This window comes from Amblyomma maculatum, chromosome 1 (assembly GCF_055883805.1).
Source record: "Amblyomma maculatum isolate TAMU_Amacu chromosome 1, ASM5588380v1, whole genome shotgun sequence".
NCBI classification, from domain to species: domain Eukaryota; kingdom Metazoa; phylum Arthropoda; class Arachnida; order Ixodida; family Ixodidae; genus Amblyomma; species Amblyomma maculatum.
In genome coordinates, this window is record NC_139344.1 from 425,650,525 (window position 1) to 425,772,420 (window position 121,896).

Here is a 121,896-nt window from a genome sequence, read left to right on the forward strand (position 1 = left end):
TCCCCAGTAGTGCTAGTTAAAAAAAAGGACGGCTCGGTACGTTTTTGTGTTGATTACCGCGCACTCAACAAAATTACCCGCAAAGATGTATATCCGATGCCGCGAATTGATGACGCCCTTGACTCCCTCCAAGGCTCCGAATATTTCTCGACCTTGGACCTTCGCTCAGGGTATTGGAAAATACCTATGCACGAAGACGACAAAGAAAAAACCGCTTTCGCAACACCCGATGGCCTTTACGAATTTAATGTTATGCCTTTCGGACTTTGTAACGCACCAGCGACATTTGAAAGAATGATCGACACTGTACTTCGTGGCCTCAAATGGAGAACCTGTTTGTGTTACTTGGACGACATTGTTATCTTTTCGGCAACCTTTAATGACCATCTCACGCGCCTGAATGAAGTCCTCACCTGTCTCGCTTCGGCAGGCCTTCAGCTCAACACCAAGAAGTGCCACTTTGCACAGAAGGAAATAAGAATATTGGGACATCTGGTCAGCCATGACGGCATTCGCCCAGATCCTGAAAAAATAATCGCGGTCTTGAACTTTGCTCGTCCACAACGGATTACAGATTTGCGCAGTTTCCTCGGCCTCGCGTCCTACTTCCGGCGTTTTATAAGGCATTTTGCAACTATTGCTGCACCACTTCATGAGCTACTTAAAGCACGCAGCCCTTTCGTGTGGACTGAGCAGTGCGAAACTGCTTTTAATGACCTCAAGCACTCCCTCACATCAGATCCTGTTCTTGGCCACTTCAGTGACAGCGCTCCAACTATCCTGCACACCGACGCCAGTGGTCACGGTCTTGGCGCTGTACTTCTGCAGCGTGATGCAACATCGCGTGAGAAAGTGATTGCCTTTGCCAGTCGGACTCTCACTCCAGCTGAGACAAACTACACCATTACCGAGCAGGAGTGTCTTGCTGTCGTCTGGGCTGTCCAAAAATTTCGCCCTTACCTATACGGTCGGCACTTCACAGTTGTGACCGACCACCATGCTCTTTGCTGGTTGTCTTCACTCAAAAATTTGACAGGCCGACTTGGCCGCTGGATTCTACGCCTGCAAGAATATCATTTCGACGTCACTTATAAATCTGGTCGCCAACACCAAGACGCCGACGCTCTCTCTCGCTGTCCCCTTTCGGAATCCGCTTGCTGCTTTTCTTCACAATTCATTTCCACCTCTCACCAGAGCCGACCATCTCTTTGCCCGACGTATATCACAACCGTTTGTTTTGACGACTCTGAGAACAAGCACGCTCTCCGCTCACAGCAATTAGCCGATGCCTACTGCCGTCCTATCATCGACCGCCTTATCGGCGCTTCGGACCCGCCCAATGCTAGGCTTCGCCGACAGCTTCGCAATTTCAAGCTCGAAGATGGCATCCTACTCCGCTACGTGTATTGCCCTGATGGAAGTCGCTGGATCCCAGTCGCGCCGCGTGTGCTTCGCCCACGTATACTGGCGGCTCTCCACGATGACGCTACTGCAGGTCACCTTGGTTTTGGCAAAACCTACGACCGCGTGAGAAAACGATTCTTTTGGCCTGGCTTATCTTCCACCGTTGCCAAATACGTCGCATCCTGCCCTCTGTGCCAACGTCGCAAACGGCTGACTTCTTCGCCCGCTGGCCTTCTACAACCTCTTCCTTGTCCCACCACGCCATTCGACGTAGTCGGCATCGACTTATATGGTCCCCTACCTCTCTCCTATGGGGGTAACCATTGGATTATAACAGCTGTCGACCACCTCACACGTTACGCTGAGACAGCACCTGTACCGACTGGTTCCGCTGAAGAAGTAGCAAATTTCTTTTTGCGATCAATTGTATTACGACATGGCGCTCCTCGGGTGCTCCTAAGTGACCGCGGTACAGCCTTCTTATCGAAAGTCGTTGCCGAAGTTCTTCACGCCTCATCCACCCTTCATAAGACAACCTCAAGCTACCATCCCCAGACTAACGGTCTGACTGAGCGCTTTCATCGCACCTTGTCGGACATGATATCAATGTACATCACACCAGATCATCGAAATTGGGACACTATTCTACCATTCGTCACATTCGCCTATAATACAGCAGTACAGCGAACTACCGGTTACTCTCCATTTTTCCTTGTTTATGGCCGTCCTCCCACTACAATTTTTGACGCTTCCTTCTTCTCTACGCCCGACTACTCCACATCAGTACCTACCCATTTTTTATCTCGTGTGGCCAGATGCCGTCAGCTTGCCCGACTCAACACGGCAGCGTGCCAGGAAGTCCGCAAGACTCGCTATGATTCTACAAATCGAGTGGTCTCTTTTCGTCCTGGTGACGAAGTACTGCTTTACACACCATTGCGCATCTCTGGCCTTAGTGACAAATTCCACCACCGCTACGTAGGTCCCTATGAGGTCATAAGCCAAACTTCCCCAGTGAACTACAAAGTGACGCCTGTTGATCCCCCAGCTGATCGACGCCACCGTGGAACTGAAATTGTTCATGTCTCTCGCCTGAAACCGTTTGTGCGCCGCGATGCATCACTTAGTTAGGAGCGGCCAGGCTGGCCGCTTCCGACCCCCCGGGCAGATTGTGTGAGCCTTCCGTGGATGTTCTTTAATTTGTACATGCCATGATCTTCTCTTTCATTTGTACATACCATCATCATCGTCCCGCGGCGCCGGCTCCGGCACGCGCCTGGGTTTTGTCATCGGATTAAAACGCTAGACAAGGCATCGCTGGCCTTGCCGTCACGACCTTGCCGTCTCAACCTAGCCTTCTTTCACAGTATAAATAGCACCAAGGTGTCGGATAGCTTTCACGAGCACCGCGAAACAGCACTTTTACACTACCGCACCGCAGCATCAACACGAACAGCACAGCCCAAGATGGCGTCAAGAGGAGCCGGAGCAGACTTTCCTAGTTTGGCTCATACGGGGCGCCACCATCAAACTAAGACGGCTGCACCCAGGCATCGAAACTAAAAAGTTCTATAAAGCATTGGGACTTCAGTCCCACCATCTGGTGGATTCGCCCGACACTACGCTAGCGGACTTCGACCGCGCTCAGCTAGATGACTTTTGCTTATGACGTATTTACCTGAGTGGAATGAAGGAGCGGCATTGATGGAACATCCCGAAGGCGACGATGTTTACTGCGCACCGCGGGTGTGTGTTGCAGTTGGAACAAATGATATCTAGTGCACGGCCCGAGAGTCTTATTGCAGTTTTACATGAAGCGTAACAAGCTGCGGCCATAGTATAGTGCTACCGTGCCAGGGCCAGGAACGTTTATCAGTTCGTTGCGGGAATATTTTTCTCTCTACTGACATTCCATGCGGACACGCCCTATCCGCAATTCCTATCCACTTCACTGATGAGACAAGAAATAAATTCGCATTAAGAAGACGCGCAGGGGTAGGTACTGACAATCGCTCCGCGTACTTGCGCGAGCAAGTGCCACCTTCTGGAGCAAAGTTTAAGCGTGAGACGACTTTGAAGCATTATATTATACCTTTATGCGCATATTGATAGGAATGGCCTAGGTTTCCATTGTCCTACAAAAATTTAATTTTAACTTAATTTTCTGCGCAAGCACATGGTAGCTAAAACTGCAATAGCAAACCGATGGGTTGCTTTGAGGCAGGCCACTTTTCAATGGAGGCAGGGAGCAAGGCGTTTGTGTACTGTTGCGATGTCAGTGCACGTAGAAACCTCAGGTGGTCGAAATTTGTGGAGTCCTCGACTAAGGTGTTTCTCATAGCCTGAGTCACTTTGGAACATTAAACCCTACAAATCAAACCAAACCAGCAGGTGTGGCGTGCTGTAGAAACACTTAATGACAGGATAATAGACGTTGGCTAGGCTTCCCATGCGTACGATAAGTTCGCTTCTGAAGTTTTGTCCGCACTCAAAACGATTACGTTAGGCTGTCCTACAACCACATGGTCCCTAGTTCTTTAAAACAAGTAGCAAACAGCTGTGTGCCGGCCGAAGGACGACATGCAGGATATTGGTCGTTTTGGCACAGGTATACAGCACGTACAATGCGGTGCGGCTGTTTCTAAAACATTTTCTGAAATTTCTGAGCTCACCTGACCTGCTCGCCAATGGTTCACTATCTCGCCAGGCTTCGCCTACTAGCGCAACAGCCTGTACTACCTTATCGGAGCTTCTGCTTAACAAGCATTCGGTGACCATATAACGAAACTGGCAATGTTTGTCAGTAACAAGCTGCAATCAACTAGAAAACATGCACGGGAAGAAAATGTGCCCTGTTGTCGTTTTCACGACGGTTCAGCATCGATTCCATCCCTGGTGACATCTCGCAAAATATGTGATCGGAGGTGCAGCGGCTTATGTGCTTAGGTCGCAGTCATATTTTCTTTAATTCAAGTTAAAAAATTCCTTATTATGAAGCGTTTGCTGTTTTCGCAGTTTGTTTCTGAACGTGTGAGCAGTGTTACGCAAGACAGCACATGTTCAATAATCACGACTAACAAAAGCTCTTGCGATATAAAGGCGACCAGGAAGATAGGCCTGGTTCCCATTGCATAGTAAACGAAGGAAGAGTGCATATGCACGCACTTTTGTGATTTCGCTTGCTTCTTCTTCCATTTCTTGGTTATGATGCAATGCTGCTTTTAAAAACAGAGATGCATTTATTTATTTATTTTTCTGATTGCTACTCGGCTATCAACCATTTCTTTTTTTTCGGCTAGCTTCTACTGAGCAAAACACCCCATTTCTATATTCATAAGTTGTGCTTCAATATATCTTGCTAACACACCATCGAAGATATTCTATGCTTCATTTCTCAGTGCAAAATCGTGTCAATTTTAACACCCCAAATATTTTTCCTGTGCGCTAAGTATTATTCACCAAGACAATTGCCGAAACCCTTGTTCTAAAATTAAACAGTGAAAAAATGAGCTTCGAAATTTCAAAACCTAGAGACTGTAAAATTCAACCTCTCAGCTTACTAATTTGGGGCGAGCATAACGGCATCTAGAGAAATCGAATTTGGACTTTTGGTGCCTTGCGGCGTTTAAGCTGAACTGGAGCGTGTTACGTTTCTCCACCGACAAGTGGGACAGCTGACGCGGCCACCGCATAGCAACAGGCAGAACCGCGAGCGGATCGGCCATTTCGGCGCCGTTCATCGGCCGCGCAACGCTTCCTCCCGCCGACAAGTCTCAGCGTGTTCCTGCCACGCGCCAAATGTGTGTGCGTGCGTGTGTGTGCAAAAGCTGGCCAAGCCTGGAGCTCGAGGGAGAGAGCGTCGCCCTCTCCTGTCTGCAGGAGGTGGAGGAGATGAGGTCGGAACACCTGCGATTGAGTCATTCGTCGTGAACCAACATGTTTGGCTCTCCCTTTCCTGTGAGGATTTACCCTTTCCCTGTGAACTGGAAAAACTATAAAAAGCAGCGGCCGACTCCGCTGAGAGAGAGACTACTTTGACGCGCCGTTGGCACGACGCCAGACACCAGCTGTGTGAGAGTGTCTGTAATCTCTCCGGGTCAGCTTCACTGCCCGTTTCTTCCTGATGTTACAGTAAAGGTTGTTTCGTTAAAAGACGCCTCGTCTTTGCTGGCACCTTTGATGCCGTCCGCCGTCCACGGAGCCGCAAGGCCAACGCTACCGAGGGGCCGCGCGCCGCAGCGGTACGCTACCACGGCGCTCGCGACCCAATCGTAACAATTGGTGAACAGCGGTGGGATGACGACGACCAAGCCGTAACCGTGGTTGGAGGGACGAGCCAGGCGATACCGTCGTCCAACAACTGGTGAACAGCGGAAAGCGGAGAGACGAGGACGACCAAGCAGTGACCGTGGTCGGTGAAACGAGCCAGGCCTGACCGAGGTGCAACATCTGGTGGGAAGAGCGGAGATGTCCGAGGCGTGACTCGTGAATCAAAGCAGCTCAGCGGAAAGGCGGGAGCAGTGCAACGAGCCCTGTGTGATGACTGGTTGCCTGCAGCGGAACGACTGCGTTGGATTCTTGGCTGCGAGGTTTGGTGAGTGCGGGACTTTCTTCTACTGAGTTTTGCCAGGCTTTTGTTAAGTAGAGAACAGAGCTGGTAATTGTGTTGTCGTTGTTGCTGGGTTAATTGCAGCAAGGCAATAGTGGGCAGTAGAGAAGGCAGCACTCGGAACAGCCATGGGTTTGGATTTGAAGTCGTTGCGCAAACCGAAATTGCTGGAGCTTGCGGAGGAGTTGGGTCTGAATTTGTCAGACAAACTCAGAAAACTAGAAGTGTTAAAGGCTATTCTTGAGTTGGAAGCTGAAGATGACGAGCTTTTGGAATGCCTTGAGATCATTGACGAACGTCAAGAGGAACGTGAACGTCACGAGAAAGAGGAACGTGAACGTAGAGAACGTTACGAGAAAGAGATGCGTGAACGTAGGGAACGTTTCGAGAAAGAGGACGCCCGCGTAAGGAAACTGATGCAGCTGGAGATATCAGCACATAGAATGAGCGTGGAAAGGATTAAAGCTTGCAATGCCATTCAGTGTAACGGTTCAATACCGCGAGATGGTCCGCCACCGTTCCTCATTGCCGAGGATGTGGCCGAGTATTTGGCAGACTTCGAGAATGTCTGCAGAAGTAAACGTTTCGAGCGAGGTAGTTGGGCGCAGATGTTGGTAGCTCTTCTCTCCGCTGAAGCGTCGGAAGAAATCAAGCGATTGGTTGGCGACCGCTTGAAAAATTACGATGAACTAAAAGAGTCATTGATGATACGATATCAGATAACGCCTCAGGATCTTCGGAAGAGATATGAGAGCGAGAAACATTGTAACGAGGCATACTTTGATTTGGCCTATCAGTTGAAAGCCGCTGTAAGCGAATGGCTAGACAGTGCGGAAGTTTCGGAGCAAATCGAACTTGGACCGGACTGTGAGAAACAGCTTGGGGAAGCGGCCGAGCAATGTGACCGCAGTAGCGAGCCGACCGAGCCTCTAACAGAAGAGCATCGTGTTACCTTGGTCGAGCCACTAGCTGAGACGGTTAGCACAGGCTTAATCGGCGAGAAGTCCGAAGTGACGCCGTTAAGCGAGGTGAACTGCACGCCGACCCAAATAGCTGTAGGAGATACAGTTCCATCAAATGAGAGTGGGGAACTGGCAATAACTGAACCGCCTCTCAAGTCGAAAGCAGAAGCTTGTGGAGAGTATGGCGGATGTGGAAACCAGCTAGGAAATAAGAAAATTTCGGTTTTCGAAATCAGCTGTGTCGTAGAGCAGGGCAAGCAGAGAAACGAAGTGCCGATCAGGGAAACAGCGCAGCCAGCGAGTTGTGATCAGCCAGGGCAGACCGACGAGGAGTGCGCGTACGCTGTAGAGAGCGAGACTTGCGAAGGCGACAGCGAGCGACCAGAGCAGAGTCAGAATAGTTCGTGCTCCGAAACCACGCTAGGTTGTATTCGCGAAAGCAACCCCAGTGCGTACGCGGACGTGGCACACATGACCCTCACGCAATCCGAAGCGCCCCAGCTGTCGAATGAGCTTGATCGTGCGCCGGTTAGCGCTGAGCAATGCGGCTCATCGGAGGACCCGTGTAACGTGAGTGGCGAGCCAGTGGAAATGCCTAGCTTGAGGGCTGGCATAAGCGGTTGTTCGGATTTGACTGAAAGTGAGTCATGCGATGCAGCCGCGGCGCCGCCAGAGGAGATGCCTAGCTTGAGGGCTGGCGTGAGCAGTTGTCGTTCGGACTTGACGGAAAGTGAGTCATGCGCTGCTGGCCGCGATGCAGACGCGGCGCCGCACTTTGACCACTCAGACGACACCGGTGTCCTACTAGCTCCGGTTACCGCTAGCTTGCCAGAGCTCGCGCCGAAAGAAAGTGGAACTAGAGTATTCAAGTGCTGCCACCGAAAAACGCGGAAAGGCAGACGCGAGAAAGAATGCTGCCATCGTAAGGAGAGGACACTCAAACGATTGCGAAAAGAAAGCAAAACGCCTGTATTCCAGCGCTGCCGACGAAAAACGCGAAAGCGCAGGCGCGAGAAAGAATGGAGCAAGTTGGGGCTGTCGCGAAAAAGAAAGCGACTATCCCGAAGGCACAAATGCGCCCGTGCAAAGAAAATGCGTGACTGGTGCGCCAAGCGTAAGGAGAGGGATAGGTTATTTAGAAAAGCGAGTGACTCGTGCTCGTCTGTTTCTTGGTACAGAAACAGGAAAGTAAGGTTGCTCCGTGAAACGGACAACCGAAGTTTTAGTGAAAAGGGTGATCTCAATGGTAACGCCGATGGCTTAAGTCGAATCCCCTAACGTGAGAAGAAGCCTGTATTCACTTCTTGGTGTTTTTCTTCCTGGCATAGGATTTTGAACCATTGTATTGTATTATCTTTGTTTGAAGCGCTTTTTTTGAAAATGCGATTTTCAAATTTGTGGACGCGTTCCAAGTGCTGCTAGGCTGCCCTTTAATGTAGATGGGGGCATAAGAGGGAAATAGTCTGGCAGAACTTAGTGAAGCTCGTGCCGTGCTTGCTGGCTGAGCGGTTGAGTGTTTAGCGTGGTTGTGATGCTGTAGGTTGTCAGAAATCTCTCCTGAAGACAAGTTGCAGAGTGCCTTGGAAACCCGGACTTGTCAAGGACTTCTTCAGGCTGACTGGGAGAAACAGAGTCGGACGACCCCGGTTAGCAGCAACATCCCGATCCCTCCGGACAGCGGATGCAGTCCCCTGCCCTTCGGGATCTCCCTTCCCTGGCGGGGCAGTCTGTTACGTTTCTCCACCGACAAGTGGGACAGCTGACGCGGACACCGCATAGCAACAGGCAGATCCGCGAGCGGATCGTCCATTTCGACGCCGTTCATCGGCCGCGCAACGCTTCCTACCGCCGACAAGCAAGTCTCAGCGTGTTCCTGCCACGCGCCAAATGTGTGTGCGTGCGTGTGTGTGCACAAGCTGGCCAAGCCTGGAGATCGAGGGAAAGTGCGTCGCCCTCTCCTGTCTGCAGGAGGTGGAGGAGATGAGGTCGGAACATCTGCGATTGAGTCATTCGTCGTGAACCAACATGTTTGGCTCTCCCTTTCATGTGAGGGTTTACCCTTTCCCTGTGAACTGGAAAAACTATAAAAAGCAGCGGCCGACTCCGCTGAGATAGAGACTACTTTGACGCGCCGTTGGCACGACGCTAGACACCAGCTGTGTGAGAGTGTCTGTAATCTCTCCGGGTCAGCTTCACTGCCCGTTTCTTCCTGATGTTACAGTAAAGGTTGTTTCGGTAAAAGACGCCTCGTCTTTGCTGGCACCTTTGATGCCGTCCGCCGTCCACGGAGCCGCCAGGCCAACGCTACCGAGGGGCCGCGCGCCGCAGCGGTACGCAACCCCGGCACTCGCGACCCCAAACCTAACAACTGGCGTCAGCGGTGGGTTGAGCACGCGACACCAAATGTAACAAGCGCCATGCATCGAAACTAGACACACTAGAATGTTGAACGGTCGCCTCCTCGAACGGTTGCCTCCTCGTCGGCTTATACTACTAGATACTACTACTACTTATACTACTAAATCGCAAATTCCCGAGCTCTACACTACGGCTTATCATAGCCTGAGTTGCTTTCTTACGTTACACCCTCCAAAAAAAGAACAATTCTATAGTTTGTTCCAACTAATTTTCATTAGTGGTAAGGCAGCCGTATGATCTGTGTCGAGCCTTTAGGAGAGCATCATCTACTTGCTGGAATACATAGCTATGATTCCAGGAGTAGCTCTAACCTTTCAAGTATAATTTTAAATAACGCGTACATTTTAAATTTCTCTGGAGCGTCAGACGTTGTTTGCTGTTGTAAATGACCTTAAGCTTTGCTCACTGCGAAAGTCTCTGAACAGTTGAACCGATTTTAACAAGGAGAAAGCAAGCGTTTGTTGAACTCAAAAGTATCCCAATTTTATACAATACTCCACCTTTTGCTAAGCCGTGCACCTTACAGACACTAAGAAAAAAAAAGACAGGTGATATTTTGTCTTCAGCCTAAAAACTGTTTAAGGATGAGTTAGAATTTCATTCCTTTTCTACTTGCCATGGTCAATGGTGAACTGGCACAAAATACAGGAGAGCATGACATGATTCAGAACTTTGTCATTCCCCAAGGAAGTGCGCTCTTTTAATAGCTACTACGTATGCAGATGGTAAGCTTAGAATACCACCATAATTTACGAGGTCGTTTCTTGCTGCGTGTTTTTTAAGCGGTCAGACACAGTTTGGGTAGAAATAGTTACACAATCGAAAGCAAAATATGCCCTGTATTTAAAAATGTCGTCTTAGCGCATCAACTGAAAGGCTGCAGTTCCAGACGAGTTTCTCCTGCTAAAGTTTCAGCGAATAAATGATAGAAATATGCAGAAGGTTGGAGTAATGCTTGTTTAAACACCGAGTGCGCTTGATTAGAGAGCTCCGTGCGCATTAGCTGTTGGCAATGCGTAGCCAGCAAATGTTAAACCTAAAAACAAATTGAGAGCAATACTTGTTGATGAGTTCCTGTGCACAGAGCTTCGTCTAACCAACTTCATACGACTTTAATGAATTATTTTATCTCAAACCACAATCTTTTCATAAATATGTATGCGATATTAATTTCATCGAAAATTTCGGTGCGTCTAGGATGCCTAATAGATGCTTTAATGCAAAGCTACCCACATTATGTAAATATTGAACGAGTTTGTTCGTTTCCATTTAGAAGGTCAGCATTGATGTCACCAATCATACAGCTACGCCCACACGAAGATTTATACTTGGGGTCTCTTCAAAAGAATGACTGCAATAAACAATAGCCCATAGACAACAGTATTGTGCCAGCTCTGATTACAATCACTGGTACCTGACCGCACAGGAGGGGGGAACGCTATATATATACGCCCAGTAAATTGACTTAGCTTACCGTGATCCGCTATCCGCCACCGTGACCCTCCACCCCGCGTGGAGCTGATTGTTCCCGACTCGACATTCAGTATGTGGCGCCATCTGTCGGCGTCAAGCTGGTTTGGGCATGCGCAGTGGAACGCGCGGTGGTGGATCACGGTAGCGGATCGCGGATAGCGGTAAACTAAAACTCTCTAGTATACCCGCAACCGTCGTCTGGCCGGCGCAGTGGCGCTGACCCAGAGCAAAGTGCGAATCGGGAGAGGGAACGAATGGTAGGGCGGAATCAGGCTACTCGAACCAGTGTCGTCTGATTGGAAAAACCTCGATTCAAGTTTCCTTCAGAATTCTCATAACGCTTCTTTTATCTGCTCTCTGCTTGTAGCTTTTGATTATTTCAAACTGGTAACGTTCTAAGTACAACGCTGTCCCGGTTGTATTTGCGGGTAGTGCCTCTAGAAGGTTTTTTAAATCTAATTATTTCCCCGCTATTTAATGTCCTCGAGAACTCATTGTTCCGAAATTAACCATTACATCTGCTTATTTCGTATGCTGAGTTGGTTATTGCAAGAGTGTTTTCTTTGCAGGCATCATCCGCACTATATGCCGCGGATAGAAACAAGCAGTGGCAGTTTCTTGGGGCACCAATACATACCAGCCGAATAGGCCTAACGGCTCATTTACACTGAACGGAACAGCATAGCATACGACGCTCATTGTAGCAGCAGAAAGTGTGGGCACGTCCGTGCTCCAGTTTCATTTCACTTCACCCGCATCTTCCAGCGCCGGGCAGTCCCCGCTTGCGCGGTACTTTTGAAGAACCAGCCGGCTATACAAAGAAGAAAAGCTGTTTTAAACAAATTCCTCCTTCACTTGTAACACACTAGTGTATACCAGTATGGTTTCATCGTAAACTTTGTGACAATTCAAGTTAAGCGTTAGTTTCGGGCAAAACTCTACAGCCACTAGGATATCTCTTCATGTACTCACTATAAAGTATAATTCATCTCTGTGTTTCACAAAGTTTTCGTAGTTCACACCAAGTAGGGTAAAACACCTGTAAGCTGCCGTAAGCATTGTTTGTTGTGGATTATAAGACAAAGCAACTCAGGCAACGAAGGAGGCCACAGTGGAGGACTCTGGATATTTCGACCACCTGGAATTGTTCAGCGTGCGCTATACAAATATAAATATGACCACACGGTACACTAGCGTCTTGCTTTCCGCCTCCATCGAAAAGCCCCCGTCACGGCCGGGATCTGATACTACGTCTTCTAGTTCGTCAACCAGGCGCCGCAACCACTGAGCCTCCGCGGCTGGACTGTTGCAAAAAATTTGTCTCGAGACATGGAAGCAGCCCTGAATAAAGCCTCTCAGGTCATGAAAGCAGAACATTTCTGAATAAAGCCGCCCGCACCTACATGACATATCTGATACATAGCGGGAGTGCCGTGTATGCAGGCGATGCGGAACGCTGTTGCTCTGAACATTGCTTTCGTGCGGGGAGCCGCAGATATGAAGAGTGCTCTCTGAACGGTAATTGCAAAACACGCCACCAGAAAAAAATGGTCCACTGCATTCCAGCCCATTTCCGACCTCATAATTTGTTAGTTCCATCTCTGCCACGACTAAAACGCGATTGCCATCTCGTTATGCCTTGAGGCAGCATTCTGTTCAAGTACAACACTAGCAGAAGCACAAGGGGAACAAGGTATACAGCTGATCATCCGCCTCATGTCGGGTGCTATCTCTGGTGGAAAGAGGGGGACCGAATTAGCAGTAGCCGCCAGAAAACAATTTGAATGCTGTGTCATGAACACTGCACACTTTCAAAGATCTAATGGCCGCCATTTACTTTCAGATCCCAGACTCCCCCAAGGCCAACCAGGAAGCCTTACTGTCCTCCTTGGGTAAGTATATTCATAGAAAGCATGGTCATGCTTACTTGTCCATCCACAAAGCCTTTAGCACGTGCTTTAATCAATTTTCCTCTCATGGGCGATGGTACCAGATTGATGCGGAATGATGTGTGTGGGCCAGCTGGTTAATGAATAATAGGCCAAAATCGGCGACAAAAAGGGTCACGGAAAAGACAACACAAGCGCTGACAGCTACCTTCACAAATAGGAGTGCTTTGCTTCAGTAGTGTAACTCGTCCAGAAAAGATAAAATATACTGAGTGCTCATGACCACAAGGTTCGTTTAATCATTTCTCGGCGGCTTATCAACTAGCAGCAGCAGCAACTAGCAGCAGTAGCACCCGGTGTGGTGGCGCGGCGCAACACCTCACTGCACCACCCTCCTCCTGCGTGGCGCCGCACCACCATCTCATTTGTCCTCAAGGCCTGCTTCGATTGGTCCGACGTACCCCATTACCTGTTGCCACCGTAGGCAAATTTCTTTTTTTCATTTTTGAGACCTCCACATAACCCACGAATGATGAACAAGCAAAGAATCATGCAAAGGTATTTATTTCTGAGGTTTTTTCAATGCACTTTCTGACTGTGGAGAATAGGCTGCATTCGGAAGCGTAATAAATGGTGTTTATTGCAAAGGCGCTGCCGGCCTCGGGGTCGGTTTCCGTAAAGTCCCAAACATCAAGGAACCTTTTCCTAAAGATTGATAATTTATCTGCAGCTTCTGCAACTTTCTTGGCAGATGACGGTTAAGTATATATATTTCGTCCCGCCCCTTCTCAGTTACGACTATGTTTTGCTTGGGTAGTTTGCCTGCAAAGGAAACTTTTAGGACATTGCTTTGGTTTTCAAAAATTTTATTGGCAGGGGTGACCAAATCCTGACGGCTACCCTAGTCATGACGTCGTCATCCTTTTCTTCTTCGTACTCTTCATAGAAATAGCAGAAATAGGATCAAATTTATTTTAACGCCACAGGCTTCTCTTGCAGAGTGGTTGTCGTCCAAGATAACTATGAACCCACCCTTCTTTATTGGTAGAAGTCCCGGGGCAGGTGACTACTCCTGCAAAAAAAAAAAGAGGATAACCATCGGAGCACCCACTATAGTGGAGTTCCCTCATTTTGCTGGCGCAAATTTTAATCCCTTATTTATCGCTTCTGTACAGCAACCATGAAAAAAGTGGTAAGCCCCTATATAAGCCTGAAACGACTCAGTGCTTAATGACTTGTAATTTTGTTGAGATCTTAGTGCCTGAAATACAATCGAGTGCTTCCTTCAAGTCTAAGAAATGACGTGACCGCTATTTCACTGTGCACATTAACGGCTGCTGCTAAATCATTTTTTTGAGAACTGTAACTGTGAAGAAGCCCTTGTGTTATCCAAGCTCTGCATGATCGATTAGTCTAATTTTCTAACAACTCTGAGATGTGCTTAATAATAATATATTCAAGAATTCTGAAACGCATGCATAAAAATACTATGGATATCTAAGATTGGAGAAGGACCACAGCCTTTGGTTATTAGAATAATCTTTACTTTCAAACAAGCGGTAGCATTGCCTGTGATGATAGCTTTATTAAACCTAACGTATAAATATTAGAATTTAGTAAAGCCCCTTGGTTTTAAAAACATAGAAAGTGTGCTTGTGGCTTTGAAACCTAACAGCTTTTTATTTTCAGCTTTTACGAAGAAAAACAGCAGAGTGTCTTTAGACACAATAGCGTTTTTTTATGGCGGGGCAGCAGTATACGCTAATTTGGTTTCTTGTCATCTCTAGACATGAATCAAATAAAACGGCTAAAGGAGACAGAGTCTCTGAGATTTGTGCACAGTTTTGCCTTCAGCGGTAAAACTGTGCACCGTTTTCGACCTATGCAACACGTGCCGCAAAAACTTTGCCTAGGCTGATGCAGCAAAGCTTTTCGTGATTATTTTAACTTAGCAACTTCTGTTTCTCAACATATCTTTTTGTCTTAATTAAAGCGAGATACTTAAAAGTTTAGATGCGCTATCCGTTGATTGAAAGAGTCCAAACATTCTTAATGTTTTATTTTCATCGTCATGGCATCAATTTCAAATATGAAACTCGTGTATAGCGAGTAGCAAAAACAGCAGTAACTTTACATGGTAGACGGTACAGCGCTGTATCACCCACTATGCAATTTGACCAACTCGCTCAACTGTCCATCCTACTTCAGCAGTAACTTTTCTAAGATCTAAAAGACCTCAAGTAGATGTGTTTTTGTAGAAGCGTAAAACTGTACACCACTTATAACTGCAAGAAAGGAGGACGGTGTTCAGCCTCTTTGGCTGATAGCTTAATTGGGTGCAGTGAGACAGAGAAAGAGATAAGACAGGAATATAACAGGATAGACTGGAAGATAATAAGGCCGAAACGAAGGCCTGGAGTAATAATCAAGAATACAGACTGCAAGAAGGCACTCTGCAATCATTTTCCGGATGGAAAAGGAGTGCTTAAAAAATTACAAGGGTTCAACGCTGCTGAACCAAATATTGAGCGAAAGCATTAGCTGCGGGTGACCGAGCGTTCTTCTTCTTCTCTTTTTATTCTTCGTCAGCCCAGATATAAAGCCCCGCTTTAACCAACCGATATGAACGTGCCTTAGTGGCCTATAGGGGTAACGTGAATGCCAGGGTCCTAGCAGGTTAATTCTGACACAACCGTCCCATGTGAAACGAGAGACCCAAGTTGGCAGCTCCTGCCAGCTTGGGGTCGGCTTTGGGGGTTGTCTAAAGGTCAAAGGTCAATGGTGGTCACCGCCGTTTCACGCTGAAGGCTCAAACTGTGAGCAGCATTGCTTTCGCAATAAAATTGATATTAACTCTGCACTTTCTCAGAGGACTGTTTGCGATCCCGAAACTTTAAGAGGTCGCAAATAAATAACTACAACACATTGAGCAGCACGAGTCTGACAGAGACCGGAGAGCATAAATCCTAACGTTGGTCCCGTATAAATTAAGAATGAGTCTACATTAAAGATATAAAGGCAGTGAATTGAGGCTTCTTACATAAAACTTAGCACTGAGACAAGCAACTTGGCTTAAAGGTAGGGCATTTGAAGGCAAGTGCAATAGCAAAACTACAAATGAAGAATTTCTCGAAAACGTGGCATGTCATTTTCTCGCTTTGGTCGCCTTTTTTTTGTTTAGCATCTACGCTTGGTTTTTCGCTTGACGAAACATACACCAATATTTGTGCACATTTGTTAAGCGTACTCCTCTGAACCTAACCATGCCACGAAGGCCCATTGCTGTCTATCGAAATGCTCTTATTGTGCTCGGCGCTCGACTGCAATCCAGATGCTCAGTTCTTAATCTGACCTTCACGTAAGACCACCACCGGCAGTCAACAGTAGTGAACGAAAGAACTTAAAATTATAAAAAAGAGTTTTCTTTTTTATATTGTTTTTTTTTAATCTCGCGTATCTTTATTTTATTAGTTTCATCATTTACATCAACCTAATCCAATGTTTTTTTTTTTTTTCTCTGCAGTGCAATCATGGAGCTCACGTTGGTTTTCGCTGCGGACCGATGTGTAGGTGCATTCGTGTACCGCCCGGAACGTCGATGTTACTTCCTTGCGTATGGTCCCCAGCCAGGAACGTTCCACAACAAAGCAAGGCAAATCGCGATGCAAAAATTATATACGCCCATCATCTTCATCCAAATTAATAAGCCAAAGAAAGTACACATTTTCCAAGGCTTACTTTCAGGACCGAAGGATGAAGATATTAAAGTGAAACTGGAGAGGCGCAAAGCGGAATTTCAAATAAATGTACTTGCACTTCACGTTCATCGCTGTGCGCTGTATACTACAGACTCCGAAGGAAGTCTTTCATCTGCTTGAAAAACAATTTGGAGGAACAGTCGAACAATAATCCCTGATTATGTGTCACTGCACGATAATACACAGCTAGCCTAATGTTCTGCCACCGACCACACTGTGATGAAACATTACACTGACCTCGTTCTATATATAGGTCGGTGTGTCCCTTTCATTTATGACAACCTATATAGAAAAGATATCATGCGGCTTTCGAAGTTCCAGAACTCTGCACTCTTTACTGAGTAGTTCCATCCAAATTGTAAAAGTGTTCAGAATCGCTGTGTTTCATGGACAGGCGTTCGTCGTTTACATATGAAGCCAAGTTGCCGCCATTTCTGTCGCATTCTGTTCAGTGCTTTCGTTGATGTATGCATACCCTCTGTTGAATATCCACTCGGGCCTTCAGGGTAAATAAATTAAAAGAAAAGAACTGGCTTTGTCGGTGTAGGGCCCTTCTTTGTCGAAATAATAATCTCTTTATGATCCGTGAAGTTTCACAATACATACTTCACGACCTTCCCTATGTGCTGAGTAAGAAATGTGAGATCAGTTCATGTTTAATGATTTGTCGAGACATGTTTCTGAAAACATTATGTTTTTCAAAGAACTAAAAAGACACATAATAAATGATTGATTTTATACTAAAAAAGAGCGGTTCGATGCTACCGAACCGAATGCATAGCGAGAGCTTTCGCTGAGGGCGACCGAGCGTTGCATCGAAGCACGGAGTAAGATAAGTCTATCTCACTCCGTGCATCGAACACAACCAGCGTTTCGTTGAACGCATTAAAGTTCGCCGGCGTTCGAGCCAGAATCCACTTGCATGCCCTGCGCTGCGATAGGCCCCACCGCGGTGGATCAGTGGTTAAGGTGTCCGACAGCTGCGCCGGGGTACCTGGGTTCGAATCCGATTTCCGGCAGCTGAGTTTCAATGGAAGCGAAACGGAGAGGCGTCCGTGTGTTGTGCGACGACGACATTTATCGGCACAGGATGTACTCCTCCAAATCAATAGGGAAATCATTAATCCCCCTTTTGGGAGTTCAGGAGACAGAACTATTTTGCCCTGGATCTGAATGGGGCCTTTGACAACGTTTAAACATAGTATAATTCTGAAAATTTTCAACGCCACCAATTGCGGTGAGAAAACATTTAGCTACATAAAAAACTTCTTGGAAAATCGGGAATTTTATATCAGATTGGGCAATAAAAAATTCGGACCAATCAATATGCGAACCGCGGGAAAACCTCAAAGAGCTGTTCTCTCTCCTCTGCACTTTAACGTTGCCCTCATAGGCCTCCCAGAGAAGCTCAACGCTGTGGATGGCGTACGCCACGCCATCTATGCGGACGACATTACCATCTGGTCGTCCCGGGGCAACCTAGGGCAGATAGAGGAGGCCCTCCAAGAGGCCTCCTCGGTATTAGAAAACTACTCTCGGGACTGTGGTCAAGAGTGCGCTCCGAATAAATCTGAACTTTTGCACATTGCAAAGAATAAAGACCCAGGACAATGCATACACATTACGTAAACGGCATTCCGATACCAAAGGGGAACACACTTCGGGTATTGGGATTACAAACTGATAATCTAGATAACAATGCCACAGCCCTGAAAAAAATTAAAGTCCACCTGCGAAACAATTAGTAGGATGACTGGTAGGATATCCGGTAAGCACGGTGGACTTCTTGAAAAAGAACCCGTTCGCCTGGTTCAGGCGTTCGTCGTTAGTCGTGTGGTGTACGTGATGCCGTACCTCAAGTTGAGGAAGAGCGACCGTGGGACGCTCGACGCGATGTTTCAGGCGGCGGTTAAAAAGGCTCTAGGACTCCCGACCAGAGCGTCTTCTACATAGCGCTTGCTCCAACTTGGGATTCATAATACAATAGGAGAGCTGATTGAGGCCCACAGAACAAGCCAAATTGCTAGGCTGTCGGTGACCAGCACCGGCAGGCAAGTCCTCTGAGACCTCAATCTCAGGCTTCTCCCCACCACGAAAAACAGAGTGGACATCCTGGACGTGTCGAAAAATACTTTGATGGTTAAGCCGCTCCCCAAACAACATAAATTGGGAGTATAATCAGGGGAGGCGTGAAGCCAGGGCAAAATTTATAAAAAATAACTATGGCAGTAAGGCAAGCACATATTACGTGGATGCAGTGGGTCCCACCGAGGATGGCATTTGCACCATTTCTGTTGTGCAAGAAGGGAGGCAGGTGAACGGGCTCTCAGTACAAACTAACGACGCGCTAATGTTGAAGTGGCGATTCAACTGGCCGCCACCAACTGCAACGCAGCCTACACAATGTCGGACTGGTCACAGGACTACCGAAATTATGCGCGGGGTGGGATAGCGCCACTCGCCCGCAGAATATTATTGTCACATACGAAAAATTTAGAGTCGGCTACTAGTAAAAAACAGGTTATATGGGTGCTCGGTCACCAGGGGGTGGAGGGGAACGAGACTGCTCACGCGGCTGCCCGAACGTTCCTTCCCCAAGGGTCCGCTCAATACTCCGGTTCTACCGAGGCAGCCATACGAATCCCGCTCACAACTTATGCGGATATTACAATTTATTTACGCCTCTGCAGGAGGGCACTCCTGGGTCCCGCAAAAGGTCTCGAGAGATATGAGGAGTGTCACCTTAGACGGCTTCAAACCGGGTGTTTTCTAAATCCCGCCATAATAAAGCACATGGAACCGAAATTCACGGGTAGGTGCACATTTTGCAGGCAGTATGCTGACTTATACCACATGGTGTGGGAATTCCAGCAAAATACCAAATAAAAGTTATAAAACAGCCAACTAGGGAGGGCTGGGAGGCGGCCCTGTCCAACTCGGACCTAGACACCCAGCGTGTCCTGGTCCAGAGAACTCGGGCAGCAGCGGCGGCGGCCAATGACGTCCCGGAATAGGGTCTTCCACTCAGCTCTACCACCATACGCGCCTCTCTTTCCAAATCATTTCATTGTTTTATCCTCGTCGTCCAGGCAAGACGCCTTGTTACTTATCAGAGAAGTAACAACACACATACCAACAAGAGGAGAGCACCTGATCATGGCCCTATGCTAAAAAGGAACCATCGAAACGGTATCCTGCCAATTCATTTTCGACGCTGACAGCCAGAAAGCTGTCGGCGTCGCCGTTTCTATATGCCATAATGAGACAAATGATGGCGGCGAAAACATGCTTGTGATGTTATATCGAAAGTTTTGAGGAAACCGTACTTTGTCCAGCGTTCACTACTGTTTAATATCATTTTATATTAAGCACTCACTTCCTAATAAATGCTCACCTGTGTTTTGCCATCATTACTGAACTTCTTGCGTAAATTTCATCAACTCCTTATGTCTTAATTTATTGTGTCGATGTTTCTGTGCATTTCCCTTTTTTCTGTAAACAGTGTCTCATTCATTATCTCCTCAAGTGAAACGGTTTATTTAAGTTCTTGTCAATTAACAAGATATGCAGCAGTACTTCAACACTTGTATGGGGGTGCAGGCGCACAATAAAGCTCCAATGTGAGCTTTTTGTCTGCACCCCCAACAACTGGATGATGTAAATAAAAGTTTTGAATTGAAATTGAATTGAATTGAGAATAAGAGTCTAGTTACCAATGTGATTTCGAAACAATGACATATGCACCTTTAGCATATGTAGGTGTCCACTGAGAAGTGAGATAATGTGCATCCCTTTCCCAAAAAAACAACTTGAATAAAGCACTACAAGAGTGTTCGCTGATAAAAGGGTGATCCTAAAGGCACTTCTTGTCTATCTTGCCGTCGCTGTACACGACAAGAATTGAATTATGAAGTCTGGTGGCTTCAGGTAATAACTTCACTTAAGCATAGCATAAAAGAGTCACTCGTCCCTACGTTCAAGGCGCTAGGAAAACAATCACCCGTGTACTAGAAAAGAAAGCGGCAAAGTAGCACACAAGCTGTGTAATAGTTTGAGAAGTGCGCTACCTGTTCCTAAATACCAGCCACCGAAAGAGAGAGAGAATGAACTTTATTTCTACAAAGTAATTACGCGGGTGGTTCACCCAGGTCCAAGAAACTCCATGCCTGAGAAAGAGCCCACGGCATTGTTTACAAAATTATCTGCGCCGACTGCGATGCGAGCTAGATGGGCGAAACTAAAAATGTAAACTAAAACAATTCAGAAAAACAGCAATGACCTACGAAACTTCTGATGAGAACGCAATTCCGTAGCCGAGCATTCCGGAGACAGACAAGAGAACTTCGAAACAACATCCTTCTTCTTCTCCCTTGTTATAATGGCACATACCCTTTCTTAGGACCGTCACCAGTTACCGAAAAAGACTCCTTTTTCAGTCCTGGCATACAGAGACGACCCAAAACATTTTTTTATTTATTCATTTATTTTTCAGTCAGTGTACAGTATACATTACAGATGGGAAAATTATGCGCACTAGAGGCAACATCACTTGTCTGTGTCTACAGGATCTCCTCTGGTTCCTCCAACCTCACGAAGGGAAGAAAGAAGACGCCAGGAGCACCGCTGCACATGCCGACACCATGATTCTGCATAGTCTATGATGCCCCACCATAGACTTTAAGCCGCGCTCTTCCATATTACACCTTTCTAAGCGCCCATTCCCCTACTCTTGCCTCCTGTAACGTCCCTTCCTCGCCTCTCTCTTGCTGGTACCCATTAAGAAGGAACTGAACAGGCTCCGAAATGTCGTGTTTCCTGAAATAATTCAGTAGAGACACTTTAGTACCCCCTACGCATGCGAATGCGAAAGCATAACTCTTTATAGACTCAATGTTTTATTTATTGGTACTGCCATCTTTTTCAAGACCTTAGCTGGGTGCGCACACAATATGCAAGGTAACAATAGCTGGAAAAGGTAAGCATAAATCCAAGCTCTTAAAAAATCTGGAAATCCAAAACAGACTAAGGCATGAAACGAAAATACAAAAAAAAAGAAATACAAAGTACAAATGCAATACAAGGACACAGTGCAATGTCAGGCATGTAAGAAAAATTAAAGGTGGCTTTCAAACATTTCTAATGAAGCTTGTGATACTGCGGCATTAGCTAAGTTATTCCACTCTGTAATTGTTCTGAGGAAATAAGAATACTTATAGCAGTTAACCTTGTAACCTTGCGTTCAGAGGTGTCAGTGCAACAACGTTCGGTTGTCTTGTGTTATATCTAGAAGAGTACGATATAATGTTCGAGCTGTCTATATTGTAGAGACCTTTGATTATCTGAAAAATGAACTTTCAGCAACAGGTCCGGTTTCTTTGAGAGACTGTAAGCAAACCGCTTTGGTTAAGAAGATGATTGATAAGCATACGACCATATTGGTATGGTGTGTATCCTAGCTATCCGGAGACGACAAGGATGTTTTGGGAGCTGGACTGAACGACGACCCACTGAAGATGAAGCGGTTGTTCTCTGAGACTCGTACCGCTCGGGTACGCCCCGTAACAGTTGGTGGAAGTACTGGGTAAAACTATAATTGGACTACAACCTGGAGCTCCGAAGGGGCCGCCAGCTTGATTATATCTAACTATGCCACTCGATACATCCCCATCTACAGCGGAAACAACAGCGCCGACCGTTGTCATGGCACAACCTCGGGAGCAGGGCACATTTTGCGGCACCCGTAAATATATGAGTTATAAATAAACCAGACGGCTTTCTTTCGGGCTCTGTCTAATTTGGCAGTGTTAGTTTTAGTGTAAGGATTCCAGACTGCGACAGCACGTTCTAGCATGGGACGAATAATATTATTATATGCGAGTAAACGTACATAGGAAGGAGTGAACTTCAAAGCACGTCTAAGGAACAAAAAGCTTGCGGAGTGCGTTAGCAGTGACACTATCGGTAATCTGTGTCCAGGATAGGTTATTGCAGATCGCATGTGTATTTTAAATGTATTATTTTTTATTCGTTGCGGCCTAGGTCGGTCGTAATCGTGCATTGTCGCTGCAGCTTCTTCGTTAGCAGCGAACGCTGCTCTATTCTGACTGCGTTCGTGTAGTCTTGTGCCTCTCACAACGTCTCCGTGCCTCTTCGGAGTCGAAGCATTTGGGAAGCCTGCTCTATGGAGTCCTGTTTATCGACGGTTGACTGTCCACCGCGCACACATAACTGTCTGCAGACGACTGACATGGTGTAGAGATTCTGCAATCTACAAAGCTGCAGCAACACGGACAGAACAAGTGAGACGGACGCAAACACGGACGCTGGCTAAACACATCGTTTATTGTCTTCAACTGGCTGTACAGCAGTTGTATGACAAAACAAGGGGAAAGAAGAAAGAAAAGAAAAAGATTCTGCGACCCCGCCCACACCCTCCGTTCTCCTACACTGGCAACCATGCATTGCGTCACCTCCGCGAAACTAGTTCCTCCCCCTCCCTCCGGTGGTTTCAGCGCGCCGAGACCTGTATCATCAATCGCTCCTCACTATAACCCGTTAGCCCCTGCTCACCGGCCGTCTGCGTGAGGAAGTAAATTTTTTCGGCTACCACCGAGCGTTCATAATGACAGCTGGAAATTTATCAAATCCAACTAATATGCTAAAATGTTTAGCTTTCAATCTACTCCTACAGACTATGGTCTAGAGGCCACGAAACTTGCCAAGTAAGTTCAACCCCAAATGCAAGGAAACCAGTCATTCCCCACAACTTATTACCTCAACGTGCAGTCACAACACTATATGGACGAAACATCATCCACAAGTCAGAAAAGCCCCCCCCGCCCCCCCCCCCCCCCCGATGACCGCTCAAATATTGGACTGCCGCACCATGATCACGAAAGAATAAACCGATACCTTTTTCGCTCGTCGACAGCTCGAACACAACATACCCAAGCTCCTAGCATCTAATTAAACCTCCATCATAAAAACAAAGTCCTCGTAAACTGGCAACGAATGCAACAAGCAGACAAAGAAGCTGTCAGAACTGTAGCATCGACCCCACAAAACTATTCAAACCTGATCGTCAACCTGGCCTCCAGGAATATTCTCACGTCCTCCGAATCTTCAATTCTGGCCAACTGACTCCTATTAAATATCCGAACTAACAAAGTTTTGAAAACCAAACATCTAGATTGGATGCGGAAGGCTACCCCTGTGCAGTCTGGATGGCAGTGAGTGAAACCCTGCTCAATGAGTAAAATTGAAAGCGGCGTGAAAAATGGCGTGAAACCTGCTGGGGTACCTTAAATGCCACAACCGTGCAATACATCAAGAAAATGGCCAACAGGTATGCAGTACCGACGGTGTTATCTGCACCGAAGAGGTTAGGCCAGATACGCTCTCACATGGCAAAGCATAAGGAAAAGAAAAGTGGTTGTGGTAAAACTCATGTGATGCCCTTTCTCACAGCTGTGGATTACACGATACCACTAACCCGTGTAGAGGCTTACATAGGCCAGACAGGGCATTGCATAAATGAGCCCGGCGGAGAATTATGAATGATCATTAGGAGAGAAAGAACAGTGCAAACTTGTCTGAGCATTGCAAAAACCTTATGTTCTTCCACGTCTTCAGGAGATAGATTCTTGGCAAAGGCAGCAATGTCATTGAACATGAAATTTTGGAACTGGTTTTTAAGAATGATAATAGCTGTCGCAGTGATGCGTCAGAAAGCGTATAAAAAGTAATTAGTATTTTTGGACTCTGCCTCTTAGGGCATGTATGCACTTGAATTTACTCTGCGCACATGCTCCAAATTCGCTATATTTAGGGGTTAAACCCCTTAATGAACCATCGAGGCCTTGTCAACGTTCCTTTCTGTCTCCTTTCTGGGCTACTGGAGTAAGTCAGAGAGCTACGGAGTCTCGGCCAGCTCGGATTACACGCTGGGCTCTGAGGACGTCTTGGCGGCCTTGGCATCAGTAGCCGCCGTATACGAGCGCGGCAGAACGCAGACCGCCATCGGAGGCTCGCTGCCATGGCGCTTGCACGGAAGCGGCAACTCGCAGCGCTGCAAAGCCGCCGCATACCGCCGTACACGTAGCGCAGAAGTGGCCCTCGACACGGCACCTGAAACACACGCGTTTAATTCCCTGAGGCATTTCTCATGTCTCGGTCACCATCAGAGCCTTGATACCCGCACCCGAATCGCGACAAACTGGAAGCTGGGGGTGAACGCGTCATTTCTAACTTCACCAGCCGCGCCCTGTTCCGAGCGTACCTCCTGGACTGGAAGGCCACCTCTGAGACGGATCTTATATTCCCGTACGGGGAAAGCGCCACGGCGAGGGCCTCTTCGCTGAATCACATGCGACGGGGGACGGTAAATCATCATGTATACCACAGGAGATCCCACCTGCTCCTGCGGCACCTGCTACCATTGAGAAGCAGGATACCCCTCACCACCATCTTGCCATGGCCTGCACAATGGAGGACACGGCGGCCAGGAATCAAAGACAATCGAGGTGCTGCAGGTACTGCAGCCCACCGACTCCGACAACCTCCCCAATTATATCGACCAAAGTGTCCGTAGAAACTGGCTTCAGTGAACTGTAAGCACTGCGCCATGAGAGACCGCAGTGTCTGAGCTGGTCGCTCCATTACGTGCTTAGGAGCCCGAGCAGCCACGACAGCGACGCGGCGAAGGATCTCAGGCTGGACATGTGAGGAAGGTAAAGAAAAGGCCTGGAGGTCCACCTGGCAGGATGCTGGTCTTAATCTACCATTGTCAGATGGTAGGGGATTTGCGCCCGGAACTCAAGTACTCCGGAGTCACACATCAACTCATCATCATCCATACGACGCCTCCTGCAGAGGGTATGGTGCTTGTCTTGAAGCTAAAACCTTGAAGCTTTCTGGGTCGATGGGGCAGCGTTTCAATAAAGGAATGCATTAAACGGCTACGTATTCAGCTGCAACGGTCCGTCATTGTTCCGTCCGCTAAGGTTAGAGGACATTCAGAGGTGTCGAAGTACTACAAATTGTGAACAGTCTTCTCAGTTTACTACCTCCAATAACTACATTACGAAGGCACAAGATTGTCAGTCTGGGAGAGCTTCTAGAGCGTACGTCCCGGCGCCAAGTATTGCCGTTAACGTTCAATGCACACCCATTTTCGACCATCTATTGAATAAGCGGCGCCATATGGTGCAGCCACCGAGCGCCGCATTTATTCTTTTGATCGCGGTAATCGTCATCGTTGAAACCTTCCGCGAGTGCTGCTGCCGAGGAAGCTATAACCGAGAACAAGGTTGCCTTCGAAAGCGACAGGCAAGAACACTAATCACGGAAAAGGACAGGCAGCGCAATCACCTAAGGCAGCGTCAGGCGCAATCTTTGAGGACAGAAGAGGAGCGGGAGCAAAGACGTCTTCGAAAACGACAAGCGAGAGCTTTAAATCTTCAAGACTAACGAGAACTCGAACGCCTTCGGAAGCAACGAGCGAGTGCGCCTAAAAGAGAACGCCTTCGCAAGGAGCAGACGAGAGCTTAAAAAGTCTCGCGAACTACTTTAAGGGGTCATGACAGCCAACATGTGAGCCTAAACTGATTACTGCGCTTCACTCGACACACGTTAAATTATAAATCATCGAACTTTGAGCTCATTCGGTGTTGAATATGGTTTTAAAATCACTTTTTGTTATGAATATCAAAAGAAGTTTTCTGGTCTGGTAACCAGGCAGGCAGCTATGGGAGGGCACGCACGAGCTAGGTCTCACCCTCCATACGGATCCTTATCGTTCAACGAGGATTGGTAACAGCGTATACGTGGCCACATCCCCAGACCTGACATTTTCAAAACCTATAGGGTTTAGACTGGCAAAATTCGGAGCATTGTTTCGGCAGTGATCATTTCATTGTCGTGTCGGTCCTCAAAGAGGGCGTCAAGATGCGCAGGTCGCGCCAACTGACCCTGACGGAATGGGATACATTTAGAGAAATCAGGGAAACTGTGCAATTAAAACGAATTGGAAACATTGAGGAAAGGACGGAGGTACCCATACGCCAAGTTGGGGAGGCGACAAAGGCGCTGGTAGAAGACGGTGCCCCTGATATAGCGGATAGCCGACTGCTCCACATGTGGGACGCTAAACAAAACATAGAACGAAGGCTGAGAAAGCAAAAGTGAAACAAAAATCTTAGAAGACGGATCGCGATGCATAACAAGGAAATTGAAAGCTACGCAATCAAATTGTGCGAACAAAACTGGTTCAGCAGATGCGACGAAATGGAGGGAGGCGTGAATCTCTCCAAGACGTGGGGCATGCTCCGGCATCTGCTGGACCCTACAAATTCAAAACCTCAATCGGGAATAAAATTGCCAAAAGTCAGACACGCCTTCGAAGGAGACGACGGGGCGTTTATGAATAAGTAAAAACGTATGTTGCGGACAGCCAATGTTCCCTCCTCCCGATATACGGTGGGGCGCCTAGCGAGGCGCTTGACGCCCCCGTCACAGGGGCAGAGGTGAGGGCAGAAATTGTAAGACTGAAAACTAAATCAGCCCCAGGCCTCGATGGGATCACCAATAAAATGCTAAGGAAACCGGACGATGAATCCATTAGTCTTCCAACAGAATTCATGGGAAAAGTTTGCGAAACGAGCCAGTTGGCAGATCAATGGAAAATGGGAAACAATAATAATACCCAAACCGGGTATACCCAACCCCCGCAATTGGAAAATTTGAGGCCAAGTTTTCTAAACTCTTGGATGGGGAAGTTGATGGAGAACGTAGTTCAGACGAGATTAACGTGCTTCATGGAGCAAAACGACCTGTGACCGCACGAGATGGTCGGTTTCCGACCACACTTGTGCACGCAGGACATAATGCTTCGACTAAAACATGATATCATAGACTCGCGATCGAAAGACGCCAAAGTGATCCTAGGCCTAGACCTCACCAAGGCCTTCGACAATGTCAGGCACGAGGCTATCCTTGAAGGGCTCGAAGCGCTCGGAGTAGGGGAGTGAACGTACAATTATATAAAAAGCTTCTTATCTGGAAGAAAACCCTGCATGAGATTTCAAACTTTATGATCTCCATATCAACCATGAACCAACTAGCCCAAAGCAAAGTACTTCTTGAGTTTATAATCTCCCACTATCGAGTTAGGAAGCAAAGGCACGCCGCAGGATTCAGTGCTATCGTCTTTCTTATTCAACGTGGCAGTGAGAGGCCTCCCAGGTATACTTAACCAAATTAAGGGGCTAAATTTTAGCATGTATGTGGACGATATCAGCCTCTAGGTTAACGAGTACGGAGGAACGCCTGCAGGCAGCGACCGACATCATTGTCGATTACGCTACTGAAAGGGAACTTTCGTTCTTACCGCTAAAATCGGAGTTGTTCGTATATAACCCAAAATACCTTCGCTGTAAGAATAGCGGGGAGTTACATATTTATGTAGAGGGCAAACTGGTGCCAAAAGCAGATCAGATCAGGATCCTCGGGATGGTCATCCAATCTCACGGGCATAATAGAGAAGCCCAGCAAAAATTAGTAAGTTACGTGATGCAAACCCTCAGGCTCTTGAGGAGAGTCACTAAAGGAATACACCTCAAGGAGAGAAACTTAATAAAACTAATTCAGGAATAAGTAATAAACAGAATCAGTTACGCCACGCCCTACCTCGACAGCAAGGCCGGAAAAGGAGAAGTTACTACCTGATCTAAAGATGCGTTAAGAAGGCGCTAGGACTGCCCATGGGCACCTCGGCTGAACGATTGGTCGAACTCGAGGTAAACAACCCGTGGGCAGAATTGGCGGAGGCAGTGCGAGCCTTTCAGTTGAAGAGACTGAGCACAACCGAGACGGGCAGGGTGATCCTTGCAAAAGTAGGACTCAACCCAGACAGAGAAATCCCCCTATCCCTAGGAACATGCATCCAGAATTTAACGTCGAAAGAAGGGGAAAACGAGCCGAACATCTATAGCGACGGTTTGAAAGTATAAAAGTGAATGAAGCAGTTATGTCCATGCGGCGAGTGGCATGGACATAGTCGGTATCGATGGCCCCGAGGCGCCGGTATCCGCGGCAGCCATCAGAGGCAGCAACATAGAGACTGCAGAGGAAGTTGCGATATGCGTAGGAACGGACGCCAAGTTCATAATTAGCGGCAGCAAAACTCCCATCCAAAATTTTGCAGAAGAGAAGATATCACCGAAGGCAGCCAAACGCCTCACCCAAAGAACATTCAGTTAATTTGGACACCGGCTCACGCTGCCGTCCCTGGTAACGAGGCGGCTCACAAGCTAGCCCAAGCTCTCCACTTCCGGGTAGCCGTCGAGCCCCCCGAACACTGGGCACACGACTAGCGTCTGCAAAATTACGGGGAAATCATCGACCATTATACATTGGGGCGTAGACTGGTACCCCCGCCAGATGTTAGCCTAAATAATAGCAAAGCTATCTCGTGGAGGCGGGTACAAACTAATACCTTCATGAACCCGGTCTGAGCGCTGTGTGGTGCCCTCCTTCATCTCTGTCCTGTCGTTTGCGCTGTAGTCATGGATCATCGAAAACACCAACTCGCCCATCAAATGGTTTTGGCGTTTCATGCGCTACCAGACATTATTTACAATGATCAGTGCAAACACCGTGGTTCGAGGGGACCCTTCACCACGTAATTTGGGAATTCCCACCATCCCCAGGGATAAGACAAAATATAACAAGTACAGACGCCTGGCCCTACTGCGAAGCGCGAACCCTGCGATCCAGCACCGCACCGTCCATCTGGCGGAAGAGGCCGCAACAAGCCAAGGGCTACCTGCCAGGCTTTAATCGGCGGGCGCACAACCCGTCTTCCCCGGACTACGTGCCGAGGGTGGGGAAGAGGACGCCCTATTCCGATGGAAAATGAAAGTTGTCCAAGCAACTAACCATCCCATGTCGTTTGCTATTCGGGACATCGGCTGCGCTCTTAAATACACGCCGTGGACGGTGTTCACCGAGGGCTTTTATTTTCTGCACAAAAATATTTTATTCGTATATTTTCTTTTTTTCTTTGATAAAACCACATCCACTTAACCAGTATGAACTAACTTCGTCATCACCTGCCGCAGAACTACACGTGTTACCAAAACTAAATTTTACTGACAATTTTTACTCTGTTTATGCCAACAGAACATGTACCAGCACGCATGCATTGTAGCAGTGGAATAATCTAGGCGTACCACTTATTAGGCCACTAATGTTTTCTGCTGCGAGCTCACTACTTTTAGGAAGTGTTTAAAACGTTCACTGAAACTACCGGTGTATTTTCCTCTTGAGGATTAGTAAACTACCGCTCACTATCTGAGTCTACTGTCTAAATGCGCTCCGTTCTAATTGTATTGCTACAGTTATTTGCCTTTCGTGTTCCGAGTCTGCGGTCACTACCTGTGATAAGTAAACGTACAGCTTACTACTTGCAACACTTTACAATCTATCGTAAACTGTTGTCCTATCTCCCAAGAATTGTGAACGTTAGCTTTCTGCGTAATACATTTAGGCTTATCATTCTATTTTGCTTGCCCAGGTCATTGTACGCTCTTCGCAGTTTGTTCCACGAGTTACTTATCGGGGTATTGTTATCAGCAACTCACAGATCAAGAATTCACCACCAACACTCTTCACAAACCAGGCATTAAGCATGTGCTTAATAGCACAGAAGAAATTGTCTCTTTGCCTACCATCCTTCTTTTTGGGGAATTCAATCAATTTCTTTTTGGTGTACTGTCGTTGATCAAAAAGGAATTTATAACATTTCCAAAAAGAAGGGTGGTAGGCAAAGAGTCTGCCAACCAAGATCCGTATAACTCGTGCTATGGTCTTTCCAGTTGTGATGTATGGATGCGAGAGTTGGACTGTGAAAAAGGCTGACCGCCGAAGAATTCACGCATTTGAATTGTGGTGCTGGCGAAGACTCTTGAGAGTTCCTTGGACTGCCAGGAGATCAAATCAGTCGATATTGTCGACCATAAAACCTGACTGCTCATTGGAGGGTCAAATTCTAAAGTTAAAGCTCAGCTACTTTGTTCATATGATGAGAAGAGAGGAGTCGCTGGAGAAAGATTTGATGCTGGGAAAGGTTGAGGGTCGCCGGAGAAGGGGTAGGCAGCGAACGCGATGGTTAGATGGCATCCTGGAGGCACTGCAGATGAAGTTGTGTGATGTTAGGAAGATAGTGAGAGACCGGAAAGCGTGGCGTGACATGGTCCATAGGGTCACGAAGAGTCGGACACGACTGAACGACTGAACTGAACTGAAGGCAAAGAGACATAATCTCTTCTATGCTATTAAGCCCATGCTTAAGGCCTGGTTTATGAAGAGTGTTGGTGTACTGTGGTTGCGCCCCGCCGGGGTGGTGCAGTGGTAAGACGCCCGACTACTGTCCGGAGTTCCCGGGTTCGAACCCGACCACGGCGGCTGCGTTTCGATGGAGGCGAAATGAAGTGGCGTCCGTGTGCTGTGCGATGTCAGCGCAGATCCCCAGGTGGTCTAAGTTTCTCCGTAGTCCTGCACTACGGCTCCCCTTTCTCTCCATTTTCAATCCCACCCTCATCCCTTTCCTTAGGGCGCGGTTCAGGTGTCCACAGAGCAAGTGTGACTGATACTGCGCCTTTCCCTTCCAGTGAACCAATTACTTATTTACTGATTGATTGAATGTCCTTTATTGAATGGGAAGGCTCATGGCCATGAATGGGGATAAAGGGGAGTAGACAGAACCTTCATTGTTTAGTCGTCACTCAAATCACATTGCTCTAACCAGGCCACTAGGCGAGCCATACTTGGCAAATATCATCTGTGTTTTAGCATCAGTTTCTAGGAGGGAACGGTAGTTCAGGCGGTTTGATCTCGGAGCGTCCAGTAGAAAAAACAGGGCAATCCCAGAGTAGATGAGATATGCCGCCGCAAGTTAGAGAAGTCTAGGTGGTGTTGGTTAGAGTCGTACAGTGGGGGCACGTAATCATTTTATCTGTGGTTGTTGTGCAGCCACTGTACTGATAATATAACAATAATTGGTTCACAGGAAGGGAAAGGCGCAGTATCTGTCACACTTGTGTCTGTGGACACCTGAACCGTGCCCTTAAGGGAAGGGAGGAAGGTGGGAGTGAAAGTGGAAAGAGAGAAAGAGGAGCCGTAGTGGAGGGCTACGGGGTAATTTCGACCACCTGGGGATCTTTAACGTACGCTGACATCGCACAGCACACGGACGCCTCTTCGTTTCGCCTCCATCGAAACGCAGCCGCCGAGGTCGGGTTCGAACCCGGGTATTCTGGACAGTAGTCGGGCGTCTTACCACCGCACCACCCCGGCGGGGCCCACTGTTCTTTTCAAATACCTTAATCTGCAAGAACAGGCATTGCCAACAGCGTGGTCGACATTCTTTACTGCCATGGCGCAAAATAAAGTGTATGACACGTCGTAGTAGAGCTGGCAGTTTGCAGGCAGGCAGAAGTTTCAGGGAAAAGTGAATACAGTTAGCACAGTACCGGGTAAATTACAGCAGTATGGGAGAAGCCTTTGCTTACCAGTGGATATTGTCCGACTGTTGATCATAACGACCTTAACATACGCCTCCTTTATACTCTGATTCCGCAATGCCGCCTGCAATTGAGCTCAGATTGCGGCAGAATCAAATGCTTTCTCGTAATTTATGGAAGTAGTATATCGACATTGTTTCTATTCCTAGCATTTTGCTCTCACCTGATTGATAATGTGGATGCAATTTATGTCGAGGTAGAACATCTGCCCTGCGTGCAAGAGGACCGTGGTTTGAGTTCCGGCGTCGTGCAACTTTCCATCGGATAAAAAAATGAAAAAAAACATCCGCCTGTAGATGGAATTGCATAAGCAGGTTTGGGGTGCGACCTGATGCCGGTGAACACTTCTGGGAACGCACTCCCTCACCAGAACAGAACTTGGCCACCCCGATGTAGTAATTCGCCGCTACCTCCTATGTATACTGCAACAAACTCCTGGCCCTCAGTCCCCAGCGGTTGTGGAGCACTGAACACGGTGGCGGTCAGACCTGTAACGCAGCAAAGGGTGCCAAGAATCTCTGGCTCCGGACAGGCCGCCATCGGAAACTGCCCCTGGCAATGTTTAACGCTAGAACACTAGCTAGTGAAGCTAGTTTATCAGTGCTCTTCGAGGAACTACCGGGCATGAAATGGGATATCATACAGCTTAGTGAGATTCGCAGACCAAATGAGGCACATACTGTACTGAAGGGAGGGCACGTATTGGGTTATTGAGGTTTACCGCTGAGGCGAGAACTAGGAGTAGTGTTCTTTGTCAATTAGGTTATCGCTGGTAATATTCATGAATTTTAGAGCATTAATGAGAGGGTGGCAGGCCTCGTAATTATGCTTAATAAGCGGTATAAACAGAAGATTGTACAGGCCTACGCACCTATATGTAGTCATGATGACCAGGCAGTCGAAAGCTTTTACGGAGATGTAGAACTGCCAATGGGGAAGGTGATGACGCAGTATACTAGACTAATGGGCGACTTCGATGCAAAGGAGGGAAAAACCAGGCTGGAGACCAAGCAGTGGGAGACTGTGGCATTAGTTCTATAGAAATAGCGGGGGGAGTTACTAGTTGAATTTGCAAAGCGCAATAACTTATGAATTATGGATACCTTCTTCGGGAAACAGAAGAACCGGAAGGGGACATGAGAAAGTCCTAACGGACAGACTAAAAAGTAAACTGACTTTATACTGTGTTCTAATGCCGCCATTATGTGGGATGTAGAGGTAATAAGAAAGGTGCGATGCAGTGACCACAGTATGATAAGGCCACTAATTAGTCTAGATGTGAAGAGGGAATGAAACAGATTAGTAAGCAAAAAGTTCATCAACGAATTAGTCGTGAGGGGGTAGGCAGAAGAATTCAGGATCTCGCTACAGAAGAGATAATCGGCTTTAACCGAAGATGACGACCTTAGTGTATAAGCGATGAACGATACCTTCAGAGATATCATTACTGAGTGTGCGGTAGAAATAGGCGGTAGGATAGCTCGAGAGGATGCCAGTACATTATCTAGGCAAACGAAATATTTGATTACGAAACGCCAGAGCATGAAGGCCTCCAACCCTATAGACAGGATAGAATTGGCAGAGGCACCAAAGCCAATCAATAGGTGCGAAAGTGTCCCATATAAGGAAGTATAACATGGAGAAAATCTAGCATGTTCTAAAAAACGGTGCCAGCCTTAAAGCGGGGAAGAGGATATTATGCATAGTCAAAAATCAGATTTCTGCGCTTACTGACAAGGCGGGGAATGTTATCACGAATATGGAGAAGATAGCCAAAATAGCCGGAGTTCTATACTGTAGCCAAAGCATACAGTAGCCAAAGTAGTCAGGACAATAATGAGATTGGAAATAATGAACAGCAGTTAGACTTTACACCCATGGCGAAGGACGAGGTCAAGAAAGCTACAGAAACTATGAAAAGGGGGAAAGCAGCTGGGGCAGTCATAGAGGCACTGCGAGATCGGGGTGTAGACGAGCCGCATGTGAAAGCACTGGAAGATATATATAGGGGATTCACAGCAACCATTGTTCTGCATAAAGAAAGTAGCAAAATTCCCATAAAAAAGGTGTTAGGCAAGGAGACAAGATCTCCCCAGTGCTATTCACAGCTTGCTTATAGGAAGTATTCAAGGACTTGGAATGGGAGCAGTTAGGCATAAGGATAGATGGAGAATATCTCAATGATCGGCAAGTCACTGAGGACATTGCCTAGCTAAATAACTCTGGGGATGAATTGCGAATAATGATTAACGACCTAGAAAGAAAACGCGGAAAGGTAGGCCTGAAAATCAATATGCTGAAGACATGACAAATAACATTGCTAGAAACGCCAGCAGTACAATAAAAATACATAAAAATGAAGAAAATAACACGACACAAGTGATAATGCAGAATGAGAAACATGCATCTAAAGGGGGCAACTGCGCGACGAACAAAGTGATGAAGGAGACACACGCAAGAGAACTGGGCGCTACGTCACACATCTGATAAAAAAGCCCGAAATAAATTTTCCGTGCAGCACTCAGTGATGCCAGCTGGCAGTCGGTTCCACTCATTGATCGTCAGTGGAAAGAACGAAGTTTTATATACTACATCTGTCCGGCATTTTATTTCTCGGATCTTTCACTGATGATCAAGACGTCTAGATAAAAAGTGAGGTTGAATCAGGTACCGGTCTTTATCAATGCAGAGCTTTCCAAAATAAATGCAATACATGATCTGCAATCTGAAATGTTTTCTGCGGTGAGCTAAACATTCCCAACCAAGATGATGTTTAACAGACGTGACACTAGATGAAAAGTTGTAATTGTAGACACAAATCTGGCAGCATTATTTTGGACGTGTTCGAGAATGTCAGATAAGTAAATAAACTGGGGATCCCATACAGGGCATGCATATTCAAGAATCGGCCTTATGTAAGTGAAATACAGGAGCTGCTTGACATTTGATTGCTCTTTGTTAAAATTACGCTTTAAAAAATTAAGCATTCTGCAGGCTTTCGATGTAATATGCTCAACTTGTCTCGTCGACGTAAGGTTAGATGTGAAATATACGCAGAGATACTTATATTCAGAAACTTTTTGCAGGGGAACATTATTTAATGAGTAACAGGTCTGTAGAGGGGAACGCTTACAAGTGAAAGAGACAAGTTTGAATTTTGAAACGTTCAAAGACATTTGCAATTTTGAGCACCAGTACTGGATAAAATTTAGGTCTCGCTGAAGTTTTAGTGCGTCAGAAGAACTTTCCACAACATGGTAAAACACACAGTCGTCAGCATATAGCCGAACTTGGCAGGTGAGGTCAACAGCAATATCAATAATAAAAATGAGAAAAAGAAGGGGTCCAAGGACAGACCCCTGGGGCACACCTGAGGAGACGTTTACGGAATCGGAGTGACAACCATTAATTACAACACGCTGCATGCGGTCCTGAGGATATGAATGAAGCCAGTCGATGATATTGGGATGCAGACCAAGACAACGTAACTTATGTAATAATAGCACATGAGGTACAGAAGCAAAGGCTTTTTTTTTTAATCCAGAAATATACAATAAATTTGATATCCGTGCTCAAAAGAGGAAAACAGATCATTACTGAACTCAAGTAACTGGGTGGTACAGGAAAAACCCATTCTAAAGCCATGCTGAACTGGCGTAAAGAAGTCATGAGAGTCAAGGTGTTTCATGACTGCGCTGTAAATTATATGTTCCAATGTTTTACAACGCACGCTAGTCAGAGAAATGGGTTGGTAATTAACAACAGACGTTTTTGAACCGCTTTTATGCACTGGGACAACATTAGAATTTTTCCAGTCCAGGGAAGAAACAGCAGTTTGCAATAGGTAAAGAAGCACTGGATGTCATAGGTGAATGTCTGCTTAGGACCGGTAGTAACCGCAGATCCGGATCATGAAAAAGAAGTAACTAGGAGAATACGATTGGGATGGAGCCCATTTGGTAAGTACTCGCAGATTATGATTGGCAGATTACTGATGTCGCTCAAGAGGAAGGTAATAACAGTTGCGTCTTACCTGCACTCACCTATGGGGCTGAAACGTGGAGGCTAACGAAAAGGGTTCTACTTAAGTTAAGGGCAACGCAGAAGAATATGGAGAACAAAAGGGTAGGTGAAACGTTAAGAGACAGGAAGTGTGCAGAGTGGGTCAGAGAAATAACTCGAGTCAATGACATTCCAGTGCAAATCAAGAGGAAGAAATGAACATGGCCAGGACATGCATGCACTCGCCATGTCCATTTCTTCTTCTTCACATGTAGTGCGAAGAAAGGACAACCGATGGTCACTTAGGGTGACTGATTGGATTCCAAGAAAAGGAAAGCGTAGCAGAGGATGACGTAAAGTTAGGTGGGAGGATGAGGTTAAGAAGTTCGCAGGGGTCAAGTGGATGTAGCTGGCAGAGAACCGAGCTAATTGGAGAAATATGGGAGTGGCCGCCCTGCAGTGAATATAGTGCGGCTGATGGTGATGATGATGAATTTATTGTCAAGTAGCCTCTAGGAACGCCTGTTAATTATTCGGTTAATTGAAGTCTAAATTTGTCTGCTCCCATTACATTAGCAAGTACCAAGCTGGATAACGAACAATAATTGGATTGGTTTGGAATTTTAGTACGAATGCACTGTTTGACGAGATCTAACCGGACTTTCACGATGTACTTAAAAGAATCTGCGCCTTCTTTCCTGTAAACAAACTGCGCGTCATGGTTGCTTGCATAGGCGCACATGCGATACGTCAGACCACGCCAGGACAGCGAGTGAGCCGGGTCCTACTGTCTCGACCGAAAAAGTTCGTCTTCTCCGGGGGGCTAAGGTGGAACGGGAGAAAAGACTCCGCAAAGGTGAACACGTTTCCTGATGTGTGTATATCCCAGAGCGTAACAAAATCGAAATTTAGAGCAAAAGGAATCAATATCGACCAACAGCTAAACCTAATTAAATCGTACTTTCGAACGTCTAAGTCGGTGAAACCTTAGTTGCAACCCTGCTAATTTTTCCCGTCCTTTTAGTCCCCTATTTATTTTTAGCGATTCATGTCTGTACTGTGACACTGGTAGAATTCTTACTAAAATGGCGACAATTGGGCCTAGTTGGTTATTCATATTGGTTTCACCGCGCTAACACATTGAACGACAGAAAAGACAAACACCAAATTCTTACGCTGGGGTGAACCTTGGTGCGCAGCTCTCGCAGACGAATATAAAACCCAAGTTTTGCTCCAGTAGTGGTGTCCTGTTACCCGTGGTCTCCTGGTTTTCCATGGTTCCATTGTCCTCGAGGAATGGCTGTCTTGTCTTTGCAGGCACAAACACGGTGCGGGTGGGTGAGGCCGTCGTAAAGCACAGGGACAGAACCCCGCCAGCAGAAGGTGCAGACCAACAGCCTGCAACTGCTATCATAAACACAACGAGGCAGGCCTGGGGCGTTTAGAAAGACAGTTCCTGCGCTCAGTGTCCAGTTTGAACGGAGCTGCGACTGCGCAGTCGCTAGGCTTGACACGGGCATTCGTGCGTGGCAAGCCCCGTTATAACTTGCGCGCTCGAGCCTTAGTGCATTACGTATTTCACGACGTGTACCTTGCAGCGTAGCGTGTATTTATTACATTTGGTATGTTTGAAGAGAACAAGATAATATATGTTTCAGGACTATTCACACCTACATCATCTCCAGTGAACCCCCTTAAAACCAGCTACCAACTGCAATCGGAAGAACCAGTATCATCCTGGACCTTTACTCTAATGGAATCAGACAACGTTAGCGTTCTTCCAAAATTCTTGAACTCTCGAGGAAATAATGCACTACGTGTAAATAAATCACGTTTTTTCATCGAGATATATGCAAATTTTTTAATAGTTTATTTGGTTTCTTTCCTATACAGGAAAAAGCGAAGGGAAGGCTAAAGGCTGCTAGCCTGACGAGGCCTTCCCTCCGCATACAGTTTCGGCAGCATTACAGTGAGACACTTTTAAAATACAATCAAAAACACTTCTCTGTCATGCAGACTTTCGTCATGAGTATAATACAAATGCAACACTTATCGCCGTGCAGGTGTCAAAAACAAACAAAAAAAAACCAACACCAGAAGAATTAACACAGGCGCACAGCTCAGTCATCTGGACAGACGTGTGCAGATAGAAAAAAAGTTAAAAAAAAAGGTAACATCAAAACTCAGGAAAAAAAAATTACGGTTTTACAGAGATCATGCAAGAATGGCAAGTAAAAGTCACTGGTATCGAATTTCTTTCTCCATAACCAGTGCTTTTACAGTTTTTTTCTTCATTCATCATCATCAGCCTGATTATACCCACTGCAGGGCGAAGGCCTCTCCCATATTTCTCCACTTAACCCGGTTCTGTGCTAGCTGCATCCACTTGACCCCTGCGAACTTCTTAATCTCATCCGCCCACCTAACTTTCTGCCGCCCCCTGCTACGCTTTCCTTCCCTTGGAATCCAGTTTGTTACCCTCAGCGACCATCGGTTATCCTCTCTTCGCACTACATGTCCTGCCCATGTCCATTTCTTCTTCTTAATTTCTACTAGAATGTCGGTAACTTGAGTTATTTCTCTGACCCACTCTGCACGCTTTCTATCTCTTAATGTTACCCCTACCATTTTTCGTTCGATAGCCCTCTGGGTTGTCCTCAACTTAAGTAGAACTCTCTTGGTTAGCCTCCACGTTTCAGCCCCATAGGTGAGTACAGGCAAGATGCAACTGTTGTATACTTTCCTCTTGAGCGATACCGGTAAGCTGCTAGTCATAATCTGCGAGTGTTTGCCAAATGCGCTCCATCCCAATCGTATTCTTCTTGTTATTTCCTTTTCGTGGTCCGGGTCTGCGGTTACTATCTGTCCTAAGTAGACATATTCGCCTACTACTTCCAGTATTTCGCTACCTAATGTAAACTGCTGTTCCTTCCCGAGGCTGTTGAACATTACCTTAGTCTTCTGCATATTGATTTTCAAGCCTACCTTTCTACTTTTCCTGTCTAGGTCATCAATCATTATTTGCAGTTCATCCCCCGAGTTGCTTAGCAAGGCAATGTCATCAGCAAATCGCAGATTACTGAGGTATTCTCCATCTACCCTTATCCCTAACTGCTCCCATTCCAAGTCTCTGAATACTTCCTCTAAACAAGCTGTGAATAGTACTGGGGAGATTGTGTCTCCTTGCCTAACACCTCTCTTTATGGGAATTTTGTTACTTTCTTTATGCAGAACTATTGTTGCTGGCAGCCGCTATATATATCTTCCAGCACTTTCACGTATGGCTCGTCTACCCCCTGATTTCGCAATGCCTGCATCACCGCCGAGGTTTCAACTGAGTCAAATGCTTTTTCGTAATCAATGAATGCTATGTATAAGGGCTGGTTATATTCCGAGCATTTTTCTATCACCTGATTGATGGTTTGGATATGATCGATAGTAGAGTACCGTTTCCGAAACCCTGCTTGATCCTTTGCTTGATTGCAGTCTAAGGTTGTCCTGATTCTATTAGCGATTACCTTAGTAAATACCTTATACGTAACAGACAGTAAGCTGATTGGTCTGTAATCTTTAAGGTCCTTAGAGTCCCCTTTCTTGTGAATGAGGATAATGTTTGCATTCTTCCATGCTTCCGGTACCGTCGATGACACCAGGCACTGCGTATACAGGATGGCCAGGTTTTCTAGCACGATATCCCCCCCCCCGTCCTTCAGCAAATCTGTAGTTATCTGATCCTCTCCAGCTGATTTCCCCCTTTTCATAGTTTCTAGTGCTTTCTTGACCTCGTCCTTCGTCACTGGTGGAACGTCTGACTGTTTTTCCCTACCGCCAATCTCATTACGGTCCTGACTACTTTGGCTACTGTAGAGATCTGTATAGAACTCCTCGGCTAATTTGACTATCTTTTCCATATTAGTGATGACGTTGCCCGCCTTGTCCCTTATCGCATACATCTGGATTTTGCCTATGCCCAATTTCTTCTTTACCGCTTTAAGGCTTCCCCCGTTCTTTACAGCATGCTCAATTTTCTCCATGTTATACTTCCTAATATCGGCCACCTTGCGCTTATTGATTAGCTTCGATATCTCGGCCAATTCGATCTGGTCTGTTGGATTGGAAGCTTTCATACTCTGGCGTTTCTTAATCAAATCTTTCGTCTCCTTAGACAGCTTACCGGTATCCTTTCTAACTATCCTCCCTCCTACTTCTACCGCGCACTCAGTAATGATATCTCTGAAATTATTGTTCCTTGCCTCTAGGGTAATGTCGCCATCCTCAGTTAGAGCCGAAAACCTATTCTGTAGCGAGATCCTGAACTCTTCTGCCCTCCCCCTCACCGCTAATTCGTTGATGGGTTTCTTTCTTACTAATCTGTTGCGTTCCTTCTTCAGATTTAGGCTAATTCGGGACCTCACCATCCTGTGGTCACTGCATCGCAGTTTCCAGATTACCTCTACATCTTGCATAATGGCGGGGGTTGAACACATTATGAAGTCGATTTCATTTTTAGTCTCTCCGTTAGGACTTTTCCATGTCCATTTCCGGTTCTTCCGTTTGCTGAAGAAGGTATTCATGATTCGTAAGTTATTGCGCTCTGCAAACTCAACTAGTAACTCCCCCCTGCTATTCCTAGAACCAATGCCATAGTCACCTACTGCCTTGTCTCCTGCCTGTTTTTTCCCTACCTTGGCATTGAAATCACCCATTAGTACAGTATACTGCGTCTTTGCTTTTCGCATTGCCGATTCTATTTTTCTTCATTCGTTTGCTCAAATCGACATCATGTGGCAGTTTATTCAAAAGGAGTGGAGTTTGGTAATTGTCGTGTTAGCCCAGGCAGGGGGGGGGCGCCGTTGCACCCGCGCCGGAACGCTGCCAGAGAAAGCAGTCCAGACACCGAGCTCCCAAGCGACGAAATGAACCCCCGTTTATTCTCGCACTCCGCTTTTATACACTTGCGCCACACTTGCGCCACAGATACACTAGCGCCACTATCGCAGTCGCAGCTGCCAGCCAAGCCAAGCCAAACCAAAACAGATGATAACAGCACATCCCCCTTTTCAAGCACTATTAACTTTACATGCATACACTTCAAAATAACATTGGAACACATCCAAGAAAACACGACAGAACACAGTCCCTCCAGCATCAGTCGTCCACGCCCAGCCTTATGGGTTTGCGAACAACTCTTCCAAATCTGGTCGTAGTTACAATTCTAGCTTGAGAATTGCCACCGTCAGTCTCTGTCCGAGTTAGAGGCACCAAAGCTTCCGGAGCTTCGTCAAATTGGTTGTCTACTCTAGTTACCAATCCGGCCCTGCTGGGCTGTTCCTGACTATCCGGAAATTCGTAGTTCCCGCTATCTACCCGGTCTTTTGGGAGACGGTTAAGCATTCTCCTGTTTCGACGGACTTCAACCCCGTTTTCCGTTTGAACACGGTATGAACGCGGCTGTGGTGCTGCTCCGAGCACTGTACCTTTGGTACGGAGATCAGTCACCCACACCACATCACCTGCTTCCAGCTTTGGGAGATTTTTAGACCGGTGACGTCGGTCGAAGTGGCGGCTTTGCTCCTTTCTGACTTTACGGTCCTTGGCTGCCGCTTCTTGCAGACAGCATTGTCCCGGATTGCGGTGCGAAGGCAGCATTGGGACTCTCGTCCTAAGCCTTCTACCCATCAGTATCTCCGCTGGGCTGACGTTCAGAACACCAGGTGTGGCCCTATAAGCCAGCAAGGCTAAGTAAGGGTCGTCCGATTTTAGAATGAGATTCTTAACCGTCTTTACCATACGTTCGACTTCCCCGTTTCCCTGGGGGTGCCTCGGACTCGAGGTGACATGACGGAAGCCATACAGTTTTGCAAATTTCTCGAACTCGGCACTGACAAATTGGGGACCATTGTCGGTCACCACACACTCGGGAATGCCATGTCTCGCAAAAATGCTTTTCATTCGGCTTATCACGGTAGCAGACTTTGTTGAAGGAAGAATGGCAATCTCTGGGTATCGCGAAAGATAGTCTACTACGACAAGATATTGCCGTCCCTGAATTTGAAACAGATCGACCCCTACTCTCTCCCAAGGAAAAGAGAGCGTTGGCGATGCAATCATCGGTTCGATCTGTTCTGGCGCATGCCTCGCGCAAACGCTGCACTGTTTCACGAATGACGCTATCTCAGTGCTAAGTCCCGGCCACCAGACAGAACCTTTAGCCACACTGCGGCATCGCGAGATGCCTTGGTGACCGTCATGCAGTTTGCTTAGCGCTTCCTTGCGAAGGGTCTGAGGAATGATAAGCCTCATACCTTTGAGCAGAAACCCGTTCACCAAAGTAATGCATGCACGTCCTGCCAGTATGGCAGAAGATAACAGGGAACATTTTGTTTCCTGGGCCACCCTTTTTTGCACACTGTGCGCAAGCTTCGACACACTTCGTCTTTTGCTTGACCTTCTTTTACTCTTTTCAAGAAATCGTCGCCTGTTTCTAAACCCAGTAAACAAGCTTTCGAGTAAGCGGTTACCTCTGAGACAGTTAAACAGCTTTCCACTTTCGTACGAGCTAACGGCGAACGTGAAAGAGTATCAGCAGTGGTTAGCGATTTGCCTGGTACATATAATACAGAAAAACTGTATCGCATCAGGCGCAGACGAAAACGTTGAATTCTTGGGGGCATAGCGTCGATTGCCATGTGACCCAACAGCGACACCAAGGGCTTGTGGTCAGTTTCAAAAACAACTTCCAGACCACGTATATACTCATCAAACCTTTCCGCTGCCCACGTCAACGCCAGCGCCTCCTTTTCGATCTGGGAGTACCGTTGCTCGGTTTTGGTGAGCGAACGAGAAGCGAATGCAACTGGTCTACGTTGCCCGTCTTTTTGCTTTTGAAACAAAACTGCTCCCAGACCAAAAGACGATGCGTCAGCTGAAAGAGTGGTTTGTAGCGAAGCGTCGTACAAAGCCATGCATTGCGCTGAACAAATGAGCTCTTTGAGTTCTTGGAACGCTTTTTCCTGATTGCTGTCCCAGACCCAGTCCCTATCCTTGTGCAAAAGAACACGCATGGGAGCAGTCACTTGGGCTAAATGTGGCAGGAAGCGGCCCAAATGATTCGCCATGCCCAAAATGCTTCTAAGCTCAGTAACATTTCTGGGTGCTCTCAAATCTTTTATAGCACTCACCTTCGCTGGATCAGGATGAATACCTTCCTCATTCAGAATGTGACCCAAAAAACGCACTTGCCTAACCCCGAATAAGCATTTCTCTTTGTTTAATGTCACATTTGCCCTTGCTAGGCGTGTGATCACGTTACTTAAACGCTCATCGTGTTGAGCTTTGCTTTCGCCAAACACTAGGACATCGTCCATGAAATTAACGACCCCCGGAAGGCCACCTAGTATCTCAGACATTCTCTTTTGGAAGTATTCCGGAGCGGAGGTAATTCCAAAGGGTAGTCGCGTGAAACAGTATCTACCGAAGGGTGTTAAGAACGTGGTTAGCTCTTCCGAGTCTTTACTGAGTCGCGCCTGGTGGAAGCCTGAGTTGGCATCGAGCTTTGAAAACCATTTCGCTCCCGACAGTGACCCTAGAGCTTGATCCACAGTTGGTAACGTAAATCGCTCTCGAACTACGCATTTGTTCAATTTAGTGAGGTCTACGCAAACTCTCAGGTCTCCTGAGGGCTTCACTACCGGAACTATTCCGGCGCACCATTCGGTGGGCCCATCCACTTTCCTGATTATGCCTAAACGCTCCATTTTATCTATTTCGCGCTTCAGGGACTCCCTCAGGGGAATTGGTACCCTGCGTGGAGCGCTTATGGCATGCGGGATAGCGCCAGCTTGTAGCCTGATGGTGTACTGCCCTGGCATCGTACCTAGACCGCGGAACATTTCTGGAAAACGCGTCTCGTACTGCAGGTTTCCCGAGTCGACCGCGTCTGCAAATTTCACGATACCTAAGACCTCAAGTGCAGGTAATCCTAGAAGGACGTCGCGTAACGGACTGACAACGTAGCATGTTTGATACACAGTTTTCTCTTTCCATGCGATCTCTGCTACGAATTTGCCTAGTACGTTAAGCTTACTGCCTCCTGCACCTAGCAAGATTTCATCGGTTTTTACCAGTCGGGACGGTAATCCCGGAAACGTTGCTGGTAATACTGACACTTCAGCACCTGAGTCAACCTTTGCAAAAATGGGCACAGAATTAATGCGCACCTGAACAAATCGCGCTTTTCTGCATGCATCTATTGATCCCACGAAAGTCTCTCCAGTTTCCTGGTTGACCGCTGAGACGCGTTGCTCTCCAGTTTCCTGGTTGACCGCTGAGACGCGTACCTTTCGTTGAGCGGAAGCCGTTGCTTTCTTCAAGCAGGCCTTTGCGAAATGTCCCTTCTTGCCACAGTGAAGACACTTGGCAGCTCTGGCTGGGCACATTGTCCTGGGGTGGGCGTCGCCACTGCAGAAAGGACACCGCACCTCCGGTGTTCGTTGTCCATGCTGCCGCACCTCCGGCGTTCGTTGCCCATGCAGACGTCCCTTGTGCCTCTGTTGAACCACCGCGTCCACATTGGGGTCCTGGTCACGAATTTCCGATGACTGATGGCTGTGTTGTCCTCGTAGAGTACTTTGCTGCTGTTGGACGCTTTCCTTTAAGCGAGCCTTCGACAGCGCCGAAGCCAGCGTTAGCTGAGAATCCATTTGCAAAGCTTCCGAGAGCTTTGCGTCGCGGAGCCCAACAACCAGTCTGTCTCGGATCATTCGTTCTTTTAGTTCACCGTAGTCGCAACGTTCCGCCAAGCCGTGTAGCGCAGTGACGAACTGGTCTACCGACTCTCCTGGCATTTGTACGCGTCTGTGAAAACAGGCGCTTTCGTACACGATGTTCCTCTCTTTTACAAAGTGCCCGTCGAACTTTTTCTTTACGGTTTCATAGTTCTTGGCGTCTTCGTCAGATAGTGAAAACGTCTTGAATATGTCACGAGCTTGCCTCCCCATTGTGTACAACAGCGTTCGTACCTGAGCCTCCCCGGAGCATTCGTTGAGTCCCGTTGCATATCGGAAGTCGTCGAAATGTTCGATCCACGCCGGCCACTCTGACGTGCGGTCAAAGTCCAGCGGTGGCGGTTGCTGCAGTCCATGCAGCCCTATTGAAGGCGTCTTCGACATCGTGGATGGAAGGTGCCTGGCTCAGTGCGAAGATTCTTGACCATCTGACCTCATGTCGTAGACGGCCACTTCTGACACCATGTCGTGTTAGCCCAGGCAGGGGGGGGCGCCGTTGCACCCGCGCCGGAACGCTGCCAGAGAAAGCAGTCCAGACACCGAGCTCCCAAGCGACGAAATGAACCCCCGTTTATTCTCGCACTCCGCTTTTATACACTTGCGCCACACTTGCGCCACAGATACACTAGCGCCACTATCGCAGTCGCAGCTGCCAGCCAAGCCAAGCCAAACCAAAACAGATGATAACAGCACAGTAATCTAAATGTTGTTTACCATAATTTGTGCGCGTTCGAGGCTTTCTGTGCTCTTGTCTGCGAAGGGTGAGCGTGTGTGTGTATGGGCATGATTACCAGTTACGTGAAGTTTATGTTTTGCACGTGCTGAAATAACCTGAAATAATAAACTTCATCAGCTCTTAGCAAAGAGTACTTCGCAAACAGGGGACCTGTTGACAAGTCTTGTGGGTGTCCAACGTATCTTTCAAGTAACCGAAGTACGCGCTTCTGTAATTTTAGTAACCAGAGGTAATTTGTACAAGTTGTTGTGCCCCAAACCAAAATGCAGCATGAAAGTCTGGAACAAAAGAGAGTATAATAGAGTGAGATTTTCAACCACAAAGGTATAAGTGAACTTATTTTTTATACGCACCCAAGAGTTCTACTTAGTTCTAAGCGAGATTGTCAATGTGGATGTTCCAAGACAAGTTGTCCTGGAACCATACTTCCAGAAATTTTTGCTTCTTGTCTTGTTTAAGCTTAGTGCCACGGAAGGTGATATGAATATCTTTGTTCATGGGCTTATTAATTGGCGCGAATATAACATATTTGGTTTTATTAGTAATCAACTGCAACTTGGTACGTAGCCAGGCAGAAAGTGATTCCATATATTCATTAACGACCGCCTGCAACTCGGAAATGGTGCGCGCAGTGAAGAAAATATTCGTGTCATCTGCGCACATTATTAGTTTCGGAGAATTATGGATGCTACAGAGGTCATTAATGTAGACTAGGAATAATAGCGGTCCAAAAACAGAACCTTGAGGAACACCTTGCTTAATTATTGTTTTTGCGGACGTTTCTTGGTTTACGCTAACATATTGAAGCCTGTTTCTTAAGTAGCTTTCTATAAGTGTAAGGGTGACACCGCGAACCCCATACTTCTTTAGTTTAACTAACAGCTCTTCGTGGCACACTGAATCGAAAGCCTTCCGTAAATCGACAAACAATCCTAACGTGTAAAACCTGTGCTCAAAATTATATATAATGTCATGCTTGATACTAAGAAGCGCGTCTTCTGTGGATATGCCTTTTCGGAATCCGAACTGCATGTCACTTATGACCCTATATTTGGCGAAACATTTTTTAAGTCATATATTAAGGGCGCCTTCAAATACTTTATATAAAACAGGCAGGACCGAAATCGGCCTATAGTTGTTGACATCTTCTTCCGCGCCACCCTTGTGAATAGGAGAGATGCGAGCTATCTTGAGCGAGTCAGGAAAGATCCCCGCCTCAAACATTCTATTAATTATATCTGCTATTACGGGGCATAAGATATCAGACACATGCGTTATCGGCATCGCGTTAATTGAATCAAAGCCAGAAGAAACGTCATTTCTAATCCCATTAATCAGATCAATAATTTCACGAGGTGTAACAGGTGCGAGTACTATGGAGTTCACTATCGTTGCGCTGTTATCAACCACGTTATTTTCCTCTTCATTATTTTCATGATCATACACTGCGCTTGTAGTGAAATAGTCGTTGAGGGCAGTGGCTGCTTCAAGCCCGGTTACTGTACCTGTGGGTGTGACTATTTTGAGAACGAAACTTTGTTCTTTCTTCCCAGTTAAATTTTTTACTTCATTCCATACTTTCCGGGGGTTCTTGCCAATTTTGACAAAAACTTGTTCGTAATATTCTATCCTGGCATTTTTAATTTCACTATTCAGCTTGTTTGTATACTTTTTGAAAGTGACGAAAATATCTTCTCGCGTTTTCAAACATTTATGAAATAGATTCTTTTTTTTTGTATTTTCTTTAATAATAAGCTGTTAATCCATGGCTTCCGTATTCGTTTGCACCGCGGCAGACTTAGCTCCGTAGGAAACGCGAGATTGTAGCATGTGATAAGTTTATCAAGGAAAATATTGTACGCCCTGTTAGGATCATCTTCTGTTAATACGCATGCCCAGTCAACTGCAGCAACCAGATTGCGAAAACGTTCCAACGACTGATCATTTATTCTACGGATGATCCTCTTAGGTTCATGACAAAGTCTGACATGCAGAGAAGGGATAAAACAGAAAGTTGGAAGGTGATCACTAATTTTTAACGTGAGCAATCTAGTGGTACAATTTGGTGGGTGTACGTTTGTGATGCATACATCAAGCAAAGATGCAGTATTGGGCGTCACTCTTGTTGCTTCGACAATGGTGTTTATGCACGCGTAAGACGTGACTAATTCTGTGAGTTGTCTAGAAGGAGACAACCCCATAAAGCCGGCACTTACCTGCTCCTCGTCAAATTTTTAATGCAGGAATGCATTTAAAGGTTCTATTTCCAGCTCCCATTGTCCGTCGTGATTCCTTCCACCAAGACAAATGGACATCTTAACGTAGAACGGTTAATATCAGAGAATTTTCAGAAATTCTTGTGGGTTTCTGTAGTAAGCGTAATTTTAAATTAATGTCAGGTGAATAAGTATTAACTGCGAATAGGTTATTAATTTACTACTTCCAAATATGACATTGGGAAGGTACAAGATAGTTAACTTCTAGCCCGGCGCTTAAGATTTTTGCTACTGTGCATTCGGGGCCATTTATATTACCGGTAGTGCCATTTAGCGCAGCTACCGCGCTGAACAATTTTGCTTGAATCGCGTTAACTGCGCCAGATTGCGCCACTTGTCTAAAACGTAGGTCCTCGTGCTTGAACGACCGTTGCTTTTTATTTTCCATATTGCCCTAGGGTGTCAACTGTTATGTGTGTTGCCAAGGCGCTATTACCTATGGTTATTGTAAATAATGCCCTTGAAGCCACTACCAGAAGTGCATCTTGCATTGATTACATATTTGCACTACCCGTCGATGTAGCCAGATGAATAATGTGTGTTACTAGTTATCACATGCCGCTACTGGCTGCTCTGGGCGACAGCGCGATCAAAACTAAGTGTTCTCACAATCTGTGCTTATTAAGGCGAAAGCATTTAATGGATCATACTCACGCTTCTCTCAATACGTGCTTATTAGGGCAAAATTTTTTTATAATGGCTCATACTCACGGCGTCCGGGCCCTACTATAGCTGTCAATCAAACGACGTCATCAACAGAAATGCACTTCATAACTCTCCTTGTCTGTCATGAGGAAGACAGTTAAAAATAAATAAATCCTATCTACATCAGAAATTGAACCTCCATTCCTTAGATCCTCAGCCGAGAGCTTTAACCAACTGCTCCGCGCCCGGGATTGTGAAACGCATATCATGATTCTCCTTGTCTACCGCGAGGGTGATACTATAATGACAACGACGCTGCAATTAGTGATAATGATAATGATGGTATAAGCAATATTATAACGGTGCATGCTAATGATAATAGAGAGTTTTAGCCTACCGCGATCCGCTACCGGAATCCGCCACCGCGCGTTCCACTGCGCATGCCCATACCCCCCTTGACGCCGATAGATGGCGCCACATACTGGATGTCGGCAGCGGCATTCATTTTAACAGAAGGGTGGGAACAGAGATCGGCTGGCGCCGGGCAGGCAGGGCTGTAGCTTTTTTAGGGGGTCCGCGAGGGTTCCGTGCACAGAGGAAGTTAGAAGTGAAGCAGAAGAAAGCGTAATAACGGAGGCTAAGCGCCAAAAAATGGTAAGGAGGAGGTCGAGAAAGAAAAGTACAAAAAAGAGATTTAACACTGGGATCAGCTCCATAAACATGCTAGGAGGTAAAAAAACGACGAAATGGCTAGAGATAGAACAGCAGTTGAAGGATGACAAAATAGGTGTGTACGCTCTATGCGAGACTCATCTCAGGGATGTAGAAGATTCGCCGTTTATAGAAGGCTACGTCTGGGAAGGGTGCAAAAGAACGAGAACGGAAAAAAGGGTGGAGGGGTAGGTATTTTGATACACCAGGGAACAAATTGGCAAAGAATAAAATCATCTTGTAAAGAACATATCTGGGTATCAGGATTCAGGAACAATTGCCGGCATAAGGACATGGCTAGGGGTATAGTTTATATAGTGTGAGCGCAACGCGTGAACTTTCACCTCTTTCATCTGTATAGATCCATCATCGTCATCATCATCGCTGACTGCTGCTCGGAGCGTCGCGCGCTGTGTGCCAGCTGGTTCTGGAATAGAACAGACGTTTTGTGCAAGTGCTGTCCCACAAGTGGCGGAGGTGCGCTTCGTATTCCCCCACCTCTCGCTTTAGACCTACCTACCGTTCTCCCTGGAGCTCCGTTCAGGCCTTCGCTTGCGTCAACGGCCCTGTGCTATGGATGAGGGCAACGGTGCTCGCTCACTCCCGGCGTCTCCTCCTCCTACTGCGGCTGCCCCTGCCTGGACTGTCACCAGCCGCCAGCGCGATCCCCAAATCTTTGCTGGCCTTCGCGGTGAAGATGTCGACGACTGGCTCGACAACTACAACAGGGTCAGTGCATTTAACCGCTGGGATGACGCTCATAAACTGCTCAACGTCGTCTTCTACTTGGCTGACGTTGCCAAAACCTAGTTCCTCTATCACGAGGATGGCATCGCTGACTGGCCTACATTCACGGACCAGCTAAAGAAAATTTTCGGCACTCCGGCTGGTCGCTCAGAGCAGGCAAAGAAAAAACTTGAAGCTCGTTTCCAGCAGTGCGGCGAGTCCTATACGTCGTATATCGAGGACGTTCTGGCCCTTTGTTGCCGTGTCGATGCTGCTATGCCTGAATCTGAGCGTGTTCGCCACTTAATTAAGGGCATCAACACTGCTGCCATCAATGCCTTCGTGTTTAAAAACGCGTCGTCCGTATCTGACATCACATCCACATGTCAACGTCTGGAACAGCTACAGTCCTGCCGCCTCGTGCAAGACCCCAGTGATGGTGGCTCCCTCATAGATGGAAATTTGCAGTCCCTAATCCGCACCATGATCCGCGAGGAGCTCCAACTCTTCCGCCAGCAACGGTGAATTTGCGCAGCATCATCAAAGATGAACTGACGAATTTCAACTGCACTGTGGCACCTGCCCCACCTCCCATTGCCTCCCAACCTCCCTCGTCGCCTCCCAACGCCTCCCAACATTCCTTGCCAACCTATGCCGAGATTACATCATGTCAACCCACTCCGCCTTTCCCGACTTGTTCGGCACCCGTGTGCGGTCACGTCGCTGCCATGGCATCATATCCTACAGTCCACCGTCCTGTTACAGCCTGGCGCCCCTCCCGCCCTTTGTGCTACTATTGTGGGATACGTGGCCACATTGCCCGTGTCTGTCGCCGCCGCCAGCAAGACGAGCAACGGGGTTATGCTCCCTTTGAACGTGCCCGCGTGCGCCAGCCTGATGATTCTGCACTGCCCTACTCAGACTTTTACCGGCGTTCTTCCTCTCCTCCGAATTCCACCAATGTTTCACGGCCCTCGCGTCCTTCCCGACGCCGATCCCCTTCGCCTTTTCGCCGCACGTCACCGCTTCGTCCTGCCTCGCAACCCTTCCAACCTATAACGGAAAACTAACCGAAGCAGTTTTTAGAGGGAAAGCTGCTTCGAGTTCGAAATCTACAATTCCTCCTGGGCGACCGTCGAATATGTTAGTAGTGATTGTTGAAGGATTGTACGTTGAGGCCCTCATCGACACCGGCGCCGCTTATTCCGTCATGCATTTCTCTCTGTGTTCTCATCTGCGCAAAGTTATAACGCCATACATCGGTCCGCCACTTCGTGGAGCTAATGGAACTCTTATGAAACCCACCGGCCAATGCACAGCACGTATCCTCATCGATAACCAGCGGCATCATATCGAATTTATTGTGCTCCACACGTGCGTTCATCTCATGATCTTGGGGTGGGATTTCTTATCGTCGGCGTCCGCCCCCATCTCTTGCCGTGAGCGCCTTATTCATCTTGCGGACCCCGATATATTACCGACTTCTGATTGTTCACCACCACACGTGTTCGCAGCAGTTGATTTCGTTTTGCCCCCAGGACGCGAGCAGCTGATCATCGTGGCATTGGACTACCCTCTCGATGGCGAAGCCTTCGTTATGCCCGCTCCTCGGTGGACCTCCGACGGCCTAGCTCTTGCCTCGTGCCTCACCTCCTTCACCCGTGGTTGCGCGGTCGTTGCGGCCCTTAATACAACTCTCCAGCCGTTCTTACTGCCCAGAGGAGCCACAGTTGGGTTTATTTTTAACTGCGATCCCGTTCCCCTCAACTCACTTTCCAGTGCGCCTCCTGCTAAGCCTCCATTTCCGACATCCTCTGCGCTCGCAGCCGCCATCAGCCCTGACCTTACATCCGAGCAGTCCACAGCTCTGCTAGACGTCCTCCTGCGGCACCGAGAGTCTTTTGATGTGTGCGCCTCAGCGTTGGGGAAGACCTCCGTCGCCTCTCATCGCATAGAGACGGACGGCTCTGCTATTGTTCGACGAAGGCCGTATCGCGTTTCAGCAGCAGAACGCAAATTCATTGAGGAGAAAGTTGCTGACATGCTTTCTCGAAATGTCATCCGACCATCCACGAGCTCTTGGTCCTCACCTGTGGTCCTCGTTCGCAAAAAAGATGGTTCAGTCCGCTTCTGCGTGGATTACCGGGCACTTAACAAGATCACGCGCAAGGATGTTTACCCTTTGCCTCGTATTGATGACGCATTAGACTGTCTCCAAGGCGCTGAGTATTTCCCCAGTCTCGACCTCCGCTCGGGATACTGGCAAATTTTTATGCACGATGCAGACAAGGACAAGACTGCCTTTTCTACCCCCGACGGTCTCTACGAATTTAACGTGATGCCTTTCGGACTCTGCAATGCGCCGGCCACCTTTGAGCGCATGATTGATACCGTGCTTCGCGGCATGAAGTGGAAAACATGCCTATGTTATCTCGACGACATCATTGTCTTCTCGTCAAACTTCGCTCAGCACTTACAGCGTCTCACTGATGTCCTCACGTTCCTTGCCCAGGCGGGGCTTCAGCTGAATACCAAGAAGTGCCACTTTGCCAGTAAGACCATCAAAGTACTCGGCCATGTCGTCAGTAAGGCAGGAATCCAGCCTGATCCCGAAAAAATTACGGCTGTCGTTAATTCTCCTCGGCCCCAACGTCAGAAAGATCTTCGCAGCTTTCTTGGCTTAGCCTCCTACTTTCCGCCGTTTTATTCGAAACTTTGCAACAATTGCTGCCCCGTTACACAAGCTCGTGTCTTCCCAAGTGTTTTACACCTGGTCCACTGAATGTGAAGACGCCTTCAAAGCTCTCAAGCAGGCACTCACTTCCACTCCTGTGCTTCGCCATTTTGACGCTGACGCGCCCACCATACTTCACACAGACGCCAGTGGCCACGGTATTGGCGCGGTTCTCTTGCAACGCAACGCAGTGCCTGAAGAGCAAGTCGTCGCATACGCCAGTCGTACGCTTACTGCAGCTGAGCGTAACTATACTATTACCGAGCAAGAGTGCCTCGCCGTTGTTTGGTCGGTTCAAAAATTTCGACCTTATTTGTATGGCCGCCACTTCACTATTGTCACAGACCATCACGCACTCTGTTGGCTGTCATCGCTGAAGAATTTATCGGGTCGACTGGGTCGCTGGGTACTATGTCTTCAAGAATACACCTTCACCATCACTTATAAATCTGGGCGAAAACACTTTGACGCTGACGCCCTCTCCCGCTGCCCATTGCTACCTACTGACGAGGCCCCAAATACGGTCTCCTCTCCCTGCTGCCATCCGAGTCAGCCTTCTGCTGGCCACCTGAATGTTCCACCCATCGCTATAGCTCCACTCGAGAACAATGCTGATTTTTCGTCCCTGCAGCTGACTGACCCTTACTGCCGCACAATCATCGCTCGCCTCCGTGGAGAATCAGTTCTCCCAAACAGTCGCTTGCGCCGTCAGCTTCGTCGGTTCCGATTTCACCATGGAACACTTTACCGCGACGTTTATCACCCTACGGGTCAACGCTGGGTACCCGTTGCCCCTCGCTCCCTTCGTTTTAAAATTATGGAGGCTTACCACGACGACCCCACTGCTGGACATTTAGGCCACTTTAAAACTCACGACCGTATCAAGAGCCGCTACTTCTGGCCTGGGCTTTCTGCCAGCGTCGCCAAATACATTTCATCATGTCCGCCTTGCCAGCATCGCAAGCGTTCAACATCCCCTCCTGCTGGCCTACTGCAACCTCTACCTTGCCCATCTGTGCATTTTGACACGGTCGCCATAGACTTGTTTGGTCCTCTCCCTTTGACGTCAGACGGCAACCGTTTTGTTGTCACTGCCATCGACCATCTAACGCGGTACGCTGAAACCGCACCTCTTCGCTCCGGTGCCGCCTCTGAAGTCACCGATTTTTTCCTGCGTGCGATAGTTTTGCGTCATGGTGCTCCTCGTATTCTCATTAGCGACCGTGGAAAGACATTTCTTTCTCAAGGCATTGAGGAAGTACTGCGCGCAGCCAACACCGTCCATAAGACTTCTTCTAGTTACCAACCTCAGACCAACGGACTCATCGAGCGGTTTCATCGCACTTTGTCCGACATGATATCCATGTATATCGCTCCTGATCACCGGAATTGGGACAACGTTTTACCTTTCGTCACCTACGCCTACAATTCCGCTGTTCAGCGCACTACTGGTTATAGCCCTTTCTTTTTGGTTTATGGCCGTCATCCATCGACAGTACTGGACACTACTTTCTTATCTGCTCCCTCTAAGTCTAAATCTCTAGGCGAAGAGTTTGCCACTCGTATGGCCCAGTGTCGCCAACTTGCCCGTTTGAACACTGAAGATGCTCAACAAGAACTCAAAGCCCTGTATGATCAACGCCATCGAACTCCCTCCTTTTACCCCGGTGATGAAGTTCTCCTGTGGACATCAATCCGCATTCCTGGCCTGTGTGAGAAGTTTCTCCATCATTACATTGGCCCTTATACAGTACTCCAACAAACGTCTCCGGTGAACTATCGCGTTATTCCCTCGCACACCGTCGCAGATCGACGTCGTCGCTCCGAAGAGATCGTCCACGTCTCGCGCATGAAGCCCTATGACCGTCGTCCCTCATCCCTGTAATCAGCGACCAGGGTGGCCGCTCTTTTGTAGGGAAGATTTGTGTGAGCGCAACGCGTGAACTTTCACCTCTTTCATCTGTATAGATCCATCATCGTCATCATCATCGCTGACTGCTGCTCGGAGCGTCGCGCGCTGTGTGCCAGCTGGTTCTGGAATAGAACAGACGTTTTGTGCAAGTGCTGTCCCACAATAGGAACAGGACACCAATTCAGGAAAGAAAACAAGGATCTTGTTGAATGTCTTAGTGACGATATAAGCCAGCTTGGAGACGGGGCCGATATTATTCTGCTGGGGGACATGAACGGCACATCGACGATCTGGATGGATACACGGATTGTAACGGGAAGCTAATGCTAAATTTCTGTGAGCGACACGACCTAGTTATAGTAAATAGAGAAACAAAATACGAAGGACAAATCATGAGGGAATTCCGTAACAGCAGACGACCATTGACCACTGTCTAATGTCGCAGGGAGTTTATAGCAAGGTCACAAAAATGGAAATAAACGAAGAAGAGGAGTGTAGTCTGGGAAGTCATCATAAACGTATTAGACTGCAGATGGGGCCCTCGATGAAAAGAGATATGGAACTTAGACAAAAAGTAAACGCAAAATTCAACGACGATCAAATAGCGCAGATAGCAGCAGATATACAGGAAGCAATAAAGAAAAGCCCCATGGAAGACTGGGATTGTGAACAGGTAGAACTACTCATAAGGAGGAAAATTAAGGAGGCTAAAGTAACAAACTGTTGAAATGGAAAGGGGAAGCCACGGAGCTAGTAGAATAAGGAAATCAGGGAAGCCATTGAGCAACGGCGGACTGCTTCAAGGGAACACCGAGAGGCAAAGAAAGCACCGGTATCTCAGGAGGAAATTGACCAAAAATGGGAATCATATCGACAAAAGAAACTTGAGGTACAGGCCCTCGTCCAAAGTAAAATAAAGCAGTCCACCGATCGCTGGATCGCTGATATACACTATGCCTCTAGAGGCGGACCAAGAAAATTGTGGAACCATATAAGCTGGCTAGGTAAAAGAATCAAAGAAAGCAGGACCGGATTCAAGATAACAAGGGAAATTGTTTAAAAGGAGACAACTCAGTGAACTACATCACATCAGTTATAGCCGAGTCATTTAGGAGCGACGATAGGGTAATCTCCGCAAATCAGGAAGCAACACAAAATAGCAGAATGCAAAGCAGCTTAGAACTGGAGAATCTAAACTGAAAAAAGGCAGAAAATAATAGTCCTAAAACCACATCTACAGGAATAGATGGAATTCCGATCAAGCTGGTTAATGAACTTGGTCCAAGAAGTAAGGAAACGTTGTTAAAAGCTTTGGAAACAGTCATAACTAATAAATAAATTCCGGATAGCTGGCGGCCGACTAAAATTAATTTGATTTATAAAGGGAAAGGAGAAAAAAATGCACATAAAATCCTACAGGCCGATTACCATAACATCTGTTTATGTACAGGTTGGCCATGCAGGCGGTGAAATTAAAGGTGCAAGCATAGGTAGAAAGTAGCAAGATACTCGGAGAACTTCAGAAACGTCTTTAGAAATGGTAGGCGCTTAGACGATAGCCTGTTCATGCTTACCCAATGCATCGAAATATCTAGAGTGGAAAAATATACCTTTGTATTTTGCCTTCCTGGACATAAACGGGGCGTACGACAACGTAAAACAGGGAACTCCTGTGGAACATATTAAAAGAATAAGGTATCGGTTATGAGATAAACAAAATTCCTACAGGAAATATACCGGGATAACAAAGTAGAATTACGTGGGAAGGGATAAAAAGTACGGAAGCTGTCAATGTATGCAAAGGATTAAGACAAGGTTGTCCTCTATCCACGCTGCTTTTATGCTTTATATGATAACCCTGGAACGGAGGATAAAAGAAAGTAACCTAGTTTTTAACCTGTCATATAGATAAGGTGGAAAGGCTGTAGAGCAGCGCCTCCCCGGTTTGATGTATGTAGACGATATTGTGCTGCTAGCTGAGGGTCTGGAAGAATTGCAAACTCTAGTTAAGTATTGCGGAGACGAAGGGGACACTCAAAGCTTCAGTTTTAGCGCAGTTAAGTCGGGTCTGATGATTTTCAACGGCTCAACTGATCAGGGTCTTATACGAGGCCATGAAATACCCCAGAGTAGCATAATATAAAAAATTTCGGGGTATGGGTAAACGAAGGATTGGCATACATTGGAAAGCATGAGCAACCACTTGAGGCCAAAGGTCGAAGAAAGGCCGGGATAATGAAGCATACAGAGCATTGTGGAGATACAACAGGTATGAGGTTTTTAGGGGTATTTGGAAAGGAATTTTGGGGCCCGGGCTTACTTTCGGAAATGCGGTTTTGTGCCTAAAATCAGAGGTACAGTCGACATTAGAAATCAATCAGAAAGCCGTCGGATGATTAGCACTGGGTGTCCACGGCAAAACCAATTAGGCGGTACAGGGAGATATGGGCTGGGCATTTTTCGAAGTAATAGAAGCTCAAAGTAAAATATTGTACGAGGAATGCCTGAGGAAATTGGACAGAACAGATGGGCAGCTAGAGTACTTAAATACCTATACCTAAAAAGCGTTGACTCACAATGGAGGAAAAGAACTAGCAAACTAACCAGTAAGAATGCTGGTCACAAGGACGAAGAAATAAAGCGCGTTAGCAACAGGTGAAAAACACAGAAGCTAAAAATTAGATAAATTCGATGGAAAAGAAACAGAGTGTTGAATTATACCGAAAGTGGAAAAGGCAGTTCAGGAAGGAAGCTTTCTTTGATAACTCAAGAGGCAGTGCCCTACCTTTTGAAGCTAGATCAGGGTGCCTTAGAACGCGCAGCTACAAAAAAAAATTTAGCAATGAAGATGACGCATGTGCTGTATGTGGTAACTACACAGAAACAATTGACGATATTAATCAAATCAAATCAAATTTTATTTTCCTTCGCACAAAGTACAAGGATGGAGCAGCCGCAAAAAGCTACTGCTACCAGCAGCTTGACAAGGCGACTGCCCCCCCCCCCCCCCGCCCCCCCTCATGACAGCAGCAGAGGCATAATATGGGACAATCCACTATCAAAATAACAAAATGAGAGTTACAAATGTACTGTATTACGAGACAATATATACAGTGTCACAAAAAAAGGAAAAATAATAAGGAAAAAAATCTCACTATCAAAATAACGGAGCGTTACAAATATACTGTCATACGAGCCAACATATAGTGTTTCACAAGAAGGGAACATGGGAATGCCGGATCAAGAGGAAAATCACGCTGAGTTCATATTTCACATGGTTGGATTATTATACCCCAAGAACAAATGTTTCAAACATCTTTTAGACATCGCAGTTATATCGATGGATTGATGAGCATAGCTGTTGAGGAGAACTGGCAGAGTAAAGGTTAATGACTGTCGGGCATAGTTGTTTGGCGGGGTTGGTATATAGAACACATCTGGGCGACGTGTGTTGTATTTCTGAACAGTTTGCTTCAGTGCGGGGATGTTGTTGTCTTTTTTTCTTTGTCTTTATTCTTTATTTTATTTTGTCTTTGTCTTTGTTGTCTTTATTCTTTTTTACAGCTGTGGTGTACGATACGGTAAGACGGTAGTTATATTCACAAACCTTAATAACTGCAAATCGTTTAAAAGGTTCTTCTGTGTGGGAATCATACCTTATGTGAGCTATAATTCTTATTACTTTCTTTTGTAACAACAATAATTTCGTTTTGGTTGTCGTTCCCCATACCAAATGGGCATACGTCATTTGGGTAGAATTAGAGAATTATAAAGCAACAGCTTAATCTTCTGAGGTAACACATGCCTACATTTGTTTATTGTACCAATAGCTCTGCAAACTTTCTTGTAGGTGCCATCAACATGTTGATCCCAAGTTCGGTTACTGGAAAAATGAACACCCAGAACCTTCATACTCTCTACAATTTCAATCGGGGTGTTACCAAGCCCTATTTTAGGTGTGGAAACACATTTGGTTTTGGGTCGGAATAGGACTGCCTTAGTTTTTCTGTATTTACATACAGTGAATTATGCTTCGTCCATGCTGCAAACAGCCGTAGTGACTCATTACTGACTGTTTCTATGTCTTGGGTTGTTTTTCCTGTAATTAATAAATTGTATCATCAGCATAACAGATCAAAGAAACCCGTGAGTTTGGAAACAAGCAATACAAATCATTGACATACAAGAAGAATAAAAGTCGCCCTAGAATACTTCCCTGAGGAACTCCTGTTTTCATGTCTTTAATGTCTGAAACAAAATTGCCAATTGATGCAAACTGCTTACGCTGACTTAAGTAAGATGATAGTAACTGATGCGAAACACCACGATTACCGCATGATCTTTGCTTAAGAAGGAGGCTCTCACGTCGCAAGGAATCGAAAGCTTCAGAGAGGTCTATGTATATTCTAAGTGTTAAATTATTTTCCAAAAAGCTTTTTAATATTATTTCCTTTTGCTTCAGTAGCGCTGTCTCGGTAGAGCGATACTTGCGAAAACCGTGCTGGAAATCGTGAAGCACTGAATGTTTAGTGAAGTAGCTAGATAATCTTGAGTGTATAAGCTTCTCCAATGCCTTGGAAAAGATAGGCGAAATCGCGATAGGCCTGTAGTTTTTTATTATGTTTCTATCCCCACCTTTAAATACCAGAGTCACTTTAGCAGTTTGCATTGAAGGAAAAACACCGGTAGACAGGAGTAAATTGAAAACATGCGTTAATGGGGCTTTTATAATTCCAACCACGTACTTAAAGGGCTTTATTTGTAAATTGTCAGCGTCGCACACGTTGCTGTTATTTAAATTCATCATTGTGGAAGCGACTTCATCTTCATCTGTAGGACACAAAAGCATGGCACTTTCGCTTGGTGAAATATCTGGTAGTGCAGGATCTGTTTCTTCTAAAGAAATACTTGAAGTTGAAAACTGGCTTATAAAGAAGTCATTAAAAAGGTTTGCTAGACTAGATTCTGAGGCATTTTTACCCTCATGGGAGATCGCTTCGATTTCATTAGAGCCATGGGTACGACACAACACAGCATCTAATTTCCTCCAGGTTAAATCGGAGCGCTGAGCATCATGTAAAAATAAGTTAGAGTAGTAGGCTGATTTAGATTTTCGGATTATACTGACAAGCTTATTTCGAAGAGATTTAAATTCAATAAGGATATTCTGATGTTTTTTTTTTTTTTTCAAAAACTGTTGAAAACGACGAATTTTGCGATCAATCTTTTCTAGAATATCCCTCGTTATCCAAGGCTTTCGGATTCGATTTGCCTGCTTGACAGTTTTACGAGGAAAACTCTCAGTATAACCAGTTTTCACTGTAGCCAGAAATGTTTCGTAGGCCTCCTCAGCGTCTGTTTTTGTGTATAAATGTTTCCATGTAATGTTCTGCAAGGATGTTTTAAAGCGCTCTAAATTGTTCTCCAAAATATCTTGAATTGTTCGTTTTTCTTTCTTCTTCTTCGACGGAGTTGTTGTTTTCACAATCATATAAACAGGCAAGTGATCACTTATATCAGCAGTTATGGTATCTGCAATTATCAGTGAAGATCAGTGGTTAGTTACAAAAAAATCCAGCAGAACCGAAGACGTACCAGTGACTCTTGTCGCAGTTGTGTAAATAACTTCACTGCTATACATGCTAATGACACAACTTAATAATGCCTGCCTTGAAGCACATTCAAGTAAATTAACATCAAAATCACCACCAACGACAAGCTTCAGGTTTTTTTCTGATGCAAAAAAACAAGATATTTCAAAAAAGGTACAAAATTGGTAATAACTTACATTAGGTGGTCTATATATACCAACGAACAATTATCCTTGCAGTAAACTGCTACTGTTTCGTAGTCATCGGTTACAGTGGTGAAGTTCTTTTCAACCTAACACTGAAAAGATTTCCTGACGAGTACAGACACACCACCCCCTCGCTTCCTGTTTCGAGTCACAAAAAAATGGGAGTAGCCTTGTGGTGTATACATACCTGGTTTCAGTTAATATGATAGCTGAAAAAGTGAAATTGAGGGTGTCAAAAAATATTTCTAAACTCTCAGTTTTGTTTTTCGCTGAGCGACAGTTAAGATTCAGAAAGGAAAGGTGCTATGTATGTTTTCTATTTCTCTGACAAAAAAACGAGGGTACAACAACCACGTTGGATTAAATTGCATAATCTAGTCTACACCTCGAGTTCCTGAAGAGTCATTTCTGACCTTACGACGATCGCTGCATCCCCAACGTCTTTCCTCAAGAGAACTTTGCCATTTGCATGCCACGCAAAGCGAAACCTGCTTATTGTGGCCCAATCTTTGGCTTTCCGCAGTAGCTGTCGGTTGTGTTTTGTCAGATTTTCCATGACAAATGCATCCTTTTTCGCTCCCGCCAGTTTTTTCCGTTTCTCAAGCCATATATCCCGTTGCATCTGACGGGCATACCTCACAATGATTCCAGGGATTTCCCTCTTTTAGCAGGTAGACGGTGGATGGCAGTGACGTCACCAGGTTGCAATGGAGGCAACTCAAGTACAGGTGCAAGGTCGTTAACTTTTGGAGCAGATCTTCGCCTGGTGTTACAGGAAGAGCATGGAATTCTAGATTGAGACGCCTACTGCGCCACTCTAGATCAATTACATCTTCCAGGAGCTGTCTCTGGGTTTCAAAGACCCGCCCGTTATCAACCTTATCTAGTCATTTTTTGAGTGAATGTATTTCCCGGTCGTGTTGATCCAGACGAGTGATGATATCATCGAACTTTTGCAACATGTGTTCCACGGATGTTTCTATATCAAGAACCGTATCTTTCAATGGCAGAAGTTGTTCTAGTTTTTCATTTATCAGAGCAAGCTGGAGTGCTACATCGCCTGGCGAAAAGTTTTGCTTCGGTTTTTCAGCCTTATTGCTGGCCGCTGCTTTTTCCCGGCATGATGCGCACTTCCAGGTTTTGCGAACAGACTCAGTTTTAGATCGTAGCGTCCTGTCAGTTACGTCGCAACACGCTCCAGAATGAAAGACGCTAGCACATGCGCTACACGCAACAGACGAGTCATTTAAAACACAGGTTTCAAGGCAGGCAGGACAAACAAGGTCCGCCATCATCACGGTAGGCAGAATTAAGAGCAAAACTCCAAATGCAATTTGGCGGCGGCGGCAGCAGCGAAAGGTAAAAGTTCTACACGCAGTATTAACAGTGCATAACAACTAACCTGCATAAAACAGCAATACTTTTCAGCGGATGTCCCAGTAGCCGCCGCTGCTGCCAACGAATGTAATGGTATCCATCCGGAAATTGATGCAGGCGCAGCCACTGTTCCTGAAGCTCTAGGGTTTAGAGATAACAGTGGCCGGATGAACAAACCTGCGGTGGAAGCTAGCAAAAAAACGACAGGAAGATTGCTGGCTTAAAAGCAGAAAAGTGACATAATGTTAGTAATGTAGAAACAAGAATTCAATAAATAGAATGATGGTATATTTAACCAATCTAAAACAATAATTAAGATGTAATGAGAAAAATATTTAAACGAACCAATAATGCTTTTATTTTTCATCGTGGTGATGGGGGAGGCAGGGAGCAAAAGCCGAGCAATCGGCTTGACAAGCTCCCCTCCCCCCGCCCCCCCACCCCCCCCCCCCCGCCTTCGAAGAAAATACAAAATAAAAATACAGATACGAACAGCATAGGGACGGCAACGAATAAAGATAAATGAAGGTACATTCAATGACACATCAGCCTCTTAGACATGTGTTAAAGAATTGACAAAAATAATTACAGCCGATTTGCATAGTTAATCAAATGCGAAGTAGGTGCGTAGCACTGCTTATCCCTGCTATATTTTTCATGCATTTTACACTTTGTTACGCTTCGTTTTGAATGAGCACGCTCGGCTTGTATCCTCATTCTTTGTGCTTCTAGGTTCTTGCGCTGTTTAGCTGCAATATCAAAATCAGTAGAGTCGCACTTCCGCTGCCTTCGTAACCGTTGTACTTCAGCACGTCGGACGGAAGATGGACCTCTTCTGCTACTAGCACAAGACCTTCCTAGAGAAACTAACGTATTTCCTATCCTATCCTATCCTATTCAGCACGTCGCAGTGCCGCAGTACCAGAAGGTCCGGCTTCATCCATCGCGATGCGAAGCAAACACGCAGGCTCAGCCGCGTCCTCAGCTTTCCTTACACTATGTTCAGTGGTTGTTATTACAAATGAGCGAGAATAGGCACTATGTATTCATCCCTCTTTGGAATGCACAGCTCTGAGCCTGAAAGGTCTCAGGTGGGATCAAAGGAGGAGAGAAAGAGACTTTAGGAGAATGTAGGGAATGCGCAAAACAGATACTCCGGAGTTTCTGCATCAACACATTCCGAGCATGAAAGAAGGTCTCCAGGACGAAGAAAGGCAATCCAAGAGCAGGGAAATGCGCTTGAAGGCGAGCGCCAGTTAAGGCGAGGAGGTAAGCACAAGCTGCTTCACGACGCGGCATGCGGCTCGAAGCCGAGATCCAGGGAGCCCCGCGCGCGCAGGTCCGTTGTCCGTGAAGGCTGAGGAGTGAATGATGCGAGGGGAGAGATGTCGAAGTTGACGACGCGCGAGCGACACACGACTGCTCAGTCCGGATTAACACACGCACCACTCTCTCATTGGTTGGATCTGTGCGGCCGCTCCTTCTCTTCCCCTTCAAGTTCACAGCGAGACGGAGAGAGAGAGAGAGAGAGAGAGAGAGAGCGGATTTGCTCCGCCTCCTCAGTGCGGAGCCGCGCGACGCGCGCGTCGCCCATTTCCCTTTGTGCACTTCAAGTTCACGAATAGCGAGAGAGTGAGCGGCTGCGGACAGACATAGGCGAAGTCCGTGATTGCGGCTAGTAGTGCTACGCACTAAAAAACGACAGCGTTTGCATGAGAATAAACAATAGATAGCCTAAAGACAAAGCAAAGTCACAGTATGAGCAGGAACAAAAAAGAACACTGCTCGGTCATGTCACCTGCGAGCTATCACCTACAAGACCGATTTCGTTCCAGGCAGCAGAAAAAAAAAGAAAAACAATAAGATATTTCGCTTTAGATATAGGTTCGGAAACTTTGAACACGTGTGAAACTTTCGCACTCAAGAAAATACCCTAAAACAAATTTCAGTTTCTGCCAAGAAAACAAAATCACAATCACAAAATAACGCATTAAGAGCACAGAAGCCAGCAGTGTTCAAAACCGCCTAAGAGAAAGTGGTAGGTTCGATTGCAAAATAAAATACTACCGTTAATATAACACAAAATTTAGTTTCTAGCGAGAAACAAAGAGAAAGAAATCAAAATAACAAAACACATTAATAGAGCAAAAACAAGCAGTGTTGAAAAGGGCATATAAAAGCAAGTAGGTTCTATGGCAGATAGAACTACCCTAATGTTATCTTTCAATGCTTGTCCGAGGGCTATACTTGCCGAGTGAATTTAGCAAGATTGAAAGTCAGCAGCTTGTTAATTATCTGCTTGCCATAATTTGTGTGACATTGCAATTCATTCCATTTATCTGGATTACACACAAGGTAATGCAATTCTTTTCTCTGCAAGAAAGCCAGTTTGCTAAAAAAATTGACATTGTTTCTTATTTCTTTTTTATAGGCTGTAGCTAAGTGGTAAATGTACCGTCTTTGCCAAAAGTGACCAGGCTGCATGTTTTGCTTCTCTCTTGTATTGTAAAGCAAACATGAATTCCCATAGTGCCACAGCTTGTTGAGAAGTGAGGACAGAGGCTTGCCTTTCCTTTGCACAGATTTACAGCTTCAGAAGTGGTACGAATTTTCTGCTACCCGACTGAGAAGCCGAACACGCAGCCTGGTTACTTTTGGCAAAGACGATACATATCATATTCGGTCAATATGCCATGTTTCTGAAAAAGGGGAAAAGATGGGCTGTCGTAATGAACGTTAGAAATAATTTTAACCTTTTTTTTTCTTCACCTTGTTTTTGCAGTCGATCTATTTTATGCATGATACTTAGGCTGGTCGCTGCCCACAACAAAGACAGTATTTTATGTGCGAGTAGAATAGTGGATTGTAAATAAGAACTTTGACTTAAGTAGGGAAGGTATGTTTGTTTACATTAGTCCAGCCAACGACACGTGACAACTTCTGTACTACGTGATCTACTTGAGTATCCCATGAAATCTGTTTCTACTTGAGTATCCCATGAAATCTGCTTTGTGAAGACTAGTATTTTAAATAAAGTTACGATTTCTACAGCTGAACTATTATACCGGATAGCTTCATTGATAAATACATTTCTAATTTTTTTCGCACACTTCTAGTGCTTCCGATTTTTTCGTCAAATTGGACCGTTTGCCTTCAGCTTAAAAACATTTCAGAGCAAATACTCTACAAGGGCTTTTGCCAGGACTCACTACTTACAATCACCTACTGCTGGTACATTTTCACATAAATACCTTTCTGCGCGTTGCCATATCTTTTTCCAATTTCGATAGCAAGGCTGGTCAAACCAGGATGCCTGCACATTGAAAGCACTATTCTTTTCATTTTCATACTCTTGATAGCGGCAGGAGGAAAATTTGTTATAGTGGGCTGTGCTTCGAGGGAGGTTATTGTTCGATATGACTACCAATCCGCTCTCCTTAATTGACTGTGGGAACGGCACCCGATATTTAAGCGAAATCAACGAGGATAACTATCCCAGCACAAAACCTTGCGGACTGACGGTTTTATAAGCATACAATTTTAGCGCGCATTTCCTGCTACTACTACTAGTACAGTGAAAACATGGGTGTCTTTCAGGGCCAGAAACTAGTCATTGTTTTATACAGCTCGTAACCATGTTAAGAGCTTAGTCTGAGAATTGTATTTGGGTGCTTTATGTACGTCTAAAACAGGACGTCTACTTCGTTACAAGCGATTGGCTTCTAGGAAACTATCAGTTGTTTTGAGAAAAAATGTTGCTTTCAGAAGCCGTAGCAGAAACCAAGCTCTCTCTGATCGGTTAGATTGTAAGCATCTGAGAACTTTCAAGTGTGTTTGACAAAAAAAAAATTATTCAGGAATTTCGGATAGAAGGCATGAGGCAACATGTGTCTGTAAGAAACAAACCATTTAATAAATGGTATAATTTGAATTTGACTCCAATCAATGTAAAGTTGTCTGAGATATATATTTAATAGATATAACTGAAAAAAAAATGAATTTATAAGCGAGTAGGCAGCTCAACCAGGCAGCAGTTCAGACGCATTAGGACAAAAAAAAACCCAGCCGGTGGCAAGAGCTTCTCCGCCAGGCTTGCAACAAGGAGCCTAGATGTGGAAATAAAATTCCGAAGCGCTGGGCGCTTCAGACCTTTTTCCTTATAAGGGCCCCGGCGGGAACTATTCGCCATTCTGGCAACGGAAGTATTGTCTCTGCACGCAGCACTTCTTTCTCGCTGATCTCACGTTTCCGCATCAATTAGAAACAACAGTCTGATCAGCACAACCTTCTGTTAATTATTATTAAGCATCAGCAATCTACCAGCCCTAAACTTTACAAATTTCTGTATGCCTTATGTCCTTTCAGACTTTAGGGTTGATATTTTCTGTTCTGCCATTTTAATTTTTTCATTCATTGTTATGAACATTGTAATTATAAGTAATGACTTTGGTTTCTGCATGTTTTTAAAACATTGATCATTTACCTTATATTGGAGTTGTGTTATTTTATTTGCACATACATTCCATTATATCATACCTATATTTACTATATATCTGTATGCGAGTCCTAGTTGCAATCAATCTTGTACCTAGACACATATGTTATAATGATATCAATTCTGTTATTGTGTACATTTGCATTTAGTTTATATCTTGTATGGAATGCCTCGCCTTGTTATTAATCGAGCCCTCAGCCTCACGCTGGAAAAAAAACGCTGCTAGTTCTGGTTACCCCTCATTTATGTATTAAATATAAAGAAATTGAAACTGAAATAATCACAAGAAGATATTTTCCTACCTTCGGTTTAAACAAGTTGAAATACTAATAATTTATGTGAAGGAAAGAAGCCAACAGTCGGCGAGGCCAAGGAAAGCGTTGGGGGTGGTACTTTTATGTCTTTTTTTTAATGTTTGTTTAGATAATCACAGAAATTAGTTATGTAATCTGTTTAGGGGCAACATAATTAAACACAAAGTAGAAGAAAAAAACGTGCCGATGGTGGGAACCGAACCCACGACCTCCGAATATCGCGTCCGGTGCTCTTCCAACTGAGCTACATCGGCCGCTGTCCCCCCCTGCTACTTGCTTGGGCGCTGGCGAACACTCTCAAGGTTCGTATACAGACATCATAAATACCCAAGCAAGTAGCAGGGGGTACAGCGGCCGATGTAGCTCAGTTGGAAGAGCACCGGACGCGATATTCGGAGGTCGTGGGTTCGGTTCCCACCATCGGCACGTTGTTTTTTCTTCTACTTTGTGTTTAATTATCTTTCCCCTAAACAGATTACATAACTAATTTCTGTGATTATCTAAACAAACATTAAAAAAAAACATAACAGTACCACCCCCAACGCTTTCCTTGGCCTCGCCGACTGTTGGCTTCTTTCCTTCATGTATTATAACGAGCACCCTCATTTCTCCTTAATTGATCTGCTAATAACTTATGTGTTACTCACTTTTGAATTCTTCCTATGCTTTTCTGCGTTGCTATTTGAAACCTTTCGGGGGGTACCCATAGTACATCAGTCAAATCATCACTGACGAGATCGACTGACGACGACAATAAGAAAAAACAGTGTTAGCAGATAAACTTGATATCCAACCTGTGGTGACAAGAAAAGCCCGTTGTCAGGCGCGCTCTTTGCCGGCTACTGCAGAGAAAAAGAAACAGCGAATTGAACACGTTTCGGTACGACGACGTGCGCTTCACCATCCTGCCGGTCGGTCTTTCAAGGGATTCGTCTCAGCAGAGCACAACTTCTGATTCCACCGCTTCAGCCAGTCGGGGCAGTCTTGAAGAGAAGGCGGCAAACTTGATTGCAGTACCACAGATATATCATAGGTGACAGGCTGCTATGCTTGTTTTTTGTAATGAACTGACACCAACTCGAACAAAGTAACGCATGGAGTTTGAAGAAGGTTGATTATTTTGAACATAACGACGTCATTTATTGAAACGTGTGTTAATAGATGTGAATCGTCCAACTCATCGAACCTGTCGCACACACAGGCCGTTGTGTTTGGACATGATTGGTTTAAAGCGCAATTTCAGCTGCTAAAGAAAAAAAAAGTATCCCTATAATAGCCTTATTTTGCCTATAAGATAAAGAATTCATGCTCATTTTGGATTTTTGAGCGCACAAATTTCCGGGTCTCAGTTATGAGGCATGTTGCAGTAAACAATGCGGGGTTATCTTCAACCACCAAGGGTGCCCGTGGTTCAGCAGTCTTCCGGCGGAGGGTCATGCTGCGGCCCCAGCGCGTAGCAGTAAGGAGGGGTGAAAGGCCAAGGCTTGAAACGGTCCGAGACCAAGTAGTCTTTCAGTCCCGGCAGGGAGGCGACACGTTGGCAGTATTCTTCGAGAGCCTGGTAACTCCTGCTGAAGGTGCTCGGGCCGAGAGTCTTGACCGCCTGCACCATACCGTGATATGATAAATGTGCTTTCGGGCGGCCGCCTAAATCTTCCCCCATTTCCGCAAGCAGAGACTAAATATGCCAATATGATTTACTGTGATTTTCAATGGCGACAGCTCACTTTAAACTGCATAAAAATTGCAGTCCTATGGCTGTGCCTGCTGCAGATATAAATTTCGGTTACAAAGCAAAAGCGTAAACAAAATACCTTACCGCCCTTCAGTGGTTACTTCTGGTCTTTATGGGACCCTCTTTTTAGCTGCGTAACCGTTCATGATTTAATGCAATTAACCACTCCCAATAGTTACTCAGGACGGGACGTTTTGACTTGACTGCATGCGGTTGGCTTCCCTAACCAGTATGCCTATCGCTGTTCCTGTAGTGAGTACTGCTAGAATGTGATTCGTCTCTTGTGACTATACGCTTCGTTAAGCTCTCAGCCTTAGCTTTAGAACGTCTTAAAAGGGTCTCGTATATGCATCCATATAGGGCGGCGTGGTAGCTACTAGGTTTGGTTGAGGCTTGCGGACGAGGACACTGCGCACGCTCAGTGCGTGCGCTTAAGGTGTATGAAAGCTTACCAATTAAGCAATCATCATTGACTAATTGCCTAATTACCCTTTGCTAAATAACTAAATAGACTTATTCAATTACTAATTATCGTTTACTGTTCATAACCTATTACTACTACGTCACTGATTAACTATCAGTATTGAAACTATCCTAATCCTTCTGAAGATGCTTGACAGCTGCCGCGTACGCTCGGATGAACGCAACAACACGCCGCCGAGTCATGCGCCATAACAGGCTTTCGCCTTAAAAATCTACTCGTTTAGATTTCTTTCAGCCCTCTGTACTTCCACAAAAGCAGAAATGTACTAAAGGAACAACCTGACGGGATATATAGCACTGATATTTTGGCCATCAGCTTCACTTTCTATAAAAGGGGCCGTGCAGCTTGAGCGTACTAAGTGTCACGTGGACAACTGCAAACTGTGCTGCATGAAATGCCACCTGGGCCTCGGCATGGTGGACCACCACTGCATTCGGGACGCGCTAGCGCTAGCCTTCACTTAGTTTATAGCTTTTGTTTCCCTTCCTGCTCTTTTTGGCCCTCGCGTGAGAGTTCAATTCCCAGCACGTTTACTTTTTTTTTTTTTTGTACGCAAGCTTGCCATAAGGCATATTACATTAACTCATGTAAATGGTTTTCCGTGAGGAACCGGAGCAGGCTCCCGCTTTTAGCGTTGTCGGTGAGCCATTTAGAAAAGTCCTCTTCCCTTGTTGGGGTTAGTCCAACTTCGCGCAGAACCTGTGTCCTTGATGCCCTTATCCCTGCACAAGTCGTTTACCATCAAAGCTTCAAAGCATCTCGCTATCGCCTCATCAGACAGAGATATTGTGATGGTGAAGAAAAACATCGCTGCTTAGCATTGTGATGCAGTTACCGGAAACGATCACTCCGTATACGGCTGACTTGTCCCAAAAATGGAAAGGCAACATGAAAGTCATCGTAATATCACCGTTTTGTTTTTGCATATCACTCGTAGTCAATAAGTCAGCCTTCGTGCAGTGTTGGTAACCTTCTATAGATAGTTGTGGCTGAGATTGCAGGATAAAAAAGACGTATTTTTATTTTACAACTTGAGCCAACCTCTCAGTAACTTCGAATTCACGTCAATTTGGTGAGGTGATGCAAACTTTAGCCGAAAACCGTTTCACAGTTCCATGCTCCTGGTGGCTGTGCCTGTACCGCTCAAACTAGAAACCATGGACGAAAATAAAAACTATCGTGAACGAAAGCAGAAACCGTGTGGTGAGGTCACCTTCTCAAGTTTTCAGAGCTTACTGCACCTCCTCAGTGGTGAATGTCTCGGAGGTAAGAACGCGGACGTCAGCGCACCTCGCAGATGTGGCTCTCACCTGTAGCGTCTCGTACAACAGGAAGTCAACGTATGTGACGTCCTTGCCTGCTCCGAACGGACCGTGCTTGGCCAGGTAAGCTTCGAACTGGCGGAGCTTCTCGGTAATGCTCACCAGGAACTGGCGTCTCTTGTCGTCCCCGTATTCCGGGTCATAACAGAGCAGCGCCGCAGACGTGAAAACGTCCGCCGCCTGCAAAGCATCCGACGAATGACACCAAGTGCTTAAGTAGTATACGGGGTATTACAGGGAAAACTTTAAGTAATTTTAAAAACAGTAGACTCAAAACATACAAGCAATATTTGTAGGAACACACTGTCTGCCCAAGCGGATATAACTTGCTGCAAAACGTCCCTAATTATAAGTGTAATTACCAAAATTTCAATAATTTACGTTTTAATTATCGTAGTTGGACGCTTAATTTCAATGGGCAGTTTGATGCCGTGAACGAGGTGATGCCAAATCAGTTTTTGAAATGAAAAAAAAAATTATTTTTTAGAGTCATTAAGCTCGATGAAATTTGAAGTTCGCACGCAACCGGAACTGAGCTCACGAGGAGCGCCGGAAGTATTGCGCAAGTGCAACGTCCGCTGGTGACGTGTCGTGATGGGTGCAGCGCCTAATTCGAAACGCGTGTGCGAATTTCCCTGGCTAGGGAGCCTTGGCGCTTGAGCTTAGTCCGCGTCCGGCGTCATCACCTACTTCGTCGCTCAGCGTAAGAGACGGATAGTCATCGTCAACCGCGAGGATATCGGTTCTGAGAGTCCCGGTGGGCTGAGCCGCAGTTTTATTTTTGTATATTTGCCACTTCTGTTATGACTGCCCGGCGAGCTCGATTTAGTCGTCACCATGCATTCATTTACTCATTAGGTTGAGCTTCCAGTTACCTATAATCCCTGCATATGGGGTGAACGATCTCCGAAAAATAGGTATGTCCATGTAGCGAAGGGGGTTGGAGTGGCTGTATGCTATCAGGCTGTTGTTCTTGCGGTTGTTTTAAGCATGCATTATCTCCTGTTTCTCAAAAGGCCCAGACGTTTGCATTTGAGATGCCTTTTTGTAGGTGCGCATTTGACAAGACCATTGCAGTGCAAGTGTTTCAAATCACTTCGATGTGTGGAAATGCCGCCTGAGATTAAAACGCCACGTCGCATCGTGTTAATTGTCGGAATGGCCACGCCAGCGCAACTCCGATACTCCACAGCCGAGAAGGCGGACATTGTGATTGCTTATTTCAACGCAGTAATGGACACGGAGCTGGCATCCATACTGTATGCTGTCCAACAACCTGGTCGCTGTGTGCCAACCCTTCCCCCTTTGATATTGATATTTAATCGATTTTAGCCTACTGTATCAGTCCATGTTCAGAAAAAGGACCAATGGGTGCTATTGATGACTTTGATGTCCTCGCAACGTTGCTCTCAGGCCGGGAGCAAGTGTTAGGTAAGTTGCCAACGCGTACGGAGCCAACCCGGCCCCACTTTCAAGACAAAGCTGCAAACCCTATGTGTGTCTTCAAATGAATCTGACACCTAATGACTTTAAGACGATAATTGATTTTTGCGGATGGCGCCTAATTAATTGTAATGAAGTCTCGGAATTTCTGCACAAATGCTTGGGATAGACGAGGCCTCAGCAGGAACTCGAATGTCAATTGCCCAATGCCCATTATTGGCGCGACAAGAACCCACATTGGCTATACGTCCGCACAAGCATGAAGTAAGACTGTGTACAAATGTTCGGTATGCATTTATGCAACGCCATACTGGCGGTCCTTCATCGACGGAAGCCTTAATGGGAAAGTACACATACTGCGTTATAAATTAACGGCGCCGTCTCTGAATATATAGCGCCCCTTTAAGACAGCCATGATTATGACTGGAGGGTTCACTCGTACTGATTGCGTTCACTGCGCTTTTGGAGGGAATCTGCGTTGCAACGAGCTCGCTTATGGTTTTGAAAATTCTAGAACTGAAACTTCAAGAGAAAGCATAAAGCATATGAAACGCACTTAAGTAGTCGCTGCGGCTTTCCAAAGAAAGCAAGACCCAAGATCCGCGAAAAAACAATTTCACTCCACGATAGTTGTCAGGCAAAACAATATGAGGTGGCGACACTGGCGTCCCGTTCTCGTTAAACAGCTTGATTAAAGACAAGCACTCCAAGAAACTCTAATCGAAGATATGTGATACTCAAGCGCTCCGTGAAACTATAATCGAAGAATATATGAAAGTGACGAAGTCGCTGCTGGAAGATGTCTTAAAGAATGTTGGTTCAGAGAGAATACTGACTGCTTGGATTTGGTGGCCTCTTTTTAGCACAAAAAAAAGGCTTAGTCTGACAAAGCGTTGTTGTGAGACGTATTTCATACTTGATAGAAGCCGAGCGGGTCTGAAGCGCGTCGACAACCGTTTTAACCAGTGTCGACATCCGGAGGTTAGATTCGAATCCATAACGTGCCCAAATCAAGAGGGGCGCCCAAACCAGAAGCCACTAATCTGCGACTGCGGATGCTGATTTCCAACCGTCAGCGGTGACAAGTGGTCAGCGGCACTTCCGTCCCGTCTAATTCGCCGCCCCACCTCACACACGGGGGCGAAAGCGAAAGAGCAAAAAGATAGGAGGAGGATTCCTCTCTCTCGCGCTTGTATTTTTCCCTCGCACCGACGGCTCCGCTGCGCGGCTGCGCGTTGCGCGAACCATTGCAGCCGTTCCGACACCGCTTGTTATGAATGTTGAACAGACGTTTGCGTCGGTCGCCTGTCTAGCCTAGCGCCGTGAATTCTTTGCATGTCGGCTTATCGGCCACAGTCGCGATTGTTCTTTCCGGCTTTTGTACGCTTGCATCCCAATCCTGCTGGCTCCCCGTCCTTTCGTGAGACGAAAGACGTTTGTCTGCGAGCAGCTCCAGTTCTATGTAACCATCTCTCTGCTGATTGCGCTGGCTTATTACAATCGGCGACAGCCGCTGTTGTTGGTGTCCGTTGAACTTATTACCTTCATGTGCTGTGGAGAGGCGCACGTGCGTTTCGAAGACGACGGTTCTTCCAGGAAAAGTAGTGTAAATTTTTAATCATGTATTTTGGTTATGTATACCACGGCAGCATGTGATTACTTGCATGCAATACCAGCCACCAGGTAACCAGGACACATGTGTTTGCTCCATTTTTCTGCATTGCTTTGCTGGTATTTAATGCATAGCATGAATATGTATATCAATTATTTAATTTCACATCAACTGTGCAAGTGCTGACAAACCAATGCCGAGTCATTTGCCTGCTAACTGAATTTTTTTGCATAGGTAAAGCAGGCAAGCAAGATTGCAATGTTAGCAAAGAATACCAGGGGCGTAGCCAGGAGGAGGGCTTTATGGGGCTTCAGCCCCCACGAAAGTTTTTCGTACTGTCATATACCGCAGACCAAAACAACCACCGGAGCCGGAAATCAAACTGGACTTTGTCTCCAGTATGTCTTTTTCACGATCGAAAAGATGTTTCGGCTGGAATAAAAAAGCGAAAGGTGCCTTTAGTGTTGTGAAATCGTTCATCGGACCATACAACGGAGACAAGCCACACTATCAAACAAGTTGACAAAGCACGCAGAGATGAAATGTGTGTAGAAATAAAAAAAAATCTAGGAGGGAGCGTGACGCCACATGCTCAACTTCCGCAGATCGAACTCGATCTTCTGACGCCGCGCTGTCTTCTCCCTCTCGGGCCTCTTGTTCGCACTGAATCTCAATGTTTTTAGCCGCTATGTATACTCCGGTGGAAAGTCTGTCGAAGTGGTCTGCTTAGAGTCCTCGTCTGCTCGTAACACTTCAGTTTGTTAGAGTGCAGATGCTGTATTATAATCAAAGTTATAGGCACATTGGAGAGAGTGCAGGAAACCATGTCATCTGCTAGTCCGTCAGGAAGACTGCGTATTCGAACTAATGTTAATTGTATGGCTGGAAAACTGACTGATGAATTTTCAGTTCTGCATTTGTTAAATTAAACAAATGATTTTCGCCTGAAACAATACATGCGCAGGATACTCGATAGAACGAAAGCCCCGGACGGTACTATCCTTCCGTGCAATCTTTGCATCCCGGCATAAAGAATATATGGCGCAGTTTATTGTTGACAAATTGGTGACAGGTATCTCGATAAGGAGGAGGCTGAGACACTGAATTCGTCAGGCCCCCTCGGAAAACATTTCTGGCTACGCCACTGACGAATACTACTGCAAACTTTTGACCGTGTACAGTGGCTGTCTTTGTATGATACTCCGTCCCATTCTGTCATTATCTATTTCACGTGCAAACCGTTAATAAAAATAAAAGGAAACGATGTCTGTTCTCTGTGCGATTTCTTGCCGCGGTCGGGTAGACTTGTTTGCGAGCGCGTGCGCCTTCGAAAGCGCTATGCCTGTGGGCTTTCGCTCCGTCACATTGTTGCTTTCGCGAGCCGGCCGCGCCGCAGCCGGAACGGTGCGGTGCAGTAGAAAATCCAGGGGTAGAGCATTCTCCCGGGCACGGACGCACGCGAGCGCGCGACCCGCGCTACTTGATGCCACCTGCCGATACACCCTTTACCATGCGGGTTTTTTGGACTGCTCCACTATCTTCCCCCGTCAAGTCACTGTTTAGCACACCCCCTCTCGCTACGAACCTAACTGAAGGGGAGTTTGGCACTAGCGTCTGTAATTCGTGGCCGCTGGGAAGTTATATATTGCGCACTGAGTAATCCGGGCTAAGCTTCTCTATTTCGACGCCCCAAAAGCAATATAGTAATCGTTCTAAACACTGCTTCCTGAAGAGCGTTCTTCGGGCGCAGCTCGCAGCCGCCAGAGAGCAGTGAAATGTTTTACCAGAGGGGATGCTCACCAGGACGTCCCCACTGATGAATATATTTGCGATAGCTTTACTGCACCTGTTTGTTCCCGTACAATGTTATCTTTGGGCCTATAGAGGATTGCGGGAGTTTGTTTATGACGTATTACGACGCTTTTAACTCAGCACAAGATCGTACATAACACTGTCGCAGTGAAAATATATAGGCACAAAGAAAAAGCAACCTGCTGCTCTAACACGTCGACTCGCCGCTGCGTGTCCTCGTTTTTGGGCGCCAGTCCGTGTTTGCGGCCCAGGTAGCGCAGAATGGCCTTGCTCTGCGTCATGCGCACGTCGCCGTCGATCAGGTACGGCAGATTGGGAAAGTCCAGGTCCAGCGTGTTCTTCACCGCCAGCCATTCGTCACGGTAATGTTCTGGGCCGTCGCCGAAGCCGTACCTGGACGTGCGGCAACATGAACATATTCCAGATCCGGTCTAACATCCTTTGTATGCACACCTTCTAGTCATAGCAGCGTTATAGAATGGAAAGTATACTCTCCAATCAACATCCGCGATGTTGTCCTATGTGGTACGACAGCAAGCCAAAACATACTGCGTCCCCGACGGGTCAAACAATTTTCTCACTGTACGTATCAGCAACACACGCTGAAGAGAATTATCATGCGAAATAGCGTCACTGGCTAGTCCGTTGTCTTCAAGCGCATGATGCACATTTTCAAGAACGATGCCCTCTGTGAGACTGGGGATAATCGCTACTTTGAAACCCGGTGTCTAAAACTCGAAGGCAGGGCCGCACCTTTTTCTTCCCTGAGGCAAATAACTTATGAACTTTTCGGCTGATTTCTTCAGATGCGTTAACAAATGTCGATCCCTAAGTGAACGAGCAGGGCCAGCTTGCTCATGAGGTTTGAGTGGGCCAAACCACTCAAGCATAAAGAAACCCTCAAAACGGTCGAGAAGTTTTGGGTTGGTAGATATTAGGTAGGTGTAATTTAAAGCAAACTTTAGCAATCGCGCAAGTCAATTCGATGTAATAAGTCAACAATTGTCGTAATTGTAAGACTGACGCAGTAACGGGACAAACCAGGGAGAAATAACTGATAAAAAGGCCCCGAACAAAATCAGAATTGCGAAAAAACAGAAATTCAATGCAATTACTATAAGCTGCTGAGAAATATCAACTAAGTGGCGAATTTCTCAAAGACCGATTCACTGCTAGCAGCGGAGTGAACCAGCGCGGGAAAGACGCCGTTTCCCTTCTGCGTCCTTTTCTAACACATGTCGTTTCTTCTACTACTTCTAACACGTGCCGCTGCTTTCTTCTCTGTAGCATCCCGCGTAGTGAAAGCCGGAGAGAAAGAGCGTACCGGACTGAAAACACGAGACCCGGGTAATTAACTCCAGCCAGTCTCAAAGTCAATCGGTAGGTCGCTCGTGGCGTGCTTTCATCCGCACAGCGCACACAACGTTGATACGCTTGCGGCTGTACGTAGAGCAGACTAGTGTGGCTGGTGCGACTTCGTACAACACTTCGTTCAGGCGGTTAACTGAAAGATATTGACTGGAGTAGCGGCGCGTGCAGACCCACAGATAGTCGACTGTCGTGTAGTAACGTATCACTGTCCCATGAAGCGTTGACGGGTTATTTGCAGCGCTTCTTCTGCACTTAGCACAAATGTGAGACGTCGAGGTCTAGTTCACTCTCACTCTCAGGATACGATCGAAACTAGTTTGAAGGGAGTGCGCTGTGTCGTCTTCCGCAGAGACGTATTACGAGCAAATGCTGCGTATGGAATAATTTGATTCCGTGCTTTGCGCTCAGCATCAACATACACGAAAAGCATGTCAACCAATATCATGTTGAAGAGTTCCATCAGCCATTTGAATGGTGGTGGTACGTCGTCCTATGTCTATGGCTATTGTGAGCAAGGTTAGGCACAGTCTGGGTGAATCGGCCGAGAACGTAGCTAAGCGGTCATTAATGATATCGGCAGAAGCCCTATGGCTGGTTTGTGCAACATTAGGCACAGTCTACGTGAATCGGCCAAGAAGGTAGCTAAACGGTCATTAATGACATCTGCAGGAGCGCTATCAATGAGTATTATTTTGTGCCAAAGAATTGGGTGACTTCAACAGCAGAATTCCGTGGTCTCAGTGTACCGTGTTAAGTAATCCATGGCGACTTCAATCCAGCATTTCCCAGTGGACTACTTAAGGAAAAGGCCAAGAACATCCTTGCCCACTTATTGAACAGGGGCCTTTAGTGGCGCTATGGTTTGCACTGTGCAGAAATCAAAAATATAATTGTACTGATAATCATTTGCCACTACGTACTGTTCCATGCACTTCTAGTACTTACCTCTGGCCAGCCGTTGTGGTGTAAATCTCACTTCTAGTCCTTTCCAGCCAGTATTGCAAACTAAAAAAAAATAGAAAACCCGCAACAGGAAGCCCCAAAAATTCTAAGGGGCATTTGAACCATAAAGTACGATGAGGCGAAAGCCTTTATAACGCGTTGGTTGTTGAGTCTTCAGCACTCTCCTCCCTTCCCTTACGGTGCGGTTCAAGTGTCCGCAGAGAAGTGTGACAGATACAGCTCATTTTCTTTCTTGTAAACGAATTTCAAAAGCCGCTGATTCCTGCTTTGCTTTACCGGTACCAGTATAACGCGGGATACCTCCTCCTACCTCACGCTCGACCGCAACGCCCGCCACTATCAGTGGTTTAATACGGGAGAGACCTTAGGCAGCGATCACTACGCGCTGCAGGCCGTCTTTGAAAGCAACAAGCACAGCAAACCACATGGGCAAGCCAGAGTGACAGACTGGGAGAAATCCAGGAAAGACACCAAACTAGTTACATCGGAACAAATACCTAGTTACCAAGAGTGGGCGGCATCCGTTCTCGACCTTAAAGAAAACCTCACACAAACCCTTGCCACCACAGAGGACCACCTAGTTGTTGACAACCATCTCCTGCACCTTTGGGAAGCTAAATGTAGTCTCATAAAACGGTGGAAGAATCAAAGGCATAATCGAAAACTGATAATTCGAATAGCGAAGCTAACTAGTCAAGCAGAGTACGTATGGAACCTCGCTCGTACCAATTGGATAAAAAGGTGCGAATCCCTCAAATGGTCCTAGACATCAAGACTATATGGAACCTTCTCCAATGCCTAATTGATCCACTGAAGTTGAAGAGTGAACAACATAGAAATTTGCATCGAGCCTTACCCAGCTTTTAAGGCACGGATAACGAACTTGTGGATGAGCTCAAGCGTCGCTATGTCTGCTCTTCTAGAGACGCAGAACCCTGAAATCCAGAATACCGGGGGGAACGAAACGAATACTTAGATAAAGACTTCACTTTAGAAGGAATCATAGCAGAACTAGCAGATATGCGCCGAGGGACAGCCCTGGGACAAAACAAAAATACGGTCGGGCGCCTAACCAACCTCGGCACGGAGGCACTGCAGCAGCTTACGGATTACGTTCACGAAAGCTGGCGCACCGGCATCATTCCACAGGCATGGAAAACAGGAAATGTACACTTTATCCCCAAACCTGGCAAGAAAATCAGCATGAAACCTACGCACCATATCCCTCTCGTCGTGCGCAGGCAAACTCATGGAAAAGGCAGTCCACTCGCGTCTCTCCAACTATCTAGAAAACAACGAGCTACTGTCACACACGATGTTTAGATTCAGAGCACAACTTTCCACCCATGATGTGCTTCTGCAACTCAAACGCGAAGTCACTGATCCAGCACGTAGAAACAGTGACCGAGCACATCTAACCCTAGACCTCAAAGGAGCGTTTGACAGCGTCAAGCACTCAACAATCCTCCAGAACCTCCAGAGCACGACACAAGCATCGGCACAAAACGAACCACGCAAGCGAATATTGGCACGAGAGCCACTCAGCAAGAGACAGTATTACCCCCACTTCAGCATTGCACTCCGAAATCTCCCAGCCTTCCTAAATCAGATACAAGGCATACGACACGACCTGTACGCTGACAATATAACCATCTGGACAACCACGGAAAGTATGGGAATGATTGAAGAAAAACTACCAACAGCGGCAACAATAGTTCAGAATTATGCACGAGCGTGTGGACTAGCCTGCTCTCCCGAAAAATGTGAACTCCTAGTCTTCCGCCAGCGCAAATATAAGGCCACGGTCGACATCCATGTTGACAACTCACCCATCAAGAAAGTTCAGATCGTCAAGATACTGGGTCTGTACATCGATAACAAGGGCAACAACCTCCTCGCCATCCAGAAACTCCGCCTAGTTAGCGAGTAAGTCGCCAGAGTGATCGCCAGGACAACGACGCGGAAATCAGGGATGCGATAAGATACTCACCGACTGGCGCAAGCTTTCGTCGTGAGCCGCATTTTCTATGCAGCACCCTACGTCCGTCTCACGAAGTTTGACATCAAGAACATCGATGTCATAATCAGAACAGCTTACAAGAACGCCCTGGGCCTCTCTCTTACGACATCGGTGGACCGGCGTTTACGACTGGGTATCCACAACACGGTAGATGAGCTCAGGTGGTACCTCTCAGCTCAGGTGGTGCGACTCTCCACGACTCTGACTGGCCGACAAGTTTTGAACGACTTGAACATCAATTGCCCCGACAGTTGGACCTTAAAAATGCCATCCCAGCCTCATAGAGAGGACAATTTGAGAGAACTCCACTGCCGAGGAATATGCACCACAATTTTCACCAGCCAAGACGACAAGCTCGAGCGGAAGCTATAAAAAAGCACTACAGCGGGCGCGGGTATTCCTTGTCGGTGCCACGGGTCCTGAACGGGGATGACTGCCGTTACAGTAGTGCACCAAGATCAAACAGTGGACGGACTAACATTGGCCAGCCAAGACACATTGGCAGTGGAAGAAGTGGCGATTGCCCTAGCTGCCAACACACACTACCTCAGAATACAAACGTACAGATTCACAGACAGCATATCGTAATTACCTCAGGCGCAGGATAGCACCGCTAGTAACTAAAATCCTGATAGTTACACCCGTAGCTACCAACCCACGCATAACCAATTAGTGTGAGTACCAGGTCACCAGGGCATCTCAGGGAACGAAAAGCGCACACGCCTTAGCCCGAGCATTTCTCCCCCGGGCACCCAATACGGATCTCGTGGAACCTCCTACCCCATTGCCAACTTACACTGAAATACTTCAGCACGTAAGATATCTCTCCAGGTCTACCCTCCACCGGTAAAGACACTAGACAAAGGGGAGGAAGTACGCCTCCGCAAGCTACAGACCAACACTGTTACCAACCTACGAAGACTATACGCAATAGATCCAGAGTCATCTGACTCGCAATGCAAATTCTGCGGGAAGAAGAAGGCGGAGTTCCGGACTGAAGACTCCAACCGCCGCTATAACCTCCTAAAGATTTTCATTCAAATATTTTTACCCCCATCCTGCTTTACCACGTCTGCTTCTGTATTTCATGTAGTGCGGCGTCCGAGAAAATGAAAGGTGCAGCACGTACGCCTGGATCGGACGCCCGGCGGGGTCAGCTTCGTAATGCATGGATTGCCTGAAGTCACCGATCATGGCCAGATGTAACATCATGATGGCGTCACAATCGGTCATGAGTGCTGATGTCACTATCATTATCATCAACAACTGTCATCATAAGGAACTATCACTGTCACTAAAATCATCATCATCACTAACTGTAACTATCACTACTATCACTATCATTATCGGTCACTATCTCCCAGTAACCAAAAGTTCTTCACTGACAGCTTTATGTAAAGAGGACCACGTGGAATCTCGCGAATCAATTTTACACTTCTTGAGCAAGCCCGGGCGGATGGCATTTCATTCTGCTATTCAGCCTGTAAATAATGTAACTATTATGTAAAGAAGACGAGCTTGTGCTCGAGCCACGTGGTCTTCTCCTGTGCACGCGCCTGGCTGGTGTCGCTGGTCTGTGAATGCTGCTACGCCTACTTCAGTTCTTCCAGATCACTTCAATTCTTCTAGGAATAAACCTCCACCTTACATTTGGTGTTGGTGCCGGTTAAGATCCATTCTCTCACCCTGGAACTCTGCAGCCACACGTTACTGCCTCCTGCGATGCCTGAAGACGCCAACCACCAAGCCGTACAAGTTAGCTCGGCCATCATTTGTACCGGCTCCCTCCGCCAGTGAGACCAGCCAGGCGCGCGCACAGGCAAAGACCACGCGGCTAGAGCACCAGCTCACCTACTTTTATAATACATATAACACAAAACACCTATTCCCCCTTCGACTCGAAAATCTAGGCTAACAATTGTTTAATTCTCAGCAGTATATCCTCCTTGATTTTTCAAGGTTTATATTAAAGATGCAAAACCTCTTCTTTCTTCATTACGACTATACACTGCTTACTGCAGGCACTTTCACTCGTAGGCGTCGTGTGTTTCACATTGGTTTGTTGTTTGACTGAAGATAAAGCGCACGGGAAGACGCACACAAGAGAAGAAGACACAGGACTCGCGCTTGGTTTGTTGAGCGATTCGTTGGCAATTGCCTGTAATTGTCACCGGTTAGCGGAGCTGTCAACATACAATTTCTTATCTTGCCGACCGTTTGGTTTGCATTTGCGAGCAGTTGGTAGTCTTAGTGGCCTGCCACAGGAGTCCGGCCCTAATACTGATGGAATTCGTTATCTATACTTACCATTAGAGTTCCTGACTACATATAATAATCTTTGGGTATGTGGACATGCGTCTAACCCTTGCGTTTGAACCAGTACAGCAGCATAGAGAAAACAAACTCTGCCTGCTCAAAGAAGATATTGTTACGGGGTGGCAAGCCGATGAAGAAAGGAGACAGAACATGATCGATGGCGATGGTAGATGACGTTTTATGAATGATGGCGGACCAAGGGCGAGCGCGCCTGCCCCTGCCATTGCCTGCTTCTTCTTCGCCCGTAACACTACCCGGGGCCACCGAGCGATCGTCCCGATCGGTGGACGAAGAAGTCAAAGTTTGGTTTGGTTTGGTAAAACTTTATTTCCCACAGATCAGATTTATGACATGACGGTGATCTTATGCGAACCGGTGAAGAAAGAAGAGAAAGAAGGTAACAGCTTGCTGCCATGCAATCAATCATCGAAATTGTTCATACATGGCATTGCGATATTGCACCCGTTGCAGCCTCGTCATTTTACATAGTCCTGTCTTGTTTGGGGATGCACATTAATTTCGAAATGAAAACGACGAAGCTGTTGTAAGAAAACACATTTCGGAACACGATTTTCTCATGAAGCTTGTTCCGGAATACGGTGCGGAGGATCTGCAGCTTGGCTTTCAACATATGCCAGCCGTCAATTCCCTAAACGTGTATTGTGACAGTACAATAAAAAGGAAAGGCATTCAATGTCTGCTAAATGTCGTATGACTCAAGCAGCATTCTGCGCGCATTTGACGGTCTCCAGCACAATGCCTCGTATGCATTGCAGAGCTCCGCATCCACGCTTCGCTTATTGCTCATTTGTCTGGTGGTAGCTGTGTACTGCTTCACCCTTTCTATAGCATTCTTCGCTTCCCCAAGGTACCGCGACTGGCATTCAAAGCAGGATTTGGTACACCAAGCTTTGGGTTCCTTTTTCACAACAATGACCTTTCGGGCGGGGCGAGAGGCTTAAGATGGAGGTAGTCGGCTAGGGCATTGTTTGCTGCCCTTCCTTCCCAGGAATATGGGGGCCGAGGTTTCGCTGAGGGCCATGTAATTTCTGCTAATAATGACACACACTACATTTCAAAATGCCTCACTGTAATCAAAACAAGTTTTTCTGCCAAATCTACGCTCCCCACAACGGAAGTGTTGCATCGTTTGTGGACGTATCTTGTAAGGATACATGCGGTAAAAATCCCGATGGTCATTCGTGTGGAAATGGCATGTCATAATGACATTCACAAAGCCGCAGAGAGCTGCGATCAACCCAGCGCAGCGAAGTAGCTGCATCGGCAGCTTTCCCGGTCCTCAGAATGTCGTCACGTGACGTCTTGGCTAATCACGGGCGGCGGCGCGATCCGCGGTGAACCCCGTCGCGCGGGCTGCGTATTTCTGCTGAAAAAAAGGCTATTTCTGCTTTCTCCTGCCTAATTTTAATCTGCTATTCGAGTTCGCAGCATGAAAAACTGTCTTTCTGCTGAAAGCCCAACTTTTGCAAAAAGTGCTGCAGTGTCCCTTTAATTCCCCGCACGTACTTAGACTCCAGTCAAACGGACTGCATTCCCGGTGACAGCAAAGTCAGCAACTGTATTCAACGCGGCCACATAAATAAATTGATCTAGGGCGTACTGCTTTTGTTCCCATATTCACCACCATGATATCCCGGTGACATCATGCGTTCACAGCAAGATTTTCTTGCAGAAAAAAGTATAATTTTAAGGAACATAAATTTTCAAATAAAAATTCTAGAACCACCAAAACCGCCGAACAAAAGTCGAACAGGACCGAAAAACCACTCAAACTCTCGCTTCGCCCAATAAATTTTCCCCTTTAAAAAAACATTATTATAGCGGGAAAAGCGCAAGCTTGGCAACGCTGTTTCAACAAAAGTGCCGTTAAATACTACAGCATTGGTCCCTGCAATTGTAGTACGCACGGCAGCATATCAGTTCCGAAACTCCGCATCAAAACTGACTACCTGCAGCATGCATTTTTCGGGTGCTTATGAATTGTACCGACATCTAGAAGAGGCCAAAAAAGCTTCCTGCTATTGGCGTAATGTCGGCTGAAAATCGCTTCGTTTATTTTTTTACTTTCTCTCTTATCTCTACGACTCGTAAGCCTGGGAATATCTACTAATACACTTCTCGAGCTGATTTCTTTTGTCGCTTGGTTGGGCATTTATTAACAATGTGAGAATGTACGATTTGGACACAGTTTACTTTAATAAACGCGGGCGCCGCACTATCCTTATACGCCCGAATTTTGACCAGTGAAAACCGCCATTTATGAATTTATGGGCACTTTGGGAAGTTTCGCAACTTGTCTGTACTGCTACAAAAGGCCGCATGCTGGGAATAGTGTAGCTTTCTTACACATTCAAAAACGCCGCCAGGCGCATAAAGCAAATGCGCAGTCCAGTCTTTCTATATTGCTCCTTGCTTCGAAAAGTTGTCGCATACGGCATCCATGCTTTTCGTCTGCGTCTTAGTACACTGTTATACTGCTTGCACCATGCTACCTAGCAGAAATTATGCTGGTTTCAGGAGAGGTTTTGTATAAATAAATTATTTAGTACAAGTAACCACCGGCAGCCTGATACTGTATTCTCATTTGACGACACCCTCCCAGGTAATGCTAAGAATTTGCCTGCCAATGTATTAAATGGCCTTATAGAAGAGTATCCAGACAATTTTCCAAGCCATATTGTTATTTTTACAGATGCCTTCCAGCAAAATGAAAAAGCAGCTATTGGCGTGTACTTCCGTGCTCTTGACTGGAGTTATTCATTTCGGGTCCCTGACTATACGCCTATTTTTTTAGCTGAGGTAGTGGTCATTGGAGTTCGCCTTAATAAAAATTCCTTGTAATATCTCTAAAGTTATTTTGCTTTCTGGAAGTCTTTCCGTCTTGACAGCGCTCGAAAATTCGAGGCATACACTGCTTTGCCGTTCCCTTTATGGGTTTATTTTTCCTCATATTACAGAAGTACGCTATCATTGGGTCCATGGCCATTGTGGCATTACATCTAATGAGAGGGCAGATTTTTACAAAAAGTCCGCCCTTGCTGGACCTATTGTCCCGTACGTACCAAATACCTTCTCCTCAACTATAGCACGTTTTCAACGTTTCCAATGTCTCCATTATATGAGTCATAAGCCTCTCCTTGCTGAAGCGCACTACTAACACCTGAAATTGCCTTGGCGTGTGCTTATATGCAGTTCCAGGCAATGTGAGGGGTGCATGGGTCTCTTGCGCTACAGATTACCGCAAATAAATCTGTATTTATGTCGTTCGGGTCTATCATTGACCAACCTCTGCGAGTTCTGTGGAGATATTGAATCCGTAGACCATTTTAAGGCGATAACCTTTAATGGCTTATGCTCGCGTATTGTGGCCGTCCGTCTGTCCGTCCATAACGCTTTCGTTACGTGGGAGGCGGTAGCGGGCAGCTGACATGGCCTAGCACTAACTGAACGTAGGGCTCCTGACACTGCGGTTGGCAGGAGCTGCCAACTCGGGTCGCTCCTTTTATACGGGAGGGTGATATCAGAATTACCCTGTCAAGACCCTTGCATTCCCGTTATCCCTAAGCAACGCAGGCACGTTCATACAGCTCGGTTAAAGGGTAGCTTTATATGCTGGCTGGTAGCTTACGCTATCGCGTCATCACGAAGGTGGAAGTTAAAAAAGAGAAATAATGGCCGTAGTTGAGGGCTACAGGCCGCAGGCACGATAGAGGCTTTCGCCTTGTAGCAGTTTAGTGATGCAAAGCACCCCCTAAAATGTTTTCCTCTTCTGCCGACGGTTCCCATCTCTCCGCAAAATTTACTTAGCGACTCCCCTTGCTAGACTAGGGCTTCATCTAACCATTCCGGTTCTCGTATCCTTCGGGGCAAGCGTCAATAGATATGCTTTGAAGCCAGTGTGCGATTCTGTTCATGATTATATAGCTTCATCAGGCATAATCCTATCCTAGGTGAGACTTTATTGCTTCTTTTTCTTTTATTTTTGTTCAAGTACTAGTTTAGCGGTCATAACTCTGCTCCTTGTCACCATCTGCAATGTACCCTGGCCAATCCCACGCCCTGGGTATGTGCCATTTTGGCAGAGGACATCATCATCATATGTACAGCCTTTATCAAAGATGTAGAGTCCGGGGGTTTGTTTCTGAGCCATGTAGTGACGCTGATTTAGCATTAGTGGAGGTCCTTCCATTGGAGAGTCTAAAACAAAAATCTTCTTGCCACCGAGAACAAACTCTGAAAATGCATATAAGCCGCATGAAGTGGCTCAGAAGAACCTGAGCTGTACACTTTTGACAAAGAAAGAACATCGCGTCTAGCATGGAATAAAGCACGTAGGAAGCAGATATAATGTTGTTGTGTTTCCTCCAGCCCCGTCAAGCTGCAAAAATATTCCCTACTATTAAAGAAAGAAAGAAAGAAAGAAAGAAAGAAAGAAAGAAAGAAAGAAAGAAAGAAAGAAAGAAAGAAAGAAATGAAGGAAGATGTGGTTATGGGCACAAGGATAAGATTGAAGCCTGTCAAACAGGTGTATAGTGTTCCTCTTTCCTGCGGAGCCCGTTACATTGGTCCGACCGGGCGATGCCTTAACAAGCGCCTACAAGAATACAGGAATAGATTAAGCAATGGAAATGACCTTTAACATCTGGTAAGCATTGTCTGGAATGTAAAAAGATGAAAAATGGAAAAAACAATTCACTGCATTGTTTCATCACACTCGTGTACTGCACGCGCACAAAGATCAGACGAAACGACAAGGTGTCGAGGTATTCCGTGTCGCAAAGGACGAGAAGAATTGAGTCAGTAAACCAACTGTTTTCATTTGCGATAGGGAGATTGCTTTTCTCGGGAGTAATTGACGGTGCTACGAGCATATCTGTGAGGTTTTTAGTATTGTGTTTTCGTGATTTTTGTGCTTTTGCCTCTGATTGTTCCTTTATACAGGAAGGGTTTTCAACCAATAAACCTTTAGTTGCGAGTCAGCGCTCGTCACGTGTCCTTTCTTCTTTTTTTTCCCCTTTGTAGCTTGCGCTGTTTACATTATGAAGAGATATTTGTTGATAACATCCTTTTACTTGTTCACTTCGTCCAAAAATACAGCTGAGCTCCCACAGTTGTTCCAGCTGACAAGTGTGGGCGTTTTCTATTGTACTCGTTCCGCGCACTCGTTCCTGCTTTGTTCCCATAGCTGACGGCGGATGGGCAGGTGTCTCTGAACACAACCTATGATTACGGCGAATGTAATTGAATAGTGTATACCGTTGTCATTTCTTCACTTCGCGGCTCTCTTCACGGCTGGTTTTGCGGCTATTACGAATTAAACATCACATAATGCAACCTAAAGGGGAACACCCCAGGCGAGATCTCAGTATCCTAATTTAACGCTGCAATTTTAATAAAAAATTAGAAAATAAAGTTGCACTTACAGGATTCGAACACGTTTTAATCGCTCGGTGCTCATTAAGTAGTACCAGTCCGTTGCGCCACTAAAGCTGCAAGTACGGCAGAGCTTTGAATGCGCTCTTATTCATTTTCACAATATCTCCGCTATCTGTCGCCAGGTTACGTTGCTCAGAGTACCCTACCTTTTACCTTTTATTATTCCTCTCAGAATAAGAGGAAAAAAATGTAAAAGAAAGAGAGAGGGAGCCCGGACCAGCAAAGTTTTGCAAGGCTTAATCCAATTTAAGATAAAAGAAAAGGAGCTAAAAGCCCAAAATTTAAAAAAGTAATTTAGATGGAAAAAAAAACATGGACATAAAAATGTAAAAAATGTACATTAAAGATACAAAAGGAAACAAGGATCACAACTGCCTAGTTACAATAGATAGATATATGAAATGGAAAAAGGATAAAGAAAGAATGAAAAAGCGAAAGAAAAGCACAAAAAGACAAAGAAGTCCAGGAAAGAAGGAAGCAGAGAAGAAAATGTCCGTGGGTAGCCAGAAACTGCAAAAGAAGAGAGAACAGAAAAATAAAAATTGTGCATTAAGGATTAGCCAATTCGCAAAAAAATATAACTTTAAAGTGAATATTCCAAACACACTTCAGCCTAGAAAAAATAAATATATGTATATAAAGCGGTTACCAAAGTCTGCAATGAAATGAGAAAAAATAGTATTGAAAAACGTCGCGAATACGAAACTAATGGAGGCCCAAAGAAACACAAAACAGCACGCATAAAATCCTTGACAGCTTGAGAAGACGTCCATTACTATAAAATTATAGAATAAATTCTGTCCGAATCGGTTGGGAGAAAGCTGTACATTACGTACACACAAAAAAAAAAGAAAAAAAAAACTGAATTCTCAAATCTGAAAATATAATATACCGGTCTATGGAAAATAATTAAGGTAACATGAAAATGGAAAATGCGGATTAATGTATACATAAAAATTGGCCACAAAGAGGTGAACAGAGAAAATAAAAGTAATAGTAATTACATTAGTAAATACCAAATGACAGATTTAAAAGGAAAAGAAAACAGAAAAGAAAAAGACAGAAGAAAAATGTTATGCAATACAGCTGATATCAAAAAATAGTCCAGTGCTGCATAAGAAAGAGGAAGACAGCAGATGCGCTGTAAAGGGCATGCCCATTAAGAGCCTTTGTCGATCTCTTGGGCTCAAGCCTTGGTGAAGAAAGGTTCGTGGTTTCGGTATGACTCTGCCGCAATAAGGCAAATCCGTCAGGCGGGAGTGACTCAGACCTCCACAACGTATTCATGTATTGCTCAGGCAAGTGAACACAGTGCCTCATAAGAGCATAGCCGTTCGGCATAAGTGACTGAAAGCTCCACGCCATAGTGTTGCACCTAAAGGCGAGCATAGCGGGCATGCCCAAAGCACTCATGCTCAACAAAGGAGCACGGAGCCCTCCCCTGAGCAGAGCGTGGTAGGGGGTCTTCAGGACGCTCCGGTGAGACCCTCGCCCCTCCCACAGTCGGGCTCAAGCACAGGATCAACGGGTCTCCGCTGGGGCTGGTGAACAACAGAAGCAGAAAATAGGCTGCAGCAAATATGCCAGCCACGTCGTGGATAATGTCCAGTCAGCTTGCCAGACGACGCAAACAGAGAAGTTGCAGAACACATTCTGCTAGGAACCGAAGGATGGATACAGATAAAAAGAACAGAAGACAAACAACCTTAGAACAAACACCAAACGTATATGCATGAACTGCATTTTCCAACAAAAGAGTTCTTAATTATTCAAATTATAAATAGAAGAACAAAATTGAGGGTGTAATGTAAATTACAAACAAAACTATTAACATGAACAGAGTATTCCTAAGATAGCGAAGAATGTTGAAAAAACCTCAGAACAAAAAAAAAGAGGAGGGGGGGGGGGGGGGAGTGGGTAAGGGGGGAGGTATAAAATCAGCGTGTTTAATTGGGAATAGTGTTGCTTATTTGAGGAACCATTTGGATCAGCACTGCACAAGCAGCGGGATTTCTGAGAAGAGAGGGGTAATTACGCGGTGTAATTTCCGACGAACACAGAGTCTTTAAACGAGAAATAAAAGGAGCTGTAATGGAGCAATCTTGGAAATAGTGATGGACGTCTTCACATAATAGCCCGCATGAACAAAGAGAAGATGATGATAGGCCAAGTTTTTTAAAATAAAAAGGGAATCTACCATGCCCAGTAATTAAAGTTATGAGAGGTTTTCGTGGTGGACAAATGATAGGAATACTGAGAGTATCTGAGATCCAATTGAATAATTCTGTGCCTCCATTATTTTCTCGCCAATAAATGCTCCATGAAACAAGTGATGAATGATGTAAACGTGAACGTACGCAGCGTCACGACAGAGTAGACGCATATACCTGGCCGTACTGGCCGGCACTTCCAGCAGCCAAATCTGCTAATTCATTTCCATAAATACCAGAGTGGCCCCGGATATGAAACAGAAAAAAATGAAGCCTAAGAAGACAAACGACAAAGATCTTTCTTAATAGCAATTATTTTTGGATTAAACGAAGTAACTGAAGATAGGGCAGAAAGAAGAGATAGAGAGTCAGTGTAGAAATGAATAGGCATAGAGGGAGGCTGATTAATAGCATATTCAACGGCAGAATGAAACGCTACAAGCTCAGCGGCGTATGCACTAGATGGTTGTTCCAGAGTAAGACGGTGGACGTATAAAATATCTTGTTTTGAGCTAAGTACAACAAATGCCGCACCAGCAGAGTGATGAGTGAAAGAACCATCGGAATAAATATGCAAGGTATGTTGACTAGAATACCAGAGGTCTTCCTGATAAGTAAGTTGAAAAAAAAAAGGAAATTTAAATTTTAATGAGGGATGATCATTCCAGGGGTTAAACGAAGACTCAATTGCAGATGGATTATAAAACGTGTTGCCATATTCTACAGATTGCCGTAGTGTGAAAATCATAAACTCGGCGCATAACTGGTCGCGATAAATCGGCAACGGAAGTGCATTGGCAAGAACATGTAAGGCTGTGGTACGGGTAGTAGCGTAGCCACCCGTAATAGCAAGAAGGGGAATTCTTTGAAGTGATAAGACGCGATCCTTTAGTCTAGAGAGGGGGCTATGAAACCACCACGCTGGAGCTGCATAGATAATAGTAGGAAGGATAACCTTGTGATAAATTTGACGCAAATGATGAGGGGATACACGGAAATGTGCGTGAAACCAATTCAAAAGTTTAGTGGTAGAAGCAAGAACTTTAGTTTGTAAGTGATTAACATGAAGGATGAAGGCTAGATAAGAGTCAAAAACAACGCCTAATAATTTAATAGAGGGTTCATACTTGAGACTGTAAGAGCTTAGACGGATTGTTGGCTTACGTTTGTGTAACGCGGGAACTCCATTAAAAAATAAAACGTAAGAACATTTTTGTGGGTTTAATTTAACCCGATACGTGCTACACCAGTTTTGGACTAAAGTCAAAACTTCTGATCCTCTTGTAAATAACTCTCTACTATTCTTACCTGGAACAATGATAATAGTATCATCTGCATATGCCTGAATATGAATAGGTGAGGAGACAGGAATATTCAAGAGGTCAAAAATTAAAATGTTCCAAAGCAGAGGAGAAATGGGTGACCCTACCGTTGAGAGAACGGAATCACGCGCCGGAGACAGATGAAGACATAAAATTCTTTGTTCTGAAAAATATGGAGCTGTCAGTGAACCGCGGATGCTTATTCTGGGGTATGCTCATTGCGATTCCTCACTCGTCACAGAAAGCCATCCTGGACGAACTACACGAGTGGCATCCAGGCGTGGTGCGAATGAAGGATGTTGCCAGAAGCTACGTCTGGTGGCCAGGAATTGACGCCGACCTGGAGAGCACCGTCCGAACGTGTGCAGCGTGCCAGCAGCAACGAGCGCTGCATACCCAAGCTCCCCATCAACCGTGAGCTTGGCCTACAAGGCCGTGGGCCCGGCTCCACCTCGACTTTGGTGGTCCGTTTCATCAACGCAATTTGTTTGGTGGTAGATGCCCATTTAAAGTGGCCAGAGGTTTTCTTCATGCCCTCTACTTCGGCAGAAGCTACTATCGGTAAGCTTCGTGACCTCTTCAGCCGTTTTGGGTTAACAGAAGTCATCGTATTCGATAACGGACCGCAGTTTTGCAGCGAAGAATTTCAGTTATTCCTCAATGTGAATGGAATAAAGCATGTTCGTTCAGCGCGATACCATCCATCCACTAACGGTCTGGCTGAAAGATTTCTGCGCACAATGAAAGAAGCCCTCCGCAAAGATTTGAAAATGCCGATCCATTGAACAGAGATTGGCGTTTCCTCCTAGTGTACAGGAACACTCCACACGCAACCACTAAGCAATCTCCTGATTCGCTTTTTTTAGGGCGACCCCTTCGAACTCGGCTCGATTTACTGAAGCCTAACGCTCGTTCAGTTGTCGAGCAAAAGCAGTTCCAACATGCGCGTAGGCGAAGGGAAATTCGGAGAACCTTCACAGAGGGTGACAAAGTATTCGTCAGAAACTCTAGAGAAGGCCCAAGCTGGTTAAAGGCTGTGGTGACGTCCCGCTCGGGACCAGTGTCTTATGTGGTACAGGTGAAGACGCCAGGTGGAGCCATGGAATGGAAGAGGCATCAAGATTATATCTGCATAAGGGAGGCTGACCCTAGCACAGTGTCGGACGACCATGGCTACAGTGGCGCATCTGACACCTGGCAACCATGGCAGAATTTTCAATCACAGACTTCGGCTGCAGGTCCGCGCACCACACAAGCAGCCAGCACGATCGAGTGTAGAAGACCGGGACGACCCAGGGAAGCTTGCCACAAGGCGAGGACTCTCGACAGAGCCGTCCCGAAGACTGCAATCACGAGGCGGGGCATTCTGCTAAAGAAAGCGACCACGAAGCCGCCACGGGGCCTCGTTATCCCACAAGGCAGAGACGTCCCCGGATCTGTACACTTCTCAGCCCTGAGGCGTCAGTAAAATTTACGGTAGTGTTCAATAGTTGAACTGTTTCAATTACGTTTGTATAAAACATGGGGAAAGTTGTTTCTTTGTAGCACCTGTAAAATCCTGTAATGATAGCATTGTTCACGTAGGGTGTAATGTAGTGTTTGACTGATAAGAAAACAGCCAGCTCATGGACACGTGTCGGCGTTGGGGTGCCGCCCCCTTGTCATCTCATTGTATATCGATAAAAGCGCACTGCACTGTGTATGCCGCAGGCAGTCGATGGCCAGCGGGACGCTCGGCCGGATCACAATAAACCTCTCTCTCGGTTACTGTTTGGCCGCCGTGGCGTGCTTCCTCCAAGACACAAGAATCTCCGTCATGCCCTTGGAGCGGAAAATTCTGCTGCTGATGCACTTTCCCGTGTAGGTGCCATGACGTTCGACTCACCAGTGGACATGGCGAAATTAGCAGTCACACAGCGCAACGACCCACAGTTGCATCGCATTCGTTCCTCATCCACATCCCTGTCCTTCGCTGAATGTCTGTACCACGTTGATCACGTGCGAGGCATCCATTGGTATTCCGCGCCCCTATGTACATTTGGCTTTCCGTCGCGCCATATTTGACACATTTCACCACACGAGCCACCCTAGTATTCGTGCCACATAGAAGCTTGTTACATGGCGCTTCCTTTGGCCGAGCATGAATCGTCGCTGGGCACGAACTTTCCTTCAATGTCAGCGCGTGAACGTTCAACGGCATACCGTCACGCCTGCCTCTCCTTTTCGGCCTTCCGATGCGAGGTTCTCCCACGTCCGTAAAGACATTGTTAGACCTCTTCCGTCATAACGGGGGCCTCGTACCTGCCCACATGTGTGGATCGGTTTACCCGCAGGCCCGAGGTTATACCCATTTCTGACACTACGGTGGAGACAGTTTCTACGGCCTTCATGGCCATCTGAGTGTCTCGTTTCGGCTGCCCGTCTATCGTCACCTCCGACAGCGGCCGCCAGTTTCAGTCGGCCCTGTCCACCGCCCTTGCCAACATCCTAGGTGTCCGTCACAATCATACGACCGCCTACTATACTTCGGCAAAAGGCATGATGAAAAGTCTTCATCGCCAACTTAAGGCTGCCCTTGCCACTTATCAACCGAGGAAACGTTGGTCCGACCATCTTCCCCTCGTCCTACAGGGAATCAGCTCAACACTAAAGACTGATCTTAGCTGCCCTTCTGCTGAGCTGGTCTATGGCGTTCCTCTGCGACTTCCTGGATAATTTTTTCTCTCCTTCGTTCTCTTCGCTCCTCCATGATGAACTAAAAACAGCTCGAACCTGGGTTATCGACTACTGAAAAACAGCTCGTACGTAGGAAGTCCATCCCGCCGCTTCATAGTCTGGGATTCGGCCCACTCAGGGCTTTCTAACAAGGTAGCCTCGTCCCCCTCCTCCTCAGAAGAATTCACACCAGGCTGCACTTTCAGGCAAATTACTCGGCTGTACCAAAACAGACCCAATTTTTACCCCCACCCGTGTGAAGGGTTAACGAGAGCGGTGGAATGCGTGTTTCTTCGCCTCCTTAGAACACCACGGTGTGCCCAGCGTCACTTAAACACTTTAACAATGCCTTCTCCGGGAAGTGCCCGCAGTGTGGGGAAATGTCCTCGGACCTCTTCCACATGATTTCGGCGTGCCCCTCCAACCTTGCCTTAACACCTAACCCAAACCCCACCCGGGAGGACTGGGAGGCGACCCTACTCGCCTGCTCGTACCTGAAAGCCCAAAAGGCGTTGGTCGAACGAGCAATGGCGGCAGCGGAAGACACTTGTGTCCCCAACTAGGGACTCCACCTAGTGTTTGTGAGGGGAAGGGCACTAAGCCTGACCCCAGAGCAACCTCCATGTAACTCTCTCTTTTTAATAAACGCTTTCACCACCATCAATCCATGATGCTTCACCCTACCTCCGGGACCTCCAGAACACATCCGACACATCACTCCGGTCATCCTTGCTAATCGTCATCCTCAATGAGTTTGTGAGCCAGGATATGGACTCCTGCAGCCATGATTTCGGTCGCCGTGACCACGTTCGTCCCTCCTAACACCAATCTACGACGGACTGTTCCGCGTGCTCCAGCGTGCGACGAAGACATTCAATCTGAACATCAACGCGGTCGTCAAGATGTGTTTGCTGACAGGCGGAAACCTACCTATATTACCACTCCTCTAACCGTGACCCCTCCACTCACTCTCGCTTCGACTCTGCGGCACTGTCACCCAACTCGTCCGCTGCATGGGCAGATCCCGTAGCTTCCGCTCTACGGGGGAGCCCTGGAGCGCCCCTCGCACCGCGCTCTTATCGCAAGCCACGACATGGCGCTGGATAAAGAAAAGGTTGGCACTAGGCGCCTCAGTGCGAGCTGCGCAATAAAAAAAAACAGTTCGAATCCGAACGCTGTCGGATCTGGTTATTCCTCGTCTTAGCTCCGACAAGTTCTTCCTCACAGGAAAAACCCACAAACACGAGTGCCCGTTACGAACAATCGTCACTGAGAAGGGCAAGTGGCAATTACAAGTGGGCAGCTTCCTTCAGCGTCATTTAAATAGCCTACAAAATAACGACCTTTTCGCAGTGAGGAGCTCTTCAGAAGTTGTTTAAGAGTTGATAACATTGACATCACGACCCTGTTTATTCTCCATTGATGTAGATCATTTCATTCAGCGCCGATTTCAGGTTTCGTAGCGAAAGCTACACTACTGTAGGTTTTCAAGCCGTCGGCATGGCACCGTGGTACCGTGGCAGGAGCTGCCAACTTGGGTCCCTCGTTTCACATGAGAAGGTTATGTCAGAATCAGCCTGCCAGGACTCTGATATTCATGTTACCCCTATATGCCACTAAGGCACGTTCATACGGCTGGGTTAAAGCAGGGCTTTATATGTGAGCTGGTAGCCCACGCTATCGCGTTACACCCTTAAAAACGGTGGTTGAGTGCTCCCCTTATTTAGTTGCAATAAACGCCTTTACCACCACCATCTGAAACGATGGTGAACTTTTATGCGTTCAACGGAACACTGGTTGTGTTCAATGCAACGCTCGGTCGCCCGCAGCCAAAACTTTTGCTCTACGCCAGGTTCAGCCGCTTTGAACACGTGTAATTTTGTTAGAGGCCATCAGGGACAAGTTCGATCCTGCGGGAGCAGTTCGCTTTCAAAATTCGACAGGTCTGAACTGCGACAACTTCCTCGCCCTCCTACGCTTCTACTTGGAAACAACGGTTATTGAGCACAGCGGCCAGCACAACGTGCAAAAGGGCTGAGATATGACTCGGGTAATCCCTTGCACCAGTCCTGCGCAAAATATACCTGGAGACAGTGGACAAATGCATAGCGGGAGAACTTCATAGGACAAATGTGCGAAAAGAGCTCCGGTATGTGGGTGACTTTCTTGTAGTTGTGTAGGGATCACTGGACATTCTGTCCATCTTGCATCTTTTCAGTACTTCAGTACATTGTCAGGTGGCCTCACTTTCACTTGGAAGTAGCAGAAAATGAGAGCATTCGTACCTAGATTTACGCTTATGTGTTTCTCAGGGTCACCTATGTTGGCTTCACAACTCGCGTTCACAGTAAGCCCCATTTCTATTTAACCGCGCCCATTCTAAGCTTGTAAAGCGAAGCATGGTTGCCAACAGCCTTCGTGCAGCGCAGCTTTAACAAAAAGTTGCTAGTACTGTCAGAAAAAAAAGCTTCAATGCACGGTTAAACGACTGCGGGGAGCCGGCTATTCGGTCAATGTAATTTCTAGTGTTTCTGACAGCCTTGTACAAAAACTGAAAGCCAAAAATCCGCGCCAACGTGACGAAGGAAGACAACCTGTGCACGTAATCCCGTACTACCACAAGCTTTCGCACAATCTTAAGAAAGCAGCAAAACGCTACAAGGTGAACTTGCTTTTCTCTGTGCCATTCGAAATGTCTAGCATATGCAGCATTCTAGAAAAGAAAAACAAAAGGCTGGAAGAATGCCCAAAAAAACATGCATTGAAAGCCACATCTTGTGCAACTGCAGTGGTGTGCAAGATACCGTTGCTATGTGCAAGCTCCTATATCGGAGAGACTGGCCGGTGTGTTAACGACAGAATAAGAGAGCGTAGGCGGTGTGTGGACAACAATGCAGGCGGTCATCATGCCGACCACTGTAAGAAATGCAAAAAAATGTGGCGGTGATTATGATTGTTGACCAGAGTGTGATTTCAAATGTGAACCACTGTACGGTGAATCAGAGATAAAGGCACGTGCAAAATATCACCATTAAGGGGAAGTAGTTGAAGCCTGGCTCATGTATAGGGATGGAGAGTGGTGCGTCAGCACTCCGTCAATTTGCTTGTCGCAGAAAGAAATTGCCTTTTATAATGTTCAATTTAATTATTAGTTTTCTTTTTAAGGCTGGGGTGGGCCTACGGTTTCCTTGTAGTTTTTTTAAACTCCCTTCACTCCTGACTCTGCCTTTGAGCTGTTATGTCAAGTTTTGCCTACAATTTCCACTTGTTCGTGTTTCTGCTGTTTTTATGTTTTTAGTGTTTTGACCGCTTTCGCTACGATGTTTCGACTCTGTTTTGGCTATGATGGTAACTCGTTTTTTTTTTTTTTTAACGCCTACATACTTATTGCTTCTGTTTATTGTTTGTTTTTGCTTTTTTTGTTTAGTAGTTTTGGCTCAGCTTTTGCTACGATGTTCGGACTCTCTTTTTTTATATGATTTTAACTCAGAACTGCTGGTTCTCTAACCTTTTTATTTTTCCCTTAGGCGCGTATAAGCCTCTGAACTTCTGATTGCCTCTGAGCTTCGTGGGTTGATAAGATGGCTACCATGCTGGCAATGATTGTGCTTATTCTTCGTGTTTCCCGATTACTAGTCTCGTGTGATTAGGAGCATAAAATACGGCCTGTTTCTCAATAAAATTTCGTTTGATAGTCTGCGCTAGTCCTGTTTTTCAGTGCGTTCTTGTGTCCGTGTTTTCTTGCGCTCCTCCGGTTTACTGATTACTTGTTATAAATAATTCGAGTTAATAAACAAATAGCGACTAAAATTCAACTTTACGATACACCATTAAGTAAAATACGTTGCATATATTATCCCAATTATAACTGCTTTGAACTAACCGAAGGTCTTATCTAAATATCACTAATTAATAGAAATTAAGCGCTACCTTTACGCAATGGCATTTAATATATTGTTGGAAAGCTTATGTCCTGTGTAATTATACTGCAATTGTTACAGGTTTTAATTACCGCAAATAATTAGATGTGACGAAGCTTAAACTTTATGCCCCGACGCCAAGAGTAGAATCCGAAAACATATGGCATGATGCCGCTACCGCTCAGTCTTGGATCTAACCAGGAATAAACCACTGTGATATTTTTGCCATTACCATTTTTAGAGAGTGAGCTGAAAATTCTTTAGTCCTCGTAGTCTAGTCACTGAATAGTGGGATTTATCTTCGCGATAAATGCATTAACACCGTTTGCCTTTTGTTTTTTGCCTTAATGCTTCGATTTTAACCACGTGGTCCATCCGAAATGCATAAAACATTATTTGTTCAAAGGTGCAAAACATTCACGATTAAGTACACGGGTGTAAGCTCATGCTTGTGTACCGCTTTTGTACAATACGGTGCATGCGTGTCGTAATAGAAGCTACACAATGAATTGGAACATCTGAAGCCGATGCGATGCGGACATATCGTACGACTGCGGCTGTTCCTACAGCTGAAGGGATGCCAATTCGTAATTATGATAAAACATGAAAAGGAGTACCTGCAATTTTAGAACAATAATTTTGAAAAGTTGTCGTACTTAATAAAAAGGGCACGCGCCACATCAGTATCAAACAAAGATGGCACGAAAACACGGAAGGGCGTGTCTCCAATGTTTAGAACAGCCACAATCACATGATTGGCTGGCACTGCACGAGCGTTCCCAGTTTCATACTCATTCTATCTGAGCAACCAACTAAGCTCAGTTTTCGCGTTCTCACTGTGATGCCGATCAGGAAATGTGAAAAAAGCGTGTGATCAAATTATCCGGAGCTTCGTCCTACCTTCTTTGCGACGTTAACCCGATAAGCAAGCTCATAAACCAAACTAAGCAGAAAAAGGTATTTTTCTTGGACGGTGTGCAACTATAAGGCTGATGGGGGTTGATTTCGGCCTCCCCTCTCTTTGAGCTCAGTGTTATAAGCAGCGCAACTCTTCTCCCAGCGTTACACTACCTCAACTGCCAGTTTTGTCTTCCCGGCTTATCAGACAGCTTCTTAAATGCCTGTTTTTTCTCAAGACCATTTTGTAACGGTGCGTAAAAAGCAGCAGACAGCAATAGGAGACAGCAAAAGGATTTGCGTACTGTCGGTACTTGAAAAAGGGTGCACTTAAGTCTGTATTGGTGTTGTATTCGTACGACACTACGCTAACGGACCTCGCTCGCACTCGGCCAGATTGCATATCTGTGTTCATTATTTACCTAGGTTAAAGAAATGAGCGGCTCTGATGCAAATTCATTAGGACTATGGCGTTCACTGGACAGCGCGAGGTTGTGTTGCAGTATGAACTTGATGAAGACAACGACAACGTTTACGACACAGCGTGAGAGTGTGTCAAAGATGGAACTTGTTGAAGACGACGATGTTCAGTGCACAGCGTGAGAGTGCGTTGCAGTTCTACAGGAGGCGTGACTGGCTACGCTTTCGAACATCAATACAGGCAGCTCTTTGGACGTCGACTACATGGTAAACTCGGAAATCGGGATTTTTGGCCGGTCATGCCTCAGCTGAACCTTGAAGCTCTTGAAAGACAGCTTGACAGGTCTTAAAAGAGACATCACCGTCGGTGAGCTCCAAATAGCTGTTGACGTAATGAATTCCCCGGAAAAGTGCTTGGTCCCGACGGACTATGCGTTACCTTTAAGAAGTTTAAATCTAACATCCCCGCTACCTGGAATGGGGCCTACATGAAATCTTTTGAGCGCAGGTCATAACCATCCTCCTATACACACGTTCCTTCCTTTAGGTTAACCAACATTGACTACACGCCCTTTATTAAAGTCTCAACATGAAGAATACAAACTGTCATCAAAAATTAATTGATTCCCACCCCACATGTGGCATTAAGAACAGAACAATTTACTGAAACATCCATCTGGCAAGGAACATACTAGAGTTCTGTGACAGTGAAGGGCTCCAAATGGCCACGCTGCATATTGATCTCACAAAGCCATTGGACAGGATACCACACGATAGCCTCTTTCTCCTTGAATCACGTTAGTTTTAAATAAAAATGGCATGAGAATGGTATACAGAAATTGCACGACGACCCTGGTCACAAATGGCGAGATATCGAAGAGTATAAATGTACATTCCTCTCTGCGTCAGTGCTGCCCATTTTCATCGATGCAGTTCAAATTTTCATTGAAATGCTTTGCCGGAAATTTCCGCAGAGCGATACAATACGGAGCTTTAGGAGCCACACTTGTGTGGTATGTAGTACGTGTGCTTGCCTGCACAGTTGGCGTCGCTTTTTTTACGCCTGATACGGAACGTCACGTCTGTCCTGAAAATTACCCAGGAACTTTGTGGGGAGTTTGTTAAATTGAAATAAAACTGTTTGTGGCCCTGCGAGCGGAAAACGACACAAGCTGTTTTGAGAATATTCACTAATTGACATCACCGAGCACATACCTTCGTGTGCCACTACACAGCTGTCGTGAAAGCAGGTCGGGTTGGGGCTGCAAGGTCGACGAAATGAGAGAGCGAACTACCCGATAGAATGAACGTGACCTGCCATATTCGTGTTACTGCGCACAATGTGTTCCTGGCAGCCAAATCGACGTACAGAGGTCTTCATAAATTCACAGGCAACACGGTCTGCTTTCCACTAGTATGGTCAGCCAGCTACGACGCACTAAAGCTCGAAATATATGCGGAGGGTAGAAGTAGCATTATTCTAACCCCTGAGATTATTATTCGCTCTATAGGGACCTCAAGTGCTAGAACATAGCAAAGAGAAGCAGAACCAGTGGCCTGGGCATTTTGGCTACCCTTTTACATCTTGCAAGCCCTGTAGTGTACAAAAGCTAATATACAGTGATTCCTCCGCATATTTGCGACCTTTATATGGGGCTGCAGTTGGAAGAAAACGTAACGAACGCATCTCATTCGTCCAATCAGTGAAGGTGGCCTCGCCCTGTCTCACTTTTATGTTTAAGTAGTACTACGGTTCATGTTTATCTGTTAGCAAGGACACTTTCCTCCAGTGCTTTGCCCATTTCATGCCCTGAAATCCATTACCGGAGTTTCCTCTGCAATCAGTCGAAGGCGGTCGTTGCGGAGCAACGCGCTACCTCCGTTATAGATGGGTGCATCTTACCGCTTCCTAGCCACGCATTTCTCGCAAGGGTATCAGTCGACAGTCAAGAGAAAATATCTTATAAAGGCCTTGCTTGACACAGCTTCTAGAGTCCACTTGTATCGTTCGTCTTTTATAGCCACGTCCGGAAAAAACATTTTAAAGAGGGTGAAAAATATGTGGGTCACACCTGGAAATAATTTTTTTTTCTTTCATCTCCACAAAGGCATCCAGTCAGAAAACCCCCGGATGAATGCAAAGGGGATTTATGGTCCATGGGGTGAAGAGCGTTTTCTTTATAAGGAGAGAACATTGAGCATGCCTTCATCCGCTGCAGCATTGCAGAATTCTTCTTGGATATGCTGCAACGCACAATAAGATCTCCCGGTAACATCGCACGGTATTAGATTTTTGCCTATTGCGGACGCAGTGATCACTTACGATACGATATTCCTGCTCGGCTTTCCGCAATAATGCAATGGTTTTCATCTATTCCGGCCCCGGAATCCGATCTGTGATGATTATTTTGTGGCGAGCGTTGCGGAATCATCGACGTGATTATGGAGAAAGACTGTAGCGAAGAAACAGCAGCCCTGTTTAGAAAACTAAAACAAATGAAGCAACTAGAGCCTTCACTGAAGGCTAAGAGATCTGCAGTTTTATCAAATAAATGTGTATTATACTACATTGTACTGAACTGCATTGTTTAATGGTGAACAGTTTTTGTTTTGTAGTGTGTTTGTTATATTGCATTACCTCGCCTTGAAGGCAATAAAGATTTTAAAAAGCAGCGATAGTGCTGTGATCTCATACCTGAGCCAGGTCTGTTCGTTCAAGCGCAGATTCGAAACCCAGTCGCAGCAATGTCTTTTGTTCTCTACTGACGGCTCGCGCGGACGCGCTCTGTCCGCAATTTCTGTCCACCCCACTCATGAACCAAGAAATGCTTCGCATTAAAAGGACTGATAAAATATTGCGGAAAGATATTCGCACTACTTTCTTGCTTACGGTCATATCTCGTTTCATAAAAGTTTAGGACGACGCTTAAGCCTCTCTATAGGTGTAGACGTGAGCGCCTTTATGCAGCGAATTTTCGGCACTGAGCGACTGGCAAAGAGCTTGGCAAACTGTTAAACGTATTTGTTCGCTTTAGTTGCGGGAAAAAATAAAGACGCAGTATCGACCTCACTTCTCGGTGGACGCCTACACATACAATGAGCTGAAATCAATTGGAGATGTACATATGTCGTCAGTTTGAATCTCTGCCGCAAAATGGCCTCCAGCCGCACTAGCAGATGAAGGCTAAATGGGAAGTTAAGTAATATGGTACTACCCGGAACGCTGCGAAAAGAACGGTTGCATCACAGTTTTGGTAATTATTCACGTGCGCACCTTTTCCGACAAGTTTCCTTCAATTTTGGGTTACGCAACGGCGGCGCACTTTGTACCGCACGAGCTGTATTCGGTAACGCGTAAACTTTTTGCATTTGCCACTTGGTAGAGCTGCGTAACCGAAATCACGGGGTTGCACTATTGAGACTACAAAATTATACGCAGCCGCAACCCGTGCTTTTGAGGGGCGCGGAACGAGATGTCAGCAAAAGAAAGGCCAAGGGAGAAATGGGACGGTTACGGAAAAGACTCGCACCTCTTGTCTTCGTAGTCGACACCGACGTAAGCGAGGAGGTAACGGATCGGTTGGCCCACACCTCGAATGTCCCAATATCCAAGCACCACGGGCGCCATGCCTGCCTCCCTCGCTAACAGTCCACTTCTAAAAGCAACGTATACACTGGCTCTGCGCAGCAATTAGCGGCAGCGCCTACTGCGCTGTTGTTATCCTAGCGGCAGCTGGAGGCCCTCCCCCCCCCCCCCCCCCCCCCCTCACTTTCCTTCTCATCGTCCCTTTCTCAGCCGGTCTTCAGTCCGGTGCATAGCTCAAGTGCTTAGGCACTCGCAAAAAAACAGCTGTTGCAACCTAATACATGAACTGTCACCGGCAGAAAAAGGAGTGAGCTGTCTCCCGTAACACTCAGTTTATCTCATGCATCGAATTGTGCCAACCGCCGCTTGTAACTGCAGTGTAACGGAAATGACACCGCACGAGATCTGCGCTGATTGAAATTGCACAAGTTAAAATATGTTCGCCTGAGGTCAACATCCCATGTTAACATATACGGTCCTTCTTCGCGTAGGCTTCTCCGGTGCCCGTCCAATTAAGCCCGGCTCTGTGCCAGCTGCATCCTCATAGTCCCTGCAAACATGACAACATCCTCCACCTACCTAACATTCTGCTACCCTCTGCCATGCTTGCCTTATATCGCTTAGAATCCTGCCTGTACTCCGGCTACCTTGCCTTCGCATTACGTGTTCTGGCCGTGCCCATTTCTTTTTGATATCGAATAGCATATTCGTAACTGGCGTGTGCGCACTGACTCACTCTACTCTCTTCCTGCCTTTAGGCATTACACCTATCTTTTTTCTCTCCATAAATCTCTGTGTTCATCTTAAAGCAGAGCGAAAGCACAGGACTAAAAGGAACAGGAGACGACACAAGCGCTTTCTAACAACTGATTTTTTATTTGTAGAAAGGTGTAGTTATATAGAAACCAACCCAGATAAAATCAAGACGAGACACGTGAAAACCACCGCGGTGCCCTTTTAGAAACAGTGTGCGTGCGCAAAGTCAGGATTGAACACTTCAACACAACTAACAAACCTATCAAACTCCCACATGACAAACACCCGCTAACACCTCATCGCTAAATATTCACCGAGAGTGTGAATCTCTTTTTCTTCAAGATTAACGGAAGGTGTAGCTACGCACGCGTCAAACTCTTTATTTATCAGAAACGCCTAGACCAGCTCTGACTGAACAAGATATTGGTCCTGTTCAAATGGGGGTAACAATCTTTACACTCCCTCCCGGCAATGAGCGGCAAGGTTGGACGACACAGCTCTTTTTACTGATCTGCGGTGTTCAAACAAGCGCTGCTTTAAGATGACTCCAATCCAACTCGCCCAGTTTTCCATACTTGCGAACTACATCTCTGTGTTGCCGTTCATTTAAGCTCAACCAGTTTTATTGGCCCACATATTTCTCCTCCCTTGGTGACTCGAAACAAAGACTCCCTTTTCAAACTATTTCACCCCATGGAAGTTGAGGATCTGGCCATTGGAAAGCCTGTGTTCCCTCAAAAAAATCTGGTCGCCATCCGACCGCACAGGCAATTGGACTCTGCATGCCATAAAAAGAGATCATGAAACCACTATAGACTACTCCTACAATGCAGTGATAAATATTTTAACAGAAAATATAACATCGCCAATAATAGAGTTTGTTTAATTAGAAGTGTGTTATTTTAGCCTGCGTATTGCACTCATTTGCCTTTTCAAAGATCTGAGTGATTTATTTTTTAGACTAGCGGGCTCGCATCTTCAGAACAGTGAATCCAGGCTCTTCTGACTGGATGCAGCATGCACATATGCCTGGTGTATTTTCGTAATGATGTATACCTTGGCAGGATGCAGCATGCACATATGCCTGGTGTATTTTCGTAATGATGTATACCTTGGCAGTATCCTTGCATCTCACAAAATACTCACTTCACAGATGCACTTCGTGAATAAGCAGAGCATGGTCCATTTTTTTCGTCGGTACTTCGACCATGGCGTCTTCACCTATACATCATGACCAATATAACAGGGACAAACGTTTTAACAAAATTGCGAATATCCTCGGTATTTATCTATTAAAGGTGAGGAAGACCTCTGGATAGAATGCAACCAGAGGAAAACTTGTTAGTAAACTAAAAAACCTGTGCTTGTCGACGAGGTGGACCCGACGGTCAGCAAATCTGCGTCGCCGTTTTGGTGTTCCGCCGGCGTCCATCATTGCTGCTCTCACGGATCACTCGAGCGCTACTTGTGCGAAAGTTGGAGAACGAGTGCGAAAGGCAAAGGCGGGAGAATGGCGTACACGAACTAAAGCGAAGCCACACAGCTGAGAAGTGAACGTGCTTCACGAGCGATTTCGACACAACTAGCGCCATCTGTGGGGCATCGGCAGAAACGATCAACCAGGGCATCGGCAGAAACGATCAACCACCTGATTTTGGCTGTGTGCTGTGCGATGTCAGCGCACGTTAAAGATCCCCAGGTGGTCGAAATTACTCCGTAGCCGTCCACTACGGCCCCTCTTTCTCTCTTTCCACTTTCATTCCCACCTTCCTCCCTTCCCTTACGGCGCGGTTCGGGTGTCCACAGAGCAAGTGTGACAGTTACTGCGCCTTTCCCTTCCTGTGAACCAATTACAATACAATACAATTTTGGCTTGTCCAGCGATATTGCCGACCTCCGAGATCCGAACGCTATCAGCTGCCTTGGAATTTGAGGAGCCTGCGGGAGTAACCTTTGTGCTTGTGACCGTAGAGCCTGGACAGCATATTGGCGGACTTTTTTTCTTTCTCTGTCCTTTTTTTTTTAATTTTTGCCTCCACCAAGCCAGAAGGCAGCGGCGACCCGGTACGAAGGGCAAAGCCACCATCACCATCATCACAGCAAGCAGACGCTCGATCAGTCCCAATCTTTACAAGCACTCCACGAACACACGCGAAAATAAAACACCATTTATTTGTTTTCGGCATGGTAACTTGAAGAGCATTCGAATGTAAAATCTAAAGTGCGTGCCCGACCAATTGGCGAAGCACCACCCCACAGAAGGTAACGTCACATTCGTTAACGAACTTCGCCGTCGTGTGCCGCTCACATAGGTACCAAAACGCGGATTATTGAAACGGATTAAAATATTACGCGCTATGATTTCGCCGTTATGATTGGGCTTTGGGGCATCGGGAAGGTGTAAAGAACTATAGCGGCCGGCTGGAATCAGTGGTCTGGCTAACGTCACGGCGCCCCTTTAACGTCCCAAAGAAAGTCAGGCTATGGAGACGCCGTAGTGGAGGACTCCGGAAGTTTCGACCACCAGAGGTTCTTTAACATCCACCGACAACGGACAGCCCACGGGCACCAGGCTTTTCGCCTCCATCGAAAAGCGCCTGCCACGGCTGGGATTCTATCCCGTATCCATGGGCACAGAAAGTCGAACGCCCTAACCACTGCACCAGGTATACGTTAACGTGCCCTACTGTAGAATGCTCTGTGAATATACAAGGCTCAGATGGCTCTGGCAGTGTGGCGGCGATTGTCTATCTTGTTCAAGAGCGTGTCTCGTGGTGGTAGGTTGGGGCGGAAGCTAATTTGGGTGGGTGTGAGGAATGCAATGGCCACGATGTGGAGTCGTATCCAGCCGAGTATACGACGCGGTCGAGCGGTTTGCTGACGCAGCTCATCAGGGAAATAGAGCGGAGCTGTTGTTTGCCTCGTTTTGGAATGAAATCGATAGTTCTGTTTCGAGGCCAATGGAAGCTTTCCGGCGTGCCAATGCTGGTCGAACTATACTGTGAGATGGGATATTCAGCAGCCATCCAAGTTATTCAGGACTTTGTAGTTGATGTGATCTGGCCCCGATGCAGTAGGGGCGTAGACAGGAAGGGATGTTTCGGCACCTAATCTGAACACCCCCGAAATTATCTGAGAGCTGCATCCTCCCCTCATTTCAGTCTTTTTTCGTCCAATTGCTTCGACCGGCGCCATATAACACCTCCGAAAATTATTTCCGGTTACGCCGCTGCGATGCAGTGTCATGTTTGATAAACGCGAGCGTGACCCTAACCTTGGTAGTAGTAATGTATTTATCTAGGTCCTTGTGTTATGCGGTTATGCAAGCGAAAGCTTTGTCATGCTTGGTTATATTGTGTTGCTAAGACCATTTAAAGTCATACAGATAACCTAGTTTACAGAGCGGAAGGAAGCTCGATTAAGCATGGTGAGTCACGGTTTGCTGTGGTTTAACTCCTCCATAGCGGTCTGCGAACGCCACGGGGAACACAGCCGAAGCACTGGTTCTAGCGCGTGACTCCTCCATGGCTGTCTGCGAACCACTAGGACACCACAGCCAAATTTAGACGCACAAAGTTGCCGAGGGTATTTTGAAGGGTGAGCCAGGTAAGAAGGGCAAGAGGCGAGCCGGATGGGTAGAGGTGGCGGTGGAAGGAAAGAGCAGGCGGTGGACTGGGAGGTTGTGTGGCATTGTCTCAGGCAATGTCGTATATTTGTGGATATGTACCGATACAAGTAAAGTTTGGCAATTGTGTGAAGAAAAAGAAGAGGAAGAAGGTGCGAGAAGTAGAAGCGAAGCAGGAGAAAAAGAAGCGAGCGCCACCGGCTCCTCGATCGCGCCGCACCTGAGGTCAAATTCTAGGCACCGATGGCCTTGCCCTACGAGGCCAGTAAAGCTCTCGCTTTAAAATGTTTGAAAGAACATACTCTACCGCGATGAACACAATATGATTAAAGTCTCCTTTTATTATTCAGCCAAATTTCTAAAACTCTCTTTTAAATTATCGCAGTCCTGATGCCATATCAGTTTTGGAGACGAATAAAATCTAATTTCCGAAAATGAAAACTGAAAATGAGCGCAAGGACGCGCAGGAATTTCGGTACAGAAGCCACGTCAGGTGATAACGAGAGAAGCGGCTACGAGGCTCAGTTCGAACTGCAAGCGGCATTGCTGCACGTCCCGTGCATTGGCACGTCACGTCATGGTAGAACTAGCAGTTCAAATCTTGAGCTGTCTGGCAAGCCCGATCTGGAAACGACGTGGGTTATTTCGTGGGTAGCTCCAATCGGACTTGCCACTGCATATCCTGCATGCAGATATGCCACCTTTCCTGTTTTTACACGCACAACGTATACGGCCAACAATGAACTCGCTATAGGCAGTCCCATTTTGGGTTGCGAAAAGCGCAGGCCCTCAAGAGCATCACAGGTGACCAAAGCAGACAGAGTGGCATTTTACTACCATGCGGTACGAAACAGCGTCTCAATATTGGTACTGTGTTGGCAGTGCAATGGCCCTATGTTGTGCCGGGCATTGCATCACAGGTGACCAAAGCGGACAGCATGGCATTTTACTACCATGCGGTACGAAACAGCGGCTCAATATTGGTACTGTGTTGGCAGTGCAATGGCCCTATGTTGTGCCGGGCATTGCCAACACATTACAAGTATTGGGCCACTGGCTGATGCTGACCTCGCTAAGACTGCCGTTCAGCAGAGAACCCGGCGGCGTGTCGAAATATTCCGGATTGGTTGAAAACGTTTGACGTCCCAGTGGAGCGGTAGATTTGAAAAGTAAATTAATCGGACTGGAAAGAAAATTTCGGGTGAGATGGGAATCGAACGCTGACACTTGTATCCCAAGTCAGACATATGCTATCCCTAGAAAATCCGGGCACTTTCCTACGGCCTCGTAGGAAAGCAAGGCTTAAAGTGGTGTGCCGTTTCACATAACTTGGTAGCTTACTGCTATGTTAATGCATGCGTATAAGTGCTAGATTAGAGAAGCGAATGGAGTTGTGACGAGGCGAGACGAGTAGGCGTAGGCGTTGGAGAGGGGTGAGCGCGTACGAAGGAGAACCGCAAGAGAGGCTTCTGACAAAAGCTATTTATTAGCGTCACACCTTACTTTTAATGGCAGAACTTCAGTGTTCCCCAGATATTTTTCAGTGTTATAGAACGCACGTACGATGTAAGACAACAGAACTCTTCTATGGACAGTCACATTTGGACTCGCTGAAGTGTTTCCTGCATAGGGCCCAGAATTAAGCCGAAACTGCCCTTATAACGTACCGGTGCGGACAAATGTAAACGAAGCACGCAATTTCATTCTGAACTTTTTACGCGTTGCATAATTGAGGCTGTCAGTCGTAGTGTGTGCGAACATGTAGCAGACGTTAGTGCCCTTTCACTTGCGCAAATATTGTTTTCTTATCTCCAGTGCAGAAGGTGCGATTTTAATTTGAACGAAAAAGCGTGCTCCGTATACTTATGCCCACACCTGTACTTGAACGATTGCTGCGAGCCCCATGCAAGCATGACACCGGTGAATTTTCTTCGCCGGCAAGCCCGATTCGAGACCAACAGCGCTTTTGCACGAGCTTGCCGTGGCTTTTCTTGTATATATTGTTACATGTGTCCTGTTAATATTGAAGAAGACGATGATGAACAACGGAAAGACAGCAGGAAGACGAAGCGGTAGAAACGGTCATTGGTGCTAAGAGAAGGTTGGTGCTCGTAGGAACATTCACGCGTCATCAGCTGTTGTGTTCCTTTCCACGTATCAGTATATAGGGCTCATATTTACACTGAAACTGCCCTCAAGAATCAACAAGAGTAAATGCTGGCAGCACGGATCGAGCCTTTCGAGCCCGACTACCTTGTACACGTAGACCAGTTCGAGCTCGCTGAATTCTGTACAGCAGAGCCCAAATCTGCGTCTTGTCCGCCCTTTAAAGGGACAGAACACTAGAACTTAGGTCTCGATTTTTTTTCACCGCAGTGGAAAGATTGATGACTAAAATGTTCGATTCCATAACGGTATTGTTAGAAACGCTGTTGAAAATTTTTACCGGGAATTTTTCGATCATTGCGTGCGCCCCCGACCTCGGCGGCTACGTTTCGATGGAGGCGAAACGAAGAGGAATGAATGAATGAATGAATGAATGAATGAATGAATGAATGAATGAATGAATGAATGAATGAATGAATGAATGAATGAATGAATGAAAACTTTATTTCCACCGAAAAGGAGCCCCTCATCTCCCGCTCCCGGCACGCAGGCCGGGGAGCGGGTCAGGAGGGCCCCGCAGGCTGAGGTCAGGTGAGGTTACAAGCACTCTTCACGGCCTCAAGCCGCCAGGCGGGTCGCGTGCCGCTGAACGGTGGGATCTCCGCTCCGCAGCCAAACCTCCCAGGCTTCTCTACTAGCAATGTTAATGCCGGCGCCTGGGGAATCTGCGCAATGCCACATTATATGATCTAGCGTGCCTTTTTGTCCGCAATTTTTACATTTAGAATCTTCTTCCTCCCCGGTATGTGTTAAGAAAACCCAGACAGGGCAGATGTAGTTATCGGCTTGTAATCGCCTCCAGATGCGTGCTTCATTGTTAGTGAGAGACCGATCTGGGGGAGGGTATACTTTTCGATCTAATTTGTAAGATTCTGTGATCTCATTGTATGTGATAGCGCAATCTTTAATTCCCTTGCATTCGGGCTGTTCTACCGCTGCCCGGTGGTAGAGATCTCGGGCCAACAGGTGCGCAGCTTCGTTGCCAGGGACAGACTCGTGTTCTGGTATCCATATGATGGATACGGTTCTAGTAATGGGATTTCTGAGAAGAATCTTTTCGGCCTCCTCTGAGATCCGTCCTTTTGCAAAATTCCAGACAGCCGTTTTGCTGTCGCTTATTATAGTTTTGGCCTGTGTACCAGTGCATGCGAGCGCATTGCGACCTCTTCAGCTGTACTGATGTCACGGGTGCGTGTTGAGGCCGCAATTTTAGGTGCACCTTCTCCATTTACTACTGCCGAGACAGCTGCTCCGTGTCGTCCGCATGATGCGTCTACATAAGCAACTTCATCGACTGCTTTGCGTTTCATTCTTTTAGCGATGGATTTGGCTCTGTGTTCTCTGCGTTCTTTGTTGTAGTCTGGGTGCATGTTTCGAGGTAAAGGTGGTACCAGTATGTGTTCCCTTATGTTGGATGGGATAGATGTTTTCGTCTGTGGGCCTCTGTCTGATTGGAGTCCGACCCAGTCTAGGATGGCTCTGCCTGTCTCCGTCTGACTTAGTCTTTCCAGTTGAGAGATTCTGACAGCTTCAGTGAGCTCTTGCCATGTATTATGAATCCCCATTTTCTCCAGCTTCTCTGTTGATGTGGAGACAGGGAGGCCTAGTGCGCTTTTGACGCATTTTCGAATTATGACGTCGATTTTTTCACATTCTGCCTTTTTGAGATTGAGAAAAGGTGTGACATAACATATGCGACTGATGATGTAGGCCTGCGTCATTTTGAGTAGACTACGTTCCTTGAGACCGTGTCCTCTAAGCGCTACTCTTCTGAATATGCCCGTAACTTGGACTGCGTAGTTCTCCAATTTTTTTTATGGTGTTTGTGTTCTGCCCTCTTGCTTGGAGGATCATTCCATTTCTCCTACTTGTGGAACCCGGTAGTTTTCAACATTTATCTTTATGTCTGCTTTACTTTTCTTATATTTGGGGTTGTAGATGGATAGTTCTGACTTTTGCGGCGAGCAGGATAGACCGCGTTCCGCAGCGTACTCAACCACCTTATTTGCGGCAGCCTGGAGTTTGTTCTCTATTTCTGTGTCGCTACCTTTATTTATCCAGATATTTATGTCATCTGCGCACATGCTAAATTTTAAGTCTGGTATTTGCTTTAGTTGTGCTGGTAGCCCCCTCATAGCAATGTTAAATAGAAAGGGAGACAAGACAGAGCCTTGTGGCGTTCCCTTGCTACCCAAGGTGATTGTGGGTGATTTAGCGCTTTGAAAGCTCATGGTGACTTCTCCGTTAGTGAGAAAATCTTTGATATAGTTATAGGTTCTGATTCCAACCCCAACTTCTTGGAGACCTTCGAGCACTGCCTTGTGCTTGACATTGTCGAAGGCTTTGGTTAGGTCAAGTCCGAGAATAGTCTTTGTATCTGAAGATTCATGTGCTATGATATCTATCTAAGTCTGAGCATCACGTCCTGCGTGCTTAGCCCCGGCCTGAAGCCCACCATTTCGTGTGGCCAGAGGTTCTCTTGCTCCATGTATTTGGTAAGTCTCGTCTGAATAACGCGTTCCATTAGCTTTCCCACGCACGAGGTCAGTGATATGGGTCTTAGGTTTTCTAGTTTTGGCGGCTTCCCCGGTTTGGGTATGAGGACTATACTGGCATTTTTCTATGCCTGCGGTAGTTGTCCAGTCTCCCATACCTTATTCATGTGTTCTGTCAGGGCTGTGATTGACTCGTCGTCTAGATTTCTGATAATAGTGTTCGTGATACCGTCAGGTCCTGGGGCTGATCTTGTCTTTAATCCAATAATCTCAGCTCGGACTTCAGCCCTAGTGATGGGGGCGTCTATGTCTAGGTTAGGTTTCCCCTCATATGCTGGTAACGTTTCGGTTTTCGTTTGTCCGATGTAGATTTCGATTAATTTGCTCATCAATTGTTCGTCCGAGCCTTCGAAGGCATGCTTAACTTTAGTTTGATTTACGTTGGCTTGTGCTTTAGATTTTTCCGGATCGAGCATGTGTCGTAGAATGTTCCATGTCTTCGAGAGGCTCATGCCTTGTTCCATTTCATCACATCTGCTGCACAAGTTTTGTTCATTTATATTTGAGGGCGTATGTCTTCATCTCTTTATTATGTCGAGCTAGTGCTCTCCTAATATTACGGTTCCATCTTTGTGTTTTTAGGCTTTTCTCTAGGTCCTGTTTCTTGTTCCACGTGTTTAGGAGTTTGCTATCGATACTCGGCGGTGCATCTTCGTCTTCTAGAGTGACTGTTGCTTCCTCCACGTGTTTCTTTAGCGTTTTGTGACCACTTATCGATATCGTCGATTTTCTCAATTCTCTCGGTCTCTCGTATTTGCCTAAATCTTTCCCATTCAGTGATTTTGGGTTGTTTGGGTTTTCTAATTTTGATTCCTTTTCCTAATGTGAGTGCAATAATGAAGTGGTCACTACCTAGGTTTTGCTCGGTATTTTTCCAGTCCGCTGTACTTACATTCTTGCTTAAGGTCAGGTCGGGGGTGGTGTCCCTGCTGACGCTATTACCCGTGCGTGTGGGTGCATTTGGATCTGTGTGCAGGGTAAGTCCTAGTGTTTGCATGTCTTCCCATAATTGCCTGCCCTTAGGATCCTGCCGATCGTACCCCCATTCCTGATGGGCTGCATTAAAGTCACCGGCTATGATAAGCGGGTTATTTCCTGCGATCTTTAGGGCTTTTCGGAATAGGACTTGAAACCTAACTTTCCTTTGCTTCGGAGTGCTATATATGTTCAAGAGGAAGATACTCTTTCGGTCTTTTCTTCCAGTGATGATTTCGGTTAAAACTGCTTCTATATCCCGAGATGTGATCTCGTGATTAGTAGCGGCTATGTTTCTCTGGATAAAAGTCGTGACTGGATTTTTCGCCCCTATCGCTGCTGTAGCTTTGATATCCAAACAATTTGGTTGGGTTTTTCCCAGTCTCCTGTATCATGATAGCTATGGGTTTGTTGGCAGTTTGTTCTATGTATTGTTGCAATAGCGCTCGCTTTCTCTGGTACTGTCAGCAGTTCCACTGCCAGATCGTGGAGTTGTCTTTCTGATTATGGCTTTTACCCATGATTGTTACCCATTGTTTCTTCTAGTTTTGCGATTCTGTTACTGGATTCAGAGAAGACCAGTGATGCTTCCTGCATTTGTTTAGTGAGATTTTGAATCTGCACTTGCATCTGTCCCTGAGCCCCTAGAAGTTGCTGGATTAGCGCGTTAATATTCTCGAGTTGCTTATCAAATTTGTCATTACGTTGTTCAAATTTTCTATTAAGGGTTATAAACGAATTGGTCTCTCCTCCTTTACGCTTCTGGGGTGGCGGCCGGGTAAATTCCAAGTTCATACAGTTTGATTCCTCTGAAGTAGAATTAGTAGTTTTGAATTTGTGGTTTTTGGTACCTCATTTGATTGATTTGCAGGCGGGCTCTTAGCCGTGGGCTTTTCGGTGAATTTAGATTTAAGTTCCTGAATTTCGCGACTCATTTGTTTGATCATCTCTCTAAGTTCTGCGTTTTCCCCTCTGAGTTTTTCCATCTCTCTATTTTCAGCCTGGGAGGTTTTGCTAACGAAGCTTACCGTCTTGTTGTCTGCTGACTTGAGTTGGCCCCATGGATTCTTGGGATCTCTGGGAGGCAGGCCAGGTCCTCGTCCCTGGCTCGTGTCCCGGGATTTCGAGGTCTCTCTGGTTCTTGAGTTTGATCTTGATCTCAATCGGGTCCCGGTCTCCGACCGTGGGTCCGTGTTTTCCCGGTTCCTTCCTTGGGGTTCTCGTCCCCGGTGCTCTTGTTCCGAAGAGTAGAGGATGGGTCCCTGGCCTCCTGAAGTTGATTGCAGTTGTTGTTTTTCTAACCTTTTCTCCCACATTTTCTTCTTTGAGAGGTAGGGCATCCTGTATATTTCGCGGCATTTGTTGTCTCCTAGGACATGGTCTTTACCGCAGAGTTGACACTTAGGTTCACATGTGTGTCCAGCGCCTGGATGTCCCAAGCCACAGCCGCGACACTTCACGTTGGTCGGATCTGGGCATACATCGGCTCTGTGTCCCAGCCTGCCGCATGTTGTGCAGACTTCGTACTTCTTATACAAGTAGCACCTCATGTTGATTCCCTGCAAATTGAGCCATTTCGGAACAAACCAGTCTTCGAAAAGTATCAGAATGGTTTTGGATCCCGCTCCTAGTCTTCTAATACCGGAGATTTGCGGATTAGTCCCACTCCATTCTATCATTTCTTTAAGTTCCTCCGCTGAATATTCGAGTGGTACGTCGTGAACGACGCCTTTGCCTCAGTCTTCCGGCATGGCGATGTACGACTTGGCTTCAATTGTGTTGGGTCCAACCTTCAGAGCTTGAATAGCTGCATACTTGTAAGTTCTCTCGGTATCCGTGGTAGCGACCAGTATTGATTGCTGAGTAGAGTTTGGGGAGATGATGTCACCCTTCGTGGTCGTCAGATCCAGGCCGGCGGCTTGGATGATAACTTGAGACAAGTTCAATCTTCCTACAATGTTGATAATACTGTTAATTCCGCCTCTGGGGCGAATGATGATCTTGTTAGCGGTGCTGGGAATTCGCTCCTGCTGTCGCTCAATCGATTTTTCGCCCAGCTTCCTCCCTTGAGGGGGCTTGGGTGGGTTCAGCGTTCCGACGTTATCGGCTTGGGCGTTGTTGACTGCCACGTTTCGGTTTCTCTTTCTGACGAACCATTGTCCGTTCAAAATATCGCTGGCGGAAGCGTCTCTTCCCTCCACGGTTTCCATCATCTTGCTCTTCTCAGGTCCCGACGCTCTGGAGCCGCTCCCAGCCTCTTCGGGTAACGCCTAGCGCCCAGCGAGGCTTCGGAGTCGAGCTAGGCCTAGGCCTCGATCAGAAATTTTTAAAGACTCATAAAATCCAGAAAATTGGGCCTACCGTCGAAATTCCGGTGTCCCCGTCGTGTTTCGGGGTTCAGGTATCCGTTCGTAACACAGGATAGGAGGTGAGAATTCAAATACCGCATTCACAGATTGAACTTTTGCGGAGCGAAACAAAGTGCGTCCGTCTCAGAAAGCGAACCGCAATGGCGTCCGTGTGCTGTACGATGTCAGCGCACGTTAAAGATCCCCTGGTGGTCGAAATTACTCCGTAGCCCTCCACTACGGCTCCTCTTTCTCCCTTTCCACTTTAACTCCCATCTTCCTTCCCTTACGGCGCGGTTCAGGTGTCCACAGACACAAGTGTGACAGATACTGCCCCTTTCCCTTCCTGTGAACCAATTATTATTATCATTATTACTCTCACTCGCCAGACAGTAATCAGACATTTTTTGCGTAGAGTAACGTCCTTTTTAGTTTCACACTCAATGCTGTTACGGAGCAATAATATATTTAGTGGGCACTGTCATAGCCATAGTCATTGCTTCATTCACGAAATTGCAGACACTGTAGCGCCATCTAGTGGCAAAAACTGAGAGCATACCTCTCGCGGTGCGAAAGGAGTGGTTTTCATTCAAGGACGCACTGGAAAGAGCGCAAAATATAATAAATTATGGCAAGCACTCCTAGAAGAAAAAAATAACAATGTGCAGTTACGAAAATCAGCGATATTTTTTCGACATGTAGTCACGTGGGGGGCTACACTGAAAGTACTAGGGTTTCTCCGCTATATAGCGCCTCGGTTGTTCTTATGCGATTTTCAAAGGCAAATTAAAATTGTAAAGCCTCTTTTCTTGGATATTTTAGTGTCCTATCTGTACTATATGAGGCAAGATCTTTTCATCTCCTCCATAATCTCATGACATATTTTGGCCAGTGTTCTGTCTCTTTAAGACGGTGGGTGCCGATATGGGAGCGGTTAGCCTGTGCTATACCTATATGGGACCCGATTGCAGCGGCCTCTTTTCGATGGCGGCAAGAAACAAGACACCCATGCACTGTGCGATATGAGTGCATGCTAAAAGCCCCAATTGGTTGAAATTGCCGGAACCCTCCCAAATGGCCTCCCTCATAGCCCGGGTTGTTTTGGAACGTTAAACCATATAAACCAAACCAATATGACACCAATGCAGGATCGACAGAGACAAGCACAAATGCTCAACTGTCCACACGTTCCCCACAGGTAGCCAATGCAGGGATGAATTATAGAGCACTCCTGAACAGCGCTGTTGGGGAAGAATAGGGAGACCCCATTTTAATTGTAAAATGCCGTATTTCACGGGAAGCTCAGCTGCAAGATCTTAGGCAAATGAAAAACATGAAGAGCCGGGTTCGGACTGTTGGCGCTCACGTCTATTGCATGCCAGCCCGTGGACTGGCCGCAGGCCTTCCTCGTTACATAAATTTTAGTTTCCTGAATATATTTTATTTAAAAATAATGGCAGAGCTAATCTTAACGGCTTGACGCATCGATCAGCGTTAACTCGTTGCACTTGGCGGGAAAATGTGCGTACTGCTACATAGAAGGCCCCGGACTTAGGCTGCAGGTGCGGACGGCTGGCTTCGCTCTCAGTCTTTCCCACAGAGGAGATGGCGCAGTCCGAAAAGTTATTAGCGCGTGCGGTGTGGCGACAGCGTCCAAGCGGGTGCGGCACAATTTAAAATTTCGGCTTGCCTGTGCAAGTGTCTGCGTGGCCTTGCTTTGAGACGACTGACTTACGTTCTAATAGAAGTTGATGAAGACGGCGACGCTGTGCACAGCGCAAGAACTAGTAGCTGCTTAGCACGTGTTTTGTCAGACTGCGGCGATGGCATGGGTGCCTATGAAGCATACAAGGAAACTGACCTGACGCTGAGGCACTCAACTGAATCCAGTACCCGAGTTCAAACCCGACCGTAGAGGCCGCGTTTCGATGGAGGCGAAAAGCAAAGGCGCCCGTGTGCAGGGCGACGTCAGTGCACGCTGAAGATACTCAGGGGTGGAATAATATAGCGATTCCAAAATCTACTCCATTCCCTCGGCGATGACGTGAAAACTGCGTATAAGATGACTACTACGTGTACTTGTGACGTCCTGTGACGTCCTGCAACGTAACCTTATTATGCACCGATTCAAATTTAAATCGGCCAATGGCAGAGAAGGCGATGGAATGAAATAGCTTTCGAATGGAATACAATCGTTATATCATTCCACCCCAGGTGGTAGAAACTATTAGGGCGAAAGCCTCACTAAGCTGCTGTGTCCGCAAAATCTGTCATAAAATTGTATCGCCGGACGTGGTCATCACCTGGTGATGTCTGTAGAGATATTCATCATTAATAGCAGTGATTAATGATAATACAAATACTAATGATAACAATTAATGATCAAGGTATTTCGTGATAAGCTCGATAGTGATTAGTTATATTTTGTGGTAAATAATTAATGGTAAGATATTTATTTATAATTAGTGACATTGTCGTGACCCAAGGAGCTGCAAACGTGCGAGTAGTGGTAGGGTATCGCAGACGTTCAGGGACGTGCAAGCCAACACAAGAAGCGTTCTTTTTAATCGAACACGGTCTAGTCCGAGCGCTCCTGACGCGCCAACAGCCACTTCATCGTCGTTGCGCCCAGTGTGGAGGTCAGGCGGTGCTAGGTACTTCGCCAAATGATAATTTGTCAGAAGTAGTTAGTAAAGTTAGTTTTCACATTCTACAAAATAAGGTTTCCGCAGTGACTTAATACTTAGCTCCCGCTGTCGGCGCCCTTGAGGTGATGTCGAACAAGAACCGCGAGCCAACATCCGAGAACTGATTTACAGTCATCCGGACCCCGAAACTGGGACATTCGGGCACTGGAGGTTCGCTCGCGTGCCGTGCTGCGGTGACTCAGTGGTTTAGACGCCCAACTACTCAGCCGGAGTACAAGGTTTCTAACCCGACCACCGGTGGCTGAATTTCGATGCAGTTGAAACGTGAGGGTTCTGCGTGCAGCACACGCACAGCCCACGGAAGCCTCACGTTTCTCCTGCATCGAAATGCAGCAGCCAGCGGTCGGGTTCAAAACCGGTTACTCCGGCTCAGTAGTCGAACCGAGTCTAGGTTGTGTTGGCTGTGCGACTTGAGGGCGATCCCCAGGGGGTCGAAATTATTTCGCATGCCCTCTACTATGGCACCTCACTCCCACCTTCCGCGCTTTCATTTGAGCACGGCTCAGCAGTCCACAGAGAAGGTGAAGACTGCGCCTTTCCTTTCCCATAGAGAAATTTTTATTTTTTTCTTGCTCTCTCAGCCCTCGTACAGAACCGGCATAGAAACGCTAGGTGCTGACCAAACGAGTTTTAATGCGAAAGCATTACTTCGCCATGTTCACAGATTTCTGTCCGCAGACCGTGTCCGTAGGCAGTGTCCGCAGAACGTGTCTGCAAAATAATGTCCCAGAGTAATTGAGAAGTGGTAGAGGTTACTGAGTGGTGTCAATCGATAGTGACATAATGTTGTTGCCGAAAAAATGATTATGCAATAAGGCAATTAGGTAATTAATTAGAATAACTGGTTGACAGGAAAGGAAAGGTACGGTATCTGCCACGCTTGTTCAGTGGACACCTGAACCGCGTGTAAGGGAAGGGACTCGGGAGGAAGGTGGAAGTGAAAGCTGAAAGAGAGAAAGGGGTGCCGGTAGTGGATATGACGTCAAGAATATGACGTCACGCAACCGGAAGTAGAGCCGAAAAAAAGGGCATAGGAAGGCATGGGCGCGCAATTTGAAAGTACCAATGAATAAAATGGGTAAACAAACTCGCCTGCTTTTCACCCTCGTGAACCACTTGTGTGCGCCCGAACTACATCCACTTGGATATCATGTGCTGCACAGGAGTTTCGTGACATTTTTTTACGTTTTTTTTGTGCCGGACCTGAACATCGGCCACACAGTGCACGTGGGCGGCCTACGGCTCCGCCATGTCGGAGACGCCGGCCTCGGAAGAAGCCGGCTCCTCGCCTCGCAACCAAGCAAGTGACGCTCCTATGGATGCAGAAGAACGTTCGGCCGGAATAGGCGCAAATGGCTCCACCATGTCGGAGACGCCGGCCTCGGAAGATGCCGGCTCCTTGCCTCGCAACCAAGTAATTGACGCTGCTATGGACGCACAAGAATTTTCGCCTGAGATAGGCTCAGATGACTCGAAAAGCAGGCTCAGGAGGAAATAGTTTCTGAGGAACAAGCGAAAAAAATTAAAGCGGCGAATGAAGCGAGAGCGACGAAGCTGCTAGCGAAGAAGACGCTCAAGGGAGTGAAAACCTCAATTGTCCGGACTTTCCCGGTACCAAAAGAGTGGACGAAGATTGTACTTAGACCTCAGGGAGGCATAGAAAAGATAATCAAAGGCTACGGGTTGGCGGAGCTCACCGATGTCATCGCTAGAGCCGCGGCAATGCGCGAAGAGGAAATCCAAGGTGATCAAATAACGACCAATTCTAAGAATCAAACCATTCTGATCGTCACGCCATCGGAAGAAAGGGCAAGAAGGTACCAGTGCATCGTGGCCCTCCGGCATAAAGAAGGCACATCCCCGCTCACAGCCTACCTTGTGACGCCGGATACATTCGAAAAGGGGTTATCTACGGAATCCCACCGGGCCTCTCGGACCAAGAAATCTTGAGTATCCTGAATAGACCAGGGAATCCGGCCATTGCGTCAGCTAGACGGCTGGGAGAGAACACAGGCACAGTGTTGCTGTATTTCGTAGAAGACACGGTACCCTGGACGGTCAACTTCAAGGCAACGCCACTCAAGTGCAAACTATTCAAAAAGAAACACCAGGTGTGCGCAACATGCGGGCAATTCGGGCATAGGGCTGACGTCTGTCCAAATCCCGAGAAGCGCAAATGCCGAGGATACGGGGTTAAAAATCCCCTACCGTATCATACGTGCACCCCCAAATGTGCACTCTGTCAGGGGCAGCACCCCCTTGGGGACAAAAGCTGCATCAAGATCTACAGGACCCCATACATAGTCAAAAGGAAACTCTGGGAAAAGAAACTGAGAAAGCAAGATACCGCCCCTAACCAAGGGCACATTCCTCTAAAGAACAAGTTCGAGACACTCAGAACTAAGGAGGCATGTTCCATCTCCCGCTCCCGCAGCCGCTCCAAGTCTGCCACCAGGCCAGAACCAGGAGTCAAGATCGCCATACCTTGGAAGGAGGACGCTACACCCGGGCCGGAACTTAGCGCCGGACCAGGGGACCGACCACGCAAAACACCACAACAAGCCAAGGCGAACCTCGGATCACTCATACTTGACCCGGCGGACCCATGGGTCCTCAAGCAGAAAAGTACCTTGGCAGGAGGTAAGGACACGCAGGTAACTGATCAAGGGAATCTTGAAAGTAAAATAGAAAGACTAATCAGGGAGAATCAGGCACTCGTGCACGCACAAATTAGAGAAAATTGAGCAAGAAGATGCAGAGTTGGGGAAAGGATTGATTAAGCTCGAAAATCATGAGATGAGGGAACTTCCCCCATTCGAGAGTGAAACGCGAAAGTGGGCCCCCCAGTAGAAAGAAGGCCAAGCCTGAGGACACACATCTTGACAAACTTGCCGTAGACATAAGGTCTCTTAAGAAACTAATGGATAGGTCCAACTGTAGGCAGGAAAATCTGCAAGTTAGAATGCTACACATGGAGGGCAGCCTAGGTAGAATGGAGCAAACCCTTCTCGCCGCAGGCATAACCGCTAGCGACAACGGCTGGCAAAATGGGCAGGGGACACAATAATTCGAGGAGGAAAGATGGCGTAATCTGGCAGTGGAACTGCAGGGGATTCGTAGGAAAAAGGGTGGTCCTTCAGCAGATAATACAGTCGAGCGAAGAACCACCCTTGGTAATTGCATTACAAGAGACCAACGCCAGGCATGTTGGCCTCAAGGGATACCAATGTTTCCGCAGCTCGCTGGGGGACTCGGCTCGGGTGGCTACTCTGGTTGAGCACAATACGGTGGTTACGCAACACGAGGTTGATGGGGACATTGAAGCAGTCTTGATTGAAGTCCATTCAGGAAATAATAAGAAAGAGAATCTCTTTGTGCTCAATGTTGTATTGTGCCCACCGAAACAAATCAATGCGAAATTCTCCCTCTTATTCAAAAAAACACTAAAGGTTGCCCGCTGCGAACCACTTCTAATTTGCGGAGACTTCAATGCTAAACAGCAGGAATGGGGATATGATACACAATGCCGGAAGGGGAAAGGCCTGCTTGAATCCATATTATCCAATGGGCTGTCTCTAATAACGGATTCGGCGACATCGACGCGCATGGGTAACAGTGTCTGTAAGGACACCACGCCCGATCTTACACTAACTCACAGGTGCGGCCCAGTTGAATGGTGCAACACGGGGAAAAACTACGGCAGTGATCATAATGTAGCGTATGCAACAGCAGCCGCTAGGCGGCTGCTCATCGAGAGTCTCGTGCGCGGACTCGAAGAAGTGGCCCCGTGGTGTTCGAGAAGAGGAAGCAGAAGTTAGCTGCCGTCTCTCGGTGCTCCGGACCTGCTCTTCTGCGCCTGCTAGGTCAACCCCCCATTAAAACCCAACCTTCTGGTTACGGGCCTGAACGGCTACGTGACACTGGTGGAGGTGCTGGGTAGGGCCCAACACTGCTGCTGCTGCTCCATGTAGGTTTTGTTCAGTGCAGCCGAGTAACGGTAGCCACCTGCCATAGCAGTTGACACCCATGCCCACGGCGTCAAAAACCAGTGCCAGCCCTGGCACGCACAACGTCAATGTGCCTGGGGTGCAGACGTCATTCGTTGAAGTGTGTCAAGTGCCACTCTTGCTTCTTGAAAGTAATGCACTTCAGGAGTTCCTCACGCGCTGCCAGCCGCTTGGCGCAGAAACCGCGTTGTGCTCGCGTTTTTGCGGGTCATCTACCCTTGAGACACCTGATATAGGAACACAGTCGAGTACTGCCTCCTTTTCCATCACTGTATTGTTCTTGGCGAGCCGTCACAAACACCAGTTCCATCAAGCGGTGCACATCCAGTTGTATCCACTGCGGGAAAACATCGGGAGTAGCACTCATCCTATCAAAAAATCTTGATCGGACCCATTCGCCGACTTCTTCCGTACCATTTTATTGTGTTCCGCGTACAAAACCGGCCCACCCTCCCCAACTCTCAACTCTCGTCCGGCGCATTATGGGAGGCCTCGGGGCACTCTCCTGCCCCGCTGTGCTCTTGCTTCCGTCGGCGCACCATGGGC

General features: G+C 46.5%; 1 protein-coding gene across 1 annotated transcript; it reads right to left on the bottom strand.

Moving 5' to 3' along the window:
* Positions 1–67,808: 67,808 nt before the first annotated feature.
* LOC146209289 (glutathione S-transferase Mu 2-like) lies at positions 67,809–102,252 on the bottom strand. Its single transcript, XM_084587380.1, has 4 exons — positions 102,155–102,252; positions 75,193–75,406; positions 70,135–70,326; positions 67,809–68,208 (listed from the first exon to the last, which is right to left on the bottom strand). Exons 1-4 carry the CDS (start codon positions 102,250–102,252, stop codon positions 68,017–68,019), a joined length of 696 nt encoding a protein of 231 aa, XP_084443506.1. The 3' UTR covers positions 67,809–68,016.
* Between the last annotated feature and the right edge of the window lie 19,644 nt (positions 102,253–121,896).

Bases quoted from the DNA above. Each gene is read 5' to 3' on its own strand.
- LOC146209289 (XM_084587380.1), bottom strand. From the start codon at position 102,252: ATGGCGCCCGTGGTGCTTGGATATTGGGACATTCGAGGTGTGGGCCAA. The intron at 75,407-102,154 runs GTGCGAGTCTTT...CCGCACGTCCAG, and splicing joins GTCGACTACGAAGACAAGAG to GTACGGCTTCGGCGACGGCC. The intron at 68,209-70,134 runs GTGAGAGCCACA...GGTATGGTGCAG, and splicing joins TGTTGTACGAGACGCTACAG to GCGGTCAAGACTCTCGGCCC.